We start from the raw sequence: 144,179 nt of genomic DNA, 5'->3' as shown, positions 1-144,179 counted from the left end.
GTGCTTTTGTTCTTACCCCAAAAATTAACAAGGTTGCATGAAGAGGCGGTAAGAAAAGACCAGGTGTCCCCAACTATCTTTCTTGGATGCGCCTAGAATCAACTCCCCTCTCCCTTTGTAACCAATAGATTTTAACCAATGGGATTCTCCATTTTCTCTATTTTCTTGGCACAAACATAGTGAGTTTAGCATCCAGTTAAGTCCCCTCAATTCCCATTCAATGCACATGCCTTCCTCTAGTAGTAGTTCTCTTAACAAAATATATGCCAATTTTTTAATAGTCTCCTTTTGTTCATCATTTATCTTCTACTCAACCAACTTCGACTTCCTACTATGGTCAGTCAGCACGTAGAGTCTCCTGTATTTGTTTACACTTGGCATGGTAATTAAATTCTCCAATATATATGTATGGAAATAGTTCTAATTGATCTATTAAGTGACACTTATAGTTTTGTTTTCTTATTAATTTCCACTACATGCTATAGTTTGAGTAATTAAGACTCTCTTGAAACTCAAGCTCAACTATTCTTTATTGATTAGAATAAGTGGCACATACAAAACTTCCAATAATCACATGCTCAAAATTGTAACTATTTTATTATGCGTACATAATTCACTACTTTTATGATTTTGCAACAAATAAAAATGTAGTTTAAACATTTAACTCTCATATATATGTTATTTATAATCAAAACTATAATACTATATTTAATTATTTATTATTGGATATTGAATATGTGTTTGAATTTATCAAATAATGCAAAATAAATCAAATTAATAAATTTTAAATATATGGGTAATTTAGGGTTGTGACGGATGTGAAGGTGAAGGAGGCTAAACTGCAAAATCTTTGAGCTTAGTTTTAAAGTCTGAAGATGAAAGAAGAAGAAAATATTGTTGATTATCTACAAAGGGTGGATTAAATAGTATATGTTGTAAGAGGGCTTTGATAGGACATTACAAATGAAGTTATAGTCAAGAAGGTGTTGAGATCACTAACAACAAAGTATGACACAAAAGTCTCTGCCATTGAGGAAGCTAGGGAATTGAAAACTTTCACCATGGATGACCTATTTGGTTCATTGTTAGCTTATGAGGTGAGGATTGTAAGCACCAAATCATCAAAGAGAGAAGCTTCCTTCAACTCTATTAAGAAAGGGAAGGAAGTGACAATAATTGTTAATGAAGAAGATATTGACACAACTGAAGCAAACTTTGTCAGGAAGCTGAAGAAAAGGATCTGAAAAATACAAAGGTAAGATGCCATTCAAATGTTTCAACTGTGGTAAGATAGGATATTTTTTTGCTAAGTGTCTATGTGAAGGGAAGGGAGATGATGATGAGAAAATATGAAGAACAAAGGTAAAAAAAAATTTAAATCAAGGATAAGAATAGTCTCTTTGCCTTAGATAGTGACATCTCTAGTGATGAAAGTGAGTCAACTGAAGATTATAGTGATGGTGAAAAAGAGATTAACTTTTTCATGGCTAAGGAGGTTCTAAATGAGAAGAAAAATTCAAAGAATGAAAGTGGAGCTCAATCTGAAAATACAAATTTGTTTGACAGTGATGAGGAAAATGAAGATAATGTTAAAGTTGACCTTGAAGGAGAACTAATCTGTTCTCTTGAAGAAATCAATAGATTAAAGAAAGAGTATACCAAGTACAAGAACTCGACCATAAAGGAACAAAATTAGTTGAGAAAGAGCCTTGAAGAGTCTAATTAGAACATCATCACTTTGAGAAATTAGCTGGAAAAGGCCAAGAGATTAAGTGATATAATAATATCAGAATTGGATGCAAAAGAAAAGGAATGTCAAAAGTTGGAACAAGAAGTTATGACTCTTAGAAATAAACTTGAGAAATGCAAGGATGGTCTCAATCTGAGATTCAAATGTGGGAGTAGTACAGATTCCTTAAATGACATGCTCAATAGGCAAAAGAAGAATAAAGAAAATTAAGGTTTAGGATATGAGCAAGGAGAGACCTCTAAAGAAAAATACACGTTGAATAAGACTGATTTGTACTTGTTGTCACCAAGATTGCACCCATAATGCTTAAGCTGAAAGCTCAACAATCTTGTGAACATGGTAGGATTTCTTGGCCCGTGGATCGCCTATAATGGAAATCCACCTCTAGATGAAGGGTTGGTTCCCTTGAGAAACACCTCCTAAAACTAATAATCATCAGGGAAAAGGGATAAGAAGCCTGCTAAAAATGAAAAACCCTTATCTAACAGAAGGTGATTGCACCAAAAGATATAAATTTCATTTGCTATTCTAAATGAATTATTAGCTGCAAAAGACCTAAAGTTTGATTACAAATCAACTGAGATCATGAAACTCATAAGTATTTAGTGTGAAGAATTGAAATTTTTCAATATTTTGTTTGAAGGATTTTTTTTTTCACAACATTCAATCTATTGAAATTAGATAACACAACAGACAACTTGAGTTTGCAATGAAATTACTTGTTCCAGAAAGCACTAATGAGACAACAATAAAGGATTTAATAGTAAAATCACAATATTCTCATCAAAATCATTCATGTAACAATGTTGAAACAAGATGTGTATGAAAAGAATTTGCTATTATTTTTTCATAAATTGATAAAAATCTATTACAATGCTTCAATGCTTGAAAATAAATGAGCTACAATCTTCTTCTTGTTGTGTGTATGCAAGAAAAGAAAGAACTAAGAAGAAAAGAAGAGAAGGTACAAAGATATATCAAATGAGCTCCCTCTATTGTTTGAAGAAGAGACTGAGCTTTAACTCCAACTCTTGAGTTGATGAAGAGCTTGAACTACTTGTCCTATCCCTTGTCTTGATCTTCAATTTGCATGATATTAGCCTTTTGGGTCAAATTTGAGAAAAAGGAGATGATAACTTCCTCAAACTAAAAGTAAACAGCTCCGAAAGTAGATTAAGTGGTATACAACCCATGTGGCAACTCAAACTAATGTAGAACTCATGTAGTCCCCCTTTTCTAAGTCTCAAACTGATGTAGACTCTCAACTGATCGAAATATCCAAAGGAAGAATGCATGATCCTAAAGACTTGTGTTTGAAACTAAAAGTTTGACTTGTCTTTACAAGGTGTAGGTCTTTTTGCAATCCATGATGTTTATCATCTTATACCTTCTAAAAGAAAACTTTAAGGGTTTCTTTGCATATAAATCTATTGAAAGACTTTGATACCATTTATTCCACAGTTGCTCAAAACTCTTGGAGATCATTCTTAAATGCTTCAAAAATATTGCTCTGCTTTTATACTCATGAGGATCATCCTCTATCTCTGCCTTGGAATTGTGACCTCTTTGTTGCTTGTGACAGTGAATGTTATCATCTTAGTTATTTTGGTTAGAGGCTTTATTATTCAAATATGAATGATCATTATCCCCAACTGTTCATTATCTTCCTTGACTATAATTTTGTCCTTTCTGTCATATGTACCAGGACTTATGCTTTTTTGAAGTACTTTGATGTGTCCTTACCTATCCTATGCATGAGCACCATGCTAAAGGCTCTTTGATCAAAATCCTAATGTCTTCATGCATGATTGTTATAACAACGTTCTTTCATTCTTTGTATGATTGTAAATAAGTCTCACTTCTAATCATTCTTTGTTGGTTACTACTACTATCCTTAACAAATTGTATTCTTTTCTCAAACCTGTCATAACTTATTCATTTGATTCAATGTTTGAATGAATGTGTTCCTTGACTGTATTTTCAAGTTCTCTGTAAAATCCTTTCTAAACTTAGGGTTTTATCAACACCTTTGCTTTGTATTGATCTTTACTATCATTGATATTGTCTTGGGGTTCTTCCTTTATCATTGTTATTTTGGTCTATTCTCTATTATTACTGATATTTCTCTGAAAACTTGGGTCTCAAATATTCTCTATCCCTTCTTATTATAAGGGCTATAAGGTATGGAAGCATGCTTTCTTTAAACCACAAAATCTTTATGTTTTGAACTATATTCTAACTATCCCTTATACTGCAAATTAGGCCCCCCATGAGTGTTACAGAGATATTACTCTCCCTTCCAAGCTCATCCTTAGTCCTTTGCTTCACTGTTTTCACAGATACTTAGAATTGAAACCTTTCATTATGAAAGTTACATTTTCATTGTTCTTTAATGATCTATAAGATTGATCAAATCTTTCTTGTATGGTGACCGATATAGGGTTGGGAATGCTATAATAGTCATTGTTGCTTTGGCTTCTCTTTGAGTTTTTTTGAGGATTTTGTTTTTCTATATTTGCATATTCTATAGGATTTTCATTCTCAAGGATCTTTGGTGTGACTAATCTTATGGGGTTTTTGGGAAGAGATCTTACAAAGATAATAACAATGGCATAAATTACTCTTATCATGACCATCAAAGCTTGAAGAGTTTTTACAACTATTGGACCATTTCAAACTAAGATGAAGATATTCTTCAATTTCACATTAATGAACTTACAACTTTGTATGAGGAAACATAAGAGATAAAAATACAAGGCAAACCTATTTGACAAGTTGTGCATGCATTATCTCTTCATGAGATAACTAGAGGACATTTGTGTCCCACACATCCTTCTCATGCCTTCTCTTCTAATAATGGAAGTGAATCTAACGCTGAAGCTCCTGAATATTGTAGATGAATTGAATAACCCTCTCTTCTCTTTCATTAACTCCTTGAAACTGATGAAGGAGTTTAAAGAAGCACCTTTCCTCTTTGATAAACTGGAGATGCATGGATAGAACAAGATTTTGACAGATTCTTAAGTCACCATTTCAGATTTGTGTATGAGAAATTTATAGAAGAACAACAGTTCTTTTTACAAACTACTCAAGTTTCCTCTCAAAGAAAACCCTCATTCCATCATGATACATGCAAAAGATTTCAAGATAAGGTATTCAATGTGATAAAATTAGATTTGGACTCTTTACTTCACATGCAATGTGAGGACACTTTGTTATTTAAAACTTTTTCCCTCCCTCCAACATCATGTATGAGTATTTTCTTTTCTTGGACTATTGTGTGGAGTGTGCCTTTTGAACCTTTAATCTTTGACCTAGTGAAAGGGGAAAATTATTGCTTTAAAAATTATCAAAAGGACATTTGATATAGCATTTTGACCCTTCTTTTTGATAATTTAAAACCTCTTTCAAACTCCTTTGAGGAAATATGGCTCTTTGTAAGAGTCATTTTGGCCTAGAAACTAAAAATGAGTAACAATCTTCCCCTGGTGATAGTAAAAAGACAGTCCCTGATGCTTCAAAAGAAGATAATGCTATGGCAAAAGAGAAGACCAAGCACAAAGATGATGGTTCAACAAGAGTCAAAGATATGAGGAGACATAGAAGACGCCTTGTTGCCAAAAGATCAACATGAAATGATCCTCAATGCAACAAATAGTATGTTTCTCATTTTTTCAAGCTACTATTATACGTGCAATGCTTATGGTCATAAATTTTTAAATTACAAACACATCTCAATAGACCAGCCACAAACTTCATAAGCGAGAATCCTTTTGCCCCTTTGAGAAATATGGAAATAGTTTGTTATAATTGCAACAAGCTATGGCATAGGAGTGTTGAGTGAAGAAGTAGAAAAAAATCAGTTAAGTAAACGGTTCCTTAGTCAATTTAATGAGAACATAGTATGCTACAAGTGCAACAACTTTGGCCACATTGCTAAACATTGTAAAAATAAGGTTTTAAAAAAACTAGAAAGTAGATGTTGCTTCTTTGAACAAATTTGAGTCAAATGTTGAAACTAAGAAGAGGAAAGAGATCAAACAAATTTGGAAAGAAAAGGGTAAATAGAAGGAAGAGTCAAACCTGTTAGTATAAACAAACACTTCATGCCAAAAGGAAAAATCTTTGGATAATTGATAGTGGTTGTTCTAACCATATGGTTGGAGACAAAGATAATTATACCAAACTTGAAGATTGGAATGGTGGTTCAGTCAAGTCTGGCGACAACTCCTCCATCAAGATAAAAGGGAAATGAACCTAAACATAGATGGAAAGTTAATAACACATGATGTATTATAGTTCCCCTCCCTGATTCATCTTTCCTTTTATGTATTGATAGAATTTATGGACTTAGCTTAGACTCTCTTATGATGCTTTTGATTGATACTCATGGATCTATTTATATAGTTGATGCTCGACATTTCATATTGATAGTGGATGCATTATGATTTATATGGATGATGATACATTCAAGACTTTTATATTGATGGACATATGCTTGATTATCTATATGCACTCTCTATAATCATGTGAAATAAATATTTGCTGTTGTTGAGATGGTGCTATGAGCTAATCTTACTTCATGCTTGTATTGGTTATGATGAGGATATTGATGATGATATGTTGTCATGATTGTATTATCATTTTATTCATGGAAGAGACAATATTATACCACTGATTTAAGATCTAGGTATGATGTTGTAACTCTTTCACTTGTTTGATTTTTTTATGTTATATGCAATGTATATGTTGTTGTATAGACATTAGTGTTGTGCAGGGTTGTAGGTACTAGACATTGACTCCACCTAGTTTCACAGTTTTGAGTGTGTCTTTAATCCCAATGGAAATTTGATCGAAGGTGACATCAGACCCTATCACATACTCTAGCCTTAGTTGGTACCTTGTCAGTGTTGGTGTCGTGGTCAGAGTTTCTGGTGCAGCAGCACCTAAGAGATCAACAAACCAAATGAAGCCAATGAAGATAATGAAGACATTAGGAGATGAGAGGAGGATGAACAAGATCAATTATTCCATATTAAATCCTATTATGGCTTTTGGCAATTCAAAATGTATCAAGTTGGATAAAATTGTCAAAGTTGCAAATTTGTCCTAAAGGACCCAAAATTTGAATGTAATAGGGTTAGATGAGTTTTGATGTTTTGAATAAATGTAATAAGGCCTAAAAGGTCCAAAAATGTCAATTAGGAGTGTCAAGTTATTGCTAAGATGAATCATGTAATATTTGAAATTCAAAATGCAATGGCTTGTTAGTAAAATGGTGGGAATTAGTTTTTAGGGAGTTTTAACCCAAACTAATCCTCAAAACCAATTGGAAATGGTTGGGGAAGTTATTATAAGGCTATATAAACCTTTTTCAATGCCTTGTACGGACATGGGAACCTGTGTACAGACTGGAGCAGCAAAAAGGCAATAAAATTCATATTTTCAAGCAATTTTAAGGAGTTTTTGGTATCATTTTGTTCATTCTTTGATTGAAAATGTCATTGTGATTCATTGAAGGACATATTTACATATTATTTGCCTTTATTGAATTCTTGGTTGAGGGTTTTGTATCAAACTCCATTAATTTGCTGACTGCCCTAACAATTTGTGAGGTTTTCTTTCAAGTTTTGATAGGATTAACATGAAAATCATCATTCCATGAGTGTTTTAGGCCTAATACTCATGGAATGATCTATTTCTAACATGTATCAATAGTTTTGACATGAATACCTGCAGAAAATGAATGATTTGTAGGTGATCACCATGAGAAGTTGCAAGATTTTATGAGGAAGTTGGTGGCTAAGGAGTAGCAGCAGGAGATCCGTCCATTGGAGGTGGTATTTTTATGATTGCTGTAGTTTTATTATGCCAATAAAAATGTGAATCAATCATCAATTGGTCAGAGAAGTGATTGGAGTGTGGATTTTGGTAAAATCTCACTTTTTGAGGCTTGATTGGTGCTACGTTGGGGTTTGAGTATAAGGGAGAGTTTTAGATTGAAAGTAATTGCATATTTTGGAGTTTTGAACCATTTTATAGGACTTTTGAAAGTGTGGGAGTTAGGTAGGACAAATAAAGTATACTTCCTTTGTAAAAGTTGCATTTTTGGGGTCTAAAACAGAGGTACAGTCAAAAGGCAGCGTATATACTCCAAAGTAACCTATACTAAGTTTCTAATATGTTAAACTAGAGCCCAATGGGTATCTGAAAACCTAATTTACTTGTCTAATGTTTTGAAAAAAGTTGGAGTTATGATCAAAAAACCTCCAAAATAGGGCTAGTGGAGGGGCAACTAGGCCTAGAAGCCTAAACTTGAGTTTTGTTGTTAAAACACACATTTGAATCATAAAACCAGTTGAATCCTTTTATTTCTAGAATAACCAAACACCTTGATCCATTGGAGTTAGTGGGGTCAGTGTTTGATAGGTTTTGACACCTTTTAGCCTCTTGTGTGCTTGTAAGCATAGTGGGGATTGAAGTCTTCAAACCTTGTATTTTCCATATAACTATAAAAGTTTGAATCTTTGTGAAACCCCCACCACCTTCTGCATCAGTTTCCTTGTAGGCGTATGTGGTATTTTATGCGATCCCTATGTTGGGATGCCTGTGGAGTTGTGGTTAGTCTGAAAGCAAACAACCTTATGGGAAATTCAGTGATGGGGGACCAATTGCGCAAGACTCATTGAATGACCTCTGGGTTTAAGAAGTTGGCTCTTCCTTATGGATTTGAAAAAAGGGGAAGAGAGAAAAACTCAAAACAACAAGATCTAAACTACTGAGGCGATACGCCAGAGCATTTTTATAAAAACATTAACAACATATAAAACCCAAAGACATGCGATTTTAAAGCCCATTCAACAATCTACATATCTAGACAGAACCACAACTAAGATACAATCAAAATTCCTTTGCAACATAAAGAAATATCAATCATGCATCTACTAGATAACAAGTGCAAAACATAGTTTAATCGATAGAATCTTAGATATATATTTCCAAAGTTATCAGAATCACAATACAAAGCACATAAAACCATCAAAGCATGCTGAAAAGAGGCATCACAAAGGCCGCAGGCACAATTTGATTAACCTTCTTTAGAAAATAGTAATTGTATGCGGGAAAAGTGGGCTGATAAAACTTAATATGTGAAAATATGTTAGTATACTAGTCCACACACACACACAGGACTTCTTGGTGCAAGCTATGGAGTAACGTAGTATTACTCAGCTTCCCAAGGAGGGTCCCATGGTTCTCTATCTCACAATGTCCCTTAAACCAACGTTTTTGCTCTCAGATCACTGAGCAAAATGGTTTAGGGATGGCAAATATGAGAACGAGAGATGCTTTTGCTAAATTTTAGTATGAAATGGAGATTAAGCTATGTATGATTCTAAAATGCAATAAACTAGATGATAAGATGACAAGGTTAGTATGAACACTATCCTAGCATAATATATTTAGTCTATGATTGAGCTAAATGATAAAAAAGTACACTAAACATGCATATTTAGTCTAGTTCTTGATCTAAAAGAGGCTAAATGATGAGCATAAAAATGATATGAAAGCTTGAAAGAATTTGAGCATAAGTGTAATGCTTCAAATTTGAAAGATGATTGTTAAGAATGGAGGAATGAGAGCTCTATTTATAGCACAAACAGGGCAAGGGATGGTCAAGATTGAATGGTTTAATCAAGGGCCAAGTTTGAAAGTTGGGGATCCATGTGCATAATTGGCACCAATGAAATGGTGACAAGTGTCAACATAGGATTGGGTTGAGAAAAGAGGTTGGAGGCATTAAAGGCCTGAGAAGACCTCATGGTTATCTAAAGGCTAAGGGTTAAGTCTAAGTTAGGCTTACCCACTGGATTAAGAGTTAATCCAAGGATAAACCTTTGTGCAAATGATTAAGAGATAATCATGGTCAAAGCATTAATGGCCTGATGAGACCTTTGGGTTGGGTAGAGGTTGAGTCAAAACAAATGTTTTAACCATGTGGGAGGGTTTGAGTTAACCATTAATGGTTATTGGAGACTTTGGGGATTAAGTGGTTGAAGGTTGAAAGCCTTCAAAGGTTTTCAAAGACTTTGAGGATTTTGGTGGTTGAAGGTTGAAAACCTTTAATGGTTATCAAAGACTTTGAGCCATTTGAGAAGTGACTTCCCTTTGCTTAGGGATGTGACAAAATTTAGAGGAGGGTTAGGTTAATTAGAAATGATTAGAAGATTCTAGAAGGGATTAGAAAGGGGTTTGGGATTTTGCAAGTGGATGGAGGGATAATAGGTTTTAATTGAATTAAATGATTTAATTCAATTTGGTTGTAATTAAATAAATTTGATTTATTCAATTTGGAATAACTATTTAATTAAATTTGAATTTAATTAAAAGTGGATAGGGGGATTTTGATTGAATAAAATGATTTATTCATTAAATGGTATAATGAATTTAATTCAAATAAATTGAATAATTTATTTAATTAAATAGAAGAATGTGGATAATTTAATTATATTGGATTTAATTAAATAGAGAAATGAACATAAAATATTCATTTAGGAATGTGGTCATTTTTATATGTCTACATTTTGCCCCTCTTTGAAGTGACGTGTGTGCACATGTTATTTCAAAGAAAATGATGTGTTTTTGTGATTTTATGATCAAATGCAATTTTTGTGTCGCTCTTTTGATTTGCAAGTCGTGCCCCAGATTCGATGTGTGATGCCCCAGATTTGATGTGTGATGCCCCCTCGGGAGATGAATCAATTTTGAAATTTTTTGATTTAATTTGATGAAGTTCGTATGATGTGTATGATTTCGTGCAAGTAAAAAGTGTGCAGATTGATTCATCTCCCGATAAGTTACAATTGTTTTGGTATAGGGGAGACCGTGACCATATTACAGGTCCCTACGGCTAACCCTAATTTCATTTTCCTCCTATAAAAGGGATTTAGGGGTTGATTTAGGTTCATTTGTGCTTTGTTGATTGTGAAGAAAGAGAATTTGCTCTGGAGAGAAAATGCCGATTCCCTATCACAGACACCGTTTCGAGCGCATTCGGAGGTACCGGAGGCCTGTAGCGCGTGGACCACCAGTAAGTCAACATTTTTGACCCCTTTTTGATTTTTTGTTTTGTCGTTTTTGGTCATTTTTTGAATTTCAAAGTTCGGGTGTTACGTTTTAGCGCGTCTAAGGTCCACAGTAGCGCATGCGAAGTGTGAAGTAGTGCATCAAGTTTAAATTTAGGAGTTGCGTCCGAAAATTGTAGGTTAGCACGTGCAAGGAAAATCGCGCATGTGAGGTATGAGGTAGCGCGTCGCGTCAATGGGGTAGCGCATAGGTTTGACCTAGCGCATAAGGACCGCAGAGGGTCGCATAGGGAAGGGGGTTTAGCGCGTAGGCAGAGCTTAGCGCATAGGGCTACAAGGGTAGCGCTTGGGAAGGGTAGATTAGCGCGTAAGCAGAGCTTAGCGCATGGGATGGGTTAGGTAGCGCAACGAAGGAAAAGAGTAGCGCGTAGACAGAGTCTAGTGCGTAGACAAAGTCTAGCGCATAGGAGAAACAGCCTAGCGCGTGGGGGTGTGTTAGCGCATTGAAGATCTGGTTTAGCGCATCAAAAAGTTTTTTGCAGTGTTGGCCGATTTGAAAATTTTGTTTTGTTTGTCTGTCGTGTTTTGATGAATATATCCAAGATGAGTATATGTATAACTTGTTTTGATGTGCAATTTTCCAAGTTATGTATAGATATCAATCTGTTGTGTTGATAAAAAATGATGTAGTTGCATGTTCTGTTTTAAGTTCAATGTATGTGAAAGCCTGAGTTGTGTTACAAGCTGATATGGGTTGGAAACTTGAGTTGTTTGACAAGCTGATATGGGTGGGAAACTTGAGTTGTTTTACAAGTTTATGTGATTGTGGTACTTGAGTTGTTTTACAAGTTTTGATATGGTTTTTGAGAACTTGAGTTGTGTTACAAGTTGATATGAAATGATAGGGTTTTGAACTTGATGTAGATGAGCAAATTGTTTCATGTTGTTGATGTAAGTTTGATTTTGATATCTTTGTGTGGATGTGGAAACTGATATTGGATATGTTTTTTTTGTTTTGACAGGAGCGATTGGGGGTTGTTCAGTCAAGGGAGAGATTCCCGAGACCGTGGACATTGATACCGAGACTGTCACAGGCAGATTTGGATATCATAGAGAGATGTGGATTGACCTCACTTCTGGATATGCCTCGGTTCACTGTGAACCTGGGGCTTTTGACAGCGTTGGCAGAGAGGTGGCATAGCGATACGAACACCTTTCATTTTGCCACAGGAGAGATGACAGTGACACTGGAGGATTGCTACCGGATTTTGCGGATTCCTGTAGTAGGGGCACTACTTCCCTATGAGCAGTCAGAGGAGGGCGGCACAGAGGCACTGCGCCACATTTTTCAGGATGACACAGTTTGTGGGTATGAGATCCCTTGGCAGGAGTTTTTGGATTTGGGGTATGCACTGCTGCCATTTGTACTAGCAGGATTCATTGGGGGATTCCTTTGTCCTGATCGTAGGTCAAAGGGATTCTTGGTGGGATGGGGATTGGTTTTGGAGGAGATGGTTACGCAGGGGAGGAGATTTGCATGGGGGTCAGCGATGCTGGCTCATTTATACAGGAGTTTACACGAGGTAGTATACCTCGGTTATAGTAGTTTGTCAGCAGGAGTGACCTTATTATAGGTATGGTGCTGGGAGCACATTCCAGTAGCTAGGCCACTGGCAGACAGAGACAGGCCCGTAGGTGCAGCATATGCCTATGGTTATAGAGGTCTAGTTGTCCAGCGTAAGCTGGACAAGCTAGAGCATTGGAGGAGGGTTTTCGATGATATAGATACGGTCACCTGGAGACCGTATACAGGTTGCGAGGTATGGGCGGAGGATGGGCTGGAGATGCCCTTTGTTTTTATGACCCGATATTTGATTGGGAGGACCCCGTTTGTTATTGAGCGGTTTGTGGTGACCCGAGTTTTGCGACAGTTCGGACGCCAGCAGGGGATTCCTTAGGGAGCGTGCCTGTATGCATGGAGGCAGCAGGATGTGGTCGATTGGGGGCCGACTATTGACAGTACGGTGGCCGTGGAGGAGTTTGTGGGGATAGCTAGGCAGATCTGGGACTATGCCCCAGAGATTCAGGACGCCGGGATGACAGATGAGTTCACCCGTTTGTTTGCTGCGCGGGTAGTGGCGAGGATCTCAGATCCAGAGGAGATGAGGCCAGCATTTGACTCAGATGGGGAGGAGGGAGACGGGGGAGATGATGGAGATGATGGAGAGGATGGAGGAGGTAGAGGAGCTAGAGGGAGGCGGGGAGGTAGAGGTGTGCAGAGAGCGGTACGGCAGGGGAGGATTGAGAGGGGGAGAGGAGGATTGGCTATCGGAGCCGGGAGAGAGGGGAGAGTGACGGAGGTACTGGCTACAGTGGGGGGTGAGGAGGAGATGGTTAGACCAGCATAGAGGAGGAGGGTAGTCATACTCCCACCTCCAGTACCGAGGACAGGGCGAGTGGGAGGGGTTCCTCCAGCACAGGTACCACTGCGGGTTCGAGTGCCAGGTCATGTGGAGGATGCATAGATCCGGACCCTGCAGAATACCGTTCAGCAGCTGCAGGCGCAGATTTTGACCTATCAGCGGCAGATTTCTCAGTTGACGACTGAGAGAGATACTGAGATAGAGCGGCGAGGATGAGCGGAGGAGGCCTTGGCGAGTGTGCAGAGAGCAGCGGCGGGTGGTCCGATGAGAGACACCCTGAGAGAGCTGACGCGGAGAGTGCAGGAGGTTGAGTATTATAGGCGGCATTATGAGGCTGCAGTACCCAGAGATCGACGAGTGGAGAGCTTTGCACAGTCGAGATCGAGTCTATCTCGAACTGCTGGGACACGATCTGAGAGCCGAGGTGTGACGGGGCCGGTGAGACAGGACCCTCCTGGAGATCCAGGGGCGAGTGTATCTGGAGTGAGACAGGACCCTCCTAGAGATCCAGGGGCGGGTGCAGCTGGAGCGAGACCATCTCCGTCAGGAGATAGTCATACTTGAGAGACAGGGTCTCTGTTGTATTTATGAGCAGTGTGGTATTTGTTGTACTGGACACAGTGTGTGGACACATTTTGTACATTTTGATCAGTTTTGAGATATATATATATATATATATATATATATATATATATATATATATATATATATATATATATACGGAACCATTTTTGATCATGTGATGTGTTGATATGGATGCATTTATTGTATGTGATGATGCAATGCTTAAATATATGATGTAATGTTATGATGCAGGATGTATGCTTTTTATATGCTGTAAGATGTATTTTGAAAATGAGATGTATGATTTTAATATGCTGCTAAATGTATCGTAATATGTAAATGATTTTAAATGATATGGAATGATGTGTATGCAACTAATTGGAAAATGATGTGCAACTATTTGTAGAATGATATGCAACTAATTGTAAAATGATATGCCACTAATTTGTGTTGGAGCATCCCTCATTCTGTATTTGCCATCCGATATAACCATATTTTTGCTTTCTTTGTAAATATCATCACTGAGCATTGATTTGTTTAGGATATGTTGAAAATTTATACAAGCATAATGGTATAATTGAACCATAATGACCTGAGAAAAATTTACATGATATTTGATTTTGCAAGATAGCACAAGCGTCAAGGTATAATTGAACCATGACGACCTGAGTGCGTATTGCGTAAACAGACAAGATTTGATCATTTGTATGTGTGAAGTGGAATCAAGCGTTCAATGATATTGGACGTATCACGTCTCGAGGCATGTATTCACATAGTACAAGTGATCGCCTCCCAGATAGAAGACTAAGAAAATATTGGAAGTTTCCCACGATCTCTAGCTATGAAGCATTTAGTGAGACAAGGAAGAGAATCCAATAATGCACAAAGTTCAAAATGCAAAACTAGTTAAGCTTTTATGCTATAGTGCAACATTCAGTACTTCAGAAAATCATCCATCCTTGATATTTTCGTGTTTTGTTTGTGTTTTAGTTTTTGCGATGAAGCGTAGTTGTTTGTTGGATGTCATGCTGGTGAGTTTTGCATTTAGTCTTGATGTCTTTAGTGTTTACAATATTGATACGATTTACATGCCCCTTGCTATGTGTGCCTCTCGATGCGAATACGTACAGTGATTCCAAGCCATGGTGTTTTAGTGGTAGGAGGATATTTATAGATAAATCAGGATATTGACTATGCTAAGTATGTCCTGAATGGATATTTGCTAAGTGTCGGGCGATGGTCGATAGTGTTTGTATGGACAACATGGTATGGAAATAGATAGAGGAGCCATTCTTTCACAAGGGCGCCTATTTACTAGGTTTTTATCCTTGGTTTTTATTGTACTTTGCTTTTTTTGCTTTTTCTTGATTTTTTTGATTTTTTTGTTTGTTTTGGGCTTTTTCCGTGCACTAGGCTACTTTAACTATAGTACCTTTTCAGATGGATGCTGTTAGTTGGTTCGTCGAGCACATCTCCTTCAGAATTTGTTAGTTGATAAGCACCTAATCCATAAACGGATATGATAACATAGGGACCCAACCAGTTAGGTTCAAATTTCCCTTTCTTTTCTCGATCTTGCTGATTTCTTGGATTTTCTTTAAGGACTAGGTCACCAATCTTGAAGTTGCGGGGAATGACCTTGTGATTGTAGCTCCTGCACATGCGTTGTTGATATGCTTTGAGATGAGTATAAGCATGTTGGCGTCGTTCATCCAATAGCTCAAGTTCTTGTAGATGATTAACTCGATACTCTTCATCTGGGATTAAGCCTTTCAAAGAGACTCTGAGAGATGAGATCTCTACCTCCAGGGGTAAAATAGCCTCTGATCCATATACCAATGAATGTGGTGTTGCTCCTGTAGGTGTGCGGATGCTGGTCCTGTATGCCCAAAGTGCTGGATTGAGTTTTACATGCCAATCTTTGCCTGCATCATTCACTGTTTTCTTGAGGATTTTCAGTATTGTCTTGTTAGATGCTTCCGCTTGACCATTTCCCTGTGGGTAATATGGTGTAGAGAACCTATGTTGGATTTTGAATTTTGCACATAGTTCTTGGACATCTTGATTTTTGAAGGGTCGTCCATTATCTGTGATGATTGAACTTGGAATACCATATCTGCAGATCAGATAATTTAGGATAAAAGAGGCAATTTGTTTCCCGATCACCGTGGTCATGGGAACTGCTTCTATCCATTTGGTAAAGTATTCTGTTGCTGTTATAATGAACTTGTGTCCATTTGAAGAGGACGGATGAATTTTGCCAACTAGGTCCAGTCCCCACTGACAAAAGGGCCATGATGTTGTAAAGGGCTGTAGTTCCTGTGCTGGTGCATGTATCAGATTGCCATGGATTTGGCATTTAGGACATTTCTTGGCAAAGTGATATGAATCTTTCTCCATTGTAGGCCAGTAGTATCCCATCCTTAGAAGTTTTTTAGCAAGAGTAGTGCCACGTGAATGTGTGCCACAAATACCTTCATGAAGCTCGTGTAAAGCCAAATCGGAATCATTACGATCAAGGCAACGAAGAAGAGTACCATCGAGACCTCGACGATATAAAGTATCAACGGTAAGGGTATAACGGGTAGCTTGTCGAATAAAGTTACGTTTTTGGTTACGGGATTGGTCAATGGGTAAGATATTATGCTTGAGGTAGTCGTATATTGGTCCATATAACGGAGAATCTGAACCAGTCAAGGCATAGATAACATGGGATTCAGAGTGGTCATAGGCGGGGGAGAACAGTTGCTCCACCAGGAACTCATAATGACTTTGTTGCTCAGGAATTTGTAGTAGCGAAGCGATTGTAGCCATTGCATCGGCTGCTTTGTTGTTCAACCTTGGTATTTGCTCAAAGGTGATGTGCACAAAATACTGTTTGAAGTCATCCACCATTCATTTGTAAGGTAGTAGCTTGTCGTCCTTTGTCTGATAGTTGTTATTGAATTGATTAATGACCAGTTGTGAGTCTCCATAGACTTTTAACTTTGTGATTTTCCATTCTACGGCCATTTTGATGCCTATGACCAGTGCTTCATATTCAACCACATTATTTGTGCATGGAAACATAAGTCTGTATGATTTGGGCATAGTGTGTCCTTCAGGAGTGATGAACAGAATGCCGGCCCCTGAACCATGTTGAGTATAGGATCCGTCAAAGTATAGGGTCCATTGTTTAGTAGAAAGAGCAAGAACATCCCTGTCTGGAAATTCAACCTCCATGGTTTGTTTGCCTGGTAGCGGTGCTTCGGCCAACTGATCTGCAATTGCTTGTCCTTTGATGGCTCGTCTTTCTATGTATTGGATGTCGAATTCACTGAGAATCATGACCCATTTAGCCAATCAGCTTGTAAGAGCTGCCTTGTTGAGTAGATATTTGAGAGGATTAATTTTCGCCATTAGCTTGATGGTGTGTGCTAGCATGTAATGTCGGAACTTCTGAGATGCAAAGACCACTGTTAGGCAAGCCTTTTCAATAAAGGTATAGTTGAGCTCATAGCCATTCAATGTTCTACTGATGTAGTATATGGCACATTCCTTTCCTTGTTGATCTTCTTGTGCCAATAATGCCCCCAGTGAAATATCTGTTGTTGAGATATATAGAATAAGTGGCTTTCCGGCGACTGGTGGTACTAGAACTGGGGGATTCATCAGGTACTGTTTGATTTGATAAAAAGATTCTACACACTTAGCCTCCCATTTGAATGGTACATTTTTGTGGAGCAAATGGTTAAATGGTAGACTTTTATCTGGTAGCTGAGCGATGAATCGCCTGATTGATTGAAGTCGTCCCTGTAGAGATCTGAGTTGACTGATATTCTGTGGTGGTGGCATTTCCATAATGGCTTGTACCTTTGCTGGATCAACTTCAATACCCTTAGCTGAGACTATGTAGCCTAGTAACTTGCCTGATGTAACCCCGAAGACACACTTCTTAGGGTTAAGCCTGACTTGGAATTTCTCCAATCGATCAAAAATCTTTGTTAGGATGCCAAGATGTTCTGCTCTGGTGAAGGATTTAGCTAGTAAGTCATCCACATAGTCTTCCATAAATGTGTGCATCATGTCATGGAATATTGTGGTCATTGCTCTTTGATAAGTGGCCCCTGCATTCTTTAAGCCGAAAGGCATAACATTCCAATAGTACGTCCCCCAAGGATAGGTGAAAGTTGTTTTATCTTGATCTTCAGGAGCTATCTTGATTTGGTTATAGCCTGAGAAACCATCCATTAGTGAGAGCATTGCATGGCCTGCTGTGAGATCTACAATTATGTCGATACTTGGCAGAGGAAAGCCATCTTTTGGACAAGCTTTGTTGATGTCTCTGAAGTTAGTGCATATTCTGATACTACCATCCGGTTTTGATACTGGAACGATATTGGATATCCATTCTGCATAGTCAATGGGTCGGATGAATCCGACGTCTAATAATTTCTTTAGTTCAGTTTTGACCATGAGTGCCACCTGTGGATTCATCTTTTGTAGCTTTTGATTGACTGGCTTAACTCCTGTAGAGATGGACAAGTGATGCATGATTAAGTGTGGATCTACTCCGGGCATATCAGCATATGACCAAGCAAAGTTGATTTGCTGTTTTTTAAAGAAGATGATGAATGCCGATCTTTCTTCCTCTGTTAGAGATTCTGCAAGATGTATATTTCTGGCTGCTTCTGTGGTACCAATGTTGATTGATTGAGTGGGCTCAATCAATATGGGCGATCGCTCATGAAAGTGCTCAGGAAGAGTGTCAAGTCTCCCATCGTTAGGTGCCTCAAAAAGGTTTTCACCCTCCGATGCGTCTTTATTTTTACTTTTTTATGATCTAGAGCTGCCATTGACTGGTATTCAGCATTAGATTCTTTATTTGGTTCATTTTTGCGACTGAGAGACTTGGCACTCCCTGATTGACAGATATCATTATTTTGTTCACTGGTAGAGCCTGTTTCCGGATTTACGGTACATAGGTAATGGACAATAGATGCATCATCTGGGAAAATAGGTATATCATTTGTTTCAGGTTCGTCCCAGTCGATGAGGTCAGGAAAGACAAGTGGTAAGGAATCGTTGGGTGGATCAAGTTCGGCTACCGTAAGTGTTAGGATAGAGTTTTCATCGTGATGGGTCTTGGGTTTAAAGAAATTTAGGATTTCGTCGAGGTCCTCGATGGTATCATCTTCCACATAGACTTGTTCATAATGTTTCTGTTCACTTTCCTGAGCGTCATAGATATGTTGCGGTCCAAATTCAAGAGGTCTATCCTTTGCGTTATGTTCTTCCTGAGAAAGGGATATAGAATCAGTATCATCCAGGATATCAGTAGTAGCATTGGAGCAGGTACCCCATTCATATTCATTGGAATCTGTCTCATAAGCATCATCCCAGATTCTATCTGTGCTGTAAACAGGTGTGTTGTATGGTGAAAACAAATTTTTGATGATGGATACCATTTTGATTTTTTTTGTAGATTCTGTATCAGATCCGTCTTCTACTTGCTGGATTTGTTCATAGACTATGCTTCCTCGGGGACGAATAACGGTATTTGGAGATGACCTGATTTGTTCTTGAGATATTGGTGTTTGAATATGAGCTACTGCTGCAGATAGGGCCTTCTTATGACTTCGAAGTTTTTCCTGATGTAACTTCTGATCTTGACATTCCTGTGCCTTGTGGATTGTTTCTGCTGATTCAAAAAGTGCTTTTTGCCAGGATTCTTCTTTGTACAGTGTCTTTACTTTCCATTGAGGTTTGATAGGGAGGTGAGGCGGTCGCTTTAATAGGAACGTGAGTTTAGAACCCAATCCTACTTTGTTTCTGCTAGGTTGTGAAGGAAGATCTATAGGTTCAGTGACTCCTTTGCATTTGCCAATAGGTCCTTTAACGCCACATCCCATTTGTTTCATGATTAAGTAGCCTTTTCCATACATGTGTGTTGGTAGAATAATGTCCAGAGCAGCTGCTCTATGATTTTCTTCTTCATCTTTGTATAACCAGCTAAGAACATCTTTGTCTTCTGATTCATGTGCTAGAGTACCTAATTGGATGAAGGTACCATCAAATTTAGTGATGGGCTGAGTAGCCAGTTGTGTTGATGTAGTAGGCAAACCATGTGATCTAGGTGAGGTCAGCAATTTTGCCAAACATAAAGGCTCCAAAGAGTATTCTCCCATGCCTTGGTCTTTGATTTGCGTTTTCTTCTTGAAGTCTCCCCATAAGGAGTTGGATTTTGTTGTTTGTGGATCTGATGTTGAAGATTGTTGCTTTTCTCTATTATGAGGAACCAAACTGTCCTGGGCTGCCCCCATTGTATTGCAATGTTGAAATGGATTGTGATCAGCAGATATGGAGATTTCTTGTCCATCATAAGGAAACTTGACACACTGGTGATATGTATAAGGTACTGCTTGCATTTCATGTATCCAAGGTCGTCCTAATAAGATATTGTAGGTTAGATCAATATCTAAGACTTGACAAATAGTATCCTTTTGTACTGGGCCTACTTGAATAGGTAATATCACTGTGCCTTTAGAGGACCTTTCCTCATCATCATATGCCTTTATGGTAAGTTTCTTGCAAGGGTCAATAGATTCTTCTGAGAAGCCTAATGCACGAATAAGCTTTAAAGTACATATATTAAGACCGACTCCTCCATCTATTAGGACTCTTTTGACTCGGTGTTTGCAAACAATGACTTCAATATGGAGAGGAGTATTATGTGGATGACTCAAGGAAGTATTATCATGCTCGGAGAAGGTGAGGTTATGAGGTCCTGTCATATGGGCGACCATGGCTTGAAATCTGTCTGTATCCAGATTTTGAGGTACATTTGTTTCCAATAATGCTTGCTCCAATATGTCTTTGTGCTTGGGTGACAGTTTCAATAATTCCAGGATAGATATGTGAGCTGGAGTCTTGCGTAGTTGGCTAACCAAGTCATATTGGATTTTTGGTGTGGTAGTTGCAGGTGTAGTATGTCCCTTCAAGACATATTTCTGAGTGCGGGTTGTTACATTAACAGATTCATGATCAGGCTGATCTCGGATGGTGATGACATTTACTTGATGATCTTCAGCTGATATATGGTTGATAGTGTTATTGTAGATGTGATTAATACGAGCTCCGCGTGTATCATCTGAAGTTGATGCTCCATCCTTGTTGTAATTTGGGAGAGGATTTTTAAAGGCTCCGTGATCACCATTTGTTTTGAGACCATCGACCGTTAAGTCACCTCGATCAATCATGTCCTAGACTATGTGTTTCAATCTCATGCATTCGTTTGTTCTATGACCCTTGTTGCGATGGAAATCACAATAGTGTGAATCATTCCACCAAGGTGGTTTGATTGGGGGTTCATAATTGTTGAGTGGCGGTAAAGAAAGAATCTTGTTTGCCAAAATTTCTCTGAATGCTGATTCTAGTGATTGTCCCAGTGGTGTGAAGATACGCTTTTGGAAATTGTTCGTGTTGTTGCGTGGCTTGTTGTTAGGTCCTGAATTCATGTTTTTGCCTTGATTATCGTTGGTATTGTTTGTGTTGAATTGTCCTTGATCAGTGTTTTGTGCATATGTGTTAGCACTGGGAGTAGCATTTTTAGGATTTTTCATGTTCTGAGGATTTCCAGATAATGCGAGCACTAGTTGTTTTGATTTAGGATCATGTGATTCATTGTTGCCTTCGTTTTTGTTTCGAGTCCAAAAATGAGATTTGTCAAAGTTGGTGTTGTTTTGGTTATTGTAGTTTGATGAGTTTGTTCCTTCCTTGTAGAATTTGAGTGTTCCCTTTTTGACACATGCTTCCTCTACTTGAATGCCATTTTCAATCAATTTAGCGAAAGATGGTATGCATTGAAGTTTGAGTCTGTAACTCATTTCGCCATTCAAGTTATCAATGAAGATTTCCATTTTCTCTTTTCCAAGAATATCTCGAGGATATCTGGAGACCATGCGTCTCCAGCGTTGAAGGAATGCCATGAATGTTTCATTATTCTTTTGTTTGGTGTTGCAAACATCTAGCATGGTTATGGCATGTTGGATGTTTTAGGAATAGTGGGTGATGAATTTGTTAACCAACTCATCAAATGATCTAACAGGTGGCGAAATTTTGGATAACCATTCCATAGTTTGCCCACCCAAGCTTCTGGGGAATAATCTCATCAAGTAGGTGTCATCATGAGCAAATTCAAGGCTTAGTGTGCAAAATTCTCGAACATGATCCCGGGGATCACTTTTCCCATCATATTTATCAAATTTGGGAACGTCTGAGTTTGGAGGAAAAGGTACCATGTTCAAGCTTCTGTCAAATGGATAAGGACAGATTTCGTTTAAAGAGTACCGCACTGTTGTCCCTTGTTGCATATCCTGTATTTGCCTTTGCAATATTTGCATTTGTTGAGTAAGAACAATCAAGGGTGCATTGTCTTGCCGAGGAAAAAGTTCTTGCCTTGTATTGGTCTCAGCTGAAAAGAAGTGGTAAATGGTATATGTTGCTCTGGTGTTTCTAGTTCAGGTATACGCATTTCTGGTATGCGTTGTTCTGGAATGTGTTGTTCAAAGTTATGTTGTTCAGGTATGTGAGTTTCTTCTTCTCGGTTTTGTTCTTGAGATGCATATTGCCAAGATCCGGTTTGAAAAAGATTTGGGTCGAAATCTTCAGGAAGTTTAACGCCCTTGCTCGTGAGCATTAACAGATATTTTTCTTTGTCATTTTCCATGAGCTTTTCGACAATTTTTTGGAAGGCGGGATTTACTTGACATTCCCTAAGAAGGGTTTCAGTAATTTCAGGTTCTTCTATGGGTGGAACTTCAAAAGGATTTGATAATCTTTGATTCATACTGGACTCAGCGGTGTCTCGCTTTGTTTGTTACTTTGAGAGCGAGTAACAGACATTTTAGTAGAAGCTTTCAGTGATAAAAGGGACAAAAGCCTCCTCGATGTGTTGCTCGGGCATTGGTGGTTCTGGTCGAGATGTGTTATATGTGATGCACTCGTCGGGCAAGAATGCTGGATTGATTTTTCGCCGTGGTTTATGGTTTGATTAAAAGCAGACTTTTGACAGTATGCTCTTGTCTTCAAGGGTTCCTTGTCAAATTCGCTAGATTTGTTTTGGATATAGCGATTGACGTGATGAAGGAATACCCGATGAGATTTGAAGAGTTGACGATTGATGTATAAAAACTTATTTTGCCTGATGAATTTGGAAAAACTAGGTTGTCGTTTATTTAATGTGATGTTACGATAGAGGTTCTTTCTTCTCAGAATAAGGGGATTAGTCATGCAAGAGTGATCAATGATTTCCTTTGATTGGTTTGGATTCAGTTGATTCTTGTTTTGAAAATTTCAAATCTTACTTTATCAGAGTGAAGGCTGCCCCTTCACGATAAAGTGTGTCAAATGATATGGATAAAGGCTTCCCGATCTAGAAACTGGATTTGACGATTTGAGAATTTTAAACAAGTATTTTGAGATAGAAATCCGTAAGATGGTAAAGGATTTTGATGACACTGATGATGAAAATTTTCCGGATTATGATAGGAGAGACATCCTCTATTGTGCGATTTGTTTAAGATTCGGACAACTTTGTTTAACACAAATTTGGCTTGAGAAATTTTTTTAATAGTTTGTTTTTGTCACTCTGGTTTGATAAAAGATGACTTTTTGATGAAAAAAAGTCTTCTAAAATGTTTTTGAAATTTTCAAAATTTTCAGTTCTGGACTCTCTGTTTTTTGGCCTTGGATCACGCACTAAAACAGAGTTTACATGCGCTACTAAATTTACCGGATGCGCTAAAGGAATGAGCCCACGTGCTAATCTGCCCCAAGATACGCGCTAAAGTTTGGTTTTTGGAAATTTTTTGTTTAACTGGTGAAAAATCTATGCGCTAGACTGAGCTTTAAATGCGCTAACTGTTGTAATAAATGTGCTAAAATATGGTTTCTAAGCGCTAAGCTGTTTCTTCCACGCGCTAAAGTTAGGACCAATGAAATTTGTTGTGGATTTTGTTTGAAAAAGCTACGCGCTACACTAGGCTTGATACGCGCTAACTGTTTGAGTGAATGCGCTAATGTATGTATGCTACGCGCTAAGTTGTTGCTGCCAGGCGCTGAAAGTAGGACTTTTGAAAATGGTTATTGAATTTTTTTTTTTTGAAAAAGTCACGCGCTACACTGGACTTTAGAAGTGCTAACTATTTTGTTTTATGCGCTAATACTTGGTTGTCACGCGCTAAGAGGTTGCTACGAAGCGCTAGACTATGTTGTGGATGCGCTAAAGGATGGTTACTGTTTTTGCCTGAGGATAAAACGCTACTGTTTTAATTTCATGCGCTAATGTGAGGTTTGGATGCGCTAACAAAAGTCTTCCACGCGCTAAGATGTTGTTCTTATGTGCTAGACTACCCTGATTTTTCCGTTTGGGTGATTTCTTGAGGTTTTTGATTTTTGTTGAGAAATTTTTCAAGTGCGATGGATGATTTTCTGAAGTAATAACTACAAGCACGGCATAAAAAGTACAACCATTTTGCCTAATCTAACAAAAAGTGTATGTTCTGCGAGGATGTGTTCAAATCCCCAATGTTTTAACAGGTTTGGATACAAGTAATACACTTCAGAAAGACTCTTTATTCAAGGGTCATAAATAACATCATAGCCCACTAGTCTCGATACTCCGTCAGCTCAAACAGCTGTGTCACCCCCTAGGGGGCGCCCGTGTTTTTGCCTTTTGCCAGAAGTTAACCCAAAGTGAATTGCTTCACAGTTGAGTAGTTATCTTGGGAGATATATGGTGAGTAATCTTGGGGGCGGATTCTTCCCCACCCTTGCACTATGATGTTACAAATGTTTGGCGACTGACTCAGCTCAAAGTTTCTAATGCTAAAGTTCGTAATCAGGCTTCCCGTTCGACTGTTAGTGATAAACTCCCTTAGGAGGCTTCCCAACCTTTAGAACAAAGACTTTACGTATCTCGAGGATACTGGGGGAAGGCTAATCACTGCGCGCAACCGTTGAAAAGGACTTTCGTCACTTTCCACATTTGATTATAGTGGGTTGGAATTCTTGGCGTCAAAGTCATTCCCCACTTAGGTCGTTCCCTTCACACCGGCCATAAACAACTTTAAGAGTTGATTGCAACTCCTTGGGAAGGCAGGCCTGCTAAAGGATTTATTGCTTGAATGAAATAAAGCTGTAAGAATGGTCTGGATTTTTGATCACCCAGTTAAGGGGAGAGCATATTCCTACCACTTTCGAGATAGAGCAATCAATTTTATTATTTTTTTTATCCTTTCAAATCAGTGATTTTGCTAAAATCTATGTGGAGATGTTGCTTCACAAAACATGATGTTCATTTTTATCCAGGCAAATCAATGATTTTCTAATTTATGAAAGGGAAATGGTCAACAAAAAAAATGTTCGATTTTGAGGTCAACAAAAGAAATCGATTTACAAAAGAAAAGCGTCTCCGCTCCACCTGCAAGAAATTATCAAAGTCCTGTAAGCAAACAAAAAAATTGTTAGCTGATTTGGTGGACTTCCACAAGTCTAAATTTTTTTTTTCGGTTACAATTTTAAAATTTTCCTCTGTCTGTTATGCGCTATAGAATGGCTTTAACGCGCTACAAAAGAGACAGGATGCGCTAAAACTATTTTCCTCTGCGCTACACTATTCAATGAATGCGCTATTCTGCAAGTTCGAAGCGCTGTTTTGTGGGTTTGCTGAGACCTGGAGGAAATTTTTTGAATTTGATGCGCTAATATTTGAATTGCATGCGCTGAATGATAGACTATAAGCGCTGAACTGTGGATCTTATGTGCTATTCTGGTTATTGTCTGCGCTATTCTATGATTTGCCCGCGTCGAGACCTACAAGAAAATGTTAGAAAAAGTCATGCGCTAAGATAATGTCTTCACGCGCTAAAGAATAGGGCTAACGCGCTAAACAGTGAGCTGGATGCGCTAGACTGTTGAGCAGATGCGCTATGGAATGTTACCGAAGTGCCGATTCCTGTTTCCCGCGGACCTGCAAAAGTTATTAATTTAAAAAACTGATTTGTTATTTGGGGTCAAGCCCCACGGTGGGCGCCAGAAATGTATGCGGGAAAAGTGGGCTGATAAAACTTAATATGTGAAAATATGTTAGTATACTAGTCCACACACACACACAGGACTTCTTGGTGCAAGCTATGGAGTAACGTAGTATTACTCGGCTTCCCAAGGAGGGTCCCATGGTTCTCTATCTCACAATGTCCCTTAAACCAACGTTTTTACTCTCAGATCACTGAGCAAAATGGTTTAGGGATGGCAAATATGAGAACGAGAGATGCTTTTGCTAAATTTTAGTATGAAATGGAGATTAAGCTATGTATGATTCTAAAATGCAATAAACTAGATGATAAGATGACAAGGTTAGTATGAACACTATCCTAGCATAATATATTTAGTCTATGATTGAGCTAAATGATAAAAAAGTACACTAAACATGCATATTTAGTCTAATTCCTGATCTAAAAGAGGCTAAATGATGAGCATAAAAATGATATGAAAGCTTGAAAGAATTTGAGCATAAGTGTAATGCTTCAAATTTGAAAGATGATTGTTAAGAATGGAGGAATGAGAGCTCTATTTATAGCACAAACAGGGCAATGGATAGTCAAGATTGAATGGTTTAATCAAGGGCCAAGTTTGAAAGTTGGGGATCCATGTGCATAATTGGCACCAATGAAATGGTGACAAGTGTCAACATAGGATTGGGTTGAGAAAAGATGTTGGAGGCATTAAAGGCCTGAGAAGACCTCATGGTTATCTAAAGGCTAAGGGTTAAGTCTAAGTTAGGCTTACCCACTGGATTAAGAGTTAATCCAAGGATAAACCTTTGTGCAAATGATTAAGAGATAATCATGGTCAAAGCATTAATGGCCTGATGAGACCTTTGGGTTGGGTAGAGGTTGAGTCAAAACAAATGTTTTAACCATGTGGGAGGGTTTGAGTTAACCATTAATGGTTATTGGAGACTTTGGGGATTAAGTGGTTGAAGGTTGAAAGCCTTCAAAGGTTTTCAAAGACTTTGAGGATTTTGGTGGTTGAAGGTTGAAAACCTTTAATGGTTATCAAAGACTTTGAGCCATTTGAGAAGTGACTTCCCTTTGCTTAGGGATGTGACAAAATTTAGAGGAGGGTTAGGTTAATTAGAAATGATTAGAAGATTCTAGAAGGGATTAGAAAGGGGTTTGGGATTTTGCAAGTGGATGGAGGGATAATAGGTTTTAATTGAATTAAATGATTTAATTCAATTTGGTTGTAATTAAATAAATTTGATTTATTCAATTTGGGATAACTATTTAATTAAATTTGAATTTAATTAAAAGTGGATAGGGGGATTTTGATTGAATAAAATGATTTATTCATTAAATGGTATAGTGAATTTAATTCAAATAAATTGAATAATTTATTTAATTAAATAGAAGAATGTGGATAATTTAATTAAATAGAGAAATGAACATAAAATATTCATTTAGGAATGTGGTCATTTTTATACATCTACAGTAACAACTAAAAGGCCAAAGTTCTAACTAAGAAAAATTAATTGTATCTTTTGAAAGTTCTGAACCCCCATAACAGGGAAAAAATAAGCATAAATAGAGCCCATGGCTCTGGTAACAACCCAAACATCTACCAACTGAGCACAACCACCCCTGAAAAAGAAAAGACATGCCATGGCACTTCGTAGGAACACACCCAACAAAATGACCTCCGAAGTTGTTAATCACACCTAGCCACGATGGTCTTCATATGCGTCTGAATAGAAGATCCATGTTGTGGCACTCCATAGGAACACACCCTGAAGGACATGCGGAAGAACATAGGAAACTCTACAGAAAATCCTTCCAACTGAAAAACTACCAACAATGCGGAGAGGCCAGGTGTCTCCATCTTTCTCAAACTATAAGGTAGGGCCCAAAAGTAGAGCCGAGTCACCAAAACCAATCCATTTGTCACCTTCGCACTCTTTGAGACTTCAAAACATAAAATACGGGTCGTCGGGGCAATGCCGAGATGACACTTGGCCCGTACATTGAGCGCAGCTGGAAAGCTAAAGAAAGAAAAGAAGCATCCCGACCAAAAAATTTCAACCACTGACTTTAACTAAAAAGAATGTGAACATTTCTTGGTGACTAAAAGGGGGAATCTGTCTACGGAATATGAGAACCCAAAATTGTTGGTTTGGAGACCATATTAGAGTAGATCATAGATTTGCTGCAAGGAGGTCCAATCTTCTTCAGGGGGCAACACTTGCGATTCCAGATTTTGATAATGCTGATCCAGACAGATAATTTCATCAAAAGGTAGGCCGACTGGCTCATCATGGACCAACTTTAAGAGCTAGTAGAGCCAAGCTAAGGGGCGCAGGAGATGTTCAACCTCCTCCACGGAGATGGGATTACTTAGGCGCTGGATGAAAGATCTATCTTGTTGCAAATGCTTGACCTGACTTAATACTTGTTCAACCCCCAGTACATAACCATTCAGAGGGAATGGAGAAGGTAGGCCTAATGAGACAAACCTCTCTATATGTTGTTTAATATTTGGGACAAAGATTTGCAAGGGATCAAGTGTCGTTGCTACATGCGTGATCATCCTATGATAATTGATGAAAATATTAGTCTTCTTGATTAGTTGTCGACTATCTACTATCTCCTTTGCTCTCAATTCTTCATCTTGGGATGCATATAACATTTGGATTAGGTCCTGAGCCATGGGGATCTTAGGACCAAGGATGACCATAGAGCTATTGACAAGGGCTCCTGCCTCAGTGTAGAGGGATTGCGCTTCTCGAATGAATCTCAACACGGGCTGCAGTGAGGGGCTATACTGCTTAATGCCTTTCCCAATGGAAAACATACAATTCGATTAGAATTGATGAAAAATCGTGAGAAACTTGCACGGGGGGAGGAATATTTAGCAACTACAAAACCTCTTCGCTCTTGGAAGCTACTTCATGCTGCAACTCTTTGCACCTATTTTGCTCGATGATCACCCGACTTTCCAAAGCGAGGATCTTGACGCTTCCGTCTTGCATTGCTTGCTAGAGCTGCATTGTACGATCTTGTTCTTGCTGCAACAAAACTTCTATGTCTAGAAATTTCCTTTCGGATGATTCTAGACTATCCTCCCTGCTCTAGAGCTCTGCTTAAAACCTCGCTTTCTCTTTTGAGAGTATAATCTATGTATCACTCAGCTGTCGGGTGTACTCTTCTTTTAGACGAACTTCTTCATGTAAATAAACTTGTACTTGGGTGGAATCTCTCCAAGATGCTCTTAGTTGCTGGATCTCCAGGTATTTCTCTTGCAATTCTTTTAAGGCCGCACTCCTTGTCACTTCCTAGCCCTTCAATTGGGTGCTCACGCTATTAAGGGCTGACTACAACTTTCCCTTCTCTGAATTGGCTTGCATCAACAAACCCTGCAAGCGATTAATTTCTGAGCTCCGTGCCTTATCTTCCTTCCTCTACTGGGTCAGGGGTTCTCAGAGATGTGCATTCTCCGCTTGTATTTTTTTTAGGTGAGGGGTCTTCCTAATGAAATCTGAAGACACGACCTTTGAAGTTTCTTCCATCATATCCAGGTTAGACAAAACAGGGGCTGAACAGATAGTGTCTTTGATTTTATCAAAAGCTCCTTTGGCCTCAGGAGTCCATTTGAAGTGTGTATCCTTCTTGAGCATTAGGGTGATGGGCCTTATAATTCCGACAAAATCAGAAATAAAATGGCTGACAAAATTGACCTTTCCTAGAAAGGACTTGACTCCCTTTTTATTTATCGGAAGGGGGAGGTCTTTTATGGCCTTTAATCTATCTGGGTTGATGGAAACACCTTCTTTGGACACTATATGTCTAAGTAACTTGCCTTTAGGGACACCAAAAATGCATTTCTTTGGGTTTAGGGAAATCCCAAATTCGAGGCCTTTTTGGAAAACTAGTTCGAGATGATCAAAATGATCCTCTCGGTGTTTGGAAAACACTGTCAGGTCATCCAAGTATGTCAAAATAATCTTATTGATGAGTTCTTTGAAGGCCAGATCCATAGCTCTTTGAAAATTTTCTCTGGCGTTTCACAACCCGAAAGACATCTTCTGGTATGCGAACGTCCCCCACTTGGTGGTGAACATTGTCTTGTGTTGATCTTTTGGTTTTACTAGGACTTGGTTGTATCTTGAGAAGCCATCGAGCATTGAGAACATTTCCGACCCCACCACAATGCTCAGTAGTTTCTCCATTGATGACAAGGGGTAGTGGTCTTTGAGAGATGCTTGATTCAGATCTCAAAAATCTACACAGAGCTAGATATCTCCATTCTTTTTCCTTACGGGCACCGGATTGGATACCCATGTGCTATGTTTTATAGGGTAAATGATCCTTGATTCGATCAGCTTCCTTAACTCTTGAGCCATGAGGGACTCGATCTTTGGATTGACCGACCTTTGCTTCTGCCGAACTGGCTTAGCCCCATCATCGAGCTCAATGGTATGCTGAATGATGTTGGGATCATAACCTTTTAAATCATCATAAGACCAAGCCAGGACATGCACATATTCATAACAGTATTGGGCCAATATCTTCCGGTCCTCAGGAGAAATGTATTTTCCTACTTTGAGTACTCTCCCATTTCCTACTGACATCTAGCTATAATCTCCTTTGCTGTTTGTAAGCTTCCACTTATCATTTTTGGCGTCATCATGGTCGAATAGATTCTCTAAAGTGATCAGACCATTAGGAAGCTTATTGGATTTCAACTGGATGATCTGACATTCGTAAACCTCTTTCACCTTAGGTTGTAGTTGATCTGCAAATTCTCTTGAGCTTTGGATGAATAATGTGATCTGCTCATCGCTCTCAAAAACCTGCCAGTGGGTATCATTATCGGGGATAGTCAGTCAGACAACTACATAGACTTCTTGGAGGCCGATGAGTAAATCCATGGTGGGATCAAATTGTGATCTGATCATGGCCATCCAATGAGCAACAACATTTAGTTTTCGAGGGATGCTCACAATATTGAAAGCGTCAAAGCTTTCGATTAAATCCCACATTTTGGCATGGTAGGATCTCATGCAGACATGTTTGGCACTAGACACCCCTTGAACTTGATGGACCACTAGCTCAGAGTCACCCAAGACCCTCAACTTTTTAATGCCCATTCTTTCCACCAAGCTCAGACCCTGGATCAGGCCCTCGTACTCTACTTCATTGTTAGTGTTGGCATATGCACACTCCAACGAGACATTGTAGGTGATTGAAGGTTTTGTCATTGATGGCAACCTTACAATCCTATTACACCGGCAAGGCATTACTCTGGCAAGACAGTTCACTGGCATCAACATATCACACTCTACACCGACACTGGCACAGAGAAAAGAAGCATACCGGCATAGAGGCCGATAGGATTTTTGATATATTATATTTTGTTTATTATTGTAAAAATCGTGTAAGCCGGCTTGGAAAGTTGTAAAATGACTCTTATATATAAGAGAGATTATTGTAGACATTTTGTAAGTGAAGGAAGCAAAAAAGGAAGATATTAGGCAGACCTATTATGCGAAATATAGGTTAAAGTTTTTATGTAAAGAACATAGCAGAAATCGGTACTGGATCAGGCATTATAGATGCTATTGTAAAGCAGTACAAGATATTGGATTTGTATAATCCACATTGTAAGTCAGTGAGACTTCCCATTGAGCAGTGAGCTCTAGGTAGTTGGCCTTCCTGCATGTGTAGGCCCCTCTTGTAAGTAATATTTTCTTATTGGTCAGTAAGTGAATATTGTGGGTTACAAATTCCACCAAGGTTTTTCCCACACTAGGTTTCCTCATTAAATCCTTGTGTCATGGTGTTTTTTTTCATGTGGATGCTTTTAATTTTATTTATTGCATTATTTCTTGCATACCGGTACACTGTTATAATATGTTCTGCATGTTTTAAGTTGATAAATTCTAATTACCGGTTAGATACTGATTCACCCCCCCCCTCTCAGTATCTGTGGGAATCCTAACAATTGGTATCAGAGCTTGGTCCTCTATTTTCAGAAGCCTAACATATTGAGGAAGATCTTGACACCAGTAAAGATGGAAAATCTGATGAAGCAACTTGAAGCAGCTCTCTTAGACTATGATACAGAAAAATTGAAAAATATCAAACTAGAAGATGATCGAAAAGTAGCTCAGGATATCATTCAAGCACTTCAAGAGAATCTTACTATTGCAAGAAATAAGAGAAGAGAACTTTGTGAAAAGATGCAAAATGAGAATGATGAAAAAGAATCACTTAATGATATGTTAAGCAAGCTAAAACTGGAGAACATAACAACAAAGAATGAGATGCAAGATATGACTATGAGATTTTGTAAAGAAATTGAAGATAGGAAGAAGAATGAAGAAGAATTGACCAGAAGACTAAGTGATGCAACAAATGAGAACACAAGACTCAGCTATGAAAATGATTTATTGAAGACAGATATGATGCACACTCAGAATGACTCCAATGAATTGATGAGGCAGAAAGAAGTCTTAGAAAGAGAACTAGAAATTGCAAATCAACATAAAAAAAAATTCAAGAAAAGATCAGAGGAACTTGGTAACTTGCTGAAGAATCAAAAACCTAAAGGTGACACTTCTGGAATTGGCTTTGAAGTTGGTGAAAGCTCCGGTACTGCAAACACACAGGATCACAACAAACCAGTAAGGCAACCTAATGCTTATAAATTCAATGGAAAATGCTTTAACTATAATAAGTATGGTCATAGAGAAAATGAATGTAGATCTAGAAATTATCAGAATATCAACACACCCACCGGTCAATGTTCAAAATGCAACAAAGTTGGTCACAACTCTGAAAATTGCAGAATGAATGTGAGATGTTATGTTTGTGGAAGATTTGGACATTTATCTAATCAATGCAGAACACAAACTGGCATAGGTTATGGGAAATCTATTTAGAAGAATAATGTGACTTGTTATGCATGTAACAAGATTGGGCATATTGCAAAATTCTGTAGAAGTAAAGGATCACCGACAGACAACAAAAGTTCTAGCCTGAAAGGAAAAGAAAAAGTTGAAGAGGTTAAGCAAGAATTCTCAAAACAATGGATTAGAAAAGCTGATCTAAATGTTGGGAATACTCCTCCATCGGTAGAACCAATCAATGCTTCACCGACAGGACATATTGATGCTTCACCGGCAGGACAGAGTGATGCTCCACCGACAGGAAGTTCTTCATCAAATTGAAGAAAGTTTCCTTGAGGGTTTGGCAATATAAAGATACATGTGCTATTATTCCCTCGGTTAGAGATGAGAAGTTGGAAATTAATTCATTACCGACAGACAATGTTAAGTGAATGCTTAACCGACATGCATTAAATATGGTAGATGGCAAATAAACAATATAAATTTGTGGTTTTGGCTCCATTTTATTTCACCGTGATTTCAAACATTCATAGAGCGCAAAATCTATAGAGCTAAGTAATTCCAAGCAAGGAGGCGAAGCACTTCAAGCAAACAATCCATCCAAGATAGAAAAAGGTATTTATCATCATGGCATCCACCTCTGCACTTGAATATATAGCAAACCCTACTGTAGTCGAGGTTATAAAATGCCCTAGGCCCATATTTCAACTAGTTCCCGAGGTAGCAAAGAAAGATGACAATGTAGGTGCTTTCTCTCAAATACCAAAAGGAGTTGTTTATGATGAAGACCCTAGAATTTACATTCACTGCAACATAGAGGAATTGGGAGATGAAGAGATCAAAACTATGTATAAATTTGTCATATGTGATAATTCTAAAAATGTGAAACCGTAACATAAAATCATTGAAACCCTAGGATTTACTGAAATCCTCTGCATTCCTGAATTTCCCAAGGATGTGATTAGGATAGTCTTAAGCAGGGTACATGGAGAATTTTTCTAGTTAGATGCAATTCACAAAATCACCAAGGAAGCTGTGAAAGCTGTCACAGGGTTACCGTCCACCGATAAAAGGCTAGACAAAACTAAGAAGGTCTCCAATGACCTAGTTACTAAGATAACTGGTGCTACATCTGATAAAAGGTCCTTAAGAGTCAATGATGTAATTGACACCAATGTAAGGTTTATCAGCATGATATTAGGGTATAAGGCAACTCATGCAAATAGACTCAACTCAGTTTCAAGTTTATGCATTAAGAGTGCTTATGACATGATCACAGATAATGTAAAGATTGATATATGTGAGTGGTTGAAGGATGAGTTAATTGACAACCTAGGCAAGATTAAGAAAGATAAGAAAGGAACTTTTAGGTTTGGAAATCTGCTAGTATGTTTGATGCTACATATAACCAAACAGGTTCCCGGTATAGGCTACAAAGAACTTGGATTTGATATACTAGTAGGAAAATAGTTGATAGAACTATTCAACAATATGGGAGAAGATAAGGAAAACAATATCCATGATTACTTTCAAGAACTTAAGGCCAAAATGAAGAAGAGAATCAGATTATCACAAAAGATTGTTGACAAATATAAGGATGATATATGTTTTGTAATAAAAAAGGATGAGATCTAGATGGAAGCAGTCATCCCAAGAACAATCTGGGTAACAGAGATGGGCTATGAGACATATGATCATATAATTGAGACTTATGCTAAAGCACTTCTGGAAGATCCAAATAAACCAAAGGAAGAAGTATTTGGTAGTGCTGAGACCATAGAAAAACAAATTCAATCTAAGAAGAGAGTGAAAAAGGTTGAGGCAGTTGTGAGAAGAGGCTCCAGACAGGCAAAGGCTATTAAAGAAGATGTATTAAAGCAAACTGGTATCACTGAGGATGAGCTAGGAACTCTACAGCCTGAGACTCACCTATCACCGGTAGGCACTTCTTGAGAGAGTGACATGCCTGCAGCTTTCAATAGAGTTGTAAGGAAAAGAGATCCTTCACTGGCAACCACACCCTCACCTAGGAGGACAAGACAAAAAAAACAAGCAGTGAGATCTCCGGTTAAAAATACTACACCAAATGAAGAAACTGACACCCAAGAAGAAGAAGAGAACAAAACAAAATTTGGCCCCTCTTGACATACTGTTGAATGAAATTACAGAGGAAGGAAAACTAAAGAATATAGAGAAATTGTATGACACTCTGACTATAGATGAAAAAGAATATGTAGAAAACAGTGTTATATTGCATATGGACATGTATAAGAAATTTTTGATGGAAGTTGTAGATGAAGTACCAGATGAACTGTTCAAAAGACTGGAAGCAAGAAGACAAGCTGTTATAGAGCTTGATAAGAAAATCAAGATAGAAAAGCTACTTGTTGTGTACCCAGTGAACTCACCTAAAGAAATTGATGATTTAATTGCTGAAGCCAATCGGTTAGTATTCTCTACTACACACCGACACATTGCATTAATGGTTGGAAGAGTCAACGAGGTGACTGAAGAAACAGAAAATGGATGGGATATTTTCCTAGTTGAAAAAGAAAAACAAGAAGAATATAGGAACCCCAAACCAATAAAGGTATATCAGAAGGAGAGAGACAAAGGAAAAGGAAAGGTTGGTGGACCTCCGAGTATCAAAGTAAAAGACAACTTACCCCCACCTCCTTTTACATCACCGGTAACAACAACTATAGAAGATCAATCGACAGTTGAAAGTATGGATGTAGAGGATGTCAATCCTAATACTGAAGTCTTATATATAGTAGATGTTGATACACAAAAGATCAACATTGTGGTAGACAAAGATACAACTGGTAAGACTGAAATGGCTAGTGAGCCAATAGTAGCTGAGAAAACTGATAACACACAAGAGAAACCGACAGAGTACAAAGAGCAATAGGCAGAAACTCAGACTGAGACAATGCAACAAACAGAGCAACAAGAAGAGCAACAACAACAGGAATAGGGTCCGGAACAGGTACAGGAATAGGTTCATGACGAAATAGTGCAACCGACAACTGGAGAAGTACACAAACCATTGCTTAAGGAAATGCAAACACAAACAAACCTACCAGAGGTCACAACAAGCTTGGTTACTTCCTCCACCGACGAAATTCAGAATGTTGGTTCCTCCTCAGCAGGCCACAAATCAACAAATTTAACTGAAATACTTTTGGATTCAATCAAAAGGATAACAGATTGTAGTTCACAGGCTTATAAAGCTATAGATGACACAATCCCAATTTTGAAGGTAATTGCTCCTAACTGTAATATAGACAATAAAGATTCTTTAGGACAACTTGATACTTTGTGTAAATACATCACTGAGAACACAGTGACTATTGAGAAAATAAAGGAAGAGACATTGAAGGACAAGTTAGAAATTGAAAAGCAGAAATTTTTTGAAGATCAGGTAAAGAAGTGTACTAGAGAATTTGACACACTTCTACTGGAACTATGTAACTTATTAAAGGAATACAAAACTCTGTACAAAGACACCTGCAAGACAAACTTTTTGACAATAGACATAGATAAGAAGATAAGCAAGGTACAAGATGATATCAATAAACTTGATGATAATTTTGTTAACTCGCCTGATACATTATCAGTTTTTGAGCAAAGGATAACAAATTTTGAGGAAGAGTTACTTAAGTTAGAAAGAGAAAAGGAGAGAATAGTGAATAAGGCAAAGCATCTGAGACTAAAACTGAGTCCAAGATTGGACTATCTAGCATCATTGTGGAAGGAAATATCTGAGGCACTGATACAGGGACAGAAAACGCCGGCAGAGCATATGTAGTACCTCACCGATACAGTTAAAAGAATAGAGACAACAATAAGAGACAGTAAGAAGGTTATGGAGAGTATAAACTTGATTTTGGTGGATCTATTTCAAATTGTAACTACCCAGTTACAAGGTTGAAAATACAAACTCTACTGACATCTTGACAACCTTTGTCATTGATGCCAAAGGGGGAGGGATGAGAAAATGCAATATCACAGGAATCATATGCTCAGGGGGAACACACATTTTTGGTAACATTTTTGGACTTCACATTTTTGGATACACTTTTGAAATTTCTCATGAGTGTTGCCATGAATGCCAAAGGGGGAGATTGTTGGCATATGCACACTCCAATGAGACATTGTAGGTGATTGAAGGTTTTGTCATTGATGGCAACCTTACAATCCTATTACATCAGCAAGGCATTACACCAGCAAGACAGTTCACTGGCATCAACAGATCACACTCTACACCGACACTCAGACCACTGACATCGGCACAGAGAAAGGAAGCATACCAGCACAGAGGTCGACATGACTTTTGATATATTATATTTTGTTTATTATTGTAAAAACTATGTAAGCTGACTTGGCAAGTTGTAAAATGACTCTTATATATAAGAGAGATCATTGTAGACATTTTGTAAGTGAAGGAAGCGAAAAGGGAAGATATTAGGCAGACCTATTATGTGAAATATAGGTTAAAGGTTTTATGTAAAGAACAAAGCAGAAACCGATACTGGATCAGGCATTATAGATGCTATTGTAAAGAAGTACAAGATATTGGATTTGTATAATCCACATTGTAAGTTAGTGAGACTTCCCATTGAGCAATGAGCTCTAGGCAGTTGGCCTTCCTGCATGTGCAGGCCCCTCTTGTAAGTAATATTCTCTTATTGGCTAGTAAGTGAATGTCGTGGGTCACAAATCCCACCGAGGTTTTTCCCACATCGGGTTTCCTCGTTAAATCCTTGTGTCATGGTGTGTTTTTCATGTGGATGCTTTTAATTTTGTTTATTGCATTATTTCTTGCATACCGGTACATTGTTATAATATGTTCTACATGTTTTAAGTTGAGAAATTCTAATTACCAGTTAGATACTGATTCACCCCCCCCTCTTAGTATCTATGGGAATCCTAACAGTATTGTAAATGAAAAGACTTCAAGATTTGCTCGCCTGAGGGTGGGGTGAGGTGGATTCCGGCCACAGAACCTATCTTGCATCTTGCACCATCGAAGTGCAGGGTCCAGAGTGCCGAAGATAACTTCTCTTTAGAAAATGGTTCTTTAGTAAGCTTTGAGATAGCCTAGTTTTCGTCAAAGATGCAATAGGTACCTAGGCCAGTGGCGTGGTAGTTGGAGTAGGGATTAGAGTTTATGAATTCATTCAGGAAATCCTCTTGTTCGGGTGAAATATCCCCACTTACTTCTTTGTCTTCCAGGAGTTCTACACCTTTCCTTTCCTCATTTGAAATAGAAGTGTGAGCGGGCTCGAAATTAATCATGGCCCAGTCTGCTACATGTTTGGCATGGAAGGGTTCTGAGATATTTTTGAGCTTGGCGCCATGCTAAGTGCGGAGGATGAGGTGGGACCAATCTAAAGATAAGTAGCCTCTTATTTTTGTAGTGAAGTCTCAAGAAAGGCAAAGCCCGAAAACAGGTGGGATGTCAATGACCACTAATTCTTGGGATACAGTAACATTGGGACATGTGAATAATGTCAGAGGGAGACTTCTGATAAGACCTATGGTCTGGACCTTGTTCCCATCAAGCTGCATAACCCCCCTATTTAAAGGTTCATACTTGATATTCAAAACTTCAGCGATTTGTTTAGGCATGACAGTGGTGCTAGCTCTGAAATCTATCATAGAATTATGCAAGAGTTTATCCCTAACTATAAGGGTAAGATAAAATGGGTTTAGCTTGGGTTTACCTTCTAGTTGAGACTTGGGAGGCGAAACCTCATTGGTCAACAAGGTCAGAGAGCATGACTTGTTGGCCGTGGGTTGGAAACCCATTTCGTTGGTCCATGGATCTTTGGAGGCGCCCTCGCTTGCATCTCTCCCGTCCTTAGACAAGGCTTCCTTTAGCCGGTTCTTTTGCTCGTGAATACTCAGGAGATCCCACAGGGAAACATGAGTCAAAGCTTTCTTTAGTTGCTCCACAATGTCTACTATTGTGGGTGTGGGCACCTTCAGCTCTTTCTACTTATAGGGGATGAATTCTTTCCTCGGATAAGCGGGGCCAATTGCCGGTTGTTTGGGAGTTTTATCTACGGGAACTTGTCCTGAAGTGCTGGTATTCTCCTTGGTGAAACACCTTTTGGAGTGGATATTATAATCCAACTGCACGAAGGGGGCTCCCTCCCTTGAAGTGGATGCGTCGTTAGTGAACACTGCACCCTCGTCCTCCATTGAGGAAAATAGCGCATGATTTGGGGCGATCTCTACCTCTTGTTGCAACGACATGCCCTGCATTTGAGAAATAAGAGACACGTTATCCATACCTGGAGATGTATGAAATACTCATCCGGTGCCATGCCTAGACTCTTTTGCTCTGCAACTTTCTTCTGCAAATTTCCTCTCAGGCAATTCCTCGAAGCATGAACATTGTTACATGGAAAGCACCAGGAATCAATATCATCCACAAGGTTATTCTGACCTAGTATCAACTCTTTACTGATGTTTGGATAGACAATTTGCAATGGATTTGGGACTGGGACTATTTAGCCATACGGCTGAGCGGGCTTGTCAGTACGATGATTTGCAAGCTGGTTATGTTGGTATGGAGGTTTGTCCCCTTGGAAGTTCTACTGGAAAGGGGGTCTGGCAGGTGGAACTTGGGCTCTCTTTAGATTGACAATCTCATTGGAGAAGGATCTCAGTAATTTCTTCATATCACTAACTTCGGTAGCCAAGGATGATGGCGGGGGAACGGGATACGAGTACATAGACTGTGGGGTAGATGTGCTAGGAGAGGCTTCTCCAGGAATTTGAGGGGATATCTCAGGAAAGACTAACATGATGGGGTGGGGGGTGAGCTTTTCGACGTCAATTAAATTATTTTTTGCTTGGACTGCTATGTCGAATGCTTGCGGGAGAGTATTGCCTCCTAGGGATTGAATCATCACTGATATATTGGAATTGAAGGCTTTTAAGTAGAATACGAATGCCATATCCGCAGGATGGTGGGCGGATAGAGGTATCCTCTGCCAGGTCCTCTAAAATCTTAGATTGAAACCAGTCAATGCTTCCTGAGGGGCTCTCTTTATTGTGATCAATTGATGCATCAAGGATGATTTGTCAGCCTTATCGGAGAATCTCTAGAAAAAGCGATCACCCAACTGATCCCAATCTCCTATATTATTAGGACCCAAAGATCTGAACCAATCCAAAGCTCTTCTCTTGAAAGAAGCTACGAGCAATCTCAAGGCCAAATTTTTTTCAGTAATGCCATGGATAGTGTAGACAATGGCTACATCTTGTAAATGTTCCCCAGGGGTTTTATGACATTCTCCAGTGAACTTGGACATGACTTTTAGTGCGGCTGTAGGGATGGGTCCCCAAACCATGGGTGGGGTTGAGGGAATAAGAGGTCCCCCATTATCCCAGGTCACAAAATTCCTGGGGGGAATATGTGCCATCACTGCGAGGGAGACTGTAGGGAAGATGGGAAAACTCTGCAAGGATGAAGATATGGCCGAATGAATGGTCACCAGGGGTGGTAAGAGTAGATTGGGATTTGAGGCTGTTTGACTCCTAGTATCAGGCCTGTGACTCATAAACTGGCTCAGAGTTTTATATGAACTTTAAGTGGTCCCACCGAGCATGCCAAAAAAAGAACTGTTGACTCTAAATTTTACTCTGAAAGCAAACAACCTTATGGGAAATTTAGTGATGGGGGAACAATTACGCAAGACTCACTGAATGACCTTCAGGTTTAAGAAGCTAACTCTTCCTTAAGGTTTTGAGAAAAGGGGAAGAGAGAAAAACTCAAAACAACAAGATCTAAACTACTGAGGCGATACGCCAGAGAATTTTTATAAAAACATTAACAACATATAAAACCCAAAGACATGTGGTTTTAAAGTCCATTCAACAATCTACATATCCGGACAGAACCACAACTAAGATACAATCAAAATTCCTTTGCAACATAAAGAAATAATAATCATGCATCTACTAGATAACAAGTGAAAAACATAGTTTAATCGAAAAAATCTTAGATATATATTTCTAAAGTTATTAGAATCACAATAGAAAGAACAGAAAACCATCAAAGCATGCTGAAAAGAGGCATCACAAAGGCCATAGGCACAATTTGATTAACCTTCTTCAGAAAATAGTAACAGCTAAAAGGCCAAAGTTCTAACTAAGAAAACTTAATTGTTTCTTTTGAAAGTTTTGAACCCCCATAACAAGGAAAAAACAAGCATAAATAGAGCCCACGGCTTTGCTAATAGCCCAAACATTCGCCAACCGAGCACAACCACCCCTGAAACAAAAAAGACATGTCATGGCACTCCGCAGGAACACACCCAGTAAAACGGCCTCTGAAGTTGTTAATCCCACCTAGCCGCAACAATCTTCATAGTTGTCTGAATAGAAGAACCATTTCATGGCACTCTATAGGAACACACCCTGAATGACACGTGGAAGAATAGAGGAAACTCTATAGAAAAGCCTCCTAACCAAAAAAATACCAACAGTGGAGAGAGGCCAGGTGTCTCCATCTTTCTCAAACTACAAGGTGAGGCCCAAATCAGAGCCGAGTCACCGGAACCGATCCATTTGTCACCTCCGCGCTCTTTGAGACTTCGAAACACAAAATATGGGTCGTCAAGGCAACGCCGAGATGACACTTGGCTCGTACGTTGAGCATGACTGGAAAGCTAAAGAAAGAAAAGAAGCATCCTGACCAAAAAATTTCGCCCATTAACTTGAACTGAAAACAATGTGAACAGATTATTAAATTAATTGATTTATATACTTTATTAATATTAAATTAAATTAATGGTTGGTCTTGATATTTAAATGTAAATTTGTATTTAATTATTAATTGTTATATATATATAAAATTTATTCTGAGGGTTTATATTTAATGGATTATTTATAGTATTTGGATATTTGATTTATTTAATTTATTGGCTATTGGTTTATATCTATTATTTATCCATTTGTTTTATTATTTATTTTACCTACCCTCTTTTGCTATTGGCTTTGGGAGTCTAATTTGGAGGTTAATATTATTCTATTATATTTTACGTTGATTTTTGGTATGTTTGGTAAGGTTAATTATATTTTTCATTATTTTTTATTGGGTTGTGATGAGGTATGGTTATGGATTAATTTTTATAAATATGGATATTTGAGATTCTTGGGGGGTTCTTTGGCTAGAAAAATTATTGAATTTCTGAAGATGGCTTTGGAGTGTTTGTTGATTGGATCTTGAGTCTATGAATTGGGCTTGGTTGTTCTTGCAAAGAGCTAGTTGGATTTTGTCGTTTTCGCTCTCCAGATTGTTGTGCATCTCTTTTGAAAATTTTCTTGCCCTTTTTCTTCATATCCAGGTTGGAGGAATTGAATCCCTCCTTGTGCATTTGAAAAGATTGTCTATGAAAGATTTTTTTTTTGAGTGTGCTGAATATATATATCTTTGTGTATTGTACAAATTATGTTTAATTTCCATTGCTTTGTTTGCTGGGAGTTTGGCTTTGAGTACTATTGTGAATGGTTGAGGGACTGTGTCTAAACTTGGATTGAGATTTTCATTCCTGTATATGTTGTTTGGGTGGAGGATTTGGGAGGCTTTGGCTATGTTTTTTTTGAAAGGCTCTTTTGTATTCTTATTTTCTATAAGTTGAATTCGTCATGGTAGATTGTCAGGATGTGAGGCCTAGATAGTATTCTACCATTATTTATTTTTGGTGATTTGTGTCGATGAAATTTTGTTCTCTTATGCTAAGTTATGTTCATGTAATATGGTTTTTAGAGTCCTCTATGTGGTTATTGGGTGTCAAAGTTCTTATTTTAAACTTTTTAGGACTTTATCATTGTTAATAGGGTTTTGCATTTGTGTCATTTCAACTCTCTATTGTTTATGCATTATTCTAGTTAGGGAATGTGCTAAAGTATTGGTCATATGCGCTATTATTTTTGTCATATGCACCAGGGTAATGATTGTATGTGCTATACTATTAGGTATATATGCTATACTGGCTTGTATATATGATTTTCAATCCATTCTAAGTACTATAGTATCAGGTATATGCACTAATCTATTTCTCAAAAGTGCTAGACTAGGTAATGTATGCACTAGATCATTTCTGGAATGCATTGTCCCTGTTAATGTAAGTGTCAGAATTTGGTGTAAATGTGCCACATTTCTATGCATAGGCATCATTCTGTCGATTTTCCCTGTCAGTTGATTTTCTAAGTTGTTTTCTCAGTTTGCATTAAGTTTTTGCCAGTGTAGTGTCCACCCTTGATTTGACCTATTTTGACTAGAATTGACTATTATTTTATGTTTGATAGACTTATCTAGACTATATTTGATGATTTGGATGATGATTACTCATGTGTTTCAGTTACTTACTATTGATGATAGATGCTATTGGACATATGCTATTTTGATGATCTATATGGATGTTGATACTATCATTATTGATCATGTGATTTGATGGATATATGTATGTGATGATTTCATATGCTTACTATGTGATGGATCATTGATAGATTATGTTGATCATGGATTTGATGTTGATTATGATTACGCTAACCCCATTTCATGGTTATATATGATGAGATATTTATGAGATGTGTTTGATTATTATATGATTGTCTTCGTGAGAGGGACGATGTCACATCATTCATTGTGAGTGGGATGTGTCGTCGCGATTCCCTATAAATTGTCTATTATGAGATATATGCATATGGTGTACTGTTGTTTTGTGGTTGCAGGATCTTGCAGGTACCAGACATCGACTCCACCTAGCTTCATAGGTCTGAGCGTGTCTTTAATCCCAATGACTTATGTGGTTTAGAGATGACATGACTTCCCTACACATACTCTCGGTCTAATATGTTCACCATGTGTCGTAAGCGTCTTGGCCTAATTCACCACATCAATTAGTGAGTTTGATCTTTTAAGTATTGTGAGTATGCTTAGAGATGGTTGATTTATTTGGTTATGTTTAGATTAATTATGTAATCCTTGATGTGTGATTTTATAATTAACAATGCTCATTTTAATGTATTTAATTTGTTGGTCTTGAGCATTTAATTATTTGATATTTTATGTTTAATTATTTCATGTGATTTCAATATTTATTTGTTATTTATTGTTTAATCTTTATTGGTATTTAATTATTTATTTATTTGCCTATGGTTTAACAGTTCATGTGATATTTAATATTTATTTGGCTCTTTATTTCATTTATGAGCTTTTGGTTTTAATTTTCTTATTTAATTAATTAATTTATTTATGGCTTATGTTTTATTTATATAGTTAAATTTATTTATTGGTGGGAGTGTATGAGCACATTTGAATAAAATAATAATATCTTCCCACTTAGTTGTATAAGAAGACATTGTGTTAGTTCTATCTACTCTCCATTCTCATTGGTTGAATTTGAAATGGAAAATATTAAAGTAACCTAACATGAGGTTGGTAGAAAATATTGAATTTTGGTTTATTTTCATTGGCTAGGGTTTTTGCTTTTGATTTCTTTTTATTGGGTAGTCTAGCCTTGTTGTCAGGTTACCATTCTTGGAGATTTTCTATGGCATTTGGATTTTGTCTTGTTTTTGCTGGAGCTTGTGTTTGGATTGTGGATTTGGAGCTCTTCGTCAATTTTCTTCCATTACTTCTAATTCCAAGTTGGAGCTCTTGTCTTTTGTAAAATTATTTTATTTTCCTGTATACTATGTGTCTACAGAAATTGTTGTTTGTGGGTTTATTTGGGGGAAAAGATTTATTATATAGTTTTATATTGTAGTTTTGTGGAAATATTTATGTGCATAGATTTTAATATAAGGTTGAGCTATAGGGCTTGGGAAAAATAGTTTGTTTCCCTTGGCTAGGTGTGTTACCGTGAATGCACGACTCCGTGAAATTCCTTTGTTTGAATCTTGGATTTTTTTTGAATTCTTAGTGTGTTTGGATTGAAGGATTTTTGAAGGTTTTTAGTTGTGTTCAACAAATTAGGATTTATTTGGGAGGTTGGATTTCTCCTGTGAGTATTCTCCACGAGATTTGTCGTGAAGGAAGTTAGCAGAGTTAAATTTGTTTTTCTCTTATCTTTAGTGGATTCTTTGAGGTATTCTTGTGGTTCTTGAGTGTGATTTTATATGGAGAAGTGATTTAGTCTTGCTTTGAGTTCTCTGTTTTGAGTCTTCTGTGTATTTTGGAAGGAAAGCTCTTTGGTTCGAATTGCAATTTTCTCCTTCATATGTTTATGGTTTTGAGATTCGTTTGTTGCTTTCATTTTGTCTTGCCTCGACATCACTTATTCAGTTGGTTTCGAGACTTGGAAAAATTCCTTTGATTTTTAATTTAGACTCGTAATTTTACTATTTTCCATCGTCTTGAGTCATATGTGCTAAAACGGTAGTTATATGCGCTAAAGTTTTTATCATATGCGCTATTTATTTTGTCGTATGCACTAATCTATTGATTGTATGTGTTGTTATATCTTTTGTATGTGCTGAAGTTCTAGTTATATGCACAGAAAGATGCTTCATATGCACTGAAATATTAATCATATGTGCTGAGTAATTAGTCATATGCGTTGGAATAAGTATCATATGCGCTAATCTGTTGATTTTCAGTATTTTGCTCAGCTTGATTTTTTGTTATTTATTTCACTTGTTGAGCATATTTGATTACCTTATTCATGCATTTTTATGCTATGAGGCTCTTGTTGTTTATTTGGTTTCATAACCTTTGGATGGCCCTGTATGTGAATGGTTGTATGATGATTATGATTTCATATTTAATTGATATTATGAGCCTCTTGTTGCATTTATTGTTTGGTCCATGTTAGGGGGAGTGGGATTCCATGTGATGATTGAGGTCATGAGAGATAGGTTTGCATGAGGTTCCTTGTGAGGATGCAAGAAGTCTAGACCACCCAAGCACATTGAGAGTTTACCATGATTCATAAATAAGTGATAACCTAATAATTGATGGGTTGGGTAGATAGATCCATTAATAAGATAATAAATTGATTTGAGCCTCATGACTTAGTCCTAGGGAGGATGTTTTAGGATAAGCATGAGAAGGTCGTGAAGATGGTAAGCTAATATCCCTTAGTCTCTCATAGGTTGAGATTTCTCTACATGTCCATTAGGATAGTGCCTTATGTTATTATGTTTTGATGATGGCATGTGATGACACTCCACTCCTACATGCTTCCCTTTCATGATTTATGATTATTCCTTATTGGATGCATTTATTTTTTGATGAGTTATACACCTCTAGGAGTTTATTCTTTTTGCATTGTGTAGGTTCTTGCATGAGTGTCCTTGTGTGGTTAATCTCTTTGGTTAGGGTGCCAACTTAGGTCTAGAGTTTGTGTTGGGACCTCGTGTCATCTCCTAGCATGGGGGGTGGCTACTTTGGTTCCACATGGTCAAGTGGTTGGATCTTTTTAGCCATTGGGATGTTCTCTTGGATTCTTCATGTGTGGATATGGATTCTTCTTCATGATGATTATGGATGTACCTTGTAGCATATTTATGTAATGAGTATGATGGAATAAATGTAATATTCTTGTATGTAGTAGTCGAAAATCTTGTTGTAGGAAGAGCTATGCTCATGATGTATTTTATGTACTTGTAATTGTAAGATGGATTGTAGTTGGAATTGGGATTATGTTATAAATTGTAATGAGATATTGAAGATGTAATTGTATTAAGGATGTGATCTTTGTATCTTAGAATTAAAATGGTTATGGTTGAAATAGAAATGGATTTGCATTATGGTGTAATTGTATTACTTTATGGTATGTTTAGAAAGCAAGTTAGAATGTGAAGTAACTTTAGAAAAGGGATGTTCATAAAGTAAGAAATGGTTATGTTAGAAGATGTTAATTAGGTCTAGTGAAGATAAATGATTCATGTAGTTGCATTGATAGAAGGGAAAGTTGTGCATATCATGTAAAGAATTGTAAGTAGGAAGTTGCATTAAGATTATTGCATCATGCATTTGGAATTAATGATAAGTAGGATGATCATGTTAGTATTAGTTGAAATTAAAATATGATTAATTAGATTAGTAAAGATGGATTATATATATGCATTAGGATTGCATTATCATGAAAAGGAAAAGAGCATGTAGATAGGAAATGTTGGGTTTAAAACACATTTGGATTTGGTGCATAAAATGAATGCAGGATTATGGGATTGTCTTGCATTTTTAAATAGAAATGTAATATGCTTATCATATGAGTAGGATGTCATTATGGTAGTTAACTAAGTAATGATATTGAAGTACCCTAGGGAAAAATTTAATGATGTTATGTTATTTCTGCTTGTGTTAATTGATGAAATGCATAATGATGTATGTTCATAATGGTTAAATGGTTAATGAATGTAGTTAGATGGAGATGTTATATGTTTCATTAGTTGTTATTGGATGTTAATTAAATTTTTTTTATCTCCATTTGCATGTTGGATGTTTAGTTTCTCTAGGGTATTTTGGCAGGCATTATAGCTAGACCAAAGGCTTGTTTAGTTTGTCTGTGTTTTTCATGTTCTCTTGTTCTTCTATATTTTGATTTATTTGATCATCGATGGTTATTGGATGTATTTGGTTGTTGGATAAGACTGTTATGGTTTGTAGTGATTTAATGGAATTTTTTATTGGCATTCTATCAAGCTTAAGAGTTTTGACTCTTGTTTAAATATTGATTATGTGATTCTACATTATGGCATTATGAATCAGATGTGTTTATGATTTTATTTGGATATGGATTTCATGGATGAACATTATGTGATATTTATTTTGGTAGAGCCTTATTTTCAAGAGTATGTTATGTTATACCCTAAGTTTAGGAGCATGATAGGGAGAGTGGATTTTAAGTGAGTGTCGAGGTCATGAGAGATAGACCACCAGAAGATTCCTTGAGATAGGTGTTGGGGTCTAGACTATGAGGAAATCTCATTGAAATTTTTCTATGTTGTAGCAAGTGATAATGATGAATAATAAATTAATCTATATGGGAAAGGTAGTAGTATTTCACATTAATAAGGTAATGAAATGATTTGTGGTGCCTCACTCATAGCTTGGAGTTCTAGTATAGGCTTGGGATGAGATTTAGAAAGGCCTTTGAGAGAATACCAAACTTCCTTGTTTCTCTCAAAGGTTGAGACAGTTTCACATGGGTATCATGGGTTTCGAGGTAAGAGACCACTAGGATAATCCCTTTTGAGGTGATAGCATGTGATGACACTCTTCCCAGTATGTTTCCTAGTTTCTTATACTTTGATTTGTTTGGTAGTCTCTCAAATTTTGTCATCTTATTGTCTTGTGCTTTATAATTGAGCCTTGTGTTGTGGTTTTGGTTTCATCTTTTGTGGTTGGTCGTTAGTTATGTTTATGTCTTTCGGTTGTTAGGTGTTAGCCTAGGTTTAGAGTGTGTTTGGGACCTCATGTCATTCTCCAAAGGATGGAGGGTGGACCTCATCGGTTCCACATGGCTGGTTAGTTTGATGTCTTCTTCCATTGGAATTTTATCTTCGTCGGTTGTTCATGAGCGTGGAGTGGGTTCCTTATCTCTTTAGCTTGAACATTGATTCTTGGAGTATATTATTACGTAATATTTGTGGTTAGATGGATCATTATAGTCATGTACCTTGGATAATTATAATTGTATTTTGAATTATGACTCCTTGTTGTAAGAGTAGATATGGTAATGAAATGATGATCCTCATGTATAAAATATGTTATGTAAATGAGATATTGATATTGTAGCTTGAGAGTATGATTTATCATCATAGTAGATGTTGTATATAGGTGGAGGTACTTTTGTAAGACATGATTTGTATCCTACGTGATTGAAATTCTTTTAACTTGGAGATTAAGGTTCTTGTTTTATTTTTATTGGTAAAAGGCCGAAGATTAAGGTTCTTGTTGATGAAATAGATCTAAAGGAAATAATTATAGTGTGAGTTATGCATTGTGCAAAATATCTATGTGGTTTATTTATTAGGAAATGGTTAATGATAATGCTTTGGAGTTGTTATGAATATCTTATGGTAGGATTATTGAGTAGGAATATTTGGATTTGGAGCTTTAAAACGAACCTTTCATATTAGTTGTTTTCTATGCTATAATTATATGGGTAAATGATATTATGGATAATGGATATTATAGATATAAATATATTTTATGCTTGAATGATTGTTTAGTAAAATAGTTATTTGCCTATGACTTTATTTGTATTGAATATTGAGTTTAATGTATAAAAGAAGTTGTAAGGCTGTATGATATCATTTATGTTCTTATGTTATGTTAGGTAATGGTGTTTAGGCTCAGGATGAGATTTGTGAAGGCCTTGGAGAGGCAATCGAACTTCCTTGACTCTCTCAAAGTTTGATATAGCTCCACATGGTTATCATGGGTGTCAGGGCAAGAGACCACTGGGATATGCCTTTTGAGGTGATAACATGCGATGACACTCTTCCCTATATGTGTCCTAGTTCCTTATGCTTTGATTTGTTTGGTAGTCTTTAGAATTTTGTAATCTCGTTGTCTTGTTCTTTATCATTGAGCCTTGTGTTGTAGTTTTGGTTTCATCTTTTATGGCTGGTCATCAATTACGTTTATGTCCTTTGATTGTTAGGTGTCATTCTAGGTTTAGAGTGTGTTTGGGACTTCATGTCATTCTCTAGACCTCATGTCATATGACACAAAGAATAACACATATACCTAATAGGTAGAGTGCATACTGTAGACACCTAAAAATAGTCAACACTTGCGGAGTCATACTTTAACATTTGCGCATTGCCTCATTTCAGGTTTTTGCGTCGCATTAACATTCCTCCTATGTCACGCACTTGGTTTTTATCATTTACGAACATCGAGTCATTCTTCTACATTCTTCATTTATCTCGCTCTTGAATTTGGTCTTGTCGACAACAATCTTCAGTCATGATTTTGATCAATTTTATCCTGTCGCATCAATGTGCGTACTCATTTGTCATCATTTTGGACATCGTCAATCCTAATTAGGGTTTTGTCCTCCTATCAATCTTGCGATCAATTTGTCATCGATTTTTATCCTCTTATCAATCTTGTCATCTGGCGATCGATTTATCATCAATCCTTATCATTTTCAATCTTGTCATCTGGCAATCGATTTGTCATCGATCGTTGTCATGTTCGATCTTGTCATTTTGTGATTGATTTGTTATCAGTCGTGGTCATTTTCAATCCTGTCATTTTGCAATCTATTTTGTCATCAATCCTTGTCTTTTTTGTCATCAATCCTTGTCTTTTTTGTCAATATTGTCATTTAACGAACGATTTGTCATCGATCGTCGTCCTTCTCAATCGTGTCAATTTGGATCAATTTGTCATTGTTCCTCATCAATTGGTGCATTTTCTTAATCAAATCATTTATCACATTGGTCATTTATCAATCCAAAATCAAATCGAATCGACATTAATTATCTTTTTGTCATTCTCGCATTGCTAATTCACCTTCTAGGGTTTCATGATTTAGTCATTTAACCTTGCTTATCATTTTCTTCCTTTAGGATTAATAAATTACTTATTTATCCTAAGTCTTCTCATTACAATTAAATTTTCATTTAATTGGCTAATTATTCCTCTTTGTGAATTAATTAATAAATGAAAGATTATTAATTAATTTACCTAATTTCTTAATTCCTAAATTCCTCATTTTCTAATTTCTTAATTTTCTAATTTCCTAATTTCAATTTCCTCCTATTTCTCTCCTAAATTCATGGAAATGACATAGAAATTTGTCATAATTTGTCATAATTGACAATCAATCAATCCTTGCATAGAAATTTGTCATAAATTGTCATAAATTCTTGACATAGAATTTGTCATAAATTGTCATAAACCCTTGCATAGCAATTTGTCATAGACATGTCATAATTTTGCTAATCTTGATTTGAATTTCCATTCGAATCACTATCATGCTAATCTTGTCATCTCTCCAATTCTTCTATAAATTGGATGAATTTCTTCAATCTTGGCTAATAATGAGAATAATCCTTAATCAGACTATCGAACTTCTAGTACTCTTGATCAAAAACCCCGTCTACTTGCTTTCAATTGTGTGTGCACTTGTAGGTGAGATCCACAACTATTTGGAGAGGAAAGAAGAACAATGGAGCCGCATGGAAGGAGCATTCAAATCGTCATCTGGTTTGCATAATATTTAGTTTTGTATGCTTTGTTTTCATGTCTCTATTGAGTGTGTCTTAGGATAGATCATTGCAATGAATGCATTTGTGATTGAGCTATTATGTTTATCTTGTCTTGTGATGATTATCTAGAAGTTTCACAAGAACCTTCTATATTGTCCTCATCAAACAATACACCCAAGGATACAATTATCCAAGAGCTATCCATAATTGATTGCCAAGATAATCCAATTCATGATGCACATCCTTGTCATGTTTCAAAAATACAAGACCCAATGCCACCATGCACTTTATTGCCATTACCTGTTTTAGAGGACCCCATTAAAAGTCCCTCTTCCTCATGATCAAGCATTGATTCCTTGCCAGAATCCATCACAAATGTTCAAAGTGCATCCCCTTCATGCCAAATCATTGATTCCTTGTCAGAATCCTCCATGCATATCAAAAGTCCAACCTCATGTCAAGAGGATAATTTAGAGAATGAAGAAATGTGTCTTAAAACAAATCAAGATCAAGATCCTAAAACCTTATCATCCCATCCAATTGTTGACCAGGACTCCATGTTCCCAGACACTCACGATGATTCCCCTATTCTTGTCCATCCTACCAAAGTCCTATTGACACTCCATTCCTTGAGCAAGATCAAGATATCCTAGTCCATCCAATCCCAAATGATCCCCTTCCATTTCATGAAAAAAATGTCCTTTCAAATCCCATTGACATTCCAGATATCCCTTACATCCTTTCCGATGATCCCTTTGAAAGTCAAGAGAAAAGCACCTTTAAAGAGGATTCCAATGATCTTCCTCCTTGTCAAGATCAAATTATTCCTTCAAATCCTCCACAAGATCCACTTGTTCCTCCATCTCCTTGTCCTAATGCTCCATATACACTCCAAGATCGCATTCCATCTTTTGAAGAGCCTGTCATTGAACCATGTCCACTACACAATCCTAGTCCCTCTCATGATCCTAATCCCCCTCATGATTCTAACATGTCAGTGCAAGATGTTCATGAACCCTCAACAAGCATAATGGGTTCTTCCACTTTGGTCCAATCCGATCCACTTCAAGATCTCATTATTTCTCTCATATCATATCCACCTCATAATGGACTCGCATCTTCTTCCCAAAGAAAAGAGTATCCTACAAGTCAAGATATTCATAAAGGCAAAGGGGTAGACCTTCACAAGCAAGAACCCCTTCATATCAAAGAATATACTAATGGTCATGGCTACAGAGCTCACACTCAAGGCGTTGGTATCCCTTCAAAGTCAAAATCCAAATGTCCACCTTCCCCATCATCCCTTCCATCCATTCTAGGTCCCTATATCCCTCCATCTCCTATGCAACATCAGCAAAGGCACACATCCTTGAGTAAATTCCATCCATACAAAAGAAATCCATTTCATTCATATCCATCCATGCATTCCTTTCCTCCTCCAAGCAATTTGGATGCCAAGTATAAAAGTCATAAGTCTAAAAATCCACATGTATTCAAGGATCAACATGTCTAATATAATCGACATGTCAAAACAAAGAAAAATATGATCTATAAAGAAAAAGAAATATCCAAAAGGCCACAAAGGCCCACTGAGCAAAATAAAGCAAAGTCAAAATATATATGGGTTCCTAAATCCCTTGTGCAAGAAATGCACTCCAAGGAACCACAAAAGCATGAAAAATCAAAAACCATGTGGATCCCTAAGCAGCTCCTTGAAGCACAAAAGCCTAAAGAAACATCAAAATTGGCATCCAGAATTGCTATTCCTCCATCCAAACCTTCCAAGTCTATTCCTCCATCACCTTCTTCATCCATTTTGGGCCCTTATGTCCCAAAATCCCAAGCTATTCCTCCATCCAAATCTCAATATCCAAAATATGTCTTTCCTCCATCAGTCCATCACCCCTCAAGGTGTGTGCCAATGTCGATCTTGCCAACATTTCCATCCACTGAAGCACAATTCTTCCAATACCCTATCCATTATCCAATGCATATGTTTCATCCTTCGATCCCTTTGATCCAATCCTTTGCATAAATCCTTGCCTTAGTTTCATGTCATTTTCCATGTCCTTATCCTACCAACATCTTTGAGCATACTTTTAAAGGTCATGGTCCATTTATTTCAAGGCTACTATCCAAAAAAAAAAAAAAAAGATGCTTGAGTCCTTCTTCCGTCCCCTATCATGTGTCCATCTTCTATTGAGAAAGTCAAAATACAAAATGAAAAAAGTAAAAAAAAAAAAATGAAAAAAGAAAAAAAAAGTAAGCAAAAATAATTCGTTCACTGGTGAAAACCTGGCAAACAGGCGCCTTGGGCAAGTACCATGATGAAAACCTGGCAAACAGGCGTCATGCGTAATCTATGAACTTCTTGCACACTACACTTGGGGGCAAGTTTTATCTTATCATATCCTTTTGTCCTTCATTGTTCCATTGCTCTATCGAACCCATGTCATACTCCTTCATTATCCTATCATACCATGTCATACTCCTCCATTATCCTATTGTCCCTCATGTCCATTTCCTCTTTCCACCTTTGATCTTGACAAGGCTGAGGATTGTCATGAGCATCATGCATCTTGTTTGCAGCTTTCAGTCTATCATAGATTTTGGTCATTTATCCATTTGCTTATTACAACCTTTCATCCATATTCCCTGTCTTATTGCAACTCTCTGCCACTATCCCGTATCCTATCCTGACCTTCAGTCCATGTCCCTTATCCATTCTTGGTCTTGCTTATCCTATCCATATCTTATCACTATCCATACACTCTTTTTCATTCCTTGATCTTGATCTGACATAAGGACGCAAAATTTAAACATGGTTTCAAACACCTCTTGACATGTCCCTCATGCCATGTTCCTGCTTTACATTGTCATATCCAGTCTCTTGTCCCATCACGCCATAGCCCTTGGAAATTGCATCCGTATTGTCTCCATGATAAAAGGCCTTTGTCTTCCCTCTATCCACCATCATTTCAGCAAGCCTATTTATTCACCTGTCATATTCCTTGCCTTGCTAGACACTGGGGGCAAAGTCATTAAAAACTAAAAACAAAAAAAATTTAAAATGTCCTGAAAAAATTTCATAAAAAAATTGAAAAATGTCCTGAAAAAATCTCAAAAACATTTAAAAATGTCCTGGAAAAAATCTTCAAAAAAATCATATAATGTCCTGAAAAAAATCTCTAAAAAAATTGAAAAATGTCTTGAAAAAATCCTTAAAAAGTCATATAACGTCCTGAAAAAATGAACACAAAAAATTTTCAAAACATTAAAATCCAAAAAAGCAAACATTTTGTCAATAAAGGATCCCTTTTTGTGCATAAGATAAATCACTGAGCATCCCTCCAACATTGTGCTTTAATGAAATCATGCTTTAACAGATGAACTTTTTCAATCAAACTAGACATTCAAACTGATCAGAATTGTCATATCAATCAACCTCAAAATCAATTCGTCCTTGTCACACTATCATGGGTCTTATACAGGGTGTGGTATACTCGAAACCAGACTGTGTCCTGTCTTAGACGGGGTACCGCATGTCCTGAAACCAGACAACATGATTGTCCTATCAACGCTTTCAACTTTTGACAATGAAGATCAAGATGTTTGTTTGATTTGTTGGAATTTGTGCATCTTATCTTTTTACTGATTTATCTTTGGCTTTGGTCATGTTCCTATGTTGCTCGATGATGTCACTGAGTGATTTAGAGTGACCGGGATGGCTCATGGTCTTTTTCTTTTTTGATTGTGATTATTGTTTGTCTGTGATGTGTCTGTCTTTTGCAAAAAGGGTTGCATTTCAGCTCTGGCCTTCAATGCCATGATGCTACGCATCCATTTTGCTACATAAAAATAAAGGTTCTCACCTACAAAGTGCATTACTGAAAGCAAGTTTTCTTCATCTTTAACTATCTTCTGTCTCATTTTCTTCTTACTAACACTTCTTCCGTCAGTTCGGATAGTCAATTCGGTCTAGTGCTCCGATTTCCCCGCACACATATACTACATCCTGCATCCATTTCGTTAGTACATTTGCATTACATTAAGCATCATATCAAGCATTTTATCCATTTCATACTATCAAGGCATCAAAAAAAAAACAAACACATAAACAAAAACATATCCATACATGTTCCACAATGGTACATAAACAGTGCATAAGTCATCCATACATGGAAAATCACATAAATAATTTGCATCTCATCATATCGATGCATATCATATCATCTGCCACAATAAATATCAGAGTACAAAATTGGACTGTCTGTCCTAAGTATGGCCCGCAGGCTGACTACAACATGTCAAACTACATAATGTCCACTGTCTGTCATAAGGAGAACGTGCCTCTGTCACTGGGTGCTCCCTCTATCCTCCTCATCCCTGCCATGTCTCATGGATGATGTCCCTCCTGGTCCTGGCTGTGGTGGTCTCATAGGTCCACTCACCCCCATGCTGCTCAATGATCTCCGAGAGCGTGACCTGCTCTCTGTCCTCGATCGTGCCCGATATGAAGGTGCTCTCTGCTCCAGTGGAACTGCACTCTCATATAGTGTCCTCCAATACAGTCTCTCCTCTCCGGTCTCTACCAGCATCTGTGCCATCTCCCGTGCACTGGCATCCCTAATCGATCCAATGAACTCAGTGACTCTCTGTCCCTCTCGCTGTGCCTGAGCTATTGCTGTATCTCGTTCTGTCCTCAAAATGGCATTCTATCTCTCCAATGTCACAATATAATCCTGCTGGCTCGCTATGGTAGCCCTGCACGTATCCATCTCCTCTGTCCTTGCTGTCCCCGGCTCTATAGGAATATCCTGCAATGTCTCCTGATCAGCTGAGTCTGGCTCATCCTCCCCATCATCATCTCCGTCATCATCCTCCCCACCATCATCCCCATCAATCTCATCATCACCCTCGTCATCCTCCTCATCCTCATCATCTCCCTCCTCTCCTGTGAGTGGGAAGTCCTCCTGTCTCCTAGGTACTGGAATATCAGGATCAGTCAAAGGCACTGGCCGTCATCGTGCAAACCATGTCTCATACTCCTCTGTCGTCCCAGCATCCACCACATCTGACCTCCACTCCCACTGTCTCTGTTGTAGCTATGCAAAGTCGGCATATGCTATGTGTGGCTGAATCATACTCCCCCACTGACTCGTCTCTCTGTGAGATCGGGCAAAGCATGCAGTCCTCCTAGGTACATCCTGCGTCTCTCCAAACTGTTGTCTGACCCTCTCTGGCAGGTACATCTCAATCACTCTCTGGCTGTTCACTGGCCACCCAATCAAGTACCTCTCTTGTCTGCAATATGGTAGCTCCTCATGATCATCTGACCATCCGGGGCAATCTCAATATGGCCTCCATATGAACTCTCTCAGTCTGTCTAGCTCATGTCACCAATATAGTATGTATCCAAATGGACCCTGTCTTAGTGCTCCACCATAGCTATATACATATGGTCGGTGTGGTATAATCTGTCTCTTTGTAAGCGATCGACATATGGCAATGTGCTCAAATGCCCATACCTAAAGCAATGTGACTCCACAGCTCAGTGTCTGAACTCCCTGATACGCTATCTGATGCAGCTGAAAATATAGCATAGCAAGTACACATGGTCCCCATGCGTACACCGTACCCTCTGTCGCCATCCTCTCTAGCACTCTTCCCCATCCAATAGGGAATCCATGTCCTCATCTGTCACTTGCTAGTAGATATGCTATCACAATTGCTATCACCACATATCGTCGATCATACTCGGAAGCCATGCTCTCCCAGCCGATCTCCCTCTCGACAATGTCCAAGTCATCTGTGTCGCACTCAAATAGCTTGCATAATGCGTCTCTACCTGTCACTGGGTCATACTCTATCATCTCCCCATGTATCGGAATGCGGAGGATGCGCCATACATCCTCTAGAGTCACTGTCGCCTCGCCAGTCGCCAAATGGAATGAGGAGGTCTCCGAATGCCATCGCTCTGCCAATGCGGTAAGCAATCCTGTGTTTGCCCTAATCTCAGGCATGTATGTGATGTAATATATCCCCAGTCCTGCTAATGTGTCTCTCTCTGTGCTCCTGAGTCTATGTCGTAGCATGAAACAGTCTGGTCGATTCTCCCGCGTGATCAATGGATACTGTCGACTCTACATCACAATCGGGGCATCATTTTGTCAGTTTTAGGGTTTGCTCCTACAGGTTGCATTTCCTCATTTTCATGTCCAAATCAGGGTGTTTTTCATCTACATTGACCTATCCTACCCTTCTCCCCCCTTTTAGGTCATTTGGATGCAGTTTTGAATCAAAAGTGAGTTATTTATGCACAATTGCGCCTGTGTCAGAGAACCTGTGCCTGTGTCAGGTAACTTGCACTTGTGTTTTCCTACACAAGCGTAGAAGACATGACACAAGCGCAGAATTAGACTACACAAGCGCATAAGTCCTCTTTTGCATCCCCTGTGGGCCCCGCAATGTCCCGCAAACGAGTCAAATTCATGAAATTGAAAACATGGGTTTTTGAGATACATATCGCTGCTCCCACATCGTCTGGTCGTTTGTACATGCGTACATGTTCTCTGAGGTGATCTACCATTTGAATGTTCACCATCTCTCTGCAAGTGTCCTTGTCCAGCGCAACAAATCCTCTTCTTGGGCTAGTGCAAATGAGCAAATTTCATCCTCTTGGTCTCATTTATAGATCTTTGTTAGTGCATAGATGGACATGCACCCTCTCCATCTTATGTTGGTCACGATCTTTTGCATCTTCAATTGCTTGTCCTTCATGCATCCGGTATCCAATTGTCAGTCCGTTCGATCCTATCCTTTTTATCGATCAATTGGCCTCTTTTCTGCATGTTTCCGGCCAATTCCTCGAGGGGGCATACATATATCATTGTTATTGTCTGGGGCATTTTCATATGTCATTGTTAGCGTCTGGGGTATTTTCATTATTGTTCTTTGAAACAACGCTTAAAATCGCATTGTCTCAAAGAGGGGCAAAATGTAGACACCTAAAAATGGTCAACGCTTGTGGAGTCATACTTTAACATTTGCGCATTGCCTCATTTCAGGTTTTTGCATCGCATTAACATTCCTCCTATGTCATGCACTTGGTTTTTATCATTTACGAACATCGAGTCATTCTTCTACATTCTTCATTTATCTCGCTTTTGAATTTGGTCTTGTCGACAACAATCTTTAGTCATGATTTTGATCAATTTTATCCTGTCGCATCAATGTGCGTACTCATTTGTCATCGATCGTTATCCTCTTATCAATCTTGTCATCTAGCGATCGATTTATCATCAATCCTTATCATTTTCAATCTTGTCATCTGGCGATCGATTTGTCATCGATCGTTGTCATGTTCGATCTTGTCATTTTGCGATTGATTTGTTATCAGTCGTGGTCATTTTCAATCCTGTCATTTTGCAATCTATTTTGTCATCAATCCTTGTCTTTTTTGTCAATCTTGTCATTTAACGATCGATTTGTCATCGATCGTCGTCCTTCTCAATCGTGTCAATTTGGATCAATTTGTCATTGTTCCTCATCAATTGGTGCATTTTCTCAATCAAATCATTTATCACATTAGTCATTTATCAATCCAAAATCAAATCGAATCGACATTAATTATCTTTTTGTCATTCTCGCATTGCTAATTCACCTTCTAGGGTTTCATGATTTAGTCATTTAACCTTGCTTATCATTTTCTTCCTTTAGGATTAATAAATTACTTATTTATCCTAAGTCTTCTCATTACAATTAAATTTTCATTTAATTGGCTAATTATTCCTCTTTGTGAATTAATTAATAAATGAAAGATTATTAATTAATTTACCCAATTTCTTAATTCCTAAATTCCTCATTTTCTAATTTCTTAATTTTCTAATTTCCTAATTTCAATTTCCTCCTATTTCTCTCCTAAATTCATGGAAATGACATAGAAATTTGTCATAATTTGTCATAATTGACAATCAATCAATCCTTGCATAGAAATTTGTCATAAATTGTCATAAATTCTTGACATAGAATTTGTCATAAATTGTCATAAACCCTTGCATAGCAATTTGTCATAGACATGTCATAATTTTGCTAATCTTGATTTGAATTTCCATTCGAATCACTATCATGCTAATCTTGTCATCTCTCCAATTCTTCTATAAATTGGATGAATTTCTTCAATCTTGGCTAATAATGAGAATAATCCTTAATCAGACTATCGAACTTCTAGTACTCTTGATCAAAAACCCCGTCTACTTGCTTTCAATTGTGTGTGCACTTGTAGGTGAGATCCACAACTATTTGGAGAGGAAAGAAGAACAATGGAGCCGCATGGAAGGAGCATTCAAATCATCATCTGGTTTGCATAATATTTAGTTTTGTATGCTTTGTTTTCATGTCTCTATTGAGTGTGTCTTAGGATAGATCATTGCAATGAATGCATTTGTGATTGAGCTATTATGTTTATCTTGTCTTGTGATGATTTCCTATTTCCTAACGTACACATACAACTATTACTCTAGCACATACAAAAAAAACAATAGTGCATATGACCAATACTTTAGTGCATTCCCTAACCAAAATAACGCATAAACAAGAGAGAGTTGAAATAACACAGGTCCGCAAAACCATAATAAAACAATTAAGTCTAGAAACATTTAAATTAAGAACATTGACACCCAACAACCACTAAGAGGACTCTAACAACCATATTACATGAACACAACTTAGCATTAGGGAACCAAATTCCATCGGCACGAATCACCAAAAATAAATATCGACATAATACTATCCCCAAGCCTCACATCTTGGTAATCTACCATGACAAATTTCACTTACAAAAAATAAGAATAAAATTGAGCCTTCCAGTAAAAACACAGCCAAAGCCTCCACCCAAACAACATATACAAGAATGACAAGCTCAATCCAAGTTCAAAGACACTCCCTAAACCATTCATGATAGTACAACTCAAAGCCAAACTCCCAGCAAACAAAGCAATGGAAATTATTAAACATAATTGGTACAATACACAGAAGTGTGTGTGTGTGTGTGTGTGTGTGTGTGTCTATATATATATATATATATATATATATATATATATATATATATTCCACCCACTCAGAAAACAATCTTTCACAAACAATATTTTCAAATGCACAAGGAGGGATTCAATTCCACCAACCTGGATATGAAGAAAAAGGGCAAGAAAAGTTGCAGAATTGATGCACAACAATCTGAAGAGACAAAACCACAAAATCCAACTAGCTCTTTGCAAGAACAACAACCAAGCCCAATCCAAAAGCTCAAGCTCCAATTTTCAAACACTCCAAAGCCATCTTCAAAAATTCAATAATTTTTCCAGTCAAAGAACCCCCCAAGAATCTCAAATATATATATTTATTAAAATTAATCCAAAACCAAACCTCATCACAACCTATTAAAAAATAACAAAAAATATAATTAACCTTACCAACCTTAACAAAAATTGAGGTAAAATATAATAAAATAATATTAACCTTCAAATTACACTCCCAAAGCCAATAGAAAAAGAGGGTAGGTAAAATAAACAAACAAACAAATGGATAAATAATAGAATAAACCAATAGCCAACAAATCAAATAAATCAAATATCCAAAGATTATAAATACTCCATTAAATATAAACCCTGAAAATAACATATATATATATATATATAAACCCTTAATAATTAAATGCACATTTATATTTAAATATCAAGACCAACCATTAATTTAATTTAATATTAGTAAACTATATAAATCAATTAATTTAATAATCTAATAACCACAACTCCACAAGGCACCCGAACATAGGGATCATATAAAATACCACATACGCCTTAAAGGCAACTCTAACCACAACACCAACATTGACAAGGTACCAACTAAGCCTAGAGTATGTGAGAGGGGCTCATGTCAACTCTGATCAACTTGTCATTGGGATTAAAGACAAACTCACACCCATGAAACTAGGTGGAGTCGATGTCTAGTACTTGCAACCTTGCACAACACCAATGTCTATACTACAACTTATAGATTGTATATAACATAAAATAACCAGACAAGTGAAAGAGAGTTACGAAATCATATCTAGCACATAAATGAGTTGTATAATATCGTCTATTCCACGAATACAATGATAATACAATCATGAAAACATATCATCGTCAATAGCCTCATCATAACCAATACAAACATGAAGTAAGATTAGCTTGCAGCACCATCTCAACATAAGCATGTGTTAATCTGACATGATTATAGAGACTACATATAGATACTCAAGCATATGTCCATCAATATTTAAGTCCTGAATGTATCATCATTCATATAAATCATAATGTATCCACTGTCAATATGAAATTTCAAGCATCACCTATAAGCATCCAAAATATAAATAGATCCATGAGTATCAATCAAAAGCATCATAAGAGAGTCTAAGCTAAGTCCATAAAGTCTATCAATGCATAAAAGGAAAGATGAATCGGGGAGGGGCACTACATCCTTCCCCACTTGACCTAGGCTTACTTTTGGAAGCTTGAGAACAAATAGGGTAAGAGCTCTCTCATCTGTACCGCATCCTCCCAAGTTGCTAGAGACTCATCATTTGGGTCCCATTGGACCCTTACCTTCCCTATATCGTGTCCCCTGAGGGTTATCCCCTGACACTACAAAATGTGCACAAGCTCCAAATAAAGTTGCATGTCCTCTACCGGCAAGGCATTGCAATAGAAAGCATGTGTCACATCTAGAAAATATGGCGTAGAAAATGATACATGAAACACATCATGGATGCGAGACAAGATTAGCGGCAAGGCAAGATGATAAGCTATAGAATCGATCCTCTCCAAAAACTCAAACGATCCAAAAAAATAAGGTGCCAACTTAGATCTTTCTCCATAACAGATAGGACTCTTTTGTAGACTCCCTCAAAAACACCTTATCTCCAATGGAAAATTGTTGATCCACATGATGAGCATCTACATACTTCTTCTATCTATCCTATGCTACCACCAAATGCTCCCGAATACAACTCACCTACTACTCCATCTCTTGTAGCATCTATGATCCTAAGAGCACTCTATCCTCCAAATGGTCCCAACCCAAGGGTGTACGATAAGTTCGACCATATAAAGTCTGAAAAATGATGCATACCAATCGAACTATTATATCCATTGTTATAGGTAAACTCCACCAAATACAAGTAGTCCTCCCATCATGAATATTGATCCATGACATATATCTGAAACATATATTCACGAACCTAATTAACTCTGTTATGCTGCCCATCTATCTCAGGATGATACGCTGAACTGAAGTTCAACTGAGATCCTAAATCATGTTGAAGAGAAGTTCATAGCATTGAAGTGTGTAGAACACAAGATATCACTAAGAGGGGGGGTGAATCAGTGATTATAAACAATTTCAAACAATGTGTGCAATTGGTAGGATAATGAAAACACTAACAAGCAACCAAACACAAGAGCACATCACATAACACCAGATATATGAAGAAAACCCAATGTGGGAAAAACCTTGGCGAGAAATGTTGTTGGAGATCTACTTCTCCAATCCAGCCTCACAATGAAATAACAGTTTTACAATGTTAAGGGCACCAACCTAAGGAGCACCAACCCCTAGAAAGTTATGGGCACCTACCCAAAGGAGAACCAACCCCTATTCTATTCTAAGTACCAAGTCAAGGAGCACCAACCCCTGCACTGAGTACCCACTTAATGAAATACAATAAGATATAAAATCAATACAATGATAAACACTTGTTACAAATGAGTTTTGTAACCCCTGCAAACAATTCTCTCTACCGATTAAACTCCTTTCTGTCACACTGCTTCTTCTCTATCATTCCTCTATTCTTTCTGTCTGAATCCTTTACAACTTAGTTTCTTCCTTACCGTATCTCCTCTCCTACTCTGACTACTCTCCTTCACTCTTTGTTGCTATCTTACTGGTTTAGACACTGCCGGTCAGATGAACTGTTACACTCTGTAACTATCTACCGGTTACCTTAAACCTTGCTGGTTAAACCTTCCTTACCAGTTCTTCGACTAACACTTAGTCACTTCAATATTTTTCTATCAAAAATTAGACTGATCAACCTAAAAAAATCACACTTTCTCATCAATCATCCAACATCCTCTCTCTTCTTTCACAGAGCTTAAGTCTTAGATCTGCATATTCATACACATGTTTTCCTGCCAAAACAAAAACTCAAACTTATAGTACATAGGGTTTTCTTCACCGACCACAATCCATATAAAATTGGATCTCATCTTCTTGAATCGACAACATACAACATTTCAACAAAAATTATTTATCCCTTTTTATTCTTCCTAGATGTGTTTACTATATTAAGCAAACTGGACTTTGTTCATCAGTCTTGATTTTGTCGATCACAATAAATGATCTAACTATTTATTTCTCTAGATCAACAAAATGATCAAATATCTTTCTTTGATCATAATGCCAAAGAATAAAATCTTAGCCCTTCGATCGGATTTGGGCTGCAATCCTCTGCAATCAATCCGTATTTTTTGTAGTCTTCATTTAATACCGACCTAGTCAGCAACTACCTCGTCGATGCGTCATTCACCTACCACTACATGTTTGCCACCTAGAGTCCACATGACATCTCTGTCAACATCCATCTGACTTGATTGTGTCAGTTCAAACTCAGTCACCGACCAAACATGCTACCGGTATACACTAATCGGTTAACCTCCATATTGTGCACTTCTCTGTTCTGTCAGTTAGGACATGCTATCCCAAATCACACTTTCCAAACCATGAACCACAGTCTTCATCATTTATCGATGGCAGTCTTCAACCTTGTCTCTTTGCTTGCTTACCGATTGACATACTTACCGGTTGATATTAGTTACAATACAATGCCAACAATCTCCCCCTTTGGCATTGATGTTAACACACATATTATTAACAACCTATTCGCTTTCTCCAAGAAGTATTTATCCCCCTTTGAAAACAATGGCAAAGGGCTCATATAGAAATTTCCAGTAGGTCTGACCACTCTACCCTTTCTCCCAGCAGGCCAATTGCGACTTTTGTAGATAGACAAATTGAATAGACAACCTCCCAAAGTCTCAAACCTGCTAGAACTGCAACACAAACACCTGATCTCCCCCTGTGTTCAACATTGGTCTAAGAGTAAAAAAATGTATGGTTGTGAACTCCCCCTGAACCATAGACCTCCATGCATATTTAAGTGCAAAAAGTTGGTGGGACTACTCCTAACTTGTGTCTTAGATACTCAAATGTGTTTATTGGTAGAGGTTTTGTGAAGATATCAACAACTTGTTCACTTGTAGGGACATATTCTACCTTCACCTCTTTCTCTGCAACCTTCTCCCTGATCAAATGGTATTTGATGGCAATGTGCTTTGTCCTTGAGTGCATAACCGGATTCTTTGAAATGCTGATATCACTTGACTTATCACACCAAATAGGAATAGGGTTAGATATTTCTACCTGAAAGTCCTTGAGGGTCTGCTTCATCCATAATACTTGAGAACAACATGTGGCAACAATAATATACATTGCCTCAGCAGTAGATAGGGAGAATTAATCCTGCTTCTTGTTGTGCCAAGAAACTAATCGGTCACCTAAAAAGAATGCTCCACCACTTGTACTTTTCTAGTCATCAATGCAGCCTAGCCAATCAGCATCAGTGTAGGCCTGTAAAGTGAAATCTCCTTGCTTTGGATACCATAAGCCATAATTAAGTGTTCCTTGTAGGCACCTGAAGATTTTTCTAACTATATTCACATGTGATTGTTTAGGTGTAGCTTTAATTCTTGCCACCATACATACTACCTGCACTATATCCAATCTTGAGGCAGTAAGGTATTTAACAGACTACCAATCAAGGATCTATATAAGGTTTGATCCACTTTCGGTGACTCATCAACCTTTCTCAACTTGCATCCGGTCACCATGAGGGTACTTACTAGTTTGCTATCTTCCATCTGAAACTTCTTCAACATATCTCTGACATACTTGATTTGAGAGATAAATATTCCTTTATCTTGCTATAAAATCTACAAACCAAGAAAGTATGACAGATCTCCAAGCATTGACATCTCAAACTCTGATTGCATCTGATCAATAAACTCTTTACACAAGGTATCCTTATTGCCTCCAATATTATATCATCCACATATAAAACAACAATAATCAAGTGATTTCCATCTACCTTGATGTATAGATTACTATCTGCACTTCCCTTCCTGAAACCTTGTTCCTTAAGATACTTATGCAATCTTGAATACCATGCTCTTGGAGCCTGCTTTAAACCATACAATGCTTTCTTCAATCGACACACAAAAGTTTCATCATCATGCGACAGAAAACCTTCCGATTGTTCTATGTAGACTTCTTCTTCCAAATTACCATTCCAGAAGCCATATTTAACGTCCATTTGATATACCTTTTATCCTTTGTAGGAAGAGAATGCTAGGAACATTCTAATAGCCTCAAGTCTTGTGACTGGTGCAAAGGTTTCTTCAAAATTAATTCCTTCTACTTGATAATACCCTTTACACACTAATCTTTCTTTATGTCTGACAATCATACCTTCTTCATTCATCTTGTTCTGGTAAACCTATTTAGTACCAATGACATTTTTATCTTCTTGTCTAGGAACTAATTCCTAGCAACTCTTCTTCCATAGCATCCATCCATTTATCACTTTTGTTGGCCTCATTGAATGTCTTGGGTTCCATTTCAGTTATGAGGCAAAAATTCACTTGTTCATTGTTTCGGGCAAGTCTTCTTCTTGTCTGCACAACATCATTTTTATTACCTATAATTTGCTCTTCCGAGTGATTTTTTTGCACATATCTATTAGGGGTCTTGTTGGGTGCTTCTTTTGGTTCATTTTCTGACTGAACTTCATCTTCATCACATGAATCATCATACCGGTTTACTTGTTCTTGTTTTCCTTTATGCAAATCTTCATCAACTCTTACATGCACACTCTCAATGACTCTTCTCAGTCTTTTATTGTAGCATTTGTAGGCCTTGTTGTGAGTAGAGTAGCCCAAGAAAATACTTTTATCACTCCTAGAATCAAAACCACCTAAACTATCTTCATCTCTCTTGATGAAGCATTTACTTCCAAACTTTTCGAAATATTTAACTGATGGCTTTCAGTCATACCACAGTTCATAAGGTGACATTCTTCTATTTGTTCTTAGCTGAACCCGATTTAGTGTATATACATCAATATGAATGGCTTCCTTCCAGTACATATCTAGTATGTTTGCTTCATTCAACATAGTTATCGCCATCTCCTTGACAGTCTGGTTTTTCCTTTCTACAACACCATTTTATTATGGTGTTCTTGGGTCTAAATATTGTCTTATGATTCTCTGTCTCTCACAGTAGTCTACAAACTCATTTGATGTAAATTCACCACCCCGGTCTGATCTCAAACACTTTAGCTTGCATCCACTTTCCCTCTCAACCATCTTATGAAAGATCTTGAACCTCGCATATTCTTGTGATTTCTCATGTAGAAAAGTGACCCATGTCATTCTTGAGAAATCATCAATGAACAACATGAAGTATCTCTCACTGACTAAAGCTCTTGTTCTAGTTGGACCACACAAATTAGTATGCACAAGTTCTAAGGACCTTGAGGTATTATGTTCTTTGGTCTTGAAGCTTACCTTAGTCTGCTTACCTCTTAGACATTCATCAAAAAAGGTTCTTGCCAATTTGATGATTGGTGGTATATGTCTCACATAGCCTTTCTTGCTCACCTTAACCAAATTATCAAAGTTTATGTGGTCTAATATTTTGTTCCACAACCATCTCTCATCTACTTGTCCCATCATGCATTGGGACTCAAAGCATTCCTTTAGATTGTACACATTTCCATCTGTCCTTTTATCTTCTGCAACAATATGTCTGGTACTCTCCTTTCTTATCTAACAACTAGTAGAGTCAAAAGTGAACTTGTATCCTTTGTCACACATATGATTCACACTCAGTAAATATGTTTTAGGCCTTCCACATAGTATACATCATGTGCTTTTAATTTGCCATCTATGTTCAGAGTACCTTTGCCTTTTATCTTGATGGAAGAGTTGTATATAAACCTCACCGAACCTCCATTCCAATCATCAAACTTGATGAAATTATTTTTATCTCCGGTCATGTGATTGGAACAACCACTGTCTACAACCCATAAATTTATTCTTTCTGCATGTAGAGCGGTTTGTACAATCAAACTAGATTCAACTTTATTCTTATTCTTGTCAACCCAAATCGGGTTGGCTTCCTTCATCTTGTCTAGTACAATTTTCTGCTCTGGTTTTGATTCTGATCTCTGATCTAGTACTGACTTATTTTTCTTAGATGTCTCGAGTTTTCAATACTTTGCAATATGGCCAATATTTTGACAATGATAGCATTTCACATTGACATTGAAAGATGAACTTGAAAAACTATTGTAGGATACCGACCGACTTCTCCTACAATCATAACTCCTATGACCAAACTCATTACAATGATAACAAATAACATTCATCTCTCAGAGTGTAGGAAATGAATTTCTACTTTCAAAAATAGTAGGGGGCTTATGCATCAAACTACAATAAGCAATTATATGACCAAACTTATTACACCGGTAATAGTAACCATGGAATTTGGGTACATACCAATCTTGTCTCTTTGGACCGGTAAACCTTTGTCTCGCCGGGTGTCTTCTTCTCACGTCATTGACTCTAGTGAACCCTTCATTATCAACCTTGGGCTTGCCTTAGGATCTACATTCTGGTACAGTGAGTGAGCCTTCCAGTTCAAGGTTTGAGCATTTTGGTGCACAAGCTAATTTCTTGTGGCTTCAGCATAGGTCTTTTTCTCGGTAGCTTTGCTGATACTAAAGGTTTGTTTTTATTTACTTTCACTTGAAGAAGTAAACTATATCTCCTTTCCTGATGTGTATTTACTATTGGAACTCTGTCCTTCTTCAAAACCTATACCTTCGATATCTTTTGAGTGCTTCTGATTACTCAACATCTTGTCCAAGGCTTCAATGTTGCTCTCATATTTACTTCTCATCTTCAATTCATTCTTGCTCTTTTCAAGATCCTTTTTGAGCCTTACAATTTTGTCTTCTAGATTCTGATGCTCTATCTCCTTCTTTATCAAATCGGAGGATGTAACTTCACATATCCTTTTGGTTTCTTTCAACTAGAGTTTCAGATCAGAAACTGTTTTCTTGGTCTCCTCAAGTGATTGCTTCAAACGATCTTGTTCTTCTGCAGCAACACACTTAACCTTTTTGAGTTCCCTTCTTATTTTACTCAACTTCTCAAGAGCACTTATGAGCTCACCTTCCAAGTCCACTTTAGCTTCAATGTCTTTATCTTCATTAGCTTCATCAATTGGTTCATCTAGTGCCATAGAGAGATTAGTTTCTCTTTCATCCTCACAATAGTCATTTTCTGAGGCACTTCCTTCATCTATGGCATCATCTTCAAAACCATACAGATTGTTCTACTTTCGGTAGGTTCTTCTTTCTTGTAGGTATACTTTCTTCTTTTTATACATACCCAAAGTTTTGCTGGTGCTTTGTAGCTTCTCTCCATTATTCTCACCATAAAGACATTTTGAATCAAAGTGTCTTATTTTACCACAATTAAAACATTTGAGAGGTAATTTTCCTTTGTACTTACTGGATCCTCTTTTAATCTTCCTTACAAAGTTTTCACTAGATTCTCCATGAGTAATTTCTTCCTTACCCTTTTTGATGGAGTTGAAAGCAGCCTCTTTCTTTGAAGATCCTTCACCATTTTTTCTCATCTCATAAGTGGTTAGGGACCCAAAAAAATCATCCATTGAAAAGGTTTTCATATCCTTGGCTTCTTCTATTGTAGAGACCTTTGTATCATACTTAGATGTGAGAGATCTAAGTACCTTTTTGACAATGACTTCATGAACTATATCCTCTCCAAGTCCTCTAATAGTGTACATCGTTTCATCAATTCTTTGAAGATAATCAAAAATCTTCTCTTCATATTTCATCTTCAAGCCTTCAAGAAGACCTCTTAGTGTGTGTAGTTTAGCCCCCTTGACCTTGGCATCTCCTTCAAACAATCTCTTCAACATATCCCAAGTTCCCTTGGCAGAAGAGCAGTGCATAACCTTAACAAACTCATTATCAGACAAACCACTGAGAATAGCATGCTTGGCCCTGGCATTGTTTTCATGATCCTTGTTAGCATCTGGATCTATAGGAGGAGCATTAGGGACAGTATACCCATTCTTCATAGACATCCAAACATCAAAACCTAGGGAGGACACATAGGTTTCCATTCTTGTGTTCCAGAAGGCATAGTTGGTACCATCAAACATGGGAGCTTTGGTGGAGGAGGATTCATTCCTTTCCATTGTGCTATTAAACCTAAATCTACCCAAGCTAGAGAAATCTTTGACAAACTAGGAACCTAAGGCTGTGATACCAATTGTAGAAAACAAGATATCACTGAGAGGGGGGGTGAATTAGTGATTATAAACAATTTCAAACAATGTGTGCAACTGGTAGGATAATGAAAACACTAACAAGCAACCACACACAAGAGCACATCACATAACACTGGATATACGAGGAAAACCCAATGTAGGAAAAACCTCAATGATAAATATTGTTGGAGATTTATTGCTCCAATCCAGCCTCACAATGAAATAACAGTTTTACAATGTTTAGGGCACCAACCCCTATTCTATTTTGAGCACCAACTCAAGGAGAATCAACCCTTTCATTGAGAACCCACTCAGTGAAACTCCTGCAAACAATTCTCTCTGCTGGTTAAACTCAGTTGGTCTTTTCTGTCACACTGCTTCTTCTCTATTGGTCCTCTGTTCTTTCTTTCTAAATTCTTTACAACTCAGTTTCTACCTTATCAGATCTCCTCTCACACTCTGTCTGCTCTCCTTCACTCTTTGTTGCTATCTTATTGGTTTAGACACTATCGGTTAGATGAATTGTCACACTCTGTAATTGATCAACCTGACAGAATCACACTTTCTCATCAATCATTTAGCATCCTCTCTCTTCTTTCACAAAGCTTAAGTCTTAGATCTGCATATTTATACACATATTTTCCCGCCAAAACAAAAAATCAAACTTCATGCGCTTAGGGTTTTCTTCATCGACCATGATCCATATCAAATCTGATCTCATCTTCTTGAATCGACAATGTGCAATAGTTCAACAAAAAAAATTTCCTTTTTTATTCTTCCTATAAATGTTTATTGTATTTAGCAAATTGGACTCTATTCATCGGTCTTGATTTTGTTGATCACAATAAATGATCCTACTGTTTCTTTTTCCAGATCAACAAGATGATCAGATATCCTTCTTCTATCATAATGTCAAAGAATAAAATCCCTGCCCTTCGATACCCTAGGCTTCATCTTCCTGATACCAAGTCAGGAGGAGAATCAACAAGAGGAGTCTTGTCTTTTCGATCATTAGGATAGAGTTGCATATCGAGAGAGAGAGAGAGAGAGAGAGAGAGAGAGAGAGAGAGAGAGAGAGAGAGAGAGAGAGAGTTTTCCTTAGAGGAGAGATGATGTAGCATTGGATGAGGATGTGATTTCAATAGGTCATATGAGGGATCTTCTCAAGTCTAGACTGCCCACTTTTGATGGATATAGCAATGGGATGGAGGCAGATACTTGGCTCTTTAACTTGGGTAGGTGTTTTGTTATGCATCCATATAGCTTTAACACTAAGGCTAGGTGTGCTATTATGCATCTTCATGGATTTACTTCCACTTGGTAGCATCTTGAGGAGCTGAAGCTTCATTTGGATATTGCGTCACTATCTTGAGAGATGTTCCTAGAGTGGTTTCGTGCTTGTTTTCCATCAGGTCTTTAGAGGTAGAGGAAAAAAGATGAGTTTCACGACTTGAGGCACTTGACCATGTCAATTTAGTAGTATGAGCACAAGTTATTTGAACTTAAGCAGTATGCAAGGATAGTGGATGATGAGGCCATGCTTGTGCAAAATTTTGTTAGGGGCCTTAATTTTGATATCAGTGGAGGAGTTTGGGTCTTTGAACCCAAGACTATGAAGGTGGATGTGGAGAAGGCACACTTGGTTTAGCAGAATTTGGCTATGGCTTTAGGTGGGAAGACAAGAGTGCAGAGTGGTAGTGCTCTAGTTTCAGGATCAGGTGCAAGAGGCACACAGTCGCAAGTATCAATTTTTTCTAGGAGTCACCCTTCATCATTCAAGGGTAGACAGTTTCAATAGAAGGACTTTTAGAGCCATAACTTTGCACGTGGTGGTAGATCTTAGGTAGATAGGGAATGCAACAAATATCGTATTAATCATTTTCATGCTTCTCAGTCAGCATAGATTTCTCAAGCGCAAAAATCTAACAAAGCCATTTTTCTAGCAACCCAGTGCACCTTTGGTGAGTAGAGGTTTTAGAAGGGGGGGTTGGTTGACTTGTAGACAACAGGGTCATATTGCAGTGCATTGCCCTCAAAGATCCACATAGATGTTAGGTCAGAGGCCAAAAACTTAAGAACCCATTGTAGTAGATGCAAGGAGATCTCATCAAGTCTTTGTGGTGGTTGGTAACTCTCAATCTGAGCATCAAGGTATAGTTGTGGAGACCTCAGGTGAGATAGGTGGTATTTCTTGCTCCATGTTGTTTGATATAGGTGCTTTAGATTTTTTAATTTCTTCATCTTTAGTATAGTGTTGTGGGCTCTCAGTGGCAAAGAAAGACAATAAGTGGTAGGTTGAGTTAGCTATAGGTTCTAGGGGGCAATGGGCTCTCTTATTCATGATTGTATGTTGGATTTAGGAGTTTTTTCCACCACTATTGACCTTCGTGTTCTTTCTTTGGGGTCCTATGGTGTTGTGTTGGGTATGGATTGGCTTGAGGCACATCAGGATAAGATTGATTTTTATTGCAAGAGGGTGCAATGTCTTGATGATGGTGGTGAGAGAGTGCAAATTGTGGGTGTGCAATGACCTATTTCTCTTTGCATGATTTCCACTATGTAGTTGAAGTGATGTGTGTGGAAAGGATGTTAGTTGTTTGTGGTGATGGTGAATGATAAGGATAAGGGAGAGATTCAGAATGATCTCTTTCATCATCATCTTATTCTTCAAGAGTTTTTAGATGTGTTTCCCAGTGAGATTTCGGGTATGCCACCTAAGTGTGACATTGATTTTCGAATAGATTTAGTTATAGGACCAGAGCCAATTTATAAGGCACCTTATCGGATGACTACTCAATAGTTGAGTGAGTTGCGGTTATAGTTGGAGGATTTTTTAGCTAAGGGATTCATTCATCCAAGTGTTTCTCCTTGGGGAGCACTATTTTTGTTTGTTAATAAGAAGGATGGATCTCTTTGGTTGTGCATAGATTACCGATAGTTGAATAAGGTGACAGTGAATAATCGTTATCCTTTGTCGAGGATTGTTGATCTTTTCAATAAGATTAAGGATTATAAGGTCTTCTCCAAGATATATCTTAAGTTGGTGTATCATCAGTTGCAGATTCATGAGGCATACATTCTTCAAATAGCTTTTTGCACTTGCTATGGACACTATGAGTTTACACTAGGTCCTTTTGGGCTTACTAATGCACCCTCAGTTTTCATGAGTTTGATGAATGGAGTGTTTAGAAATTACCTTGATATATTTGTCCTTGTATTCCTTGATTCTATTTTGATATATTTGAGGACTATAGAGGAGCATGAGGAGCATATGAGGCACATGTTGCAATGTCTTTGTGATAATCAGTTGTATGCCAATTTGGCTAAGTGTGAGTTTTTCCAGACTAAGGTGAAGTATCTAGGACATGTTATTTGAGGAGAGGGTATCACACTGGATACCTCTAAGATTCAGGTAATTGTGGATTGGTCAACACCTACTAATGTGGGCAAATTTTTCTATTTTATGGGCCTTGCAAGATATTATAGTCAATTTGTTAAAAGGTTTTTGAGGATAGCCCATCCTATCACTTCTCTCAAGAGGAAGGGGAATAAGTTTTTTTTGTCAACAAATCAGTGTGAGATAGCTTTCTAGATACTTAAGGAGAATCTTAATAGTGCACCTATCTCGGTAGTGCTATATCTAGCAAGAGATTTTTTGTGTGTATTGATGCTTCTTTGGAAGGTTTGGGAGCAGTTCTTATGCATGATGGTCATGTGATTTATTATGAGTCATGCAACCATTCAATGTAGATGGATGGAGTTTCTTTCTAAGTATGTTTTTGAGGTTAAGTATATCCAGAGCAAGGAAAATGTTGTGGTAGATGCATTAAGTTGTAGGAGGCATGAGTTAGCAACGATGACTCTCAACATGGATTTGAGGATTCAGATCCTTAGTGTGCTTCCTTTGGATTCTTGGTACTAGAAGGTTAGTGCAAAGATTGCTTCAAGGAGAGCCCTTGAAGAGAGATTTATAGGTTATTCTTTGGAGTCATATGGTCTTCTTTCTCAGATGGGACGTATTTATGTTCCACTTTTAGAGGGACTTTGTGTTTTGATCTTGATAGAGACACATCATGTACCTTACTCGGCACATCTAGGTGTCAAGAAGATGCACATGGATCTTCGATAGTTGTACCATTGGTCCGGTATGAGATGTGATATAGTAGATTTGGTGTCCTGATGTTTGGAGTGTCAGAGGGTGAATTCCGAGCATCAGCATCCCGTGGGTTTTTTGCAATCAAATCTTGTTCTAGATTGGAAATGGGATAACATTTTGATGGACTTCAATATTGGTTTGTCGATGTATTCTTGTTGTCATGATGCCATCACGGTCACCATTGATAGGTTGACCAAGATGACACACTTTTCTTCAATTCGATCATCCTACACAACAATTATAGTGGATAGAGTTTTCATGGAGGATGTCGTGAGGTTGCATGAAATTCCTCGTCAGATCATATCAGATCAAGATCAAGTGTTCACTTCATCACCATGGACTTCTCTTCAGCATGATTTAGGAGCTCAGTTGAACTTCAATTTAGTGTATCATCCCAAGTTAGATGGATAGATTGAGAGACTTAATCAGGTTCTTGAAGATATGCTTCAGATATATGTCATGGATCAGTAGTCGCGATGGGAGGAATACCTTTATTTGGTTGAGTTTTCCTATATTAATGAATATCATAGTTCAATTGGTATGTATCATTTTTTAGGATTTATATGGTCAAACTTGTTGTATGCCCTTAAGTTGGGACTATTTGGAGGATAGAGTGCTCTTAGGATCATACATGCTATAGGAGATGGAGCAAAAGGTGAGTCATATTTGGGAGCATTTGGTGGTAGCATAGGATAGATAGAAGAATTATGCAGATGCTCATCATGTGGATCAACACTTTTCCATTGGAGATAAGGTGTTTTTGAGGGTTAGTCTATGAAAGAGTCCCATCTGTTATGGAAAAGGCTCTAAGTTGGCACCTCATTTTGTTGGACTGTTTAAGGTTTTGGAAAGAATCTGTCATGTAGCTTATCATCTTGCCTTGCTACCTAGCTTGTTTTAAATCTATGATGTGTTTCATGTATAATTTTTGAGGCCATATTTTTTGGATGTGACCTATGTTTTGGATTGGAATGCCTTGCAGGTAGAGGACGAACAAATTTCTTTGGAGCCCATGCATATTTTGTAGTGTTGGGGGATAACCCTCATGGGACATGATATAGAGAAGGTAAGGGTCCAATGGGAACCGAATGATGGGTCTTCAAAAACTTGGAAGGATATGACATAGATGAAAGAGCTCTTACCCTTTTTGTTCTAAGGCTTCTACGAGTAAGCCTGGACCAAGGGGGGGGAGGATGTAGTGCCCCTCCCTGATTCATCTTTCCTTTTATGCATTGATAGACTTTATGGACTTAGCTTAGACTCTCTTATGATACTTTTGATTGATAATCATGGATCTATTTATATTTTGTATGCTTAAAATTGATGCTTGACATTTCATATTGACAGTGGATACATTTTGATTTATATGGATGATAATACATTCAGGACTTTTATATTGATGGACATATGCTTGATTACCTATATGCAGTCTCTATAATCATGTGAGATTAATATATTCTTATGCTAAGATGGTGCTATGTGTTGGAATCCAAGAACACTGAGAGGGGGGATGAATCAATGTTCTATCGGTAAAATTAATTTTAACCTTATTAAAAAAGTAATTTAGTAACCAGTAGCCATAAAAGAATATAACAATAAGTAGAAATGATGCCACCACAGGAACATACACCATAACACATATATTTATATGTGGAAAACCTCAAAGAGGAAAAACCACGATGGAATTGGTGACCCACAATATCTATCAATTGGCCAAATGAATAAATATTACAATAGGGGTATGCACATGCAGGAAGGCCAAGAGCCTACAGTGCACTACTCATCACAAAAGGAGCCTCACTAACTACAAACACCAAATACTAGTTTACAAACAAAATTTTGAATTCAAATAATGCATCCGCTATGCAGGATGAGTTCCAGTTCAAGCACTGTATGTATTGATTTTAGCGGTGTCCTCCTTTACCAGTAACTTACTTTGCATCCCAAACCTCTAAACCAATAACCAAGACCAACTACAAAATATTATATTCGCATTCAGTCGATCAACATTGCTTGCACAATATCACACCACTATATAATCCTTCTCTCTGTGTATATATACAAAATAACCTAACCGGACTGACTTAAATACCCTTCCCAATCATAAACATGAATGCCTTATGTTGGATTACAATTATATTATAATTTATTTATATGTCAGACTAGATAAAAATAAATACATTAAACTTTGTGACCGATACCACTGATTGTTGCCATGTAGACCTGTCAGATCAATCTCCTATGTCGGCCTCATATATCAGTTCCTCGTTTGTCGATTTCCCTTGTTTGTCGGATGACTTGAATGTCGGTTGCTGAATCATGAATACCGGTGAGTACCGGTTAAGTGCCCAACCCAAAATGTGTGTTGCTATCAATGACAACACAACTAAACCAGATGAGTGTCAATTGCCAACAATCTCCCCCTTTGGCATTGATGGCAACATTCATGTGAAAAATATGTGTCGCTGAAGTGTTGTCCTGGTTCCTCCCAAAAACTGACCTTGCTCCCCCTAAGCTATACATTACTTCTTATGTCCCTTAACATTTTTCACCACAACCACTCCCTCTTTGACATCAATGACAAAGGCGGGGCAAAAGAATGTGTTTACCGGATCTAGATGTACTTGAATATATCTAGGTAAGAACGCATAAAAAATCCTAAGTATCCCAATCAGTTTTCAATGTTCTCAAAATAGATACAAACCCATTAAGAATGTATGCATGAAGTTCTTCTTCAGTTAGGTCTGTCAGCGTGGGTTTATTCATCAATCTAAAGTTTCTCGCTTATGAAGTAACAAAGTCTTCTACCGGGGACTTATCAATCCTTTCAATTCCCTAGCTCGCCATATTAACCTATCCATATCTTTCTCCAAACATTATATCTCAGATTCTGTAACCAAAATTTGACTTTCAATAGCATTGGTCAATGACTAAGTGCCATCAAAATTGGTAGCCAAATGTTCCAACTGGGCCTTTGCCACTTTTTTTTTTACCTCCAGGTCAGCTATAAGTTTGTCAATGTTAGTACAAGACCTATATATACAACTGCACTAATTAAGAGCCTCATCAATCTTTGTTAGTTTCTCTGTCATCTTCACCTTGTCTGATATTATCATATTGTCATAGGTGACCTTCCTAGTTGCATTGTATCTCTCTATTAACTATCGGTTTGATATTTGTTGAAGAGTTTGGAACTCTTTTGCAATGTGTTCAGTCAAACTCTTAAGCTTTCCAGAGGGGCTAGCTACCAGACTAGTGTATCCTAGAACTAGCTGCTATAGAACTAGAATGGCTTGCTCAATGACCTGCTTGTCTTCAGTTCCTTCCTTCCTTAACTTTTGAGCTACAACATACATCATTTCAAAACTGCTTAGTTTCTCAATATTCTTTTGTCCAAAATCAACTTGACCGGATGAGCCAAGTACCAACAATGAATTATTGGACTCTCCAACCTACTGACTGGCACCAGTGGCCGTGCCACTTGGTGTAGTAACCTACTCAACCTCAACCTCTTCTATATGTACATTTGTTATCGGAGGTTCAATATATTCAGCCTATTTATTTTCTGTATCTACATCAATAACCTCTACATCCAGAATGTTTTGTTCTGGTGTATCCTGCTTATCATGCATAGCTTCAGTGTAATCTACATATTTCTCTACATTATGTACATGTGATACTACTGGAGGAATATCCTCTATTAGTTTCTATTCCAAAACTAGTGAATCCAATCCTAATGTACCTTTCCCTTTACCATCAACTGATGTATCTTGAATACTAGACTTAGGAGGGAATACTGGTAGAGTAAAGAAATTAGGTTTATCTACATAATTTTACCCATGCCTTGTGGGTCTCCTTAACTATTTCATTTACTCTACCTACCATTAGACTCACATGCCAGTGTCTGCTCTGGAAAATTGTTTTATTTGTATATTCCAGACACTGCTGCAACTCCTCATCAGTTATTGCATGACAAATAGTCAATAACTCCTACATCTTTATATTTTTATCCTCTTCAACTACAGATAATCTCCTAGCATCTAGCTTATTGTAAAAATCTCCAGGTATTTAATTTTCAATCTCAAGTAATAGCTTCTTATATATATCTAAGTATAACAAAACTGCTTCCTCAATCTCCATTTGATCCTTATCATCCATATGTACATAGTAATGTTGGATGTTACTCTAAATTCCATCTTTAGTTATTTGATCTATCAATTCAGCAAATGAGAGAGGAGGAATGACTTAAATACTTTTACCAGATTCAAGAGCCATATCTATATCTGATTTCTTCTTGTCGGGGGTAGAAGTAGACTCTTTAACCAGTTTCCTCTTCTCTATAGGTTTCCTCTCCTTCAAAATTTTCTCTCGGGGCTGCTGGAGGAGTGACCTTCACTTTCTGTTTCTTTCCTTCCTCAGGCTTCTTCCTTGGTATCCTGATGTATGTCTTGGTAATCTCTAAGAGCACAACATTAGTATTAGAACTGGATTCAACAGGGGCAATATAAGTTTTTGGTTTCTTCCTCTTCAATACACGCTTGTTGGTTGTTGTTGTTGGTAGAGTCTGAACTGTTGCTGGAGATGAACCTTTTTCTATTCCAATGGTCTGTTTGATCTCAGAGGAAATCTTCCCCACAACTTCACCAATCTTATTGATTTTTCCTTCCCTCTTCTTCTTGCTAAAACCTATCTGAACTTCAAATTCCTTTTTCTTTGTTGTCCCAAAGGTTTTCTCAGCTTCATCAACTAGGGTATCAATAAGAGTCTTGGAATATAAGTCCAAGATCTCAAAATCAACCTCATAACCCATCTCAGTGATCCATAACTTTCATGGTTGGACTTCCTCCATCAATGTTTCATCCTTCTTAACCATAAAGAAGATTTTTGTAGAGTACTTGTCAACAATATGCTTAGGCATTCTCTCTCTCTCTTCTTCATTGTCTTCTGAAAATATTTAAAATAATCCCACAAAATGGAGTCTCTCTCCTTGTCCTACCCCAAGTCTGATCTTATGACATCTTTTATTTGTTTCCCTACTGACATATCAAATGCCCATTGTGTTTTATCAGATTCCGATAACTCATTCAAAAAGAAAAGCATCAAACAAACAATAAGGTTGCCATACCGGAAAACACCTTTCTTACCCTTAATATTCCCTAGGTTTTAAATAAGTTATTCACACATCCATTGACAAAGATCATACCTATCATTTTCTTTGACCATCTGATGAGCATAGTAAATGCATGAACTAGAAACAGAGTTCAATTGGTTTGATTGGGTTACCACGTAACTGATGATCATGCTTGCAAATTGAACAAATTTGTCTCTGATAGTGCTTATCCTCAATGACTGATTGTCAAAAGTTGCACCAGTTAACTTCTCCACCTCATTGTTAGGTATTTTCTTCTTTCCAAGAGTCTAACCAGTTTGGGGTAAACTGGTGATTGCATGAATAGCCTCCTTGGTAATTTTGTAAGGTTGGTCTAGCCACATGAATTCCTTGTGGATACGACTTGACACTAACCAAATCATTTCATCTTCAAATTCCAGCATGTCCAAAATGTTTGTGAAACCATGATCCTTCAGAATTTGGAATTCTGATTTGATCGATCTCTTCCTATCCAGCAAATTTGTCATGTACATTGTTTTGATTTCAGCAGAACCTAAATCCTCCAGAGTGTAGTGGATATGTGCACGAACATCTTCAATATACATAGCTCCGTCTGGAACCCTAGAAAACACGTTGATTGAATCATCAACCTTCACAATCTGTGGTCATTCCTTAAAAATTGGGCATGAAAAATCCTTGATGTCAACAACAAAAGGGGTATCTAAGCCTGTCAGAGTGAGAGCTGATCCAGAATCCATTACAAACAAAAGATAGCTCGAAAACTGATAAAATATCTCACAACCTTCATCAGTGAAAGCTCTTGAAAATCCTCTCTAAATGCACTGGAATTCGCTTGAGAATTCTCTTGATCACTTTGAACTCGCTCTGCTTCACTTTGAATGTTGTGTGATCATAAATGAACCAGTATTTCCCTCTTATTCTGTGAAAACCCTAATTTCACAATGACATAAATGTGTGTCGACTTATCATACCGGATTCAAAATCCATAAGCTCAGTACCAGAAAACCTTCAGACTGAATTCTCCAAGATCCTAAACAAGATTTCAGACCACTACCAAGGGTAATGCAAGATGTATCATTAATTTTCCTCCCCCTAAGGCTAATGCCTTAGTTACTAGATGAGTTTCTTGTCAGTGCAAGAACATTTTGCTCTGTCGGTTGAGTAACTAGGTTGTTTGTCTCTGTCGGTTGATCTTCAAATTTACTAACCCATTTCCTCTCATGATCCTTCTGGATATCATCAAGCTTTTGTTTTCCTTTCTCATCATTTCCCACTGGATTGTTCTTGCTTCTGCAGAATTTAGCAATATGACCTATTTTGTTGCATGCATAGCAAGTGACATTATTTTTCTAAATTGCTTTACTATATCCTTGATCATTCCTTGACTTGCATTGATTAGCCTTATGTCCAAACTTTCCACATGCATGAAATTTCACATTCATTCTACAATCTTCTGTCCTATGACCATATTTCTTACAATTTGAACATTGATTGAGAATTGAATTATTGTCCTGATTTGCTCTATTTTTGCAATGTCTTGCCATATGACCAAATTTATTGCAAACAAAACATCTACCATTGAATTTATGTGCATTGGGTTTCCTTACCGGTGATTTATGGTTCTGGTTGACAGGTGGGTTCTCCTTCTGATCGATTGCTTCAACTTCATTTGCAGTACTGGAGCTTTCTCCATGCTCAAATCCAAGACCTGTAGTGTCTCCTTTGCGCCTTTGATCCTTCAATAGCTCATCAAGATTTGCAGAATTGTCCTTAAACTTTTATTTGTATTCATTTGCAGTATCCAGATCTCCTCTTAGGATTTTTATCAATCTTTCCAATTCTTGCTCAGTATTTTGGGTTCCAGCTCAGTTCTCAACATATCATTCTCATGTTCCAGCCTAATGCATTCCTCATATTTTTTTTCAGAGATTTGCAAATATTTTCTACATTCTTCTTTCAGTCTTCAATATCCTTGGACATCCTCATGGTTAGGGCTTTCATTTCATTCTTCCTGACAGTATTCTCCTGACTCGGCTTCTAACATTGTTCTTTAAGGGTGCATTATTTTCTTCATCATCTTGATTTTGTATAATTTCCTTTCTTCTAGCTTGAGAAGATGACAACCTCTCTTGTAGGATAAGAATGAATTCCTTTGTAGAGTTCAACTCATCTTGCAACTTCAAGTTCGTCATCCTTTCAACGTTAATCTTCAAGTGCTACTTCAAGTTTTTTCTCCAAACTCATCTCCATGGATTCCTTATTAACAAAGTAATTCAGTAATCGGTAACCATATAAGAATATAACAATAAGTAGAAATGATGCCACCACAAGAACATACACATAACATAGAGATTTATACATGGAAAACCTCAAAGAGGAAAAACCATAGTGGGATTGGTGACCCAAAATATCTATCCACTAGCCAAATGAATAAATATTACAATATGGGCCTACACATGCAAAAAGGCCAACAGCCTAAAGCACACTGTTCATCAAAAAATGAGCCCCACTAACTAAAAACACCAAATACTAGTTTACAAACAAAATTCTGAACTCAGAGAATGCATCTGCTATGTTGGATGAGTTTTGGTTCAAGTATTGTCTGTATCAGTTTTCACGGTGTCCTCCTTTACTGGTAACTTACTTCGCATCCCAAACCTCTAAACCAATAACCAAGATCGACTACAGAATATTATATTTGCATTTAGTCGATCAACATTGCTTGCACAATATCACACCACTATATAATCCTTCTCTTTGTGTATATATACAACATAACTTAATCGGATTGACTTAAATACCCTTCCCAATCATAAACATGAATGCCTTATGTCATCTTACAATGATATTATAATTTATTTACATGTCGGCCTAGACAAAAATAAATGCATTAAACTTTTTGACTGATGTTGTTGATTGTTGTCATGTAGACCCGTCAGATCAATTTCCTATGTCGGTCTCATATACTGGTTCCTAGTTTGCTGGTTTCCCTTGTTTTCCAGATGACTTGAATTCCAATTGCCGAATAATGAATACCGGTGAGTGCCAATTAAGTGTCCAACCTAAAATGTGTGTTTCCATCAATGATAACACAACTAAACCAGATGAGTGTTAATTGCCAACACTATGAGATAATCTTAGTTCATATTTGTATTGGTTATGATGAGGCTATTGATGATGATATGTTATCATAATTGTATTGTTGTTGTATTTGTGGAAGAAACAAAATTATACCACTCATTTATGAGCTAGGTATGATGTCATAACTCTCTTTCACTTGTCTAATGATTTTATATTATATGCAATGTATACGTTGTTGTGTAGACATTGGTGTTGTGCAAGGTTGTAAGTACTATACATTGAATCCAACTAGTTTCACAAGTCTGAGCACATCTTTAATCCCAATGGAAAGTTGATCGGAGGTGACATGAGACCCTATTACATACTCTACGCTTAGTTGGTACCTTGTTAGTGTTGGTGTTGTGGTTAGAGTTGCCTTGTAGGCGTATGTGGTATTTTATGTAATTCCTATGTTGGGATGCCTTGTGGAGTTGTGGTTAGTAGATTATTAAATTAATTGATTTATATAGTTTATTAATATTAAATTAAATTAATGGTTGGTCTTGATATTTAAATATAAATGTGTGTGTGTGTGTATATATATATATATATATATAAAATTAAAGATGTTAATTTGACAGTTTATATCTAATGGAGTATTTACAGTATTTGGATATTTGATTTATTTAATTTTTTGGCTATTGGTTCATTTCTATTATTTATGCATTTGTTTTATTATTTATTTTACCCACCCTCTTTTGCTATTAGCTTTGGGAGTGTAATTTGGAGGTTAATATTTTTTTATTATATTTAACCTTAATTTTTGGTATGGTTGGTAAGTTTAATTATATTTTCATTATTTTAGATTGGGTTGTGACGAGGTATGGTTTTGGATTAATTTTTATAAATATGGAGATTTGAGATTCTTAGGGGGTTCTTTGGTTGGAAAAATTATTGAATTTTTGAATATGGCTTTGGAGTGTTTGATGATTGAACCTTGAGATTTTGGATTGAGCTTGGTTGCTATGCTTACAAATATTTGGTTGGATTTTGTGGTTTTGGCTCTCCAGATTGTTGTGCATCTCTTCTGCAACTTTTCTTGCCTTTTTTCTTCATATCCAGGTTGGTGGAATTGAATCCCTCCTTGTCTATGAAAAAATATTATTTTCTGAGTGGGTGAAATACACACACACACACACACAGATGTATATGTATATGTATGTGTGTGTGTGTGTGTGTGTGTGTGTGTGTGTGTACTTCTGTGTATTTTACCTATTATGTTTAATAGTTTCCACTACTTTGTTTGCTGGGAGTTTGGCTTTGAGTTGTACTATCGCAAATGGTTGAGGGACTGTCTATGAACTTGGATTGAGCTTGTCATTCTTGTATGTGTTGTTTCGGTGGAGGCTTTGGTTGTGTTTCTCTAGAAGGCTCATTTGTATTTTTATTTTTTGTAAGTCGAATTTGTCATGGTAGATTATTAGGATGTGAGGCTCGAGGATAATATTTTGTTTTTATTTGTTTCTGCTGATTTGTGTTGATGGAATTTGGTTCCCTAATGCTAGGTTATGTTCATGTAATATGGTTGTTAGACTCCTCTCAGTGGTTGTTGGGATTCAAAGTTCTTATTTTAAACGTTTCTAGACTTAATCATTTTATTATGGTTTTGTGTCTGTGTCATTTCAACTCCCCCTTGTTTATGCACTATTATAGTTAGGGAATGTGCTAAAGTATTGGTCATATGCGCTATTGTTTTTATCGCATGCACTAGAGTAATGGTTGTATGCGCTATACTATTAGGTATATGTGTTGTTCTTTGTGTCATGTGCATTATCATGTGTTGTAAATGCGATGTTCAATATGTCCTATGTTCCACAATATTAGGTATATGCGCTAATCTATTTCTCAAAAGCACTAGACTGGGTAATGTATGCACTAGATCATTTTAATGTAAGCGCCATAATTTGGTGTAAATGCACCATAGTTTTGTGCATAAGTGTCATTTTGTTGATTTTTCCATGTCAGTTGATATTCTGAGTTGTTTTCTCAGACTATGTTGAGCTTTTGTCAGACCAAAGGCTTGTTTGGTTTGTTTGTGTTTTTTGTGTTCTCTTGTTGTTCCATATTTTGAGCTATTTGATTAGGGATGGTTATTGGATGTATTTGGCTATTAGATAAGACTGTTATGGTTTGTAGTGATTTAATGGAATTTTTTATTAGCGTTGTATCAAGCTTAAGGGTATTGGCTCTTGTTTGAATATTGATTATGTGATTCTCCATTATGGCATTATGAAATAGTTGTGTTTATCATTCCATTTGGATATGGATTATGTGATATTTATTTTGAAAGAGCCTTATTTTCAAGAGTATGTTATGTTATACCCTATGTGTAGGAGCATGATAGGGAGAGTGACTTTCAAGTGAGTGTTGGGGTCATGAGAGATAGGCTGCCAGGAGATTCTTTGGGATAGGTGTCGAGGTCTAGACTACTAGGAAATCTCATTGAAAGTTTTCTATGTTGTAAGCAAGTGATAACCATGAATAATAAATTAATCTAGATGGGAAGGGTAGTAGGATTTCATATTAATAAGATAATGAAATGATTTGTAGTGCCCCACTCATGGCCTAGAGTGCTATTACAAGCTCATGATGAGATTTGGGAAGGCCTTGGAGAGGCAACCGAACTCCCTTGATTCTCTCAAAGGTTGAGATGATTCTGCATGGGTATCATGGGTGTCGGGATAGGAGACCACTAGGATAATCCCTTTTGAGGTGATAACATGCAATGACACTCTTCCAGGTATATTTGTCTTAGTTCCTTATGCTTTGATTTGTGTGGCAGCCTCTGGCATCTTTTCATCTTGTTGTCTTGTGCATTATCATTGAGCCTTGTGTTATTGTTTTGGTTTCATCTTCTGTGGGTGGTCAGTTATGTTTATGTCCTTTGGTTGTTAGGTGTCAACCTAGGTTTAGAGTGTTTTTGGGATCTCATGTCATTCTTTGGAGCATGGGGGGTGGACCTCATCTTTTCCACATGGTCTGGTGGTTTGATGCCTTCTTCCATTGGGACTTTCTCTTCATAGATTGTTCGTGAGCATGGAGTGGATTCCTTATCTCTTCATCTTGAGCTTGGATTCTTGGAGTAGATTATTATGTAATCTTTGTGGTTAGATACATCATTGTAATCATGTAACTTGAATAATTGTAATTGTAGCTTTAACTATGACTCATTGTTGTAAGATTAGATATGGTAATGAAATGATTATCCTCATGTGTAAAATATGTTATGTAAATGGGATATTGATATTGTAGCTTGAGAGTATGATTTATCATCATAGTAGATGTTGTATATAGGTGGAGGTACTTTTGTAAGACACGATTTGTATCCTAGATGATTTTTATTCTTGTAAGTTAGAGATTAAGGTTCTTGTTGATGTAATAGATGTATAGGCAATAATTGTAATGTGAGTTATGCATTGTGTAAAAGATCTATGTAGTTTCTCTATTAAGAAATTGCTAATGATAATTCTTTGGATTGTTATGAATGTCTTATGGTAGGATTATTGAGTATGATATTTGGATTTGGAGCTTTAAAATGAACCTTTCATATTAGTTGTGTTCTATGCTATAATTCTATGGGTAAATGATATTGTGGATAATGGATATTATAAATGGAAATATATTTTTTGCTTGAATGATGGTTTAGTAAAATAGTTATTTGCCTATGACTTTAGTTGTATTGAATATTGAGTTTAATGTAGAAAAGAAGTTGTAAGGTTGTATGGTATTGTTTATGAACTCTTATGTTATATTAATTTATGGTGTTGAGATACCCTAGGGAAAGTTAGTCGATGTGGTGTGAGTTTAATTTTTCTTGTGTAATTATGTTCCTATGATCATGTTTAATTGGACGTATATGTTTTTCTTGATCTTTCATGTGTTGTATTAGATCATTTAAAAAAATTACCTCTATTTTCCTTATTAGCTGGTTAGTTTCTCTAGGGTATTTTTGGTAGGCATTACGTGTATACCATGTGGAAGGGTTGAAACACAATTTGTCTAGTGTAAGTTAGATGTGTGACAACATGTACAAGTTCACTTTTAATTCTAAAGGCTGTGGAATTAGGAGAGAAAAGAGTGGAAGGCTAGTGGTTGAAGGTAAACGAACTGATGGGAATGTGCATAATTTGAAAGAGCATCATGAGTCACAATGCGTGATGGGACAGGTTGTTGAGAGTTGGTTATGGTATTCAAGATTAGGCCACATAAATTTTGATAATCTTGTCAAAGTGAGCTCAAAGTGATATGTGGGACACATACCCATGATTACTAAACCAACAAACACTATTTGTGATGAGTGTCAAAGAAAACTAGGGTAAGCTTCAAGACAAAAGAATACTCAACCATAAGACCATTGGAAATAGTGCATGCAGACTCATGTGGTCCTACTAGAACAAGAGCTCTAAATGGTGAGAAGTATTTCATCCTATTTATAGAACTCAAGGATGACTTGGTTAACTTTCCTAGAAGACAAGTCACAAGCATTTGAAAGGTTCAAAAAATTTCAGAAAAATGGTTGAGAAAGAAAGTGGATACAAAGTAAAATGCTTAAGATCAGATTGAGGTGATGAATTCACTTAAAATGAATTTGAATAATATTGTGAACAATGTGGAATCAAAATACAATATTCCACTGCTAGAATAGCTAAACAGAAGGATGTTGTGGAGAGAAAGAACAAGACAATTAAAGAAATGGAAATAACAATGCTTAATAAATCAAACTTGCATGATTTATAATGGAAAGAGGTTGTCCATACAACAATCTATAATCTTAATAAGGATAAATTAAGAGTGAACAACAAAAGGACATCATATGAGCTATGGTATGGCAATAAACCTTCTGTCAAGCACTTTAAAGTCTTTGGAAGTAAGTGTTTCATTAGAAGAGATAAGGTTGGGTGTTGTCCCTCCCTCTTTCAACACTTAAATACAAAAATGTCCATGGTTTAGAAGGAGCTCATTGACTTAATCTTACATTCGTGAACCAGATTGTGCTCCAAGGGAGATGGAGCATAGAGATTATGGTTCTTAGGGGGAGATCATTTCTCAGTAGGGTTAGAAGAGAGAGTTTAAATGAAAAAGGTGAGTAAGGAATGGGAGGAGATGATTCAGATACTAGTCTATGTGTGTGTGAAAAAGTGAACCTGTAGCTGCAAGCACAACACTTCAATTAAGTCATTATATGCATGGTTAGTAATCAATAATCAATAAGAAATAAACCATAGCAAAGCGACTAATTGCCTTCTAAAAGATGCGAGTATAAGATTGCTCTCAGATTTTTATAAGCAATACCAGTGACTAGACTACACCAAGACGAAGGATTTAATCTATATAATATTAAGCTATATGGATGCAAGATGGATGAATAATTCAAGCAATAATAATCAAGCAACAATGGATGCAAGCAATAATGAATGTAAAATGGATGCAAATAATCTAAAAAACACAATAATCTTCAATGACTCCAGAGCAAAATTAGTGTGATAATAATCTCCAAGCATGTTCTAAAAAATCTCTGGGGTGAATTGGAATGAGAGCTAAAGACTGAATTTATAGAGAGTCACAAGAGAAAAAGCTCAATTTAGGATTAATTGAAATAATTGAGAAATCATGTTTAGTTAACCTTGAGATAGATTCCAATTATAGTTTAATTGAAATGCATTCAAATTAGAAGTCCAAGTTGCATTCAAAAATAATAATAAATTAATTCCATGCATATATGATGAAAATATATAATTCCATGCACATATTTGATTTATTCAAGAAAAAGGTCTTTTCAATGCAACTGAACTTCTTTTTCTAAAAAGCTTTGAGTTCCAATTTTAGAGAATAATTCAATAATTTAATTAAATTTTCTTTTCTGATTTCAAGTTCTAAATTTAGAAAAAGAAATAATATCTCAAGTTTGATTTCTCTCTCAATTCAATTCTTTTTGTTTTATTTTCAATTCAACTCTTTGTAATAAATTAATTCATCTTTTGTAATAAATTAATCCTTTTTGCATGATTGAATGGCAAATTTATTAATTAATTAAATATGCAAGGATATTTAATAAATTAAAATGGGATAATTGATCAAAATGATTTTATTGGAAATGATTGAATTAATTAAATAAATATTTAATTAATATTGAGTAGTTGATTTGCCGTGTGGTTTTTGATAATTAAAGAATTAATAATGTGCTCAAGATTGATTTAATTGCATTTGGTTAGGACCTTGGTGATGTTGTCGAGATTAGGGGCCCATGGTTTAGATGACCAATTTTAGGGTATTACATTTGCCCCTCTTTGAATTAATGTACGAGTAGCGCGTTGGTTCAAAGAATGTGTGATGTCTAGGAGATGCCAGTTCTGAACTTGATTGATCACGAACTAGATGAAAAGCAAGGTGTTTAGCTTGATTCAAAGCATCAAAGCTGAATAAAGTCTGATTAAAGTGATACCGATCCCAAACTTGATTGAACTGAGGAACAATAGAAAACAAAGATACCAAACTTGAACTTGATTGATCAAGAAGCAGATCTTACTGATCTAGAACTTGATTGATCTTAGATGCACTGAGTGATGATAAAAAAAATCGATCTTGAACTTGATTGATCAAGACATGATGAGCGAAGAATGAACCATTCAGCTTGATCAATAAACGAATACTGAACACCTGCTTAGATTTAGTGTGATCAAAGATACTCTTGAGACTTTTGATTGAGCTTAAACGAATAATCAGTTTGATTTGAAGCAATGAAACTGATTAACATTAAGAGATTAATTCAGATGAAAGACACATATCAGCTTGATGTGAAGCGATGAAACTGATATGCCCCTAGCGATTGATTTGATTCAAATGATCAAGAGATCTTAACTTGATGTGAAGTGATGAAGCTGAGGTGCCCCTAGCAATTGATTTGATTCAAATGATCGAGAGATCTCAACTTGATGTGAAGCGATGAAGTTGAGATGCCCCTTAGCAATAAGGATTGATTTTCTTTAGTTGATAAGATTTTGCTCGACTTTTGATGAAGATTTGAAAAATTTCCTCGACTTGTAAGATGTGAGGTCATAAGGTCGTGAGTATGCCCCCTCGGGAGCGAAATTGAAAGATAACGAGAGATTGATTATAGGCAATTGTTTGGCGAAAATAAGTTATTTGAGCACAAATTGATTCTGAGGATTTTTTTGAAAATTTTGGCGTTGATTGATGAGAAATTGAGCGTAGAGTTGATCGAAATGTTGATGTGTAGAATGAAATTGAATTAAGATTTAGCGTTGAAATTGAGCGCAATTTGAAGAAAGAATGAGCATTTGATGAAAAAAGCGCTAAGTGGTCAAAATTGTGAAATTGACTAGCAAAATGATCTCAAATTTTGATTTCGATCCCAAAAATGGAATCAGAGCAGGCAAATTAGCTAAGGGTACAATTTTCATAACCATCGGAGCAAGTTGAAAAATTAGGTTTTAGGCTATATATAGGATGAACGTGTCATTTTCAAATCATTTTAACCCTCCAAGTTTGAAAATTCAAAAAGCCTTGTGCGAAGAAAAATGGTAGTCCCTACTCATCAGCATCGATTTGAGCGCTAGAGAAGACATAATCAACCCCGAAACTATGAGCCAGTGGTAAGTGATTTATCTTAAGCCTCTTTATGTTTCCAATTTTGAATTTTTTTGTTCATTTTTTAAGTTTTTCACGGGTTTTGGGTCGGGCATCACGTTTTATCGTGCGAGACAGGATCCTGTCTCGTACAAGAAACTGGTAAAAAATCTTTTTTTGTTTGAGGCTACTATTTTTGTCGTATGGGGTCCACCCTTGTGTCGTACGATAGGTCTGTTAAAAGACCATTTTGTCATGCTAAGTCTGTTAAATTGTCGTTTGAGGCTGTTTTCTCGTATGAGAGCCATTCCTGACTCGTACGAGATGCTGCTTAGTTTGTGTTTTGTCATTTGAAAGACAGTGATCATTTTTTAAAGTGTAAACATGAAATTTTGGTTTTGCATTTGACTTATTTGGATTTGCGTGATGTTTAACTTTTCTTGTAGGCTCATTTGAAATGTTTTCTGATGATCGTTGTTGGGTTTTTGCAGGTTCAATTACCTCCTTTGCTCTTCAGATGTGTATATCTACCTACGATGGCATTAGTTCATCATCTATCTGAGGTTGAGCAGGCTCATGTTGATTTATGCGGCTTGACTCATTTATTGTGATTACCTGATATCCGTGTGAACCACAAGATGCTCACGACATTGGTTGAGCGTTTTCATTCAGAGCAGAATACCTTTCATTTTCCAGTTGGGGAGTTGACTATCACTCCCGAGGATGTGTACAGGATCCTATGTATCCCTTTTGCTGGTGATAAGGTGGATTATGATACCGCGTTGTTACCTAGAATACAGGCTCTTAGGAATGTATTCTGGGATCCCGATATCTTGACTCGTTTCATGAGTTGGGATATATTGATGAGTAGGGATAGTGAGGAGTATCCGCTGGCCTGTGTTCTAGCAGGGTTCATTGGTTGCTTCTTGATGCCAGATAGAGGGCAATAGGGTTTCCAAAGTGGATGGGGATGGATGTTGGAGAGGTTGATAGAGACCCCTCAGAGACTTGGTTGGGCCTCTTGTTTATTGGCCCACATGTATCGGGAGATGCATGAGATTGTTTACAGAGATGGGCGGAGCATGGCTGTGGGTGTATACATTTTATAGGTGTGGGCTTGGGAGCACCTTCCCATTTGTCAGCCGATTGTTGATGATAGTAGAGAGCCATGGTAGTCGATTATTTACAGGTATGTCAGATATATTACGCAGCCCCATCTGGGCAAGACAGATTTTTGGCGACAATAGCTCGACAACCTTATAGCCATTGTCTGGAGACCATATAGAGGATTGGAGTTGTGGGATGACTGGCGGAGGGTTTACAGGGACCTTTTTGTGACACACCCGCTGATCGAGAGATCACAGACTGTTGTGGAACGATTCATCATTTCACGAGTGATGAGGCAGTATGGCCGGCCTTAGGGGATCTCGGAGAAGTATACAGCGTATGCTCGATACGTCGATGAGGAGAGATAGGGATGGTCACCTAGGCTATCCTATGCTTTAGTGATGCAGGAGTTGACAGGTTTACATTGCCTGAGGTGGGATTACCTGGATGATATAGCATTTGCGGGGGTATTGCCTTAGTATAGAGATTACTTTCAGTAGCATCCATTCCCTTGATTTACAAATCTAGGAGAGAAGGCTCCTCATATTGAGGATGTGGAGGATGATGCCCCCGCACCGACACAGGGACAAGGCTAGAGGCAGGGCCATAGGTAGGAACAGGCACAGAGATCAGAGGCTCCACAATGGACTGGTGGTGATCCTGGTGCTAGCAGTAGCGGGGTGCGAGCTGTTGTTGGATAGTAGAGGGGTGAGGGTGGATCCCTTGGGAGAGTAGGCATGAGGTTGGGTGGTGGAGAGGAGGAGCGAGCAGCTCCGAGGTAGGTCCGGCAGTGGCGGGATGAGCAGGGTGGAGCCACAGGTGGAGATGGTGGTGGAGATGGTAGCGGAGAGCAGGGGGCTAACACGAGACAGTCGATGAGAGCACGTCTTGCAGAGCTGTAGTCACAGTTGACAATGGCTCAGACTCAGCTAGCGGAGTGAGACCAATAGCTAGTTGAGGTTAGGGCCGAGCGTGATCGCCAGATCATAGCATTGAGAGCAAAGTCAAGAGCAGAGATAGAGTCTCTATGACAAGAGGTGCTTCTCCAGAGCAGTAGGGCAGCATATTATGTGGCGGCATATAGTGTCACAGTTTTTGTTGCACAGCAGGTGCAACCCTATTCACAGTATATGGCTAGATCAGAGGGAGCACGAGCACCTCTACAGGATCCCAGACATCAGGCTCCTGCTCCTCCACTAGGCGATGAGGGAGAGGGGGCCAGCTAGATGATTCATTTTTTTTGTAGCTCGGATATATATTGTAGACACACCCATTTTTTCTAGCCGATATGATTCTTGCTCCGATGGGAGTTTGTACATGTCATTGGAAATCATTTTGTACTCTTATACTTGATATGATATATATACGAGATCTGATTTGACTTCATCGTACTTGTGTTGATTCGCTTATGAGATGTCTCTTATATGCTTTATTCTATATGTATGCATTTATTTCAGTATGAATGTATGTAATGCAAATGAATATGGATGTCTATGTTTTGGTTTCTTTTCATATGCAAATAAATGAATGAAAATGAGTAATGAGTAATGAGTAATGCAATTTTTTTGTTTTTCTATGCAATAAGATCAATGTAAATGAATAATAATGAAATGAATGAATCTATATGAAATGTTATGTATGCAGCTAAACATCTCAAAACATAAGTACTCGATCGGAGAAATAATGATAAATAGACCACTTAGCGTAAGAAATGATGATTCTTTTATCTCTCATTCAAAAGATAAAGAGATTATTACTATACCGAAATCAATCTAGATTCACAAAAATGTAGAATGAAATGCCAAATGATATGCGAAATGATGTGCAAAATGCAACCTAAACCTAGTCATTGGATTTAAAATACTTAAGATTCATCACTGAGCATAACAAACACAACAGGCAGGTTAGAGTTCCTTTCTTTTTCAATGTGCAATATTAATTATCTTGTCCGCAATGACCCTTTTTTCGTTCATATCCTTGGACAAATTTCGTAGGGCCCCGGATTGCATCATAAAGAAATTTCCTCAAAACAAACAAAGAAATGATATGGACCTCCCTGTAGCATACAAATAAGCGGAGTCGAGGTATGTGAGGCGATTTCACCTTGATGTGAAGGCTCTTATCACAGACACCCAGCTAATTTATATGTTTCCAAATCATCAGGATCATTCCTACAAGCAGAAAACAAAGAAAATATTATGCCCCGAATCCTTGCTCCTCTTAGTCACAATAGACTTCCTCGAGTTACTCAGAGGGACAATAATCAAAAATTAATATAAAAGACAGCATACAAAGAAAATTTTCATTCATAGCTCAAACTGTTTAGTGATTGTTTTCCATTATGTTGTTTTGCTTGTGAACTCAGTGATAAACTCTTTGGTAGTTAGGAGACAGGTGACTAACTCGGAGTGGACGACCAGGTTTCACTGACGAAAAAAATGACTTGGTCAACAATGCTTAAGATATGTAATGTGCTCTGTCGAGTAATCTAAGACTAGGACGTTGATCAGTTTCAAGTCATGAGGGTTCCAACGAACCAGGATGTCACAAAAGTGACTGAAAATATGTACAAGAGAAAGCAAAAGATGCATGAAAGTGGGAAATGCCAACATTGTGTTGATAGATGGAGCGCTTGAGTACAAGAGGCGCCTGTTTGCCAGGTTTTCACCTGCTTGGCAGAGATTCATTTTTTTTTTACCAATGTGTCTATTTACCAGGTTTTCACTAGGGCAATTTCTCTCTTTTTATATTTTTTTTTGGTCTTTTTTTTTTTTTTTTTCTTTTTTTGATTTCTTCGGGACTTTTTCTGATTTTTAGGATTTTTTTCAGGACTTTTTCAGTTGTACATGTTTGCTGGAGCAGAGAGTGCTAAGAAAATAATTTCTTCAAGTGGATGGTGTTAATCGGTTCATGGAGTTGTTCTCCTTCCGAGTTTGAGAGTTGATAGGCACCAGAGCCATATGCTGCAGTAACAATGTAGGGACCCAACCAGTTGGGTTCAAACTTCCCTTTTTGTCGTGAAACTGTTGATTTTTTGGATTTTCTCTCAGAACTAGGTCACCAACTTGAAATTCTCTTTGTCGAACCTTCTTGTTATATCCTCTGGACATTCTCTTCTGATACACTCTGAGATGATCAAATGCCACTTGTCGACGCTCATCCACCAATTTGAGTTCTTGCAATCTAGATATTCTATGATCTTCATTAGTAACAAGACCTTGCAACGAAACTCTTAGAGATGGTATTTCTACTTCAATAGGTAATACTGCTTTGAACCCATACACCAAAGAGAAAGGTGTAGCCCCATTAGGTGTTCTGATACTGGTTCTGTAAGCCCATAGTACAGGATTGAGCTGCAGATGCCAATCCTTCCCAGACTTTTTCACTGTTCTGTGCAAGATAGTCAGTAGGTTTTTGTTAGACGCCTCAGCTTGTCCATTACCTTGAGGGTAATATACTGATGACCAGTGTTGCTTTATTTTGAATTTCTCACAAAGCTCGTCTAGATCTTTATTCTTGAATTGTCCTCCATTATCAGTCACGATGGACGAAGGTATCCCATACCTGCAAATTATATAGTTTAGGATGAATAAGGTGACTTGTTTACCAGTTGCTTTGGTGAGCGGAATTGCCTCTACCCACTTGGTGAAATACTCAGTGGCAGTTATGATGAATTTATGTCCGTTGGATGAAGTTGGATATATCTGACCAATGAGATCAAAGGCCCATTGCTGAAAAGGCCAATGTGTTATAAATGGTATGAGGTCCCTTGTCGGGCCATGTATGAGATTTCCATGAACCTGACATTTCTCACAAGTCTTAGCAAATTTTATGGCATCTTTTTCCATATCTGGCCAGTAGTAGATAGCTCGTAATAGTTTCTGAGCTAAAGTAAAACCATTCAAATAAGATCCACAAATACCTTCATGGACTTCCAATAATGCATGTTTAGATTCTTCAGTTTCTAGACACCTAAGAATTGTACTGTCCAAACCTCGTCTAAATAAATCATTAGCTATGATAATATACCACGAAGCATTCTGAGTTAGGATTCTTTTCTCGTTACGAATAAGGTTTTCAAGGATAATTTGATCGCATAGATAGGAATAGATGTGGCTGTATTGGGATGAGTCATGTCCAATAATAGAATAGACTATTTGGGTCTAAGGAGAATCATAAGCGGGGTAATATAACTCTTCCACTAGGAAATCAAAGCGAAAATTGGACTCCTGTAACTCAGGTATAGATGCCAAGGTGGCCATAGCATTTGCTGCTCTATTCACTAATCTAGGAATCTGTTGGAATGATACAAAAGCAAAGTACTTTTTGAGATCATCCGCCATCCTCTTGTAAGGCATCAATTTCTCATCTCGAGTCTGATATGTATCGTTGATCTGATTGATAACCAGCTGAGAATCTCCATAGATATGTAATTCAACAACCTTCCATTCAATAGCTAGTTTTATTCCATTCACCAAAGCTTCATATTCTGCAATGTTATTTGTGCAAGGGAATAGAATCTTATAAGACTTTGGAATTGAATACTTTTGAGGAGTAATAAATAATATGCCAGCACCTGAACCATTTTGAGTAAAGGAACCATTGAAAAACATCTTCCAGGTTTGTTGAGTAAGATGCATTATTGATTCATCTGGGAACTCGATGTGTAGTGGTTGAGTATCCTCAAGTGGAGCTTCAACAAGTTGATCAGCAATTACCCGTCCCTTTATGGCTTTGCGTTCCACATATTCAATGTCAAACTTTGTAAGGATCATAACTCATTTCGCCAATCTTCCGGTGAGTGTTTCTTTATTAAGAAGATACTTGAGTGGATCAATTTTGGCCCCCAACTTGACTGAATGTGCTAGCATATAGTGCCTTAGTTTCTGTGATGCAAAGACTAATGCCAAGCATGCTTTTTCTATTATACTGTAGCTCATTTCATAAGACACCAATGTCCTGCTGATGTAATAAATAGCTCTTTCCTTTTTGTTGTCATCTTGTTGCGCCAGAAGTGCCCCCAATGATAAATCAGTTGCTGATATATATAAGATTAGTGGCTTACCCTGAATAGGTGGCATCAATATCGATGGATTAGACAGGTAATCTTTTATCTGCTGAAGATGTTCACACTGCTGATCCCAGTTGTATATTATTCCTTTTCTGAATACTTTTGTAAAAGGTTGAGCTTTGTCTGCTAGCTGAGAAATGAATCTTCTAATGGATTGGGGATGTCCCTGTAGACTTCTCATTTGACTGATGTTCTTTGGAGGGGGAATTTCCATTATAGTTTGGACCTTCTCAGGATCAACCTCGATTCCCTTCTTTGAAATGATGTAGCCAAGTAGTTTACCAGATGTCAATCGGAATGCACACTTCTTTGGATTTAATCGGAGCTTGAACTTTTCCATTCTGTCAAGTATAGGACCTAACTCTTGAATATGCGTTGATATTTTCATAGTCTTCACTAAGGTGTCATCAACATAATATTCCATATTCTTATGCATCATGTCATGAAAGATAGTTGTAACTACTCTTTGATAGGTCGCCTCTGCGTTCTTTAACCCAAATGGCATGACGTTCCAGCAAAAGGTTCCCCACGCACAGGTGAAAGTTTTCTTTTCTTGATCTCCAGGAGTGATTTAAATCTGATTGTAGCCAGAAATCCATCCATTAGTGAGTACATCTCATACCCAGTCATCATGTTGACTGTCATATCAATATTTGGCAATGGAAAGTCGTCTTTTGGACATGCTTTGTTGAGATCTCTAAAACCTGTACAAACTCTGATAGATTTATCTGCCTTTGACACAGGCACTATGTTGGAAATCCATTTAGCATAATCTATTGCTCTGATAAATCTAGCTTTGAGCAGTTTCTTTAGTTCAACTTTGACCAATAACGCTACATGTGGGTGCATCTTATAGATTTTTTGTTTAACTGGTTTTACTCCTGGCGTGATTGAGAGATGGTGCATAATGAGATCAGGATCCAAGCCTAGCATATCAGAGTACGTCCATGCAAAGTTTATTTTCTTTTCTAAGAATAGCTAAGTGAACTCCTTCAATTCTTCTGCTGATAGTGATTGAGCTATGTGAATGATTTGTGGTGTCTCCTGATTCTCGATATTCACTGGCTGAGTTGGCTTGATCAATATGGAAGACTGCTCCTGAAAATGACTGGGCAGTATACCAAGTATCTCACCTTCAGGTGCTTCAAAGAGGTTTTCATCTTTAGGTACATCCTTTATTTTCTCTTTTTTAGATTCTGACACTGCCACAATATGGTTTTCGCCATCAGATATTTTATTTTTATTTTTCTTGTTTTTGTGACTAAGATACTTGATATCTGCTTTAGTCATATTTTCACTCTGTTCACTGGTGGAAGAGTTTATAGGTTCGACTACATTGAGATAATAGGATAATGTATAGTCATTGGCAAAAGTAGGTATATCCATGGGTTGATTCTCTAAAGTATAGTCAATCAATTCGGGATGTACTAAGGACAAATTTTGGATAGGTTCAAGAGTGTTCATGGTATTGTTATCACAGTTGTAGATCAAAAAGTTGAGTTCCAGAATGATACTTTGCATAAGTGTCTCGAGACCAGGAAAAGTCAGATCATGATTATTAAAGTTCATGTTAATATTTAATTGATCTAATCCAATAGACATACTTGTAACGGCGTTTACTATGCCAGACTGGACGTCATATCATGGTTTAACAACAATAAGACAAGTAGGCAAATTTTCATTGTTTGTATCAAATGATTCAAAATTTGAGGCTGAGTGGATATCATCATGAACACAACTATCATCAGAGTCATCAGAGTCATCGGATGAAGTTTCCAAGTCTCTTTTAGGTGATTTAGTAAGCATATGTATGGTATCAATACTAACATCTTTAATGCTACAAGCTCCTTCATGTTGTGGTTCATTTGTCATTTATATCTGACACACCTGTTGACATGATCTCATTGTTTCTATGATTTGTTCTCGTCTACTCCATTCATCTTCTTTTGGACTGATGACTGGTTCTTGTTCTGTAGCTTCTAACTCTTCCTGTGTAGTACTATAACTGATTTTTTTTGTTTTAGGATAAGGGCACATAGATGAGAAGCTTTCTAGTATTCTTCCTTCTTTCAATCCTTGTTCATAATTTGCTTGCCTCTTTTGTCTAATTTCTTGTATTTCCTTCTCTAGTTTTATGTGCATCAGCTCTTGAGTATCATCTATGACACCACTAGATTCTTCTAGAGTTTCTGTAGTGGATGTGTCTGAAAGATAGTCAGGACCCCATTCATACTCGTTTGAATCAGTCTCTGAATCATCTACTTATTGCCTGCTAGTATATGTGACTGGAACATTTAACGGTGCAAACAATTATCTGATTCTTACCATTTCATCTCTTATATCCTCAGGAACCTCAACTTCTTGTATTATTGTAGCTGATACCATCGAAGCTTGAGCACTGACTATTTCTTCTTTCTTGACTGTTGATTCCTCTTTCTCTTTTCTACAGTCTACTTTTGTTTGTTTAGTGTTTGCTTCATGTAATGTTAAAGGCGATATCTTTTTCGAGCACTTAGACTTAGAAACATGTTTTTGTTCTGATGTCTTTTTCGGATTGTATCCCAGTCTAGCCTTATCATGTGTGGATTTGGTTTGTAGCTGAATTGGTTCAGTAATACCTTCTTTTTGTTTGCCCAAAGGACCAGTACCTGAGTACCCCATGCGCTGAATCATTTTGTAACCACGACCATATTGATTTGAGGAAATATCACAATGTCATACCTCCTCATTTGGACTCTCTTCCTTAAAGAGCCAGTTAAGCACAACATCCTCTTCTATTTCATCTGCCAAGGAGGTAGAAGACTGTATAAAGAGACCATCATATATAGTATTTGGAGCTGAAGTTTGTGTTCTCATAGCCTCTGATGGTTTGCCCAACTGTTTTGGTGATGGAGGAAGAGAAACTAGTGATAGTACTGGTTCTATCTTGTAGCCATCCATATCGGTATCTGTAATATTCAATCTCTTTTCTAAGTATTTCATCAATGTTTCTAGATCTTGATTTGGAGAGGCTGCCCTATTATGAGGCACAAAAGTATCTGCACCTTTTGTCAATGCATTACAGATGACATTTGTATCAACAGGAATACTGACTTCAGCTCCATTATAAGGAAACTTTAAGCATTGGTGATATGTTGACGGTACTACCTTCATTTCATGAATCCACGGCCTGCCCAGTAATATATTGTATGACAATGGAATATCGAGAACCTAGAAAAGAACATCTCTCTCTACCGGTCCCACTCTGATTGGTAATGATACCAAACCTTTGGAGGTCCTATCTTCTTCATCATAGGCTTTAATTGTTATTTTCTTGCCTGGATCAATGACATTTTCAGAGAATCCTAGTTGTGTAAGCAGATGATAAGTACAGATATTCAACCCTGCACCTCCATCTATCAAAACATGTTTAACTTTGTGTTTGTGGATCATGGCTTTAATATGCAATGGTTGGTTATGTGGATGATTTAATGAATTGCCATCTTCTTTAGAGAAGGTCAAATAGTGAGGTGAAGTCAGATGACCCACCATAGACTGAAACCAATCAATGTCTAAATCTTTTGGAATGTTGGTAGTGAGCAATGCTTTGTCTAGGATTTCCTTGTCAGCAGATGAGAGTTGTAGCAATTCAAAAATTGAAATTTGAGCATTTGTCCTTTTTAACTATTCAACCACGCTGTATCCAGAGGATGATGCTGAGATTAATCTTTTAAATTTGTCCAAGGTTGATTCCTTTTGTTTGTTTGGCAAGGCTGTTGGATTTGATGTTTCTTGAGCCGGGTTGGAAGAACTAGCTCCTTGGAGGGTAACTTTCTTTTGAGATCGGGTCAGAGCTCTTGCATATCGTGATTCATTTGGTTTATCTTGAACTATAATCACATTGCAATATTCTGAGTATGAAGGCTCAATCATGTTGATAACGTTGTCCTAGCTGGCATAAGTATAATTTACCTTGGCACCTCCTTTGGTCTTTGAGGAATCACCCTGTTTGTAAGCAGGCAAAGGGTCTTTAAATGCTTTATGATCATCATTGGTTGGATGATTCCCAACAACAACTTTACCAGCATCTATGAGATCTTGAATCTCATGTTGTAGCTTCATGCAATTGTTTATTTTATGACCCTTATTTCGATGGAAGTCACAGTATTCATTTTCTCTCCACCATCTTGGTTTGACATCTAGATCATATGGTCTAGAGTTATCTGGTACTGTTATCAAGTTGTTTGCCAATAGAGTTTTGAAAGCAGATTCATATGATTCTTCAAGAGGAGTAAAATCACGCTTAGGTTTGGAAAGCCAAGGCTTTTCTTTGAACCATTTCTTTGTTTTCTTTGTCAGATTCTCTGCTGCAATCTCAGCAGCTTTAAGTGCTTGTGTACCACTAGCCAAGTTGAATATTGTGGATTTTGAGTTGGTTCTGATAGTGTCTACTACTCCATCATTAACAACATTCTTGTTGTTGTCTTTGGCAAATTTCCAATACTTATTCTTCTCTTTAGAGCTAGATCTTGTTTGTGTTTCTTTCCAAGGTGTGATATCCCCCTTCTTTATGAGCACATCTTCCATTCGAATGGCATTATCTACCATTTTTTAAAATTATGGGTGTACTTGCATTTGTACGCTATATTTCAATTCGGGGAACAAGTTATTGACAAATATATCCATTTTCTCAGAGTCTGGAATAGGTCGTGGGTACCTAGAGAACATCTTTCTCCAACGTTGGAGAAAAGTAAGAAGAGGTTCCCTTGTTTTCTGTTGAGTATTACAGAGATCGATCATAGTCACAGGATGTCGAATGTTGTATGAGTATTGTTATAAAAATAGTTGGATTAGTTCTTCGAATGTTTTTATTCCTTTGGGTAGACTTGAGAACCATTCCATTGCTTGACCCCCTAAACTCCTTGGGAAGAGACGCATAAGGTATGTTTGATTGTGCATGAACTCCATACAAGCAGTACTAAATTCCCTAACATGATCTTAAGGATCTGAGGTACTGTCATATTTGTCAAATTTTGGGATTTCCACTCGTGAAGGAAATGGAGGCATGTGTAGATTCTTGTCAAATGGAAAGGGGCATATTGTTTTCAGAGAATATTGTTTTGGGGACTTGTCCTTATTCTTCAGTTCTATGACCTCCATCCGCAAAGCTAGTAACTGTTTGTGTACCATGAGTATAGGTGAGTCTTCCCTTTTAGTAACAAGTGTCTGAACATCATATCCAATAGGAAGTTTGGCACCTTGTTTTGCTAGTTCTAAGAAATAGTCTTCCTTCTCTCAGGTCATGATAGTTTTCATCATTTTTCTAAAGTCTTTGTCTTTCTGACAGTCAAGGATTTCTTTTTCTGGAGGTTCAGCGTCTTCATCAATCTCACTTGATGATGAGGAGTCATTATGATTTTTGGGAATATTACCGTCGTTTTTGTTTCCATCATTGTATTCTATCTCATGTATGGTGGGAGATTTAGATTCATCAAAAATTGGTCCGCCTGATGACGACGGCAATGGCATGTCAGTGAGTGGATCCTTCACGTAGAATGGATTATCTTGATAGGTGAAGGTTTGTTCTTTTCCTTTGGCTTGTTTCTTATGAGAACTCCTGGTTTGAATAGGCATCCTTATGGATTTGTATGACCTAGAGTTGTTTGTGATGTAGAGGTCAAGATCAATTTCAGAGCTAGTTGTTCTGTTTAGAGTATTGTTTAGGAGAAACAACTGAGATTTAGTCTGATTTTAGGAATGATCTATCCTATCTAAGACATTATCTAAGTTGATTCTAAGCGTAGTGTAAGATTCAGTCTAGTTTTAGGAATGATCTATCCTATATAAGATGTTATCTAAGTGACTAAAATTTGATAGGTAGTTTGATTGGACTAGCTAAAAGGTGATCGACCAAATTGTGCAATGCAAATGGCAGAGGTACACTGTCTCGTTCTATTTATGCTTAGAAAAATGATAACTAGTATTATGTTTGTTGTAAGTTGGTTTTAGGCAAGTTTGACTGTTCTGTTCTGACAAAACCAGAGACTCGTATGATAGTATTTTCTAGACCGGATGACAATTTGGCAGCTATAGGATGACAATAGTTCTATTTCATAAGAGTTGCTACATCATACCATACGAAAAATGGGTATGTGCAAGACGACAAAATACTGAGGGCAATTCTGTCTCGTACGAGATAGGATACAATGCTGGACGATAGATGACTCAGACTTGTACGACAGATAATCTGGTATAGGATGACAAATCAGTAGACTCATACAACACAGGACTTGGTGCAGCATGATGGATTATCAGACTCGTATGATTATTCATAGGATAGAGCCTAGAAATTTTGAGTTTTTTCGATTGCTGAGTATGATAACTGAGTATGACCAATTCTAAGATGGGCTGATTTTTTACTAGGATAGACTAGTTTCTGACTCGGACAGATTTCCGACTTAAAAATGGACTACTTTTTGACACAGACAGAGTTTCGACTTAGGATGGACTAGTTTCTGACATGGACAGAGTTTCGACTCAGGATGGACTAGTTTCTGACATGGACAGAGTTTCGACTCAGGATGGACTAGTTTCTGACATGGACAAAGTTTCGACTCAGGATGGACTAGTTTTTGACATGGACAAAGTTTCAACTCAGGATGGACTAGTTTCTAACATGGACAGAGTTTCAAATCACTGAGTTGTTTCTTGTCTTCTCCAATTTTTTTTTGGTATTTAAGTTTTTGTTTCAGGGATGAAAACACAGAAAACAAGTAGTATGTATAGTGACTCCAATCACAACATGCAAACCCTAAGAAATTTGGTGAGGAAAGAAAACCTTTGCTTGTAGACTTAGGTACACACCCAATAGCTAATCAGAATATGGCCGCTGAGTCTCACGCAATGGATTCTCAATGCCATATTATCCGACTCCAAACACTAATGGGGGCACGAAATGACAAGTATCTTGGGAGAGTAACTATCTCTCTTGCACAAAGAGTGTCCCCCTTTCAGAGATGAATCGGGTAGCTTCTAATTTTAAATTGGATTTAGTCAGGGATCCGTTCAGTGCGTCGAGGTATAAATTCAATTAAGAGGTCTCCCAGCCTTGAAAACCAAGGTTTAATATACCCGAAGGTATGGAGGAGAGCTATTCTCGAGCACTACCGTTGACTTGATTTTCATCAAATCACGTTTATTTTATAGTGGGTTGGAGTACTTGGCGTCTAGTCGTTCCCACTTAGGTCATTCCCCTCACACCGGTCATAATGAATTTAAGAGTTTTTCAACCCCTCGGGAGGGTAGGCCTGCTAAAGATGTACAAATCTCAAACAAAGAATAATCTTCAAGGGTCTGGATTTCTGATTGTCTAGAAAAAGACAAGAGCATACTCTCCTACCTCTCAGAATCTTCTAAAAGCACGAAAGACAAATTTTTTCTTTAACCAGATAGCAAGTTAGGTTCCTAAAAAAAATGAATTTAAAGAATACACAATGTTTAGTCGATTCTCCTTAGGCAACCTGCAAAGACAACGAATCAGTAGTCATATTGTCTTTGTGCGACAAGCGTTCTGCAAAAACTAGTTAGGCTGTGAAAAACTCTGAGATAGACAGATAAGCAGTCAGGGTCAGTCATCAGAATAATCAATTAGAAATGAAAAAAATATGAAATTTGCCTCTTTTACCAGAAAATACATAATCGTACGACATGAACTTGACTTGTACGAGACAAGATTCAGGATCGTACGAAAGAAGATTTGCTGATGATGTCTGCTCGTACGATAGAGGATTTATGCTCATACGAAAGAGGATCTGCTCGTACGATAAGATATTTGCAATTTGTACGACACTTGCAGTTTGTCATTTCAACCTCTAAAAATTGTTGTACGAGATGTACAGACGGAAAAAAAAAAACCGAAAAATTTGAAATCTGGAAAATAACAAAAAAAAAGTGGTCAATCTTGGAGGCCAAAAAAATGTAGTCTTCGGGGCCCATGGTGGGTGCTAGAGATGTGTGTGTGAAAAAGTGAACCTGTAGCTGCAAGCACAACACTTCAATTAAGTCATTATATGCATGGTTAGTAATCAATAATCAATAAGAAATAAACCATAGCAAAGCGACTAATTGCCTTCTAAAAGATGCGAGTATAAGATTGCTCTCAGATTTTTATAAGCAATACCAGTGACTAGACTACACCAAGATGAAGGATTTAATCTCTATAATATTAAGCTATATGGATGCAAGATGGATGAATAATTCAAGCAATAATAATCAAGGAACAATGGATGCAAGCAATAATGAATGTAAAATGGATGCAAATAATCTAAAAAGCACAATAATCTTCAATGACTTCAGAGCGAAATTAGCATGATAATAATCTCCAAGCGTGTTCTCAAAAATCTCTAGGGTGAATTGGAATGAGAGCTGAAGACTGAATTTATAGAGAATCACAAGAGAAAAAGCTCAATTTAGGATTAATTGAAATAATTGAGAAATCATGTTTAGTTAACCTTGAGATAGATTCCAATTATAGTTTAATTGAAATGCATTCAAATTAGAAGTCCAAGTTGCATTGGAAAATAATAATAAATTAATTCCATGCATATATGATGAAAATAGATAATTCCATGCACATATTTGATTTATTCAAGAAAAAGGTCTTTTCAATGCAACTGAACTTCTTTTTTTGAAAAGCTTTGAGTTCCAATTTTAGAGAATAATTCAATAATTTAATTAAATTTGCTTTTCTGATTTCAAGTTCTAAATTTAGAAAAAGAAATAATATCTCAAGTTTGATTTATCTCTCAATTCAATTCTTTTTGTTTTATTTTCAATTCAACTCTTTGTAATAAATTAATTCATCTTTTGTAATAAATTAATCCTATTTGCATGATTGAATGGCAAATTTATTAATTAATTAAATATGCAAGGATATTTAATAAATTAAAATGGGATAATTGATCAAAATGATTTTATTGGAAATGATTCAATTAATTAAATAAATATTTAATTAATATTGAGTAGTTGATTTGCCATGTGATTTTTGATAATTAAAGAATTAATAATGTGCTCAAGATTGATTTAATTGCCTTTGGTTAGGACCTTGGTGATGTTGTTGAGATTAGGGGCCCATGGTTTAGATGACCAATTTTAGGGTATTACAACCTATAGCTCACCATGATTGTATATCATTCAATTTCTGCTCAGGTGTAGATTTGCCCACAATATTATTTTGGATTCCACAGGGGACAAAGGAAGTTTGAATTTGTAAGAACATCCTATGCCATTGTTGTCAAAGGGGGATAATATGAGCATAGTTGCCATCAATGCCAAAAGGGGAGGTTGTTGGCATTAGACTCTCATTGATGTCAACGTTGAGAAAATTGAGTGTCATAGAGATGAGAAGGCATTGAGCAGACAGGTTCAAACAGAAAAGAATCACAGAAAGAGGATGTAGGAAATAAAGTTAGTAGAACAGATAGATGAAGTGATTAAATGGAAAAACCTATGCATGTAATGGTTTTAACGATTTACCCCACATCGACAGTGCGAGGGCGGCTTCATGTTTTTTAATAGATTGGCATGTTGAGTTAAAGTGAGCAATAGCTCACATGCTTTTTTCCATCTAACTCAGAGCATGTGACGAGGTGACATAATGTGTCTAACGTAAGATCATAATGGTCAAGTCAAACTACCAGGGAAGGGTACAAATTTGCAATGGAACCATGGGAGTTAACATGAAATGTTTAGACACAGATTCACAACTGTCAAGATAGACTGCCAAAGATGACTACAATGTTGTGATCAAACCATGAATAGTCACATAAGTTGCTTCACAACAACCTTGCGGCTTGGAGGTAACAGAATTTTTTTAGCCAACAATGTGGTGAGAGTCTACCATATGTCCTGTCGGGGGCCCAAAGAGACAGAAGGAATGAAGAAAAGCATAGGGTTTGGTGACATAAGCAGATGTCAAGTCACGATGTTGTGACACAACGCCACATATCGAGGGAAAATCACTTGAAGTTTCCATGATAGTCAGATAGGACTATCGACCAAGATGGACCTATGGACATGTCATGTACAAACACTATTACATTCAAAGCTAATTTCCGACGGTCGATTGTCGGATTTGCGACTAATTTTCATCAGAGTGCCGATAAAAGTAGCTGTCGAAAACTCATCGTCGTATTTGTCGATGATTCCCTAACCATCAGAAATACAACAATCCCATGGAATCTGCCAACGGTGAGCATGATCACTCTTCTGGTCAAAAAAGTCATCAGACATGCAACATCCCCGTCGGATGCTTCAGTAGATTTCATCGCAAAGCCGACGAAAATTTAGAAATTTGCACCGACGGTGATGTTGTTTGTCTGACGCTTGTGTCATCGGTCCATTCAGAGGCATCAATGACTATCCAACTACAAAGTGTCATCACACGTACAACATCCTCGTCGGATGTTTGTGTGGTTTGAGTCGAAAGTGCGACGACTCCAAAACATTTCACCAACGAGAACGATGTATGTCCGCTGGTTTCATCGTCAGTGGAAAGCTTGGTATTCGTCGTAATTCCGACGATGATAATATTTTTTTCAAAAAAAATTATTATTATCCAGTCATTGATATGTACATCGAATGATTTTCTATCCCCACCACCTACCAGTAGGGGGCATAGGTTTGAGGCTAATATGAGGTGCATGGTTTCAAGCTAATATGATCAAGCACACCATGGTTGAGATGGTCCAACTCCCTAGTCTCACTCTATGACTAATCTCATGCCATATCTAAATGAAATACATCTCAAATCCATCGTCGGTGGAAAGCTACAAAATGCCATTTTCATACATAAGCAAGACATACACAATTGGGCACAATCACCAAGAGAACAGTAAAAATTGTGTTTGAGATCATTGTCCTAATTGTGGTGTGGTCACGAAGAGATCACCGTGGTGTGGAAAGGCTGACAAATTTATGGTGATCTCTTCGTGACCACACCACAATTAGGACAATGATCTCAAACACACTTTTTACCGTTCTCTTGGTGATTGTACCCAATTGTGTATGTCTTGCTTATGTATGAAAATGACATTTTGTAGCTTTCCACTAACGATGTATTTGAGATGTCTCTCATTTAGATATGGCATGAACTTAGTCCTAGAGTGAGACTAGGGAGTTGGACCATCTCAACCATGGTGTGCCTGCATATGTATGTAGTTTCCTTGAGATAAAAGATCATTTACATTAATGTAGTTGTTTGTGTCGAGGGTAAATCGATGATAGATTCCTCCTTGGAGGATAATCATATCCCCCTTCTTAATCCATCTTCGTATCCATTGATCCTCTTTATCCCTTACATCAAAGGAGCCTATAACAAAAGAAACATAAAACTCAAGCGTCAGTATATGTCATTGACAACTCCTATTTTATGAATTCTTTCAAATTTGTCTTCACTAGAGTGAGCTTGCTAATAGGCTATTGCTATATACTAAGAATTAAATTGCTGAAATTCCATGACTTCGACCATAAAGACACATAGACTAGGTTCAAGTAATGTATACGAGAATTAAAGGACAATGGAAACTTTTCCATTGTTTGTAATAGATAGCAAGAAGGAAAGACTGTTATCTATGTAACATCTATTTGACAAGTTTGGATTCATAAATTTACATATAAACATATAAAACCATGGTATATTGCAAAATGACATAAAAAATCCATTTCATGTAATCAATAATTTTGTACAAAGGGGAGGATGATAATCATGTCACCCTAAATATTCACAAACAGGTATTGAAGGAATGCTGACAATAAATATGATAAAATAATGCTTGGTTTAGAGGATATAGATAATTCACCCCTCAATTTAAAAGAAATATCAGGTAAAATCTAGTACTTCTTTTAAGTTGATCACATTATGATGTAGCACATTGATCAATACTACAACACTGCCACTGGAAAAAGGCAGCAATCTGTCAAAAAGAAATAGTGATAAATGATAGGGATATAAACTGTGCTGAAATGGTTTTGTAATATTTATCTCTTTTAATATAAATCCAACTTTTATTTAGCAAAAAAATATATTGATGAGTAAAATGGTTAAAAAAAAGAAGTTTTTTTTGTATATTGAACATGGAAGTTTCAATGATGGTGTTTTGAGATGGATAATTGGAATCCCACTATTTTCCCTAGATTGTTTTAACCAAAATTTTGGACACAATTCCATTTAGTTTGTACTCCATAGTTCACATGTTACTAGGATTAATGGTTATATTTCCATGGTGTTTGGATCCAAGCAAAACAAGTTCAATGAATCAATAAATGTAGTTTACTCGATACAAAATGTTTGTATATAGATATGGTATACGACATACATGGTGCATGACAGATCACAAGTTCTTTGATGATTGATTGACAAGAAATGGAAGATCTACTAACAAGTTTCTTCTTGTTCTTAATGGTCCACAAGTTTACTATTTGCAGATTACGTTTCATAGTCATAGGTTGATGGATCACATAGATCATTAATTATAGATTATTTCAAGTTGTTCATGGTTTATTGTCACCTAGTTTCTTACCTAATTTTGCATTGTTTTCTACTTTATTTCCTAGCATTCATCTGTACTTGATTCATTCCTGTGTTGCTTTAGATATGTTGTTCATGATTTATCCTCAACTTCCATGGTTAGTACCGATTTTGAATTTGACTCAACATAATTCCTAGTTGTGTATTGTACTTCACATATCACACAAAAAGGGTTATTTTAGGAATTAGGATACGATATAGTATTTTACAGTCCTAATATCTAGGTCATTAAACTTTCACATATTGATGTATCACATTTAGTTATTTTCTAATTCGATGTGTGCTTAATGTACCTAGTTTATGGAGTGATTACATGTTTGTTTGATTGGAGAAAATTAACCAATCCAATTTGTAGGCTAGGGCTGTTATATTGTTGGTAATAGGGTTTGGTACATACATTGAATTAGAAACATCTTTTATTTTTATTGATTAATATAGATTATAAAGATATTCTTTTATGAATTTTGGTGTCTTATTTAAAAAATCATACCAAGACGTATGTATTGGAGCCAGTGTTCCACATGGACATTTACTCCCCCAAAATTTTTTGTTTTTGAAATCGGGACACCTTCAGAATACAGGGACTTGGATGGGATGTCCCCCTACCACCCTAGTGTAATCCAATGTCATCATCTTTGAGACATCTCTAGGGCATTCTTGAGACATTTGAGGGACTCCCAAGACCCTCCTGACCATCTCAAGGACATCCAAGCATCTCCCATAGCCAAACAACCCATAACTGATTTAAAAAAAAATCAGAACTTTTTTTCAAACTCCATGCCCAAGGTCAAACCATCACAACCTATGGGCCCCACCCAAACCCCACCAACTTTATAAAACTGCCTCCTATTTTTGTTTCAACTCACAAAAACAAAGAGCAAGAAGCTGACAATTGTGAATGTGAGAGTGAGAGCTATAGGTGCTAGGTGAAAAAGTGAGAGTGTGGAGCAAGAGGGTTGAGGAGAAGTAAGAAGAGAAGTGATGCCAAGTTGCCAATTTGTAATGGTCTACCCCTATTTTGAAACAAATTTATTTTGCACCTTTTCAACTATGCTTCTTGACAAACAGTTTACTTGAATGCTCTACTACCAATTTTCAGTTTGTCTTTCTTGATTTTCTGAATGCCAATGTTTGTTTGCTGATACTTTTGAGATGGCATTTTGGCAAACAACATGCATGCACTGAAAGGGTTTCAATTTATATTGATAGTGCAGATATCACTTTATAATAATCAAGATTTTCATTCACTGAAATGATTTTAATCAACTAAAGAGCAATATTCATGACTTACAAGTAATAAAAAAACTTACAAGGATGAGGCATATTCATGACTTACAAGGATCTTTTCTGCAAACTTAGGAAGATATTCAGAAATGTACACCATATTCTGGTATACCATATATCCCTCCACCTTAGAACCCTCAGGATGTGCTCTTTGTCAAACCAAAGCCTTCAAAAATTTCAAGTGCCTCTCAACCATCCACATTGACCTAGTGTGTTCAGGTCCACACAATTCAATCTCCTCAACTTGGTGTATGAGGTAGTATTCTTGTGCATTGAAAATTTTGAAAAAAGCTAGAGGTAGACACTTTTGCATTTCACACATTAAATGAGGAATTTTTCTATTCCAATATTTTATATCGTCTTTATGGATTTATTTACATGACAACCACCTACAAGATATTCAAGATGCAAAAAAATATATTACATAACAAGTAAAACAAATAGAAAATATAATATCTATACAACGAACTGAACAAATATCACTACTTACCTCATGTATTTTCCAAGATCATATATGACTTGCTTGACATTATTGTCGAAGTCGTCTGGGAGAGATAGAGGTAGAACGTACTACAACAATTATAAAATTATCTTTTCATTTTTTTATAACATAATACAATGAGAAGTACACATACGCGCAATACTTAAATACATACTAAAAACACAAGAACATGAATTACCTTAATGAAGGTATGCCAATCATGCATTTTCATCCCTGACCCAAATTCACTTTTCTTTGATATGAGATTGTTTATGTTTGCAACAAATCCTATGGGAAAACAAATTTTTCGTATTACTTCTTTTATAGCATTGCTTTGTTGAACCGTTAATAACCAAGGAAGCTCACTTATATTAACCTGGTCTCCAGGCTATTTGATTGAATGACATTTATCATTGCATGATTGGAATCCTGAATGTCACTACATATTTTGACAGTTTTTTCTTTGTCACGCCTTCCATCCAATATTTTCCATAATGTCTCTGTTATATTCTTTCCAATATGCATACTATCAAACAAACGAACAATTTGTAACTGCTCGTAGTAGGGCAACCTACTAAATTGTCGGGGATAACTTTTTAGTCCCTTAGGAAGGTGGTCATTTATGCCTTCATGACCTTCATGATCATCAATCACATCATCAGTAAACAAAACAAAATAGAAAAGATGTTTTATGACAAACCAATAGATGGAATGGCATTACCTTGATGATTAATTCTATTATATTCCAACTTCCACAGGTGAGGTGTCATTCTTCATGGCTTTGATGTATTCTCTTCTTTCCCATTGAAAAGATGTTTTTCAGTATTTTGATACTTATGATTTTTGTGGAGAAAGTGTCGATACTCATCAAACACCTACTTTCCTAAACTTTTTGAATGACGAGATTTCATCTTTGGACCACAAACAGGACATGCAAATTTTCCCTTAGTTTGAAGACCTACAAGATAATGTATAATTGGATTAAATATGATAATTTTTTGAATTATAATGTTCATGCACAACTTAAACACTATAACATACCACAAAAATGTGTTAGCCTCGGGGCATCGTGTATTGTCCATAGAAGCATCGCATGGAATTGAAATTGTCTTTGTCCTATTGGTCTAGAGACATCATACATAGTGACACCATTCCATAACTCCAAAAACTCATCGATAAGAGGCTCGATATATACATTCATATCTTTAACTTGGTACTTACCTAATCGAATGAACAAAAATATTACATAATTATTATGACCATTTTACTACAATATTTATAATTAAATTTAGATGACTATATTTAAATGATAAAATACCTAGAACAATCATTTCCAACATTATGTGCTCCCTCTTTATTGACATCCATGGAGGAATGTTATTGTTGATAACAAAAATAGGCCACATTGAGCAAACAGATCTCATCTCTCCAAATGGATTGACATCGTCCGCTGCTAATGAAAGCCTGAGATTACGAGGTTCTTCTTTAAAGTGTGGCCACTTTTCCTCTATGTTCATAAGTGTTGAACCATCTGTAGGCATTCGAATAATGTCATCTCGACTTCTATTGCGTGCATGGTAATCCATAAATTATGCCAAGCTAGTGCACTTGAATAATCGTTGCATACGTGGAATAATGGGAATATAGTGAAGAACCTTGCAAGGAACCCTTTTTATTATTTGATCTATTCGATATCTACTGATATGACATTCAGGGCATTCAGTTTGAAATTCATGTTGTTTGTGATATATAATATGATCATTGGACAAGCATCTATTGCTTGATACTCCATTCCAATATCTTTCATAACAGAAGATAATTCTCGGTATGAGCGAGGTAGAATATTTGATGGTGGTAACAAAAACTCACCTATCAATCTACAACAAAAAAATATAATTTGTTAATATAAAGAATATTAATGGTACAACATGATTCACAGTTTATTATGACATATATGACATACCTTAACATACGTGACATTGTTATGTTGGATAAACCATTCATAACCTTCAAATTCACCAACAACAATACAGCGGAGAGAAGAGTTGCTTGCAAGCCTTCGTAAAGGGCCTTAGATGCCTTCTCAAGTAGAGGGACATCATGAACAACATCAAGGTCATCTTCATCATCATGATCAGTTGCGCGAGTACTAAATGAGTCATGGATCAATGTATTTGTACCATCATCTTCAATTGTGTTTTCTAGCTCATCATCATCATCTTCCATGGGATCATTATCTTCAGCTTCGATATTCACACCTCCATGTTCATCCACTTCGAAAACCATATTCTCCGGGTTATGTTGATCCATACCATGTGCTCTGGGGTGCTCGACCTATATAAAATTGATAAACATAAATAAACCATGATCATGATCTTATCATTATGTGATTTATTATGTATATAAATTGTTAAAACGATATAATGAAAAACTTACCAATGGATGATAATCATGTTGGCCACCTTCAATGTGACCATGCAGCCTATAATGTTTCTTCGTTGTTTTGATTAGAAGTCTTCTAGTCTTTAACCCCTTACAAATTTTGCACGGACAATAACATTTTCAATCACCTTTTCTTTTCAAGGTAGACCATAATCTAGAAATTGTCTCCTTATTTTGTTGTTCGTTGATATTATCTGACATGGTCTTTCTTCACAGGCAAGAAAATCGGGCTATAGAACTAGTTATATAGAAGTTGAAATGTTAGTTATGAAATCACATTTCAGTATAATATATCGAATCAAATTACTTGAAAATAGAAATTATCATCATTGAACCAAAACCATTTAACTCTTCTTTTTCATCTCAAAACGTATCTAATGGCTTTGTGGTATGCAATCCTTGTATAAGATATTAAGTTGACTGATGTCTAATTGGGGTAATCCATGAGTGTCTAATGTGAATTCAGTACCCTAAACATTGGAGAGACCTTATCTGACTTGCCTAATCAATGTGGTTGTTGTCCTAATATGAAATACTGAGTTCTACCCTTGCCTCTGCATCAAACTTCTCACATCATGTTTCTTCAACAAAACACACTAATATGAATTGAGCCAACACCATGAGGATAGGGTCAAGTATCAATATGGAAACTAATCATAATACGTGAAGATGAGGTTCACACATAAGTGTTGGCTCTCAACAATGCCACACTTCCAAAATTGTCAGTCTCAAGACTTGTCCTATTGGGTGAGCACTCATTGATGGTCACAAGGCCAAATCAATGTATGTAGGGTTCAAACTCCTAACTCTAGGCTAGGAGGACCCTATAGAAGGTCTATGAACACTCACTTGGTATTACAATAGAAAGAGCCTTCCTCTAGAACTTTGTTTTCAATGCACACATCAATATTGGTAATAATTGTTATGATGGATGGTCTATTAGGACGGTAAATAAAATGCTTAATCTTTTTCCACCCTTTGAAACTACAACAAGGTATTTGTGGTGCAGGTGCACCAAGGAAAACAAATTAAAATTTTAAGACCTTTGAGACCAAGGAGGAGTTTCCAACATCAAACAAATTCAATAAAATCAATTATGAGATCCAAAAGCCAATAATGGCTTTTCAAACTAAAAAATGCAAAAGTTGTCAAATTGTCCTGAAAGTTGTAAAATATTGTCAAATGTTGGATATTGGGTCAAAACACCCAAAAATGGATTTAGGAGGGTTTAGATTCATAAAATATGCCAATAAGGATGAAAATCCAATAATTGTAGGTTTTATTCAAAAAGTTGTCAAGCATTTGCAAAAAATGTAAAATTCAAATTTTCAAGTTCCAATGGTTAGGAAGAATTAGGAGGGAAAAGCAAGTTTTAATTGTTTTAGTGTTAAATAAAATTTGTAACCAACCATATGGTGGTTGAAAAAAATTGGAGAGGCTATTTAAAGCCATAGACATGCTTTGTAAGGCGGATTGAATGCCAAGGAGTATGGACTGTTGTAGAAACTCATTGAAAATTCAGAATTTTGGAGTAATTTCTCATATTTTATATTCTTTGTGAAGGTTTAATTTGAATTTTTTCATGACCTAACATTTTAAAGCACTTTTATCAACATTACACACCTCTATGGATGATTTGAGTTCATTATTCATTCTGAAATTTTGTTATAGGGCTGACTGTCATAACTTTTTGAGTATTTTCCTTTGGTAGCTTTGACAAAATTCAATCATGGGGTCATTCCATGAATGTTGAACCCTTTTTCTCATGGGATGAATATTTTATAATATTTATAATACATTCTAAAAACTAAAATGTGCAATTGAGGGGTTTAGTGCAGGTGATCACCATTTGAAGGAGTGAGAAGCCTAGTGAAGAGGCTCGGTAGGGTGAAGGTTGGAGAGATATACCTACATGAGGGGTAGTTTTATGATTTGGAAATTGGTAAAACACCTATCTAAAGGTGAATCAACAACCAATTTGATCCAAGAGTGAGTGGATGTGGGAGATTGGAGAAACCCTAGATTTCAGGGCTTTTTGATGAAAATTTGGGGCTTTTGGGGTTAGAGGCCTCACAAACTGAAATTGATTGTGGATTCCTTCATAATTTGATATTTAGAAAGACTTTTTAAGGTTATAAGTACCCAGAAGTAATATTTCTTGTAGTTGCTTTGTTAATCCATCGTTCTAATTACTTGAAAATGAAGGACAGTCTAAAAACAATAGATACTTTCCAAAACAACTTGCTAAATTCTCTGAGTATGTTATAGAAAAGCCAAAAGGGTATCCAAAAATATATTTTATTTGTCTTTTTTCTTGGAAGTTTGTAGAGTTATCATTAAATTTCTCTCGTTGTAGGGCTAATAGGGGCTCTAGGGCTAGTAGGAGGAAATTGGGGTTTGGGCATTTGGGTATTGAATAGAAGGCCAAAAATAGTTTTAACCTTTCATAATAGACCTAACTACACCTTCTAGACCATCATTTTCATTTGGGAAGGTCTTGTTTCATAATTGGCCCATTTGAACCATTTGGGGTGTTTGTAGGCTTAAGGGGATCTATCATTTCCTACCTTGTATTTCCCTTATATTTTACAAAGTCATCTATACCTATTTGGGAATTGTCTTTTACCACCATACGTCTGCCAATTCTACATCAATTTGACTATGACAATCAAATACCCTTAGGACAGTCATATAAATTTAATCTATTTCATTTGGTTTTGATCAACAAACCCTTCCGAAGGTTGCATAAGGTCCCCTCACCCCTCTCTATATCATCAACCACTTCAAAATACCAATCGATTGGTCTTCCTACCAAATTATTCCCTGATATGATACATAGCATGAAAAAAGGTCTATCATCAAGCATGATATGATACATAGCATGAAAAAATGCACATAAAACCCTAATTTCATTAAGCAAAACTCTTGGATGGCATGCCAAAGGCTTATTTATTCCTATCCAAGTGTGTTACAACCTCAAACCACCATAAACTAACTTTCCAACCATATTTTTAAGAATTTTCTACAAGAAATGCAAAAGTTGTCATGGCAATATGACAACTTTTTTCTCAATGGACCTCAAACTTTCACAATTAGGTTCCTATTTGTTGTTAGAATGTGATCTATGACTAAGTATTAGAGGATATTACTAACTTGGGAATCATTCTTTTATGTGTCTCTGACATGACTCCTAGTAACTATATAAGGATCTTACTAGTCCTAGATCTATGCCTTGTCTTTTTGATATGGTTCCTAGTGGGAATATATGAATCTTAGTAGTTCTAAATGTCATAACTTTGTGTTTTGCATGCTCCATGTGTTTCACCAATGTTACTCATATTACTCACTTTGTACTTCCCTTTTATCTCAATATTGTAGATTGACAATATCATAAGTCTTGGGAGCTACCACCTTTCCAAACTTGTAGACATCTTGACTCTTCAATATCTTGGTGAAAGAATATTTGGTTTCTCCATATTTTCCAAAGAGTAAATGAGCATAATTTCATACTCTTGCTAAGAGGGGGCTAAATATTGCATCATAAGTTGTATCTCCTTAAAAATATACACTAAGTTTGGACTCAATTTAAGTGGTTGTGCCTTATTTATGCCTAATTGTACTTAGGTTTGACAATGTTTCCATAAATTTGGTTCATTCCCTTATTCATGTTGTTCCTCATGGCTCATTTTTATAGGACTAGGGTCTTGGAAACCCTTATTCATGGAAATTGGACCTAAAATTTGAAAGATGAATGGTGGATTCACAAATAGTAGGAATTTCCTCTCCAAATTTGGACTTTTGCAAAAGTTCAATTTGAAAAGGTGCAAGGACCATTCCATATAAGGTCCATCTTTAAAATTAAATGATAATACCATCCATACATATTAAATGATATAGTCAAGTAATAAAGAAGGAAAACCATTTCCTGAAGTTTTCAAATGATTTTAATGATGCATAACATTCCACTAAATGAAATTCACTAAAAAAGAAAACAAAGTATGCTACAAGATAGTGGGTAAGATGCAAGGAATGAAGTTAAATAGACAAAGAAAAACCATGAATATTACCAAGTCAAAAGGAGTAGCTATGACCTCTTAGGTGTTTTTTCACTTGCATAAATTAGACTTATTAACAATAGAAACACATGTAGATAGTAGTATGAAGTCTTTTTGACGATTTTTGTAGTTGAAGGAATGGCTTATTTTAGTTATATCTAACCCAAGACAATTTCAACTCAAAGTAAGGAATAAAACCATATGTCCTATAAGTTTGGGAAGCTAATTGAGTAGCTAGATAAGGTAGAGCATCACTATAGGGTAGTCTTGAGAATCTTTTAACTCGATTAGAACATGTACCAAGTATCTAGGAGCTTACAAAGCCAATTCAACCATATTTCAAGTGAAAATGCAACAAAAGGAGTAAAAGCTTTGAATACACCTCAAAAACCACTCTGGCGGCCAAGTAGGTGGAAATAGTCTTTTCCAACACTTTTTTTCTTCATAGATGCAGCCCTATATTCTCTTTATTATTTGAGATGAGAACTACATTGTTGGCGGTTCCGTTATTACCCAGTCCAGTATCGATCTGATCTTGATACTTTCATAAAAGGAGTGACTATCCTAAGAGCTTGATACTGTCATAAAAACTGAGTGTTGCAGCAGTGAATCTTCCTTTGACCTTTGGGTGGTTGGGAGGGTAAAGACCCATGGTGGTATATGTTTAGTGGTTCTTGTAAGAGTATCCGAAGTACATTGGTTTTTGGATATATAGTACATTTTGTGAGTTGAGTACCAGGGGGATTAGAAGACCCAGTTGAAGGAGGATTTGTGTGAATAAGGGTTGAGGGTGTTGGTGGTGATTGAATGTTGGAGAGTTGGATTGTGACTTAGACATGTTTATTTGTCCTATTTGAGTGTGATTCAATGGTTGGGTGAGGGTTGGTGAGTATGGGTGTGTTTTGGGGTATTGAATCCTTTTGAGTAACTTGTGGCCTTGTGAGGGGTCTTGTGAGTAAGTGAAGGGTTGACACCTAATTGAATAGGTGAGTTGGGAGAAATATCTCTCTTGTTGGTTGAGTTTATTGGATTCTCTGCATCAGCATGCCTTTTCACTATCAATCCATTCAAACTTCCACCTAAAGATTCAATCTTGTCAAAGTTCAAAATAAATTTCCTTGTTTTCCTTACTATCTTGCATCAACTTTCATATCACTAGGTAGTCTTTTTCTTAGAACTATCATCTTTCATGGTAGGATACCATCTTAGTCCCTTGAGTTAAGTTAGCTTACCTTTAGAATTTATCATTTCCTAATCAAGTTGTTCAAGGGGAAAATGCCACTAATCAAGTTGAAATGTCAATTTCTCAATCTGCCTAAGGTAAAAGGTTAAAATAAATTGCAAAAGATAGAACAAGGCTACGAGAAAATGAATCATCAGTATTACCTAAATCCACATTATCAACAAAATCTAGAAATAACCTTGTATGTAAATAATTTATCATGCCAAAATTGCCAATTCTAACATGAAAATGAGACCAAGGAAAGCTCTAGAACAACTACTACTATTCATTCACATGTTCCTTATTAACCTCAATCACCATGAAAGATGCACAAATTGATTATAACAAAGAAGATGTTTCATAAATGTAAATATTAATTCAGGACTAATGAAAATGAAAGAAATAAAAGAATACCAAGCAATCAAAAAAGACTACCAATACAATTGCAAACTATGAATTTCATTTCCATTAATTCTTCAAAATATACTAGCAAAGCACAAGTATTCAATTTACAATCCATTGCTAAATGTCTTTTGAAAGAAAACACACTAATGAGTGTTAATAAACTTGGACCTTAAATAATCAATTATTAGACCCTCAAAATGAATTTTGAAATTACATTTATAGGGAAACTTTTTCCTCAAAATTAGAGATTAAATTCCACCCAAAACCATATCAAACTAAGAGGTACAATCAACACACAAGATACTAGCCTATAAATGAATTAAGAACTATAAGTTGACTCATGAAAATGAAATATAAGTCAGAAGGAACTTAGAATATGGAGTCAAAGAAGCATGGACAATAAGAAAAAGTGGATCTATCTAGGCCCCCACCCCCAAGATGACTCCTCCAAAAATTTTAAACTTAGGTGCACAAGCAACAAGATGAAGAACAAAGGCCAAAGTAGGTTGTAACTACCATGAACCCGTCCATCCAAAGTGATGAGAATCTAGATGTTCCTAAGTGGCTACAATTCAACTTTGAAAGGATAAAGAAGAGAGTATTGAAGAAAGTAAGTTTGCAAAAGATGATCATTGAGGTTGAGGCCACAAGGAAGCCAAAGAAGGAAATGACTTTGTATGCCACCTAAAACTATGCAAAAGGAGAGATAGTTGCCAATACCCTAAAATAGAGAAGATTTAGTAAAAACTGCCAATACCTTAAACTAGGGTAACCCAAGACAGTAAGAAAATGGTTCGGGGGTCATATAGACTATCTTTATACTGTATGTTAATTACAAAGTGATAAGTTGTGTGGTTGGAGATTTTTAGTCCACCCCTTCTAGGTTAGGATTGTGCTGAACCGAACACAATTGTATCTCCCTAGGGCTTCCAGGTCGAGTGTGTTAGGTTGGCTAGCAAGAGAAAGAAAGGCTTGCCCGAACAACACTGAATGAAGGTTGCAAATTACTTGAATAATATTCATTCTCATTGTTTTCTTGTGTGTTGGTTTGATCTCCATCGATTCAACAGCCAGAGGTAGACACCACCCTATATATTAGCTTGTACAATAGTGATCAATCAACATGTATACGGGAGGAAGGGATTGCTATGAAAAAATTGAATGCTCACTCCTCAATCACAGTTCTATGGTTTTACGAGGAGTGGATTCCTACAGGGTATTACGCATTCAAGGAACCATGCCTTTGACTAGGAGCCATCTGGCCTGAGATTGGATAATCAATATAAATACGAGATTGACCAATTTACATTAAAAATTAGGGCAATTAACCACCACGTCTCATTTCCTAACATCTTTTTCATAAAAAAGGAATCTCTCAGACTCCAAGAGTTGCTTCAACAATTGGTCAATATCCCACAAGAATGCAGGCATAGCTAGCATGTATAAAAGCAAGCAAAAGTTGTAGAATCTCTTGAATGGTATATTTTATGCAAAATGAAATTAAGGTGAAGAATCTACCTCCTGCACGGGATTGCAAGCAATTCAAAAATGCCTTCGACGCGGGTTTGATGTTGTTGGGGGTTGAAGTCGCCACGAACGCCTACGCGGGATTGCAATGCACAAATGAATTGCCCTCTTCTTTTTTTTTAAAGTAATGGTCATTGTCGTCGGAATTACGATGAACTCGAGCACTTCTTTGAAAAAAAGAAATTTTTCATTGCTAATGCCATCTTTGTCGAAACCAAATGGCAAATTTTCGTCGGAATTACGACAAATTCAGGCATTTTTTCAAAAAAAATCAAATTTGGTCACAATATACCTTCTCCGTCGGAAACCTCAGTAAAAAATCTAGTCCAAAAGTAATAGTGAAAGTAAGGTTATTTGTTGATGAGAATTCTTTTTACATGTTCAACCAGCTAAAGAAAAGAGTGTTAATGTTAACAAAGAGCAGTTGCAATAATGTCCATTGAGAACTTGATCAAATATGATCATTGAAGATTTAAATTTGAAGTAGGAAACTAAAGAAGGTGAATGCATTTAGTGTTGATGGCTACAGAATAGGTGGAATATCATTTGTGTAGCTCGAGAAGTTTTGAAATCTTCAATCGGTGGGTAATCAGAAACAATGTATAGGTGAAGTTACTATAGATAGTAATTTGAACGCAAAGAATAATATCTCAAGATGGAAAGGGTGCATTTAATGTTGGCGGTAAATAGTCTGCGAGTGTGAATGTGTGCATAACCAAAAAAAGGGGAGCACATAGGATGATCAAGTGAGGGAGAAAGCAAGAGAATACAAAAAGCCTAAACAGAAAGAATGAGAGCACAGTACAAAGAGGAAGAGTTGTAGACAAAGAGAGTAACTGAGGCAGAACTGCAGAAGAATACAAAGAGTTACAAAATATCATTTGTAACCAGGTACTTAAATTGTAATTGAAATTTATTATATTTCGTCTGAGTTGGTGCCCAGATTAGGGGTTGGTGCTCCTTTAGCTTGGTGCCCATAAATTGTAGGAGTTGGTGTCCATAAAAGTTGTAACCAAAGTATTTCCATTGTGAGATTGGATTAGAGTAGTAGACTCTAACAACATTTCTCATTGAGGTTTTTCCCTGCCGCGTGTTTTCCTCATATATCTGGTGTTATATGTTTGTATAATTTCCTTGTGCTTGTATTTTTATCTCTCTGCATTTTTGTTATTAGTGTTTGATTGATTAGAAAGTAAAATTTTAAATTTCAATTGCTTCACCCCTCCTTCTTAGTGGTTTATTTGTGTTCTTTCAAATTGATTATCCTCTGTTCCCTCATTGATTTACATTATTGTTGTTATGATTTTTTTTTATGTTGATCACTGTCTATTTGAGCATGTCAAGTAGTTGAGCCATTCTTTGTTTAGTATATATTTTATTAGCAAAGAATTGATCCATTTTCTTACCAAAATCTTCTTCACTCATGCTTGTTCCTTCTTGCTTGTTGTTCTTAGAGTTTGGGTCTAATGTCATGTGTTGATAGTGTAGCATCTTTAAATTTCACCCCTTGTAGTTTTCAATTGCATTTGGGTCTTCACCTTAGTGTTTGTGCCCCTTGGCCTAATTCAAGACTTGATTATGCTCATATGCATCACAAATGCCAAAAACTTTGATTTTGCCCTTGTCATACTCCTTGATTTTGGCCTAAAATAGGGAAGTACCAAGGTGTGGCACCTCGTTCCTCACTAGGATCGGGGCGTGGTGCCTCGTTCCTCACTAGGATCAAGGCATGGTGCCATGGTCCTCCCTAAAATGGGACCCCTCAAAACCCTTTTTCCCATTTTAAATTGGAGCGGGATTTCCCCCTTTGTTTCGGCTCATGTCAAAAAATTAGTCAATTAACCTGACAGGCAATTATATAAAGAGGATTTCCCCTCTAATTTGAACATCCACATCATATCATGAGAAATCAAGAAGCATTCAAGCATACAAGAGATCAAGCATTCAAACATTCAAGAGCAATTGGGCATATTCAGTCTTCCTTGAAGTCTTGGAGAAACAATAAAGTCAAGACTCAAGCATTGAAGTGGAGATCAACAACCTATTTCAAGAAACCATAATTCCATGTGGAGACAAAAAAAAATTCACAAGGAGGTATAATCATTTCATTTTCAGTCATAATTCAACATCTGTCTCAAAAGGAGAACACTTCCTTTTAGTCATTTCAATTACATTTATCTCAATTTCATGGTTAATTCCAAAACTGGGGTTTTACCAAAGGTAAGCCCTATTACCAACCTATTTCTTTTTCTTTTTGTGTGCAATAAATAGGTGTGCAAATGTACTTCTAGACATAAGCTTCAGACACCGAGACGAAAAACCCCTTTTTGGAGTGTGGAAAATTTAGAGGAACAAGAGGCCGCGCCATGGTCCCTTCTTTTTCGGGGCATTTTCATAAGACAGATCCAAATCAGCTCATAGTACTCAGATCTAGGTGCATGACAAAATCCCAAATTTGTAGCTCAGTATTTTCTCAGTTTTGTCTTTAATTTTAGCACTTTACCCTAAATCAACATTTCAAATTACAAAAGAGGGAAAAACACATCATAATCAATCAATCCACTTAGTATTCAGTCCTAAACTTATTTGTGATTTAATATAGTGGATTCATCCCCTCTTTTGAATGTAAAGGAATCTCCCCCACTCAAAGTGAAAATTGATTTGGTGATTTCTCCTTCTATGTTGCAAATTGCCATGTCAAATTTTTCCCTTTACATTTTGGTGAACCCGACTCCTTGCACCTTTAATTCTGATTTTTGTTTTTAGATCTGAGTGCATATGCAATTTAAATTTCAAATTTTCATTTACAAGTTTGATTTCCTTGCAAATTTGAAAAATTTAGGGGTTAATTTCATTAAAACCCTAATTTTCATTTTCAAAATTGAGCTTGTGAATTGCATAATTTGGGTTAATTGTTTTAGATCTGAGTGTTATTCAATTTCAAAATTCAAAATTTCACTTGCAAGTCAAAATTTCACATTCAAATTTTAAAATTAAGTGGTTAATTGCAAAAACCCTAATTTTCAAATTTTTAAAAATTGAGCTTGTGGGTTGTTTAGATTTTGAATTTCCCTCTTCAAATTTGTTTTTAATTTCAATTCAAATTCAAAAATTGCAATCTTGGATATAATTTCAAATTTAAATTTTAAAATTAAGTGGTTAATTAAAATTACCCTAGTTTTTAAATTTAAATTAATCTTGTGCATTTCCCAATTTTCTATTAATTACTCCAATTTTCAAAATTTCAACACTGGCCTCTAATTGTAAATTCAAATTTCAAAATTAAGAGGCTCTTTTTACAAGACCCTAACTTTAAATTTAATTTATTGTGGATCATTTCAAATTTAAATTTTAAAAATAAGTGGTTAATTACAGGGCCCTAATTTTTAATTTCAACATTTCTTCTAATTTTAAAATTAAGTGGTTCTTTTTACAAGGCCCTAATTTTAAATTTTCCTTTAGATCACTTTTAATTCAAATTTTTAAAAATTAAGAGGTTATTTTTAGCCCTAATTTTAAATTTGAATTTCTATCTCCTAGTGGGTAATTTTAATTTTAAATTAAGAGGCTATCTTTACATAATCCTAATTTTAAATTTCAATTTCTTACGGGATTGCATCTTTTCAATCAATTCATTCATTTAATTGAGTAATCATTTTTCCTAGAATTTTGTATTATTCAATTATTTTGCAACTTGGATTTCAAAATTCAAATTTCAAATTTTTAACTTCAAATTTCAAATTTCCAAACTTTCCTCCCTTAGTGCATGAGTTTTACTATTATTAGTCCAACCTATAATATCCCCGTGAGAAGAAGTTGTAGATTTAAGGCTTCCCAAGGTTTAACTAATGAGGAGATGGAACCTAATTTGGATAACTTTTTCCATGAGGATATTGGTGGTTCTTCCAATCCTACAAATGTCCATGTATATCCTCATTCTTTAGATAACTCTCATGATGTGGAGGAATCACTAACTAGGGTTTCTATTGACCAATTGGAGAAGATTGACATTCAATTTCAAAATCTTCAATAATGGATGAGTCAACAAAACCCGGAAAGTGAAGCTCTCCCATTGATTGAAGGATTAAAAAGAATGGTTCAAAGTGATAAAATTGGTGGTGATATCTTGTGTGGTATTTCTCATATTGTTGATTCTAATATTATGCCCATGAAGAGTTGTTATAAAGAATTAGGTTATACACAACCTCCCGGTCAAGGTAATCATTACATTCTATTGACTAATAGTATGGCTAGTGTTCCCACATTTACATCAAACATCATGGCTACCTCTACACAAAATGTCATACCTACGAATTTTAGTCAAGGGGGAAACTCCTCTTCTTTCATTCCTCCTACCATGAGTATTCCCTTTGTTACCCAAACTTCTCCTATACCTATAAATGTTAGTCAAGGGAAAAACTCCTCTTCTTTCATTCCTCCTACCATGAGTCTTCCATGTGTTATCCAATCCTCTCCCATACCCACCTATCATAATGTTCCACCTCCTTATTCTCAACCCCCTCCTTCCTATACCAACATCCCTCCTTATTCTCAACCCATTCCTTCATTCAACAATGTTACCCCTCCCTCTCAATCCAACATGTCTAATTTCAATCCTTCTACCGAAGCTACAATCAATAGTCTAGCCCAAACAATGTCTTCCTTACAACAATAAATAGCTTCTATGAATCAATCTAAGTATAATGTGCTCAAATTTGATGTAGCAAGCCCATTATCCAACCAAATTGTCTGATTTGTCCCTCCTAAACATGTGGAAGTCCCTCAATTGGAAATTTATAATGGAAAAGGTGATCCCTTAACTCATGTTAAAACATTTCAAACTTTGTGTAGTGACTTTTCTCATGACCAAATATTGTTAGCTAAATTGTTTACTAGAACATTAAGGGATAAAGATTTACAATGGTATTGTTGTTTGCCTCCTTATTCTATTACTTCTTCTCAACAATTGGCTAATGATTTCATTCAACAATTTCACAATAATATTTGTCCTAAAATCACATTGACTGATTTGATGCATTGTAAGTAAGGCGTGAAAGAAAAGGTGACTAATTTTATTGGTAGATATAAGAATTTGTATTCTCAATTTTTTTTTCTTGTCCCTAATCAAGATATTAAAAAGATTTTTATTGTTAATTTACAAAAATACATTAGGGATAAACTTCTCTTTTCTAAATTTACGCCCTTTACACAGTTGTGCGTGGTACTTCACAACTATCATCTTACCGTGAGTCAATTGGAACAATCATCCTCTTCAATGGCTCCAAGTGATAAGGGTGAAAGTTCCCAACAACCTTTTGCGAAGTTCAAACCGAATAAAGGATTCATCAAATTCAATGACAACAACAACACTCAAGTAGCAGCCACAATAGGTGTGTCTCTTTTGTCCAAATACTGTAGAAAATAATTCACTCCTTTTAATGAATCTTTGCATAGTATCATGTCTCAATTGTTACAAATGAATGTGTTGAAACTTCCCCCTATCAAACCAATTGATCCATCTAAGACATACTCACCTTACTTTAATTCCAAAGCCTTTTGCCAATATCATCGTCAACCTGGTCATGACACTGAAAAGTGTTATTCTTTGAGAAGTAAGATTTAAGACTTGATTGATACAATACCATATATGTGGCTGGTGTGAATGATAAAGAAAACAAATTAGTAGCTCCTCCTAATCAAAACTTTTGAATTTTTACTGATCCTTTACCTTCCCATTCCACTAATGTGATTGATCCCAATCATCTTGTTCTCTCTCATTGATGTTGACCTGAAATATAATAACGTGGTGAACCTTGTAGATAAAAAAGAACCTCCTAAGGACTTGTGCATTACATTTGATCCTAGTGAGACTATAGAAGCCCCTGATGGCCCATTTTTTTTCTGTGAAAATCAAAGGCATACCTTCTCGAGGAGTGCTTATTGATCCAACTTGCATGGTTAATGTGATAACTGAGGAATTTCTTTATACTTTGCAATTGCATCAAGTGATATATGATGATACTGCCGTGGTACTTAAAGTTTTTTATGGCTTCTCTTGTCCTGCTATTGGTTCTATCACACTTTCTATTGATGTTAGAACTAAATTCTTAGATGTTAAATTTTCTATCATTCCTACATCTGATCAATTTCGTGTGAAGTTGGGACATCCTTGGCTCTCTTCCATGAAAGTGATTGCTTCTACTATCCATAAGTGTTTGAGATTTCCTCATAATGATGAAATCATAACTGTTAATAATAGCTTATATCAACCTACAATATGACATGCAGATGTTTGTCTTGATTTTTTTGGACTAAACAATTCAAACCTCTGCAACCTAGAAGTGATGCTCTCTTTAAATCATATCAAAAATGGAAAAATGAGATGATTTTGTCATCGAGTAAACCTAGAAACACAACACTTAATGATCATATGCCTCTTCTTGAGGATAATATTATTCTTCCTCCTAAGGAAAGAAATAATATTCTTCCCAAAGAGGAATCTGTTTCTTCTCCTAAGGATAAGACTACCTTTCCTCTTAAGGAAAGCAATATTCTTTTTCCTAAGGAACAATCTATTCTTTCTCCTAAGGATGAGTCTACTCTTCCTCCCAAGGATAGAAACGATCCTCCTCCCAAGTGTCAAGCTATTCCTCCCAAGGGTAAACCTATTCCTTCCCCTTATGATGGACCCGGTCTCCTTCCTACACCTCCTATTCCTCCTTTATATGGTGTGGTTCCAACTCCTACATCTTACAAATAGAAGTGACTGGCCTCTCCTATTGTTCAACCTAAAAGACCTCAACCCATTCATCCTTCCTTAAAAGAAAAGAACAAGCCTACACCAATTGAACCTAAACCTTCACAACCTTCAGCTAATTTACTAGAAGAAATTGTTGTACCAGAGAACACCAATGGAGACATCGTGTAAGAGCTTGTGAACTTGCTTCCCAAACCATTTCTTCTCCCAAGATAGCAACTATTGACTTAAATCCATTTTCTCTTAATGAGGATGTTCAACCTAATTCTCCAAGATGCAAAATTATTAAGACAAATGATGGTTCAAGTTCTATTCCTATTAGAGCTCCTATTTTTATTAATCTTGGTGAATAAATAGGTGAGAATGTTGTTAATGATGAAAATGTTGATCCTAATATTTCTGATGATGAATATGAATATGTTGATGTTGACATTGATTTATCTAAGAAATTTTCAAAAGCATTCATCCTAGCTCCTAGTAATGAACAAAGTGATCCATCATTAGAGAATGGTCCTTGTTTGGAACTTGTGATAGCTCCATCTACTGTTCTCGATGTCGTTCCTCTTGCATGTTGTCCACCTTCCCAAAATTATGATGAGCAAGATCGGGGGGTGGATGACGTGCTTTATTATCTCCATTAGCATTGTAGATTCTCTCTCTCTCTCTTCTCTTGCTTATTTTGACATTCTTCTATTTGTCTCTCCATTCTTCTATTTGTTGTCCCTAGTGTTGTCTACTTGAGGACGATGCAAAGCATTGAGATCTCTTTTGGTGTCTTCGGTGTTGACTCAAAAGACACATGTGTTCCCTTCTTCCATGGTGGTTTCCTTTCTTTGGGGGATGAGGACAATTCTATGCATATATATACACATGATATACATGAGTTATCATAAAAAGCATATTGACTCCAAAGTTAGGTGAAACCACCTCATTTTTTGTGTTTTGTTATCATTATCCTTTGATTTGTCCTCTCTTGGGGGCTAAATTATTGTGATAATGTTCTTGTCTTTTTTGGGTGTATCCTACCTTAAATTAATTGCTCTCAATAATGCATACACAATCATTTTAATGTGGAGGCATACACTCTTCTCAATGATTCTCTCTCTTGCATATCTTGATACTTAAAGTTACATATCTTTTGCTTTGTAATTTTTGGTATTTTTCTTTTCATGACTCATAGTAAGAGAACCTTACTAGTTGTAGTCATGGTTCTCTCTTTCTCTTTCATGATCTTCCCTTTTACCTTGTCATTAAAGTTGTGAGATCCTAAAGTCCACTGGGGGCTTGGTGTATCTTATCTCCTTGACGACTTGGTGAAAGTCTTTCAATGTGAACCCTTTGTACTTTACCGAGAGTATCAATCATACTTCTGCTAAATTGGGGGCTAAATGTAGCATCCTAAAATTGCACCCCTTGCAATTTTGGACTGCATTTGGGTCTTCACCTTAGTCTTTGCGCCCCTTGGCCTAATTCAAGACTTGATTATCTCATACACATCACAAATGCAAAAAAATTTGCCCCTCAAAACCCTTTTTCCCATTTCAAATTTGAGCGATATTTACCCCTTTGTGTTGGGTCATGTCAAAAAATTAGCTAATTAACCCGATAGGCAAGTATATAAAGAGGATTTCCCCTCTCATTTGAACATCTACAACATATCATGAAAAATCAAGAATCATTCAAGCATTCAAGATAAATTGGGCATATTCATTCTTTCTTGAAGCCTTGGAGCAGCAATAAAGTCAAGATTCAAGCATTGAAGTGGAGATCAACATCCTATTTCATGAAACCCTAATTCCATGTGGAGGCAATAAAAACTTCACAAGCAGGTATAATAATGTCGATTTTAATCATAATTCAACGTCTCCCTCAAAAGGAGAACATTTCCTTTCAGTTATTTCAATTACATTTATCTCAATTTCATGGTTAATTCCAAAATTGGGGTTTGACCAAAGGCAAGCCCCTATTACCAACCTATTTCCCTTTCTTTTTGTGTGCTGGAAACAGGTGTGCAACTATACTTCTGGAAATAAGCCTTAGACATAGAGACAGAAAACCCTCTTTAGAGTGTGAAAAATTCAGAGGACCAAGAGGCCGCACCACGGTCCTTTCTTTTTCAGGGCATTTTTGCAAGGAGGATCTAAATCATCTCATATTACTTAGATCCAAGTGCACGATAAAATCCCGAACCTATAGCTCAGTATTTTCTCAGTTTTGTTTTAATTTCAACACTTTACCTTAAATCAACATTTCAACTTACAAAGGAGGGAAAAACACATCATAATCAATAAATCCACTTAGTATTCAATCCTTATCTGATTTGTGATTGAATCTAGTGGATTTTTCCCCTCTTTTGAATGTAAAAGAATCTCCCCCACTCAAAGTGAAAATTTATTTGGCGATTTCTCCTTCTATGCTGCAAATTGTCAAGTCAAATTTTTCCCTTTACAGATAGGTATTTAGTTCCTCGTCACTCACAGGCTGGTAGGAATTCTTGTTGTGATACCACTTGTAATGTACCCTTATGTTTAAGCTTAGGAAATAAGGTTAATTATCTTGTAAAGATCAATTGCAAGAGACTTATTCACTTCAAGTCTCAAATATTATTATGAATTATGATGTATGATACCACTTGAAATTCTGCAATTGATAAAATAATAATATGTTAATTCAAGAATAATATAATTAGATATTTATAGGATAATTGTTCTTATCAATATCACTTCTATTTCTAATTGGACAATTAGATTTATGCTAAGTGAATTGATCTAATTATATATTTGCACTTAGTGAACTTAGTGCAAAGATCAATGGGATCTTTGCTATATCAAATACGGCAATGCAAATATGCAAGATGACTTTGTTATATTGTTATGTCTGATGTAATCCTTTTGAATATATGCAATGAGTTGTAAGATAATATTGTTGGTAGCAATATTAGTTGCAGTCTCTGATATGTTCCTTTAAATCATGCAATGTCTAATATGTAATATCACCTATAGTGATATAGTTGTTGTTTCGAATATGGATGTAAGACCTTGCAACAATATTTTGATGTTGTGTCTGATATATACTATTCTCTCTTTAAATCAATGGTGTTGTCTCAGATATAAAGCTATGAAGTTGCAACTGGTTTTAGCCAAGTAGGTTGATGCTCACAAGAGTAGATCCAATAAATGGATAAGAGTTCAGAAGTTTCTAAAATAGATGATGTTGGTTGAATGATTTTGAATTCTATATTATATCTTGTAAATGGAATGATGAGTTGCATTCAAAAGACATGTGACATGATTACAACTCTTTTCCTTAGTACTAATTGCACCACTTCTTGATAATTACTAATTGTTGCATTCATAATCCAAATCGGTTTGCACATAATAAACATCTAATGCTTGATCATGCCCTTTTCATTCTCCTGTGACTATTGATTAATCCTCATGCTAGGAAATAATTAACATTGTGTCTCTTCATAGTGATATCAATTAGTTCATGTTTAATAATCTTAATAATACATAATATCGATTAGATATGCTGATACAAGTCGTTGCGATCATTATTAGGGCGTGTGCACAAAGATGGTGGTCAGAAAAGTGGACACTGCCCAAAAAAAACTTGGAAAAACAAGTAGCGCATACGTGGTTTTAAAATTTGAAATTCCCGCGTACACGCTTAGGTTTGTTCTTGCCGAGCCTAGAAAAGGTAGTGCTTACATGCTGCTTTTAGGAAAATGAGTGCATACATGCTACTCCTAGGAAATTGAGCGCGTACACGCTGCTCATAGGAAAATGAGCGCGTACGCGCTAATAATCCAAATAAAACCGCGTACGTGGTGCCTGGTAAAAAAAAGTTTTTTTAAAAAAACTGGGTCTCATTTACCCGTGGTTAGCGTGTTTTTAACTTCATTTTTTTTCCATTTCCTCTCCTAAACCGCAAACGGGGTGCTAGATTTGTCCTCCAGGCTATGGATCAAGGTTAGTTTTTGTTTATTTTTGTCTTTCTTTCCGGTTTATGCAATTCGTTTTACATTTTGAATTTAATTTCATTAATTTTGATTAGGTTTTTTCATTTTTTGTTTCAAAAATCAGATTCTTCTAATCCAGAACAAGAACAACCAAATGCACCTCCTGAAAACCCACAAGAACAACCAAATGCACCTCCTGAAAACACACAAGAACAACCCCCAATTCCTCCTTTTGACCGCACAACCGAAACACAGGAAGAATTAATTAATCAGTTATGACAAAATACGTCTAAAATCAATAGACTGATTGTAAAAGTGAAAACTTCTAAACTTGACCACCATCAATCCCTCACCACTAGCCTAGAAACATTAGCTAGTGGTGCCATAGTTGTTTCCACAGAAATTACCAAATGGAGAAGCTTTAGGGATAGGTGTCGTCAATTCTATGCCAATGGGCTATCATACAATGGAGTAAAAAACAAAATTATTTCTAAACAATAAATATGTGCCCTTTTTGTTGATCCCAAAACTAGTCAGTCATTACCTCTTAATGCAAAGAGGTTTCTCATACATTGGTGTACCAATGTGCAGATGAAGAATCTTTTTTGGCAGAGGTGGTGGATGGTCTTTGATGATCCACCTTGTAATAATTATGAGGTGCCATTATATTTTTTGAGAAAAATATATTGTGAGTTTGTGCTCAATGTGCGGCCAATCTATTTTGACATGAGAGAGTTTCATGGTAGAGGTGGTGGCTCTGCCCAAGATAGACCTGGAGCCCGTAGACGATTAGCCGCGGAGAGTTGCTGCCCCCTAGCACCCAAACCCAAGGTGCATCAGGTTGTCCCATTAGAGCTGAAAGAGTTGATGGAGCTACAGACTCTTCAGGCAGCCACAACATTGACTGGTGCCATCATCCAGCATGGAACATCATTAGCACACCCTATTCTATTAGATGATGAGCCATTAGAGGGCAACAGAGAGCCCATCGAGCATATGTGTGTCAGTTTCTCAGGGATATGCTCAGGGATAGATGATGTAGCCGGTGCAGATGGATACTCATATCATCTATGCATGATTTGCGGTTGTAGATGTCAGGCTCACACGGTTGAGGATGTTGCGCTGACAAATGAGTTGATGGACATGGTGTTTTCCAATGAGCTACAAACACAGGAGTGTTGATTTGAATTCATAACATTTTATTTATCAGTCACTTTAAATTTGTAATTACATAAATGAATTTTCATTTATACATCGATTTAAATTCAGACAAATAATATGCATTTCAAGATGCAGCAATGGTATCCCATACACCTCCCCTAGTTACTATAGCTGCAACTTTGATGCTTGAGGTATAAATTTTGTAACATGTTAAAATAGAATAGTACACTTTGAATTCAAAAAAATACAAGATATACTAACTATCTTTAATGATTGGTCCAATTTCTAGTTTGTAGGTGTTGACAGAGGACGAAATGTCCTAGATTGATGACATCACACTCTTAGCAATCGATTTTGGCCTACAAGGCTATACGGTATCATATTTTGTACAACTCTTTTTATGTATTGTTTTGATGGAATATGCAAGTCATTTCATTTTAGATTTTTAAAATTATGTTTAATTTATTATTTGTACTAATATCTCATGTTAATTTTGTGTTTTTAGGGTACCCCCTCCGCATCTAGGGCTCGTCCTAAGAAAAAGAATTCCTCGAAGACGCCAAAATGTGTGAAGAAGGTAATTGAACACATTTTTAGTTGTACAATTGTTTGAAAATGTTGAAATCAAGTATTAGTTGGGTTTTGTAGATTGATTAGTGTTTTTTGTCTATTTTACATGTACATCGGCCATTGAGCTTTGTGGATTTGTTGAATGCACCTGATTCGCCCGCGGATCAAGAGAGGGCGGAGGTATGTATCTCTACTTTATTTTCGTGATTTAATGATTATATGCACGCATATATGTGAACTTGTGATATATTATAATCTTATAATGTTTTCATACAGGAAATATCCATACCTATTTTGTCAATGGCGAACCCTCCTCCTTGCACTGGAGAAGCATCAATGGATCTGGTACACTTTTGTTTGATATGTAAAATTAATTGTTTTTAACCTTCAATACTTATCATTATATTAATTGTATTTAATCTTTGTACATTTTTTGTATAGGTAATAGCGACAATTTCTACATCAATGGTGATCCATCCTCAATCCATTGGAGAAGCATCTCAGGCTTAGGTACATCATTGTTCTCTATATTATAGCTTTTAAGTGTTTTTGATATATTTATGTTAGTACATTGTATTAATTGTCCATTTAATCTACAATAGACTCCTTCGCGGTACGGCCATAATGTGGATCCATTTAAGTATGTCTTCAAGAAAACTCCTAAGAGTGACAAGGAGAGGAGAGCAAAGATATTAGCTCCTAGATTAGCCGATGAGGTAATCTACATTTCAATTGCAAAGGAATTAAAGTTAAATGCATAGTTATGTTGTTAATTGTGAACTATTTTCTACAAAAGAATTCTAACTTGGCTTTTGAATTGTGGTTTTGCAGCCATCTACAGAGTCGCGTACTGCGCCAAAGAGGCTTGATTTTGATGATCCACCACAAGTTTAGGATCATATAGTATTAGTTTTGGTTATAGAATGACCAATACATGTAGATATATTCTACATTTTTATTGTATATCGATTTGTACAAGGCATATGCCACATTTTTGTAATACTTGTATTGACTTGACAAACCTGCCTTTTTTTATATATATAAATATCGATATTCGATCCAATAAATGTGTAATGAGTTCATTATTTTGTATTCATTGTATTTTGTGGTTGTTCTTTTATAAATTTAAATGAATATTTGCATATGTAATCAACAATATGAATATAAACAACAAAAATATATGATATAAAACATTGCAATCATGGAATATGATTTGATAAAATTTCTAAAATGTTGAATTAACCCTACAAAATTCCTTGTATTCAGTTCATTATTGTGTATTCATTGTATTTGGTGGCTTCCCTTTTATAAATTTAAATGAATATTTGCATATGTAATTAACAATATGAATATAAACAACAAAAATTGTCAATATGAATATAAACAACAATGTGTTTGGTGCGAGAGAACCCTCACACTCAAAATGGTCAAATTTTGCTCATCGTGTGCACAAACTGATGTTGCGAGCATGTTCAGGTGGGTAGGTTTATGCTAGGCATGCCCCTGTTGTTCATCCCAAAGCATCGAAACGTCAAGAGTCATACCGTACTGGTGCGATCTCTCAAGTGCCCTGTGTCTAAAAAATTGTCAAAATTTGATGGCTTGTTTCTTCAAATCCAGGACACATATGGTCAATCTGTTTGATCTAGTGGGGTCGCGTGAGGCTCCTCTACAATGGTCTGTCTCATTTTTGGATGAGTCGGAGCCATTTTCAATAGGTAGCATTTTTTTGCCTGCTCAAAAAATTGTTAGTTGCATGCAATGCAAAGTTGCAAGATTGGATAGAATTGATTCGGTTTGTCGTGTGCACAAACCAACATCGCGAGCGTGTCTAGGTGGGTAGGTTTACGCTAGGCATGCCCCTATCATGCACCCCAAAGCACTGGAACATCGAGAGTCATACCGTACCGGTACGATCTCTCAAGTGCCCCAAGTCCAAAACATTATCAAAATTTGATGGCCTATTTCTTCCAATCCAAGACACATACGGTCGATCTGTTTGATCCTGTGGGGTCGTGTTAGGCTCCTCTACAATGGCCTATCTTGGTTTTGGACAACTCGGAGCCATTTTCGATTAGTAGCATTTTTTTGCCTGCTCCAAAAGTCGTCAGTTGCATGCAATGAAAAGTTGCAAGATTAGCTAGAATTGATTCGATTCATCATGTGCACAAACCAACATCGCGAGAACGTCTGGGTGGGAAGGTTTATGCTAGGAATGACCCTGTCGTGCATCCCAAAGCGCCAGAACATTGAGAGTCATACCGTACCAGTGCGATCTCTCAAGTGCCCTGAGTCCAAAAAATTGTCAAACTTTGATAGACTATTTCTTCCAATCCAGGACACATACGATCGATCTATTTGATCTCGTGGGGTCGCATGAGGCTCCTCTACAATGGCCTATCTTGGTTTTTGATGACTCAGAGCCATTTTCGATTAGTATCATTTTTTCGTCTGCTCCAAAAACCGTTAGTTGCTTGCAAGGAAAAGTTGCAAGATTGGCTAGAATTGATTCAGTTTGTCGTGTGCACAAACCGACATCGTGAGCGTGTCTAGGTGGGTAGGTTTACGCTAGGCATGCCCCTGTCGTGCATCCCAAAGCACCAGAACGTCGAGAGTCATATCGTACCGATGCGATCTCTCAAGTGCCCTGAGTCCAAAAAATTATCAAAACTTGACGGACTATTTCTTCCAATCCAGGACACATACAGTCAATCCATTTGATCCTGTGGGATCACGTGAGGCTCCTCTACAATGGCCTATCTTAGTTTTTGACGACTCGGAGCCATTTTCAATTAGTAGCATTTTTTTGTCTGCTCCAAAAACCGTCAATTGCTTGCAAGGAAAAGTTACAAGATTGGCTAGAATTGATTCGGATTGTCGTGTGCACAAACCGACATCGCGAGCGCGTCCGGGTGGGCAGGTTTATGCTAGGCATTCCCCTGTCATGCATCCCAAAGCACCAGAACGTCGAGAGTCATACCGTACCAGTGTGATCTCTCAAGTGCCCTGAGTCCATAAAATTGTCAAAACTTGACAGACTGTTTCTTCCAATCTAGGACACATACGGTCGATCCATTTGATCTTGTGGCGTCGCACGAGGCTCCTCTACAATCGCCTATCTCGATTTTTGACGACTCAGAGCCATTTTTTATTAGTAGCATTTTTTTGCCTGCTCCAAAAGTCGTCAGTTGCATGCAATGAAAAGTTGCAAGATTGGCTAGAATTGATTCAGTTCGTCATGTGCACAAACCAACATCGTGAGCGTGTCCGGGTGGTTAGGTTTACGCTAGGCATGCCCCTGTCGTGCATCCCAAAGCACCAGAACTTTGAGAGTCATACCCTACCGACACAATGTAGAAGTTGCTTGACAACTTTTTTGACAACAATGACAATTTTTGCTCAAATTATATCTAGTCTCAATCTATGACCCCTATGACCCGATAATGGCTCAAATAATTCTCCATAATTATACAAGAATCAAGAATTCTCATGATTGATCAGGGACACATCACATATACTCAAAACATAGTCACAAAACATTGACACACAAAATAGTCACAAAACATTGTCACATATTATTCAAAAAATTGCCTCTAAATATGGTCAAATCAGCTCTTGGCTATTTGATTATACAAAAAATTGTCTTACAAATCATCTCATGGACTTTTATACAAAATTTGGCATTACAATATGTGCGATTCAGCTCATCGCCATTTTAATATACAAATCATCTCATGGGCTTTTATACAAAATTTGGCATTACAATATGTGTGATTCAGCTCATCGTCATTTTAATATACAAAATTTGGCATGTACATATGTACAAATCAGCTCATTGCCACTTAAATATACAAAATTATGCCCCTAAACATGTAAAAATCAGCTCATGGACATTTATATATACAAAAAATGAATATAGAACAATTCATCAACGATTTATACAAAATTCTCAAAATCATTATACTCTGAACCGTAGAATCAATCAAGTGAGCCTTCAGGATCAGCTCTAACCCGTATTGTGTCAAGTATTTTTTGGTATTCTGGTATGGTTTTGTCATTGATGTCAACACCTACTAAACACTTATCAACTATGGCACTTTAGAGAATCAGCAACATTCGTCGGCAAGCAAGTGACTCATGCACATTCACCAGTATCTAGTACATCGGCAAGATATAATGATCGCCGACACTTGGAATGATATGGAAAACACTTGGTAATATCGAAGACATCGTGTGGACACTTTGTCCTAGAGTTTTGTTTATTGGTATATTCATATTTGTATATTTACTATTACTGGCACATAGGTCCAGGATTACACCGGCAGGTTTATCTTTTCCAGATCAGCACGACACGCTATGGAGATGATTAATTATTGTTGTAAATGCATTAAGCCGACATGTTCAATCGGTTATTGCATTGGATATTGTATTGTTTGTAAAATGATTTTATTGTAATATCTTGTAGAGCCGACCTACTAAAATTAGTCTTAGGTTATGGTATAAATGTAAGATCTTATTTGTAAGATCAAATGTGGAATGTGAAAAAGGATTGTGTGAAGGTATATGCAAGAATAAGTAGAGATATACACGCAAACATCATTTGAAGATTGAAGAAGGGTTTTTGTGAAGACAATCAAAACTACACCGGTATGGAATCCAGCATATGAAGATGTTATTTTGTGCAGTACATTCTTATTGGATTTAACCATCCAACTGTAGTCAGTGTGACTCCCATTTTGTGATTGAGCAGTGAGCTCTAGGTGCTTGACCTTCTGCATGTGCAGACCCCATTTATGTACACTTACTATCTGCAGTAGTATCATCTGATTGTGGGTAAGGTTTCCCACCGTGGTTTTTCTCCTTATAGGGTTTCCATGTACAAATATTGGTGTTATGTGTTGTAGATGACTTTGTCTTTATGTTTCATGCACTAATCCTTACCAGTATAGTAATTAACTATTAAAACTATCTACCGGCATATTAATCTGGTTTATCGGTATTAAGCATTAAGTTGGTTAAGTTGTTTTGGTTTGAAATTATTAGACAACTGATTCACCCCCCCCCCCTCTCAGTTGCCTCTGGGACCTAACAATTGGTATCAGAGCCTAGTCCTCTTTTGCAGAAGTTTAACAGCTTGAGGAGATCCAATCTCTACTAACTATTTTAGGAAGGACAATCCTAAACTTGATGGAACCAACTATGGCATATGGAAGATCGGAATGGAGACACATCTAAATTGCATTGGAAAGGACATCTGGGATGTTACAAAGAATGGTTATACTGCTGTTGTACAAGGTCAGCCTAGTCCAGCTAACTTGACTAAAGATGAGGAAAATGATTACAAAGCAAGAGAAGCACTTTTGAGTGCATTATCAGATCAACAAATCATGGGACTATTAGATAGGTCTACTGCTAAAGCTATTTGGGATCATTTAGAAACACTAAATGAAGGAGATTCCATAGTCAAAATTGCAAAACTTGAAAGCTTCCGGGTCAGGTATGAACATCTGAAAATGGAAGAAGATGAAAGGATTTATACTTTTATGGAAAGAGTAAATGAGATTGTTTTGGGTATTAAATGTTGTGGAGGAACCTTAAGTGAAGATGAAATTGTTTCAAAAGTTTTAAGAGGATTGCCACCGGCATATAAAATGAAAGTCACTGTTATAAATGAGTTAAGAACAATGCCTAATACATCAGTTACTAGGGATACATTGATTGGGAAACTTTCAGCTTTTGAAATTGAAGAATTTGGTCCTGTTGCTACTATAAAGATAGATTTGGCCTTTAAAGCATCAACATCATCTGCTCCATCATTTGACAAATCTGATTGGAAAGACTTTTATGCAAGAGAACTTGAAGAAAATAGGAAAGAGAATGAAGAACTTGAAGAACTTGAAGCACTATTTGCAAGGAAAATGCCTAAAGGTCCAGTTGGAAGTAAGTATGAAGGTAAAGAACCCTTTAAATGTTTTAACTGCAATAAGATTGGTCATATGGCTTCGAGATGCCCTGATAGACATGCTAGACTAAGAGAAGAAGCTAGAAGAACATACAAGCCTAACCCTAAATATCAGAGATACAGATTTAAGAAGAATAAAGACAAATCTTGTTACATTGTTGATGAAGGTGTGATTGATGATTCTAATTAGAATCCAGCAAACAATGGATGGGTTTTTGTTGCTATAATAGAAGATCAACCGGCACCTACTGCTCAACAGGTAGTACAGGCCCTAGTAGCTAAAGTTGAAGTAAAGGATGAATGGATCATTGATTCAGGATGCTCACATCATATGACAGGAGACAAAGGTAAATTCTTAAACTTTCAAGAATACAACAGAGGCTTAGTGAGATTTGGAGATGACAAAGCTTGCTCAATCAAAGGTAAGGGTATAATATCTCTTGATGGTAAGTATAACACTGACAATGTTTACTATGTTGAAGGATTAAAGCATAATCTTTTGAGTGTTGGTCAATTAGTTGAGAAAGGATTTCAATTACAATTTAAAAATGGAAAATGCAAAATCATGATCAGAACTAGTTTGAAAATTGCAACCGGTAATCAGACTAGAGGTAAAATCTTTCATTTGAATAACAATGAAAAGACATGCTTGATTGCACATATAGATGAAAGTTGGTTATGGCATAAGAGACTCTGTCATGTAAACTTTGATAGCATGGTGAAGATCAGTACTACTAAGGCAGTTGGGGATTTACCTAAAATTGTCAAAGCTCAGAATACAGTATGTAAGGAATATCAATTTGGAAAACAAGTTAGAGCTAGTTTCAAAAGTATTCCAGAAAAATCCAATAATGCTCTTGATTTGATTCACACTGATTTATGTGGTCCAGCTAGAACTAAAAGCTTACAAGGTGATAGATATTTCATGCTAATCATTGATGATCACTCTATAATGTGTTGGGTTACTTTTCTTAGAGAAAAATCATAAGCACTTAGAAAGTTTAAACTATTCAAAGCAATGGTTGAAAATGAAACCAGTAAGAAAATCAAATGTCTAAGGTCAGATCAAGGAGGAGAATTTACATCTAAAGAATTTAATACATTCTGTGAAGTGAATGGAATTAGAAAACAACTATCAGCACCTCAAACACAACATAATGGAGTTGTTGAAAGGAAAAACAAAACTATCTTGGATGCAGCAAGAAGTATGTTATCAGAAGCAAACCTACCACATGTATATTGGAGAGAAGCAGTCAGTACAGTGGTCTATACATTCAACAAAGTTCACATCAAAGGTGAAACCGGTAAGACCCCTCATGAACTATGGTTTGGTAATACTCCTACTCTTACGTATTTCAAAATTTTTGGAAGTAAATGTTATATCAGAAGAGATGAGTATATTGGCAAATTTGATCCTAGAAGTGATGAAGGAATATTTCTTGGTTATTCATCTAAGAGCAAGGCATATAGATGTTTTAACAAAAGATTGCAAAAAATTGTTAAAAGTACAAATGTAAAGATTGATGAACAATTCACAGGAACTTCAAGGTATATAGACTTTGAACTGGCAACAGAAATTCTGGCAAATGAACCTACTTGAAATCCACCAGTACAGAATGAAGATCTAGTTACCCCGGTATCATCTAAGGATTCTACAGTAACTGAGGAACCATGGCAAACAAAGACACCCTGGTATGTAAGACTGAATCATTCTGAAGATCAGATAATTGGAAAAAAGTTTGAAGGAGTTATGACAAGAGAAAGATTGGCAAATAAAGAGGTATGTCTTATTTCTCAAATTGAACCATCATCTGTTAATGAGGCATGTGAAGATAAATTTTGGATTAAAGCTATGGAAGAAGAATTAGAACAAATTGAGAAAAATAACACTTGGACATTGGTTCCCCAACCTAAAGATAAAAATGTAATTGGAACCAAATGGGTATTCAGAAACAAACTTAATGAAGATGGTAAGGTTGTCAGAAATAAAGCAAGACTAGTGTGTAAGGGATATTCTCAGAAGGAAGGAGTTGATTACAATGAAACCTTTGCACCGGTAGCTAGAATTGAGGCAATCAGATTATTTTTGGCTTTTGCAGCACACAAGAACTACAAAGTTTATCAGATGGATATTAAATGTGCATTTTTGAATGGAGATCTTGAAGTGGAACTCTACATTGAACAACCTAATGGATTTTCTTTGACAGATGACCATGATATGGTTTGCAGGTTAAGAAAAGCTCTGTATGGATTGAAACAAGCTCCAAGAGCTTGGTATGCAAGATTGGATAAGTATCTTTTGAAGATTGGTTTTACTAAAGGAAATGCAGACAACAATTTATATTACAAAGTAACTAATGATGACATCTTGATTATAGAAGTATTTATTGATGATATAATCTTTGAAGGAGAAGATGAATTATGTAAAGAATTTTCTATTAAAATGCAGCAAGAATTTGAAATGTCTATGATTGGAGAAATAAAATTCTTTTTAGGATTGCAGATTTCATAGACTGATAAAGGTATATTCTTGAGTCAATCCAAGTACTTAAAAGAGTTACTAAAGAAATTTGGGATGGAGAACTCTAAACCAGTAAGCAAACCTATGACAACAAATGACAAATTATCACAAAGGGATGAATCTACACCTGTTAATCCAACTAGATACAAATCTATGATAGGAGGTTTACTATATTTGACAGAAACTAGACCTGATATTATGAATGCAGTATGTATTGTTTCAAGATTTCAAAGTAATCCTAGAGAAAATCATGAATCAACTGTAAAAAAGATTTTTCAGTACTTACAAGGCACTATAAATCTTGGATTATGGTATCCTAGAGATGAAAACTTTGAATTATGTGCATACACAGATGCAAATTGGGCAAGAGATGTGGATGATAGAAAAAGCACCACTGGTGGAGCATTCTTTCTTGGAAACAGACTAGTTTCTTGGTTGAGTAAGAAACAAAGTTGTACATCTTTATCAACAACAGAATCAGAATATGTTGCAGCAGCAACTAACTGTACACGGGTACTATGGCTTAAGCAAATGTTGAAAGACATTAAGGTAAAATGCAAGGAACCTATTACTATCTATTGTGACAACACTGCAGCAATTGATATATCTAAAAATCCGGTATTACATTCTAAAACCAAACATGTTTCTATCAAACTGAATTTTCTAAGAGAAAAAGTTGAAGCAAAGGAAATAAAATTGGTTTATGTGAATACTAAAGAGCAGATTGCAGATATCTTTACTAAACCTCTGCCAAAGGAGACTTTTGAATATCTCAGAGATCAGCTTGGGGTCATACCCCCACCAGTAGAGACTTAGGAAGTTGATGATTGTCATCAACCGACATAATTAACAGAGAAATCTTTTATTCCAGCTCTGATGGGAAGCTACTTCTCAGGGGGAGTAGTTGGTATACTAAATTGATTGGTATTTTGTATATGAACTTGGTTTTGTTGTAACTTTGGCATTTGATGTCAAAGGGGGAGAGATTGGTATGGAAAAACTTTGAAAAACACAAGGAAAACACATGTTGCTCCCAGGGGGAGAGATTGTTGTTTGGGAGAGATTATTACTCTCTGTACATCTCTTTTTGGAGATTGTTGGTTTTTGGTATTTGGCATTTCTATTTTGGCACTTTGATGGTTTTTCCATCTTGTGTTGCCATCAATGCCAAAGGGGGAGTTTGTTGGTATTTTGGTATGGTTTTGTCATTGATGTCAACACCTACTAAACACTTATCAACTCTGGCACTTTGGAGAATCAGCAACATTCACCGGCAAGCAAGTAACTCATGCACAATCACTAGTATCTGGTACACCGGCAAGATATAATGATCAACGACACTTGGAATGATATGGAAAACACTTGGTAATATCGAAGACATCATGTGGAAACTTTGTCCTGGAGTTTTGTTTATTGGTATATTCATATTTGCATATTTGTTGTTACCGGCAAATAGGTCCAGGGTTACACCGGCAGGTTTATCTTTTCCAGATCAGCATGGCACGCTATGGAGATGATTAATTATTGTTGTAAATGCATTAAGCCGACATGTTCAATCGGTTATTGCATCGGATATTGTATTGTTTGTAAAATGATTTTATTGTAATATCTTGTAGAGCCGACCTACTAAAATTGGTCTTAGGTTATGGTATAAATGTAAGATCTTATTTGTAAGATCAAATGTGGAATACAAAAAAGGATTGTGTGAAGGTATATGTGAGAATAAGCAGAGCTATACACGCAAACATCATTTGAATATTGAAGAAGGGTTTTTGTGAAGACAATCAGAACTACACCGGTACTAAATCCAGCATATGAAGATGTTATTTTGTGCAGTACATTATTATTAGGTTTCCCACTGTGGTTTTTTCCCCTTACAGGGTTTCCATATACAAATATTGGTGTTATGTGTTGTGGATGACTTTGTCTTTATGTTTCATGCACTAATCCTTACCGGTATAGCAATTAACTGTTAAAACTGTCTACCGACATATTAATCTGGTTTACCGGTATTAAGCATTAAGTTGGTTAAGTTGTTTTGGTTTGAAATTATTAGACAACTGATTCACCCCCCCCCCCTCTTCTCAGTTTCCTCCGGGACCTAATAGTATTGCCTCGTGGTTAGATTCACGAACTTTCCATAAAATCTTGTTATGAGGTCTACCACGATACTTCATCAAATGAATATTTGTTGCAACAACAAGGTTAGAGAAATGAAGAATATGTTTGTGTTTCAAAGTCCTCGAACAACCAAACATCATAATTCTTGATAGTGTATCTTTGAAGCCATGTTCCTGTCACGACAACAAACCCTATTGGGTACTCAATACCCTCTCCGTCAATGATTGTGGTTGTCAATTTTCTTTTAGGCTCAACACAACGACACAAATAGTAATTTGTTCCTTCTTCATTGTTCTCTTCTACAACAACTGCATACACATGACCTGCATTTTATAAAGTGTTAATTAATACCAAAAATAAAGTATGATGTACAACAAAATGAACCAAAAAGAATACTTGCAAAAAAATTAACTCAAAAAAACACCTGAATCCACTAGGTCGGATACATGGTCAAAATCCACTGATGTCTCCTCTGGCTCAATTGTAGTGCTTTGGGAATTTGATATGAATCAATGGGAACCAACGGTCTACAAGACCATTTGTCAACCCACTCTTATGATCCACATTCTTCCCACAAACAATACATGCATGAAGAGAAAAAACATACCATCTGTCTCATATAAATTATCAGTGAACTTGAATTTGAACTCATAAATGAGTGCATGTCACTCGATCCTGCAACTGTACAACAATCTAGATAGTTTTCAATGTTAGATTCAGTGATCAACCAAAAATATCTATGAACCAATGACGTACCTAGATTACCTGGACCCATCGTAGACTTACACCATCGCACAATTGTTTCTACATCTACCAACTCAGCACCACCTTCGTACTTCAATTCTTCCCTGGCTAGGGCTCTTTTCACACATGCTCCTGCACCATCGTGCTCTCCCTTACCATGTCCAACCTCAGTGAAATTCCAAAAATGTTGTACACCACTAGTCACATGCATCCTTGTCAACCAATAAAACATCCTTGCATTCTTGAATTGTGCGGTGCAATTATCTGACCATATTAAGTGTCGGTTGTATTGTATGTTGCTTTCCCTTAAACTATCATAGAAAACTTTAAAGCATCCTTGTACAAACTCTGATGAATGAGTACGATCATCACTTATATAGAAATGATACTCTCTTACAACATTTCTATCCTCCTCTATGCTATCATCTGCATGCATGAATGCTATGTGTACAAAAATAGAAACTTGTGTAGAGTGATAATACATGGATTGCACTTCATTTTGAGGTTGTAGTGTATAATTTTCAGCGAAATCAACAATAGAGACAATGGTGCCAAGAGGAAATGTGTCCTTACATAACTTGAATTTCTCATCTAACCATCGAGCTCTATGTGTATGCATTATGTACTCATAAACTAGTTTCTCTTAAAACATTTTCATAAATTGAGCTACACATATATCATTTTTCACTAGCTCACATCTCTTCAAATCTTTTCCATCTTTAACTCCATATGTGTCTGTCTTGTAT

The sequence above is a fragment of the Cryptomeria japonica genome, chromosome 5, assembly GCF_030272615.1.
Source record: "Cryptomeria japonica chromosome 5, Sugi_1.0, whole genome shotgun sequence".
NCBI classification, from domain to species: domain Eukaryota; kingdom Viridiplantae; phylum Streptophyta; class Pinopsida; order Cupressales; family Cupressaceae; genus Cryptomeria; species Cryptomeria japonica.
Note: the sequence above shows the minus strand (reverse complement) of the source record.